General features: G+C 41.4%; 1 protein-coding gene across 5 annotated transcripts; it reads left to right on the top strand.

The window, feature by feature from the left end:
• Window positions 1–39,239: 39,239 nt before the first annotated feature.
• Window positions 39,240–134,088, top strand: itgb2 (integrin, beta 2). 5 transcript variants are annotated; one of them, XM_043693218.2, is made up of 16 exons: window positions 39,240–39,331; window positions 76,609–76,672; window positions 95,825–95,910; window positions 100,496–100,691; window positions 103,257–103,427; window positions 105,681–105,922; window positions 107,340–107,498; window positions 109,760–109,855; window positions 113,335–113,424; window positions 113,594–113,731; window positions 115,241–115,431; window positions 118,434–118,666; window positions 119,205–119,427; window positions 124,073–124,281; window positions 125,755–125,921; window positions 130,249–134,088. In XM_043693218.2, exons 2-16 carry the CDS (start codon window positions 76,612–76,614, stop codon window positions 130,312–130,314), a joined length of 2,328 nt encoding a protein of 775 aa, XP_043549153.1. In that variant the 5' UTR covers window positions 39,240–39,331; window positions 76,609–76,611; the 3' UTR covers window positions 130,315–134,088. The 5 variants fall into 5 exon arrangements, with proteins under 5 accessions (XP_043549153.1, XP_087844969.1, XP_087844967.1 ...); XM_087988841.1 differs by lacking the exon at window positions 39,240–39,331 and adding an exon at window positions 53,113–53,260; XM_087988843.1 differs by lacking the exon at window positions 76,609–76,672 and having other exon boundaries at window positions 39,313–39,331.
• Window positions 134,089–134,369: the final 281 nt, after the last annotated feature.

The raw sequence follows: 134,369 nt of genomic DNA, 5'->3' as shown, positions 1-134,369 counted from the left end.
TCCGCGCTTCTTTCGGTTCTGGCTAAGAATTTCAATGAGTTGACTTCTGACCAGGGACAGGCAGATGATGTGATTTTCAGGGGACACAGCAGCTGGACACGCTGTTTGGACCAGAGTGGTTAGATGGAACCAGTCTTGGCCACTTTTATTAATGAGATTTTTAATGGTGTGGATCGATGGTCGGGAAAAGCGAAGACATGAGCTGTTTTCAGACCCAGATCTCCATTGTGTTTTTCATTGTCGGTGGCAGCAGTCTTTTGCTAAGGAGTACAATTGTCCATTTCAGGAATTCCATGCTCCTTGCATGGCTATTGTACCTTATTACAGAGTCACATATTTGACAGGCGTTTCCAAGAGGTGGAATTGGTCCTTGGTCTTGAGTTTACTAGTCAAAAGTGAGTGTACTGCAGATGTGGTGTTTTTCCAGCACCACACACTTGAGTTTGCTCGTTCCTACTGCATACTTCCTCTTGCCCACAGGTGTTCTCAAAGACCCGTGGCCCTTCATAAAAGAGGATCTCCCACACGTTGGTGGAGGTGCCAATGTTGGACTGGGGTGGACAAAATTAAAAATCAGAGTCAAGAGTGTGGTGCTCGAAATGCACAGCAGGCCAGGCAGCATCCAAAGAGCAGGAAAATCAACGTTTTGGGCAAATGCCCTTCACGAAGGGCTGATGAAGGGCTTTTGCCTGAAACGTCAATTTTCCTCCTCGGATGCTGCCTGATCTGCTGTGCTTTTCCAGCACCACACTCTTGACTCTAATCTCCAGCATCTGCAGTACTCACTTTCGCAAAGTTAAGAATCACACAACAGGTTATAGTCCAACAGGTTAGTTGGAAGTACTAGCTTTCAGAGCACTGATCGTTCATCAGGAGAAGTGCACTGAAAGCTACTCCTTCCAAATGAACCTGTTGGACTGTGAGCTGGCGTTGTGCGAGTTTTAACTGCAGTCCTTGAGGGAAGCCTTCACGGAGACATTGAAATGCTTCTTTGGTCTTCCTCTCATTTGAGAGCCTTCCTTAAGCTGGGTGAAGGTGATTCATTTTGACAATCAGAATTCCAGCATCCTTGGCATATCGCCAGATAAAGTGCAATAAATAATGTATTTATTATACATTAATACTCAATACTACTGTACGTGGTAATCGTGGATCGGCAGATTCTGATCTTACTTGCTGTATATATACATTTAGGAAAGGACTATTTTTTATTATTTTGTCACAAGGCTCAATTTTTGTCATTCTAGTGTGCTGAACTCTGCCTACAAACATATTTTATATTTATACATTCAGTGGTCTGCAGTTTCATGACATCATCATGTTTGCTCCACAATCCTCAAGCCATGACACAGTATAGATTGTCTCCATGAAAAGACAAGTAGAACAGAGAGGACTTGGTAATTGGGAAACAGGTGCCATTAATTGAGCAAAGCTGGCAGCCAGGGAAAATCAGGTGATTAACCATCCCAGATATTCCAGACCATCCTGTACTTGAAGCCATTGTTCCATGACCCAGGTTGTTTGGCACAAGCGTGGTCAATGTCCTGCACCTTTGAAGCAGGCACTCAGGAATTGCCTGCAAATATCTTCCAGCGATAAGGTTTGCTTTTTGGGCATGCAGTACATACTCCAATATTGTGACCAGGCTGCTCCTTTAACAAGGTTATGCTGCCCTATATATTTTCAGAGAGGTCATAAATGACACAGACTCCAAAAAGTCAAGGGTTGAAAGGTTTTAGGACAAAGTCGATAATAGCTAACAGGGACTGCATCACGCAGAAGGCTTTCAAGTTTTTTTAAAAAGGAACACTTGTACAATGAAAGGGAGCGGCCAGTTCTCCCAGCTCAGCTTTTCTCTGATTTGGTTTGGTTTGGTTGGGCTTTGAGCAGTAGTGTGAAAAAGGCTGCTGGACCCAAAGAAGCAGGTCCAGGCTGGTATTTTCTCTCTCTCTCTGACGTCTATTCTGTAAGGACCTGTGTTTGATTTTACCTTCTGTGAGAAGGGGTATTTATGGGAATTAATTGCAAGTATTTGGAACAGCATCATTAGTTAGGATAATCCGTTGGGCTTTCGGAGATGTTGTTATTCTGTATTCTGTTCCCTTTTGTTTGTGTTTCATTCAGTAACCTTATAAATAAATTCTGTTTTATTTAAAAGTAAGTGATTTGACCAGTGGCATTTCTCCTGAAATATCCACTTTACACCTGCTTAAAACAACAAGCAAATGGATGTAGGTTTGCTTGCTGAGCCAGAAGGTTCATTTTCAGATGTTACGTCACCATACTAGGTAACCTCTTCAGTGAGCTTCCGGACGAAGCACTGCTGGTGTTTCCTGCTTTCTATTTATATGTTTGGGTTTCGTTGGGCTGGTGATGTCATTTCGTGTGGTGATGTCATTTCCTATGGTGATGTCATTTCCTGTTATTTTTCTCAGGGGGTGGTAAATGGGATCCAAATCAATGTGTCGTTGATAGAGTTCCAGTTGGAATGCCATGCTTCTAGGAATTCTTGTGCATGTCTCTGTATGGCTTGTCCTAGTCGAAATGGTGTCCTTCTTTATCTGTATGTAAGGATACTCGTGACCCTCTCCAGCTCAGCTTTTCTCTGGTTTGGTTTGGGTGAATTTTGAGCAGTCGTGCTGGACCCACAGAAGCAGATTCAGGCTGGTACTCTCTCTCTGACTTCTCTCCAGTAAGAACCCATGTTTGATTTTACCTTTTGTGCCAAGGGGTGTTTATGGGGATTGTTACAAGTATTTGGAACAGCATCATTAAGTTGGGATACTGTGTTGGATTTTCGGATAGGTTAAGTTCTTCTGTATTCTGTTCTCTTCTGTGCTTCATTCAGTAATCTTGTAAATAAATTCTGGTTTGTTTATAACTAAGTGGTTTGACCAGCGTCATTTCTCCTGGAATATCCACTTTACACCTGCTTAAAACAACAAACAAAGTTATGGTTTGGGTTACCTTTTGTATATGTATTGTCCTCCTCCAGGTAGTCTGCTATCAAGGTCTGACCTGAACAGCATCTCAAGCATAAAATACTTCAGACCTTGCAGCAAGTCCAGGAACCAGCCAAGACACGATGGCTTCTGACTCCTGTTAAGAATTAACTGTGAATGCTGCGAAACATTGCATCTCACAACATCACTGATACCAATTTTTCAGAGCTGGACAATACATTCAATGCAAAAGTACACAACCACAGAGGACAATATGTTTCAGACCGAGGTTCCACATCTAGCCCAGTCAACTTGCAGTTGATCGGGATTCATTAACGGTAATCACACCACTAAAGGAGTACTTGTACTTATAATGACCAGATATAACTTTGTGTGGGGAGGGTAATTGAAAAATACTGCACATTTGTCAAAAATGATAATGGGAGGTATAAGGCAAGATGTCATTTCAAAGACCTTTTCTTGAACTTTGGCTCTTCAAAATTATCTTATTTAAAGTTGCTACATAATTTAGTCTGTAAAAGAAAGTGAACACCATTGCCCTTAGCGTTATTTTTGACAGCAAATTTTCCTTCATAGATTTCTGATTGCACAAAATACAACAACCAAAGCACTTAAAATTCACTTAATTCTGACTATATCTTCCATTAAAATTAAAAAAGACAGTTTCAACTTCACTTTGTTACTCCATCTGGAATTTAAGCAATGTATATCAGCAAAAGATCTGTTCTCATGAGTTATGAAAGGAAAGCAGTTGATAAAGTTTGGACTGTGGTGTGAGTTTCCTCCAACAAGATGTAATACATAATATGTTATCTCCTGGTACATCAGAAACTAGGCTCAGATGTAGCAAGACTTTGAAAAAAAAACAGACATTTGTTATTACTTTTTATGCAAACATTACATTTCCCAGGCAGATAGGTGTCTAAGCAAGTATTAGACTAATAGCATATTTCCAATAGCAAGTCATGTTTCAAGTGATCTGAGGTAAGATGGAGGGTGAGACCTTGAGCATTGTCTGTTTTTATAATTTGAACCAGTATTTTGTTGATGAAGCCTGTTTGTCATCTGAAGGACAGCACTTCTAATGATGCAGTGATGCTGTCACAATCACACTTCTTAAAGGTGTATTGACATATTGTCTGTGAGACACAACAAAATGAGATGGACTTTCAGTAGGAACAAACTAACCACTAAAGCCAACTGGTTTCTGAGTTCAATCCTATTCTTGCACCTTCTACTGATTCTTACAGTGGAATGATCAAAACAATTCCTTCACATTCTAAGTTTCAAACTTACTTTGCAACTAGGGCATCAGTCCCTAAAAGGAACCCATACCCAAAAATTCAGGTAACAAGCCACACGAGCCCTTCTGTGATAAATCACTGTTAGCTTTCAGAATGAATCTTACAAGGGGACGTATCAATCACCCCACTTCCACTAAAACCCAGCTGACAAGGCACTACGTAAACATTAATTCGGCCAGCCCCAAAATCATGATGTACATCTGGACAGCCTTAATGAGATAACTGTGGGACTTCCATGTTCCAGAGCAGGAAGTTCTGCCTCAAAACCAGTGCTGAAACATGGTAGTGATCATTTCTGAGTACGCAAACAGTCCTGAGGAAAAATAATGTTTGCTTTGGAACATCCAAACTATCAACTGAGTGAAAAAGTCTTTTTCTCACAATACCCTTGCTGCTTTAAAACATCAGTTTAAGTCTACACCCTCTCAATCTAGCTCCTTTTATGACTGGGTACCAGTTGGAAACACAGCAGTTAACTGCACACAACAAGTCCCCACAAACTGCAATGTTGTCACAGAGATAATCCACTTTGATGATATTAATTGAGAAATTAATATTGGCCAAGACACTGGAGATAATTTCCAAGATTCTCTTAAAAGTAATGCCCCCCCCAGGGCATCTCATCTCCAGTTCTGAGGTAGGGTCACTGGACCCAAAACGTTAACTCTGATTTCTCATCACAGATGCTACCAGACCTGCTCAGCGTTTCCAGCAATTTCTGTTTTTGTTCATTTCAGATATTGCCTGACCTGCTAAGTAATTTGAGCACTGTCTGTTTTTATAATTTAAAGAATATTTTCTAGATGAAGCTTTAGTTTGTCATCTGAAGGACAACATGTCCAATACCTGTCATTATTACACTGAAGCATCATCCTATATTTTTTAACTCAAGTCCCCAAACCCACAACCTTCTCATTCAATGTAGAGAATACTGCCAACTGATTTCTGACTCCAACAACAATTAAGTCCTTAAGTGACAAAGTCATAAACATATACCAGTTCCATTCCAGTGCCTGAAAGGCTGGCTGGCAACAATTAAGATGAGCCATGTATGAAAGATGTCCTTAAATTTGAAATTGCCAAGACTTAATTCAGTTTTAATATCATATTTGTGCATTCCACACATGTACAGCAACCTGTACATTTCAATGGTGATGCACCCAGCTGAAGGGTGTTTTCAGAGAATTAATGGATAAGCAGTTATCTCAGATATTGAATTGGTTTCCACATTTAATTGTTTCTGCCATGACATATTCACTGAAACAATGGAGAAACAATTAGCACCAATGATTTTGACAGACATTTCCGGAATATTATCACAGACATTCAAACAAATCATAGGAATTCTTTGCAAACATCAAAAATGTATGCTGGAGAAAAATTTAGCCAATAAAGGTTCTCAATTAAAATCTTCCAGTACACAGAAAATGGTGAAGACAAGGAGGAAGGATTGCTTGAAGGGTCAGGAATCCGGCTGATGATATTTCATATAATGAAGCTCATTTTCTTAGTTTTATGGTGGACTGGGAGAAAGAGCTGCTGGGTAGATTTGGATTTGTTATCATTTTTCTCCATGCCTCTATAAGGCTCATTTCTTGGGTCATTTCTTCATGTTGAAAGCACTGAATGGCATTTTACCAGTGGCCATTGGATACTCCAGCCATGCCTTCTCATACCATTTTGGCAGCCTCCCCACCTCCACCTGCCCCTTCTCACCATTCCACGCCTGGGCTTATCCACAAACCATTAAAATCCCACCGTGTCAGTTAATCAACTTATTCAGCAGGAAGTCAGGACTTCACAAAGACCAAAGTGAATATCATAAGCCAGAAATTCAAAAGTCAAAGGAGTTCTGATGAAAGCTCAGCAGTCTGGAATGTTAATTTTGTTTCTCTCTCCACAGATGGTCCCTGATGTGTGGAGTATTTTGAACATTGCCTTTTTTTATCTGTTTATAATTTAAACCAGTATTTTGCATCAAATTTCACAGTGGAGTACATTATAACCAAAGATCAGCACAGCATGAATGGGAGGCAAGTTTTGGAACAGGCTTTTTCATGAGGGACAAATTTTGGCAAAGTTGGCTGCTAACATGATGTCTCTGTTCAAGAAGGGGGAGAGACAGACAACAGGAAAACATAGAACAGTTGGTCTAACATCTGTTGTGAGGAAAATATTAAGAGTTCATTATTAATCAAGAAATAGCAGAATATTTACAAAAGCTTAACACAATCAAATCGAGTTGACAAGGTCTTGTGAAAGGCATGTCATTCGTGATCATAACTTCTCATCATTGAGCAGGAGTATTTAGCACAGACTTTTGAACAATTATTCAAGCATAGACAGGGAGAGAGTATATTCCTGGTGAGCCAGAATAAATCTCTGAGGAATACCGGAAAATGCAATATCTTTGTACAATTTTGTCACATAAGCATTTCATGATCTAAATTCCAGTTTCGTTTTCTAAAATCATGAACAGATTTCATTCTAACTCAAGTATTAATGTTACTCATGTCTCCTTCATCCATTAATGGGTCTTTTTCACTTTGGAGGGATATAATTAATAGATATAATTAATGGAATGCCACAAGGACCAGTCCCAGATGCTCAATATTTATGATCTGTACAAATGACTTTGCGAAGGGAGCAGAGTATATTGTATCCAAAGTTTGCCAACGATTCAAAAACAGGTGGGTGGACATAAGGAATTGCAAGGGGACAAAGATAGGTTGGGTGAGTGTGCAAAAACCTGACAGATTGAGTTTAATGTAAGAAAGTGTGAGGTAAGATTTTGGTAGGGAGAATCAGAAGACAGATTAATATTTCATTGGAGAGACTTCAGAAAGTGTAGCACAGAAGGATTTGGATGCTGTTGTGCAGGAAACACAAAATGTTAGCATGCAGATGTATAAACAATTGAGAAGTTAAGTTAAGTTTTGACCTTTCATGTTGAAGGGTTGGAGTTCAATAGGAGGAAGTCCTGTTGGAAAGAATATACTGGCAGTACAGGCATTTCAAAAGCAATTCAGTAAGTTGATTCTTGATATGAAATGGTTGACTTATCAAGAACAGCTAAGGAGGTTAGGCCTTTATTAATTAGAGTTTAGAAGAACGAGTGCTGATCTTATCAAAACAAAGATGATTCTGAGATGGGCTTGATAACGTACATGTTGAGAAGCTTGTTTGCACAAGTGGAGAGTCTCAAACTAAGAGACACCATTACAGAAGAAGTGGGAGGGTTGGGTGTGTGTGAGGTGGGGGGGGGGGGGGGGGTGGGGGGGAAAGCAGAGATTGATTTAAAACTATGATGAGAAGGAATTTTTCTCCCACAGGGCTGTGGAGGCAAGGCAACATCTGGGCTCTTCAGCCTGGATCTCACCCATTCTGCCCACTTTCCTTTTACCTTTTTTTTTCTCTTCTCAGTTTGTTTTCCAGTTTTTAGTGGTTCCTTTGGAGGCTGTGGAGGCAGCCATAGTGTTCGAGTGTGGCAGGACTGGGCTCCATCCACTGACCTGGATGGTGGCGGAGATTGACTGCCAGTGGTGAACGATGGTGGTATTGGGTGAGACAGCAATTGACAGCCATTGGTGAACGATGATATCAGTGGGCTATGCAGCAATTGATGGCTGGTGGTGAATGAGGGTGGCAGTGGGCTATGCAGCGATTGACGGCTGGTGGTGAATGAGGGTGGCAGTGGGCTTTGCAGCGATTGACAGTCATTGGTGAATGATGGTGTCAGTGGGTGAGGCAGCGATTGACAGCTGTTGGTAAATGAGATTTGTAGTCCACATTTTAAAAATGTTTTACATATAATTCGTATATTTCACTGTACACTTTACGTTATCCCATTGTTTGCAACAGATTATGGAACATTTAAAAAATTAGCAGTGATGCGACAGTTGGAGCCGAAGCGTTGTGAGCAATGGAGACGCCTGGATGGGTCTTAGCCCAGCACGGAGGAGAATGAGCCCTCTTGCAGAAGGCCCAGGTGGAGGACCTTCAGGCCCATATCTTAAGAAAGGACCGCAATGGTTGACATTTTAACTTCATTTCTTTATTTTTATCCATTTATACTGAGAAGATTGTAGTGCTGAACTTCTTAACATCTTTATTATTTTTCTATTTCTGTAACTATGATTTTGTACCTCGGTAATTTGTATCTAAGGTGACACCGTATGTGGTGATATTGAGTATGCAGGACAAAAAAATACCTAAATCTGATCTAAATCTAAATCGGATTGCCTAAAATACCCCAGCGCGTTATGGGAAGCTAAGTCACCGGAGGTGTTTAAAGATGAGGTTGACAGATTTCTCAAATATCAGGGAGTTGACATCTCTGCTGAGGTGGCTTGAAAAAGGAGTTTAGACCTTGGACAGATCAGCCACAATCTTATTGAGTGCTGGACAGGCTTGAGACTGTAAATGGCATTGTCTTGCTTCTATTTCTAAATTGAAAAACAGGAACTGGAGTAACCATTTGTACCTTTGAGCTTTCTTATGGTCTCCTTAAATTTTATGTTTCTACATGCTGCTTTTTCAAGGGTCAAACCTTGAAATTCTGCAGACTATTATAAAAAGTCTTAAACATAAAATGGATCCCTGAGTTTAATCTCTGTTGCTTGAATCCTGACAACTCAGCTCTACTGCTTTCCTGGTTCTCAGGTACTGTCACAACACTTGAGATGACAATATGAATTATCACTGAGCTCATCATCTAATCTTAAAGTTCAAATGAGGTGGTAAACTCACCTTCAAAAGGCAAGACTGTAAAGAGTGAAGTAATTTCAAATTATTGCTGTTATTTTAAAATTTCAAATGAAATCAAATTGATGCACAATTCCATCTTTCATGGAATTTGTAACTCCTGAAATTTTCATGTTTATTTCGTCCTTTAAAATGGGACTTTCGAGATGGGTTTTCAGGCTCGGCTTTTTGCACTGTTGGTGACAAAGCTTTTATTTTAGAAGCAAGATTGCATAAATAAATTTTAAAAACAATTAATCTTTGGAACAACAGTATTTCTAGGCCTAGAGAAATGCATGGACTAGGTAATATCTCATTACATTCAAAACATAATTTCAGTTTAATATCCTACATTTGCAAAGAAAAATCATTGTTTTTCGTTAAACAACAATCACCCAAGATTTCTCTTCCTATTAATTTTTTTAAATGTTCCATAATCTGTTGCAAACAATGGGATAACATAAAGTGTACAGTGAAATATATGAATTGTATGTAAAACATTTTTAAAATGTGGACTACAAATCTCATACTGCATCAAGACTTTTTGAATATCAGCTCTGTGTCGTACCTGAAGTATAAATGATAAAGTATTCAGAAAAAGTAACAAAACAGGAAGGTGTGTTCCATATCTACTCAAATATAGGCCGAATTTTGAAAATCTTTTTTTTAAGCTGAAATTAGGGAGCCGACTAATGCACGGGCACTAGTTTTGAGGGGCTGAAATTCATACTGCAGTTCGAAATACCGTATTATTTGCAAAAGTTGATATGATCGCACAATTAATCCCGGGTAAAGAAGGAAAACACAATGAATTACGGAAAAGGTAATTACCGGATAAAAGCAAGAAACCAGTACGAAAATCGAACATGTCAAAGATTCATTGAAATCCTGCAAAATCACACTTGTTCAACATTGTCATGACCTGATATAATGGCACACTTAAAATGAAACATTTATTAAATTCTGAATGTCTAAGTGTCTTGAAGTTTCCTGCCAAATTCTTCCATTTCCCTCCCATTTACTCTTGTATGTTATGAACCTGAGCAACATTAACACATTTGTCAAAGAAATAAAGATATACGGTTACCTAGCTTCCCCACAGTATGGAAACAGGCCATTTGGCCATATATATCTCAAAATAATATATCTCACTTCTTTTTTAAACAATATTTACTTTTGGATGTATAGTGAAGAAAGTACAATAAGTATTGATAGACTTCATACCTGTCTGAATGAATAAATGGATAAATCAAAATGTGCTGTAGTAAACCAAGTGTGGTGAAGTAGAGTTATGAATGAATGGATAGAAATGCGATGTAGTAAGCAAAGAGTCATTAATAGAGTTACTGGCATGACTGAATGAATGCAATGTAGTAGGGTCAACCTATACACGAGATAGATGGAAAATACAAGATTTTTGGCCAAAAATAGGCGGTTGACTTATACATGGGTAACTATTAGAATAGATTAAATTCCCTACAGTGTGGAAACAGGCCCTTTCACCCAACAAGTCCACACTGACCCTCCGGAGAGTAAGTCACTCAGACCCATTTTCCTCTGACTAATGCACCCAACACTACGGGCAATTTAGCATGGCCAATTCACCTGACTTGCATGTCTTTGGACTGTGGAAACCAGAGCACCCGGAGGTAACCCATGCAAACACAGGGAGAATGTATAAACTCCACATAGACAGTCGCCCAAGGCTGGAATCGAACCTGGGTCCCTGGTGCTGTGAGGTAGCAGTGCTAACCACTGAGCCACCTTGCTACCCCACCGTATATATGGTGCATCTGTTGCACCTTTCACCAGATGTCTCAAAATATTTTAATGCCATTGAAGTACTTTTTGAAGTGAATCATTGTTGACTTAGCAATTACAGCAATCAATTTGTGCACAATCAACTCCCGCAAACGACAGTGATAACAACTAGATGATCTATTTTTGAGATATTGATGTGACAGAGCATGATGGGTAACTATTAGATTGTTATAACAATGTTATGAAGCATAATGTCCCTGAAAGGGCTGACAGAACTTTGATTTCATGTTGCATTCTCAATATTGACTATTCCACTGGAGAGTCATCCTTGGTTTTTGGTGTTCAAGTTCTGAGGCAGCGTTTTAACCCTGTGTGTCTCAGAGGCTCCTGACTTGAGCAGTGGCTGACACTTAATGTTTGTGTGGTTACCAGTTTGCTTGAAGCGCAAAGTTAGGTCTGAGACAATACACTGGGAGTGTTACATTGTATGAGGCTCAGTTAAATATGAGTGTGGGTGTTTACCACAGCAGGGGAATGAAAAGGAAACATTTGGGGAGAGGTCAGTGAGTGTGAAAAGGAGGTTGCAGTGTTTAATGCAAAATAAGGAAGTGGCAAAAAGACTCCAAAATAAATTCAAGACATTTCTCAGAAGTTAGGCAGTGAAGGTTTATATTTATAGCCAGAAGCACTCCAGCAGAAATAGCTTTCAGGAGTAGTCCAGCCTGAGAGAGCACAGTTTGGATATGAAACTCGGGTGAACATTCTGCAGAAGACCCAGTGTGACAGGATTTCTCAACATTTTCCAGTGAAATGTGTAACAGTGCCACCTGTATGTACATGCAAGCTGTACAGAAATATAAGACCGTAAGACCATAAGATATAGGAGCAGAAATTAGGCCATTCAGCCCATTGAGTTTGCTCCACCATTCAATCATGCCTGATAAGTTTCTCAACCCCATTTTCCCTCTTTCTCCCCATACCCTTGATCCCCTTCATACTCAAGAGCCTATCTATCTCAGTCTTAAATATACTCAATGGCCTGGCCTTCGCACCTTTGGTGGCAATGAATTCCCTAGATTCGTCACTCTCTAACTGAATAAGTTCCTCCATATCTCCGTTTGAAAAGGTCTTCCCTTTACTCTAAGGCTGTGCCCTTGGGTTTTAGTCTCTCCTACCAATGGAAACATCTTCCCAACATCCACTCTGTCCAGGCTATTCGGTATTCTGTATGTTTTAAGCAGATCCCCCCTCATCTGTCGAAACTCAATCGAGTATAGACCCAGAGTCAAAATGGAATCTTCCAGAACAAACACTGATGTGGAACGTCAGATGGGCAGTGGGCACACACATCTTGTTTAAAATAATGTATCTAAACGCAAACAGTGTGAACAGGTCATAGTCACCTTGAACACAACTGGATGCAGAGCCAGGCTTTCACAAAAGTGTTGCCACAGGACAAAAAGTTTGGGTCCTCTGAAAGGTAGTTGGGCAAGTGAGAGGATGAAAATGCCAGTGCCAGATGGTCTGTTGGATACTGGTAATGCAGTGTTCGGTGAAGAGCACTAGAGAGGAATCATGTTCTTTGTCCGATTCATGTCAACTGAGATTATTGAAAAGCTCATTGAGATCTTGACAAAGGAGGACATTGGGATGTTTTAAGAAGCAGGCAGAGTTACGAAGCCTTGAGTTTCAGAACAGCTGAGAGGAGATGCATCTACACTAAGGAGCCAGCCAAGCCTGTCCTGGGCATCATCCCAGTTCCATCAAAGGGTCAGCGGGTCAAGGAGAGGCACTGGGTTGGAGGACAACCTTTGGTATGCACAAACCAAAAGGAGACTGGGCACCCTGGTATCATAAGGGCAGGAGCAGCAGACAAGTTTGTCAGGCCCTCTAAAATACTTCCCATGGAATCCACTTGAAGAACACAAGTTTAGAATATGGGAGCACAAGCTGTGCCTGATGAAAGACTATTTTGGGAATGATGCCTTGGAGCACATCACACAACGAATGATCTCATGAGTAGTGTGATCGAGGATCTGCATTACAAATCCACTTGAGAAGCTGTGGGAAGGTACATTTTCATATGCATGTTGCAATCTGGATTTATGGATAATGGTGAACATTCCTTCCATCATTCCATGTGGCTAACCAGGAATCTGTCTGACTCAATCATTTCTGAGGAAGGATCACTCAAGCTGAAACATTAACTCTGCTTTCTCTCCACTGATGCTTCCAGACCTGCTGAGCTTTTCCAGCAATTTCTGTTTTTGTATCTCACTCTGACTGCCTGCCATTAGCATGTGTTGGAAGGATTTGCAGGATAACACTCACCCTGTTTTACCATGTTACAAATTCACCTTCTCATCAAGAAGTTATGAGGTGGAGTTTCTGGCTTAAAGACAGGGATCCTACCCACTGTATCACAAGGTATCCATTCTGAATAGGATACAGGAGGGAAAACTTGTTGAATCATTCATTCTGCTTCTGTTTCAGTTGTGTCAACACCACAGATTAACATCTATATTCCACCAACATAGTTTTGTAATGAATGTTTTCACAATGTGATTATGACCAGAGAATGTTTATGTTCTGTGAAGTTGATTGAAGGATAAATATTGGCCAGATGCAGGAGAAGCTCTCTGTTATTTGAAATATACCACAAGATCTGTTAAATCCACTCGAACGGGCAGATCGGACCTTGAGTTAAAAGGAAAGGAAAGTAGCATTGGCATTGGAGATGCGAAATAAAAACACAAAGTGCTGGCAACATTCAGCTGATCTGTCAGCAACCAGGAAGAGAGCAGCAGAGTTAACATTTCACCTCCAGTGTGACTCTTATCCAGATGATGTTACCAGAATTGCTGAGCACTTCCTGTAGCACTTTCTGGATCTTGAATTCAGGTCTCATTTGAAAGACTGAGAGCCCAGTGCTCTCTCAATATTGCACTGGAGCATCAGACATGGATTCTTACTTCGAAAGACTTGAAGACATGATCTGTTTTTCAGAGGCAAGAGTGATACCACCGAGCCACAGATGAGGATGACATATGGGAAGGAATGTATTTTTTTCTCTGATGGATGAGCCAGATAAAACAAATGTTATATTCTCTTTATACCCACCTTGAGCAGTGTAGGCTGGGCTATTTAGTATATTCATGGGCGAGTTGTGTAGATATTTGATCAGCAAAGGAGTCAAAGGTTACAATGGCAGGAAGTTGGAGTTGAGGTCACAATCAGATCAGCCATGTTTGGTGGAGCAGACTCAAAAGGACTGAATGGCCTACTCTTATTTCCAGTTTTCTTCCTTCACTATTCACTATGTTGAAGTTTGCTAAAGTAAGATTGCAATCTCATTTCCTGTTGAGCAGGTTAACGCCCTCACAGCAAAAAGACAGTTTCAGCCTGGCGTGTGTGAGACCATTAAACATCAACATGTGATGCATGTTCTCCAAAAGTACACCAATGTCATTGTGACTCACTGGGGGACTTCTGCAAATTGCTCAAGTTGGGTGGTAATTGGTAACACCTTTGTGCCAATTTCTTCGTCAGGTCCTGGCTACTCGACACCTTAACTTCCAGGCATAAGTCTCGTTACAGTCAGACAAACCCAGTCAAAATTGTTATGTAGCTTGAATGCAGTTAGATGTTGACAGTAAAATGTACATAGTCACAATTGTTGCATGAAAGTCATTTGTTCTGTCCCTTGCTAATAATTGACAAACATGACGTGACTGAAGAAGGGCTCATGCTCGAAACGTCGATTCTCCTGCTCCTTGGATGCTGCCTGACCTGCTGCGTTTTTCCAGCAACACATTTTCAGCAAACATGACATGACAACAACAAGTCGCACTTATATCACTTCCTGAACATACAAAAACATATCAAAGCTTAACAGTTGATCAGTTTGGCGGAAAATATGTTAGGTAATATTCTGACAGCTGCTGCACAACAAGATATTTGCTTCCTTGTTGTTAACAAGCGAAATGCAAACAGATATCTGAGCCACACGCTATATGGGGCAGACATTGCTCGAGGCATCCTGCTATATCATGGAAAAAAATTAGTGTGGCAAGCAGAATTCTGTCTTGACAAGCCCACCGCTCAGTTCAGAACACAGAAGTTAATAGTGCTGCATTGATAGAAATGAATGCAACCGTTCACATGTATAGCAGCAGGTATAGCATACCTTGCTGTTTCTCCACAAGAAACACCAGGGTATGCTCAGAGCTCCCACATAATAATTGTATCCTGCGAAACCAATCTCAGATACCAGGGAAAACATTCTGGTGAGACGATTACCTTTTACTCCAAAACGGGGAAAACATTAACAAAATTTGTCTCTCCCTTGACTTCCCTCTGGAGCAGCCCAATGATAACTTGAGACATGGGCAGCAAAATTCAATTGAGTGGGCATCTGCCTTTTCAGGACTACTGGGGTCACGTTGATCTGAAAATGGTATCCATACTGCACATACACACAATTGGTGCTGATTACATCAAATGGCATCTGATCAGGTCACTAGGATGGGCAGTCGTAGTGTGCATACAGAATTACGCAGTTGTCCAATGCATTGAACACTAGTTGTAATGATTGTAACAATGTCAGTTTGCTGGACCTCACAGAATATGAATTTCCTGACTGGACCAGATTAACAGCCCCAATCAGGGAGACCTGGCTGACGCAAAAGGATGAACGTGAGAAAGTGAGGACTGCAGATGCTGGAGATCAGAGTCAAAAAGTGTGGTGCTGGAAAAGCACAGCTGGTCAGACAGTATCAGAGAGGCAGGACAGTCAACGTTTTGAACATAAGCCCTTCATCAGGAACGTTGGGGGGGGGGAGTGGTGCCCAAAGAGGCTGAGAGATAAATAGAAAGAGGCTGGCGTCAGGTGGAAGGCAGCTTGGAAGGTGCTCAGTAAATGAAGGTGGAGGGTGATGGTGATAGGTTGGAGCAGATAGGTGGGGAGGAAGATGGACAGGTCAAGAGGACAGTGCCGAGTTGGAGGGTTGGATCTGGGATGGGGTGGTGGGGAGGGGATTTTCAGGGATATTGGGCCCACTGAATGCCTGACTCAGTGAGAGGTAGGGCTATTGTCAAAGGCTATGCATTTGTAAGTAAAGGGTGATTGGTGATGGGATGCTGGCCTCCCACTAGTGATTTAATGTTTGCACCTGAATGGTTCCATCTTCTCTTACCTTTGCACACAGTGTACATGTGTTCAGAAATAGGATCAATCAGCAACTTAAACAGATCATCAACCCATTTCAGGTTCGTGATTGGCAATTTCCAATCGCCTATTGCTACATTTGGGAGATTTTTGATGCCTTGTACTGCTTTTGAAAATGATTGAAGTTTACAGCGAGTGGTGTGGCAGGGGCTGAAAGGTCGTGATTCTGACTTCAATGTTTCTGCTCAGGCCAATCACACTCCTCAATATTCCTGACAACAGTCAACAATAACTGTCTTTGCAATTTACTCAGAGTCTGTCTTCCTCTGTTTCCCCCGCCCGAATTCTCCAGCACAGAAACTGGGAATGACCTAATAATGATCCGTCTAGCCAGAGAGCATAGTGGTGTCTGGCTCCTCCTTTCTCTTTGCTCTTCCTATTCTTCCCCTTTGAGCATTGATTGCTGCAGTCATGATACTTGCATGCACTCAGACAGTTGGCAGCTTCTCCCTGTGATGCAATGAAAACTGAATATTAACTAACTAACTATCAGTTACTGCATCAAGGTGGGGCCCACAAATTGTGGTGGTGGAGTTGACTAACACTTCGAGCCTGCAAAGTCATGGCTCTGAGGTCTCTGAAAAGCATGTCCAAGGCTGGCATTACATTGCTCCAAGTTCCCTGACAGAGCCTGTAGGTTTTACAGCAGCTAAGTCATTTCACCTCGCAGGAATGTGATTTTCTTCTATTTGTTCATGGGGATACGAGTGTCATCGATGAGGCTGCTTTTATTGCCCATTCCCAATTGCCCTGGAGAATTTGGTAGTGAGCAGCCTTCTTGAGATGTAGGTGCACCCACACTGCTGTTAGGGAGGGTATTCGAGCAGCTGGATCTTAAGAGAGGCAGGGTTCAAAGAGCAACAGAGAAGGAACAGTGATATAATTCAAAGTCAGAATGGTGTGTGTCTCGGAGGGAAAGATATATATTGCAGCATCTGTTGAACGTTTCCTCTAAGTGGAAGAGCTTGCAGGTTTGCAATTGGAGTATACAATGTGATTTCTTGCATGCATCCTGTCAAGGACGCAGACTGGCTGCAGCAAAGGCAGTGAATGTTTAAAGTGATGGATGGGGTCCAGTCAATTGGTTGTTTTGACCTGGATGGTGTAGAGTTTCTTGATTGTTACAGAAGCTACACATATACATGTACATAGAGTGTATATCCATCAGATTCCTGATTGTGCCTTTTAGATAGTGGTCAGGCTTTGGGGAGGTAGGAATAAGTATCTACTGCAGAATTCTTGTACACCACAGTATTTCTATGACTGGTTCAGTTATGTTTCTGGCCAATGATAAACCCAGGAAGCTGATATTGGAGGATTCAACAATGGTAATGCCATTGAATGACAAAGAAAGATGGTGAGATTCTCTCTCGTTGGAGGTGGTCATTGCTAAACACTTGTGTTGCACAAATATTACTTGCCAATTGTTAGCTTGTCTCATTTGAACATGGATTGCTTCAGTATCTGACAAGTCATGAATGGTGTTGAATATTATGCAATCATCAACAAATATCCCCAGTTATAGAGCCAGATAACAGACCCTTTGGTCTAGCCAGTCCACACCAACCATTATCCCAAACTAAACTAGCCCTATGTGCCTGTGCTTGGCTCATATCCCTCTGAACATTTCTTATTCATGTACTTATCCAAATATCCTTCAAATGTTGTAACTGTACCCACACCCACCACTTCCTCAAGAAGTTCATTTCACTCAAGAACCACTGCGTTAAAAAAAAAGCCTCTCATGACTTTTAAAAATCTTTCTCCTCTCTCCATAAAAATAATCCCCCCAGTTCTGAAATTCCCCATCCTCATGAAAAGACACCAGTCATTCACCATATCTTTCCCCTCATGATTTTGTAAGCCTCCGTAAGGTCACCACTCAAAATCCCATGCTCCAGTGAAAAAAGTCGCAGCCTATCCAACCTCTCCTTACAACTCAAACTTTCCATTCCTGGCACACCCCAGTAAATCTCTTCTGAACCAACTCCAGCTTAATAACATCCTTTCTATAACATGGCAACCAGAACTGCACATGGAACTCCAGAAGAGGCCTCACCAACATCCTGTACAACCTCAACATAACATCTCAATTCCATCCCAAATCCTGACAACTCAAACCTTCCACACCCAGCAACATCCTAGTAAATCTCTTCTGAACCCTCTCCAGCTTAATAATATCCTTCCTGTAACAGGGCAACCAGAACTGGACACAGTAATACAGAAGAGGCTGTATAAACGTTCTGTACAATCTCAACTGAGCAATGAGGGCAAGCATGCTAAATGCCTTCTCAACCACCCTGTCTACATGTGATACAAACTTCAAAGAATTATGGACCTGAACCCGAGGCCTTTTTTTTTTAAACAGCACTGCCCAAAGGCCCTAGCATTAACTCTATGTCCTGTCCTTGTTTGTTTTACCAAAATGCACTCCTTGGCATTTATCCAAATCAAACTCCATCTGACATTCCTCAGCCCATTGACCCAATTGATCAACATCTCTTTGTAATCTTAGATAACGTTCTTCGCTGAATACTATCCCACCTATTTTGGTTTCATCTGCAAACCTACAAACCATGCCTCCAATATTCTTATCAGTCATTTATATAAATGACAAATAAAAGTGGACCCAACATTGATCCATGTGGAACACCTCTGGTCACATACCTCCGGACCAAAACCTAAGCCTCCACCACTGTCTTCTATCCCCTGCGATTAAGTTAATGTTGTATCTATTTGTATTCAAGTTCTTATCTTATGGTGGAGAGAATGTCATTGATGAAGCAGCTGATAAAGGTTGGGCCTTGGACACCCTTGCAGAGATGTGCTGGAGCTGAGATGACTGACTTTCAAAAACAACGACCATCTTGCTTTGTGCCAGATATGATTCAAACCCATGGAGAAATGTCCCTCTCATTCTCATTGACTCCAGTTTTGCCAGAGCTCCTTGATGACCCACTTGGTTGAACGTGGCCTTGATGTCAAGGGCTGTCACTCTAACCTCATCTCTCGAATTCAGCTCTTTATTCCAAGCTTGAACCAAGGCTGTAATGAGGTCCAAAGTTGAGTGGCCCTGGCAGAACACAAACCGGGCATCACTGAGCAGGTTATTGCTGAGCAGGTATTGCTTAATAACACTGATGATGACACCTTCCAGTGATGGTGCAGTTACTGGCCAGGCTAAACGTTCTGCTTTTCGTGTACAGGAAATACCTGTGCAACTTTCCACATTGCCAGGTAGAAGGTAGTGTTGTAGCTGGACAGTTTGGCTCGGGTTGTGTCAAGCTTTGGAGCACATCTTCAGTGCTTTTGCTGGAATGTTGTCAAGGCCCATAGCCTTTGAAGAATGCAGTGACTCCAGGTATTTCTTGATCACAGGTGGAGTGAATCGATTTGGCTGAAGACTGACATTTATGATGGCTGGAAGCCTAGCACAAAGCCAAGTGAGGTCATCCACTCTGCACTCTGGCTGAAGATGGATGCAAGTGTCTTAGTCCTGTCTTCTGCAGGAATATTTGTGGGCGGCACGGTGGCACAGTGGTTAGCACTGCTGCCTCACAGCGCCTGAGACCCGGGTTCAATTCCCGCCTCAGTCGACTGACTGTGTGGAGTTTGCACGTTCTCCCCGTGTCTGCGTGGGTTTCCTCCGGGTGCTCCGGTTTCCTCCCACAGTCCAAAAGATGTGCAGGGTCAGGTGAATTGGCCATGCTAAATTGCCCGTAGTGTTAGGTAAGGGGTAAATGTAGGGGTATGGGTGGGTTTCGCTTCGGCGGGTCGGTGTGGACTTGTTGGGCCGAAGGGCCTGTTTCCACACTGTAATCTAATCTAATGTAATCTAATCTAATCTAATTTGTGAAGCCTCCTCCTACTTTGCCTTGCATACTTGTCCACCAGAATTCACAAATGGATGTGACAGGACTGAAGATCTTAGATCTGATCTGTTGATTGTGGAATCACTTACACTTTATTACTTGCTACTAATGCGGTTTGGCGTCCAAGTAGTCCTGTTTGGTAGCTTGACTAGGTTGACACCTAATTTCTAAGAATTCCTGGTGCTGCTTCTGGCATGCCTGACTGCTCTCTTCTCCCACACTCTTCAACCACTCCTCACATGACAAGCCCTTCACCCCAGGATCATTCTTGTAAACCTCCTCCAGACCCCTCTCATACCAGCCCGTCCTTCCTTAGATATGGGGCAAAAGAAAGCTCACAAAATTCCAACTGCAGTTTGACCAGAAACTTACACAGCCTCAGCAATACATCTCTGCCCTTGTTTTCTGGCCCTCTTGAAATGAATGCTAACATTGCGTTTACCTTCCAAACTGCCAAGTGAATGTTAACCTGAAGAGAATTCTGAACACCTTTCCCAAGTCCCTTTGTGCTTCTGATTTCTGAAGCATTTCTCCCTTTAAAAAAATAGTGTGCCTCTGTTCTTCCTACCGACGTTCAACTTTCCTGCATTTTGTTCCGTGCTACTTCCTTGAACCACTCTCGCAGCCTGTCCAAGTTTACCTGCAGCCTTCCAACTTCCCCCACACTATTTGTCCCTGCACCTATCTTTGTGCCATCTGAAAAGTTAGCAACAGTGCCTTTAGTCCTTTTGCCCAGATTGTTAATGTATGTCATGGACAGTTGTGATCTCAACACAGATCCCTGTGGACTCCACGAGTCATTAGCTGCCACCCTGAAAAAGGCTGCTTTATCCCGACTCTCTGCCTTCTGCCAGTCAGTCAATTCCCTGTCTATGCCTGTACCTTTCCCCTAACACCAGGGGCTCTTACCTTATTTAGCAGCTTCTTATGCAGAACTTTGTCAAAGACCTTCTAGGAATCCAAATAGATCACATCCACTGGCTCTCCTTTATCTAACCTGCTTGTGACGTCAAAGAATTCTGATAGATTTGTCAGGCATGACCTCCCCTTGACAAAGCTGTGCTGATTCAATCCTATTTTACCACGCACTTCCAGGTAATCCACAATCTGATCCTTAATAATGGTCTCTCAGATCTTACCAATGACAGAGGTCTGGCTAATTGGCCTGTAGTTTCCTGTCTTCTGCCTCCCTCCCTTCTTAAAAAGGAGTGTTATCTTATTTTCCAGTCCTCTGGAACTCTGCTTGACTAAAGTGATTCCTGAAGGATTACCACCAATACCTTAACAATCTCTTCAACTATCTCCTTTCAAATTCTGGGGTGTAGACTATCTAGTCCGGGTGATTAACCAACTTTCAGGCCTTTCAGCTTCCCCAGCACCTTTTCCATAGTGATGGACACTACATTCACTCTGTCACCTGACTCTGTTGAAGTCTGGTTTGCTACTGGTGTCTTCTGCCATGAGAATCAATGCAAAGTACATACTCAGTTCCTCTGCCATTTCTTTGTTCCCCATTACTACTTCTCCAGCTTCATTTTCCAGTGGTTCAATGTCCATTCTTGCCACTCTCTTAGCTTTTACATATCTAAAAACATTTCTTGCAATCTTCTTTTATATTATTAGTGAGCTTACTCTCATGCCATTTGATTTTTCCCTCACCACCTGCTACAAATCCAGTCAAGTAGCTATCTCCATTAGGACTTGATCAAGAAATTCAAGTTACTCTTGGTGATTGCAATGAGGTGCTCACACAGAGTACTCCCTCAGGTGATCGCAGTGTTTAAAGATGAAGGAGGACTGATTCATCAGTTCAGGTAATGGGGTTGTGGTAGATGGTAATCAGCAGGACGTTTCTTTGTCCAAGTTTGATCTGATACGATGAAATATATTGGGCCCCACAGTCAACATTAATGACTCCCAGGGTAACTCCCTCCTGATTTTACACCACCGTACCACCATGCCCAATGGATCTATCATGCCAGTTGACCAGGGCATACCCAGGGATAGAGATGATAGTGGCAGGGACATTGTAAGGTACATTTCCATTAGTATGACTCTATCAAGCTACTGCTTGACTAAGTCGTGGGATAGCTCTCCCAATTTATGCTCAACAATGTTAGTCAGGTTTGCATACTTATCAACACTTCTCTATGCACTGCCCTTTTGAAATCCTCATCTGAATCCTCAGTAACAGAAGTTGTCTGTGACCTCAGCCTCTGGTGAGCTCACACCTCTGTACGCTTTCCCTTTGATCTGGCTGCACACGGCCGAGTGTCAAGTGTCTTCCCACATGCAGATCCCACCTTTAATCTCCCCACCAAACTTCAGACAGGGCCAGTATGTGAGCTGTGGGCTGGGTGTTTCATCACCATCAATCTCTTCTTCCTCTGACCTCTCACTAGCCTGCACCACTGCCTGGCCTTGTGCCAATTCCTGGGTACTTGAAAGGAGAAAGGTCCAACAATAGTGTTGTCGTGATGTGGGAGGGATGTGTGGCAAAAGAAAGAGTTGTTTGCTTGCACCAGGTGCAGCTTTAACGTCTGAAGCAATAATGGTTTATGGGGGAAGTGGGAATGAGAATTAGATAGGAGAATACTGTCAACATCTAAGTTTTCACTTCTGCCACTGGCCACAACTTCAAACTTGACCACGCCAATGATGGTGAATGTATCACCCCTACTGTGATAAGGATATGCTGTTGGTTTGGTGCTGTTATTTTGAGTTGTGTACCACCTTGAACTAAAGAGAGAAAAAAGCATGTCACTGAGAATGATACAGGAGTGCATGTTATGGTTGAATAGTCAGCAAGCCGTCAGATTATGGGTGAGAGACTTGCAACGGTGCTATGTTTGTGAGGGTGAAGCGAAGGTATGAATTTTATCTATAAATCATGGTTGATAAAGATTCTGGTGAGTGAGTGAAAGGTGCATTTAGAATGTGAAAGAAAGACTGGCACTTACAATTTTTTCATGACCACCAGAAATCTCAAAATGCTTTACAGCCAGTGATGTACTCGCAACGTGTAGAGACATTAAACATGAGAAAAGATGTGGTGGCATTGGAGGCAGTTCAGAGGAGCTTCACTAGATTGATCCTAGAGATGAGGGCTTTGTTGTATGAAGAGAGTTTGAACAGTTTAGGCATTTACTCTCTGGGATTTAGAAGAATGAAGGTAGATCAAATTGAGGGATTCAAGATGATAAAAAGTGTGGATAAAATAGACATGGAGCAGATGCTTCCTCTTGTGGGTCATTCTGGGTCTTAGGGGCAGCAAATTTAAAACAGAGTTGAGGAGCAACCACTTCTCCCAAAGGGTTATGAATCTGTGGAACTTGCAATCCCAGAGTGCAGTGGATGCTGGGACAGTGAATGATTTTAAGAAAGAGTTGGACAGATTTTTATTTGGTAATAGGTTGAAGGGATATGGGGAGAAGGCAGGAAAATGGAGGTGAGGAGCATATCAACCAGAATTGAATGACAGTAGACTTGATATGCTGAATAGCCTAATTCTGCTCCTATATCTTATAAACTCATGAACCTATATAATCAAGTGAGTGCAGGAGGTTGAGAGGTGACCTGATTGAAGTTTTACTAAATCATGAGGAGGATGGATAAGATGAATAGCAAGGGTCTTTTCCCTCGGGTGGGAGAGTTCAAAACTAGAGGGCATATTTTTAAGGCAAGAGGATAAAGTTTTAAAAAGGACATGGTGGCAATGTCTTTAGAGAGTGAGTCGTGTGTGGAATGAACTGCCAGAGGAAATGGTGGATGCAAGTACAGTGATAACATTCAAAAGACAATTGGATAAGTATATGAATAGAAAAGGTTTGGAGGGGTGTTTAGGGACTCATTCAGTTTGGGAACATGGTTGACATGAAGTAGTTGAACCGAAGGATCTGCTTCCATTCTCTTTGACTCTATGACTCTATGGCCACTTGACCCCTCATAGTTTCTAATTCCAGAGAGATCTTAAAGAGCATACACTTGCCACTCCCACTTTTCCCATTGTAGCCAGAGCTTTTGATTCCCACATCTGATCATCTATTCTGCACAAACTTTGCATGAAAAAGAATTTCCTGATTGATAGTCCAGAAGTTTTCTTTTGCTGGATTAAAGTCTTGCTTCTCGTTCTAATTCTGTGTGTCCTTTCTCATACTCTCGTTTTCTTCTATGCCTTTAATGACATGGTAGACCTCAACAGGATATCTCTTTCCTTGGCTGTGGCATATTTCTGCAGTTCTTTCTTGTTGCTTAGACTGACACTGGGAAATCTTTTCACTAGCTTAGGCTTAAATATGGTTCTGACATTTTGGGTGACCTGAGCTGGATGCAGTCTTTTAAGTGCAGTCTGACGTGAGCACAATAAAAAGGTTCAGTAATTGGTGTTTGAGTTCAGGTAATGATAATGATGTACCCAGGCAATGTATAGTATTTCCTTGTGTCTTTTTAAAAAAAAAATAATTACACTGCACTTAATTTTCTTTTCAGCTTTCTACCCATGTTGAATTGACCTCTTTTACTTCTCAGGTGTACCAGGTTAACAACTCATCATCCCCCGCTCTGTCTTCTCTCACTCTATTACACCTCTGGATGTTAAATCAATTCCCACCCTTTGGGTTTTCCTAATATTCCTAATGTATCATAATTCCCCATTTTACTTTAATACTTTGTGGATTTCCATATTATGGTTTTGTCTCGTCTCATTCTTTGCGTACTTACAGTCTCAGTGGATTTAATGCTGATAGTCTTGTGCCCGATTTCTCTCTGATCTTGGATTTTTGTTTCTATTTTCGCAAAATGGCCAAACTCTTCTGCTTATTTTCAGAGGAGGCATCGATATATATTTACATACATCAGCGGGATCATTTTCAATTCACGAGGCAATTAATTTGAGAACTCTACACTTCTCCATTTGTCTATTGCACATCACTCACTTCCTTCCACATCACTGTTTGTGACCAAGTTTTCAGCTGCTGAGGCCTGAAGCGCTGCAATTCCTTCCCTAAACCTCATCACTCAACATCTCTTTCCTCTTTCAAGTTTCTGATAAATACCCACCTCTTTGGCCAGGTTTTCCTTGTACCTTCTTCATGTGACTAAACCTTTGCCTGCAAACACCCCCGTAAATTGCCTTGGGTTGGTTTAGTACATTAAAAAGGTGTTATATCAATGCAACTTGTTCTAATCAAGGTATAATCCAATTTGTATCGTGACAAATCTTGATAAGACCAGAGAACAGGTGAGGAGATGGAGATGTGCAACTACTCCATGCCTGTTGCTCCTGATACAGGTAGCATGCAAACTTTACACTGCCACCTCATTATTATGAATGAAGTGAGAAGCCTGTGCTGTGTGTGCAGCTCTGTGCCTGCACTGTTGTGCAGGGGCCACAAAATGATGAGAGGTGAACACCAGTTCAAAACTATCAGACACAACTTAAGGCCAGGTTGCATTTCTGAACATAAGGTGCTGGAAGTAATTCTGGGGCTGAGCTTCCCCTGAGAAAGAGACAGATATGGCAGAACATGACAGAGAGTGGGCTCCACAGCGAATGGGAGAGTTTGGTACAAAAGGTCCTTTGTTCACGGGGGATCAGGAGGCCCTCGAAACAACGATGATGAAAGCAGGTAGAGCTGACCGTAGTCAATGTCAACACCAATATCACCCCCAAAGACCAGAATGCAATGCAGGAAGATGAAGAAAGATCTCCCATGAATGGACCAGGTGTTAGTATCAAATTCCATTCACAGGGTGCTAGGTACTCAGGAGTTAAAGCCAGCCAGGCAAATAGGGAGTGAGCTATTAACTAATTGCATTTATATATAGAGAGACTTGTGGTTGTGTTCCTATATCTGGACAGTAAGTGTGGGTTGAAGTTCCATCAGCCCTGGAAGTGTGCATAACATTTCTGAAGAGATTGATTCAAAATAATTTTTCAGACATATAATCTTATGGCACGGCTGACGTTCCTACCTCTGAACTATGTGTATCTATAAGTTCTAAGTTCTTGAACCAAGAAGACCTGAGTTCAGGTCCTATCTATACTGCAGGTGGGTCCAAACAGGGTGATTAAATAAATTGTGAAAATGAACTCAGGGAAGCGTCAACCAGGGAATGGCTGGGCTTTATGGCATATGGTTTTGAAGTAAAACTCTAACTAGACAGTGTCAAGATGATCGAGGAAAGCATTTAACTTCTGGTGTACAACACAATCAGTCTATTGCCTCACTCAAACCAACTGTGGCTTAGCGCTGCAGGGTGTTGCCTTGAATCACAAGTTTATGGACTCAACTCCTATTTCAGGGTTCAAGCACAAAACCCAAGGTTGACACTTATGCAATTCTAAGGGAGTGTTGTACTTTTGGAGGTGTCATCTTTCACATGAGATGTTATACCAGGCTCACCCTCCTGATCAAATAGATTTAAAATATCCCAAGGTGTATTTTTACAGCCAAGCAATGGAATTATTCCTTGCGTCCTGTTGAAAATTTATCCTTCACTTGAGAGAAATGAGTTAACGTTCAAGATTGTGTGTTCGGATTAAAGGTCTCAACACGAAAAAAATTAACTCTGTTTCTTTCTCCATACAATGCTCTGGGACTTGCTGGACTGGTTTCTCCAGCATTTTAGGGTTAGGTTAGATTAGATTACTTACAGTGTGGAAACAGGCCCATCAGGCCAACAAATCCACACCGACCCACTGAAGAGCAATCCCTACCTTTACCCCTTCACCTAACACTACGGGCAATTTAACGTAGCCAATTCACCTAAACTGCACATTTTTGGACTGTGGGAGGAAATTGGAGCACCCGGAGGAAACCCACGCAGACACGGGGAGAACATGCAAACTCCACGCAGACGGTTGCCTGAGGCGGGAATTGAACCTGGGTTCTGACATAAATACAGAGTTTGGTCATTGCTTCACTGCTGTGTGTGTTTGGGAGTGAGTTTGCTGAATGCAAGTGGACTTTCCTCAAAGAAGGGGACCAAAACTATGCACAGTACTCCAGCTGTGGTCTCACCAATAACTTGTACAGTTGCAACAATACTTCCTTATCTTTATGCTCTGTTCATTTAGCTATAAAAGCCAACATTTGCTTTCTTTATTACCTGCTGTACCTGTTTATTAGTTTTCTGGGACTCACGAAGCAGTACACCTTGATCCCTCTGCATCCTCTTGAAGCCACACGAGTGTCTTTTCTCTTATACCTTTATATTGTCTCTCCAGAGATCATCATAATTTGAGAATGGATGGGTATGTCTGTTGGGATGAAGGGGATATAGTACCAATTTGAGATTGGAGTTTGGAAGTTATTCAGTGTTGGTCAAACGTTTGAAGACTAAGATTACAATTTTGGTAAACACATTATTTTGAGTTCATTGGAAAAGCCTGGTAGCATTTTCTTGTATTCTGGATAGTAATGCTAAAGAAAAGCAACTGTCCATTTTGGTAGTTCAATCAATATGTTTATGCTATAAACTGGTAGAGTGTAAAGAAGTGTATTCTTCCTGTCACAATCATAAGAAGAGGATGTAAGAGAACAGAATGGCTTCTGTATGAAAGTTTGCTCGCTGAGCTGGAAGGTTCACTTTCAGACATCTCATCACCATACTAGGTAACATCTTCAGTGAGCCTCCGCATGAAGCACTGGTCGTGGAGCCTGCTTCCTATTTGTATGTTTGGGTTATTTCCTGTGCCTTTCTTAAACAAAAAGCAGAAGACAGTTGAAAAGTCCAACTTATAAACAAGAGCACCATGAAATGTTAAATATTATGAACAAAGCTCAGGCCACGTGACCCTGCTCCATCATTTAATATCCCCCTTTGCACTGCCATAACAAACTTTCAAGTTCAGACTGTAATGTTTTTGTTTATTTCTTGAGCCTATGATACAAAGAAACAAACCAACCTGGCTAGATCAAAGTAAAGGAATATTTCCCTCCGCTGTCAAACATGATCAACAAATTTGTCTCAGATTTCCTTATCATTTATCAATACCTTTCAACAATCTGCTCTATCAACTCATCTGTATAACTCTCAATCTCTGGGGGAAAGCTTTCCCCTTATTATCAGGCATATCTGTTATAAATGTTAGATCATCTGCCTTCCTAATTATAGTTTCTCATAGTGCCAGTGGGAAGAATAACACTCCCTCGACATGGCAAGGAAGGTAACTAATTGGGTGAGTTGGTGATAGTGAAATACTTACTCACTTTTCACCATCTCACCAATTAAGTTATGGAAGAGAACATGAACCCTTATCTTCCCACAACACTCAACTGTGACAAGAAGATAAAAACAGTTATCTTTTTACCACTGGATCACCTAAAGAGTCAGTCTCAACTGGGCAGTCATTGGGACTCAGATCAGCCTCTGACTGGCTGGAAGCTTCTGCTGACCCACATGCCTGTCTTGAGGTTTGCGATAGGCTGCAATCACACTCACTTGCATACTCACCTGGGGGGGCGGCAGGGTAGAAGGGGTATTAATTGCGTTATAAAATGTCCCCCCTCACACTTCAACTAAAAATGGCAATATTGCACTTTTGGTTTCTCATTTAACCCTTCTGCACTTTGAGGTGTGTACAGAATCATTTCCTATTAAAGTGGCTTTACGGATTTTTCTGCAAATTGACCAAGACACATCATAAGACTATAAGACATAGGAGTGGAAGTTCCCTGGATGCTGCCTGACCTGCTGCGCTTTTCCAGCAACACATTTCCAGCATTCAGCCCATTAAGTCCACTCTGCCATTCAATTATGGCTGATGGGCATTTTAACGCCACTTACCCGCACTCTCCCCGTAGCCCTTAATTCCTTGCGAGATCAAAAACATATCAATCCCGGCCTTGAAAATATTTAACGTCCTGACCTCAACTGCGCTCCATGGCAACAAATTCCACAGGCCCACCACTCTCTGGCTGAAGAAATGCCTCCTCATTTCCATTCTAAATTGATCCTGTCCAATTCTAAGGCTGTGCCCATGGGTCCTCGTCTCCCCTGCTAACGGAAACAAATTCCCAGCGTCCACCCTTTCTAAGCCATGCATCGTCTTGTAAGCTTTTATTAGATGTCTCCTCAACCGTCTAAACTCTAATGAATACAATCCCAGGATCCTCAGCCGTTCATCAAGCTGGAAATGACAGGCTTTTGTTCATCTTCTTCAACAGTGTTGAACAATAATGAGGATTGGTGATTATCCTCCTTGCAGTCATCTGTTTATCAGATTAAACAATGTCTGATGCTAGTTATCTCACACAGTTTGTACGTTGTGAAATCTTTTGAGGAAGTCAGATTTGCAGGTTAAAAACAGCAAAAACACATTTATTATAATAAAAGAGAGAGATATGAAGTTCCTTAGATTAGGTTATCCCAATATAAACAAATACATATTTATGAAGGAGGACAGAGTAATTTACAAACTTGGTGATATTATTTATAATACCAAATGGATCACTGCTTAGCACAAAACAATGACAAATATTAATGATCGAGATCTTGGCGTGGAATGGTTGCAGAGGTGAAAGAAAAATTTGAAAAGTGGAGAAATGTCAGGGAGGAAGGATATGGAGAGATTATATCAGTAAGAGTATAATTCTAAAATGAGCAGAGGGACCTGGGTGTATCTGTGCATAAATCATTGAAAGGTGGCAGGACACGGTGAAAGGAGTAGATAAAAAACCATACTGAATCCAAGGCTTAGTTAACAGTGGCACAGAGTATAATAGCAAGGAGGTTCTGTTAAATTTGTGGAAGACACTAGTCGAGCACCAGCTGGAATGTTATGGCTGGTTCTGAACTCCGCACTTCATAAAAGAACGTGAAGCCATTGGAGAGAATGCAGAAAGCATTCATAAGAATACTTCTAGGAAGCTGGTCTGGAGCAGTTAGGACTTGGTTAAAAGAAAGCTGTCAGAGGTATTAACAATCAAGAGGAGAGGGGGAAAAACTGTACTTACTCATGGAAAGATTGGAGAGCTGGTGCAGAGATGAAGAATCAAATCACCTCCTTCAGTGTCATATCAGTGCTGTGATTCTGGGTTTTGCAAAGCAATTGTCCAATATGTATTCGGTCTTATTTAGAGGGAGCTATTGACAGGGATTAAACACTGCAAAAAAGTGTTAATGTATATTCTGTAAAATGAACTGCTTTTAGACCGGTACTCAGAGTGGTGACAGGTGTTAGAGTGGTTTATGACAAGTGAGGAGAGGGTGAAAGCACAACTTGGTTTGGATTATGATGCAGAGCCCTTTAAGGCAGACCCATCAGATTGCCGCCATCTTGAATCCCCTGTTTGAATAATTTCATCATAAACCACTCTAAGTGGCATCAAAGTAAAATCAGACAAAGTGAGGGAGAATAAAGCTGAGCATCCAATGGTGCCCCTTCTTGTGAGTTCCAGTTCACCCACTCATCGCAGATGGAGTACTTGCCACTTGGCAGGTCATCCCAGGATCTCTGATACAAGCACAGCTGTCATCTTGGAATCCCAGCTCTGCAGTAGCCAAGCGTGGGCAGCCTGAAGATGCCTTTCATTAAATAAGTAGTTGGATAGCAGACACAAAACAACATTTCTCACATCACATATGACAGAGCTGACAGCTCCTTTCACACAATTACACATTCTTCCCCCAATTGTTTTTAAGTACCAGACTACATATTTTACCCAATCTCAGCCATATCCCATTTTGCAACCATCTCGAAATCAATGCCACTCTTTCCCCAATGCTGAATGTAGCCCAGCATCTTCTGATTGGTCAATGTTGGATCATCACATACTGAAAAGCCTTCAATGGTTCAAAACATTCAGTTTTATTCACCAATACAAAAATGGGAAAGAAATCAAACAAACAGAATCTGTAGTTGCCTCTTGGAACAGAAACTAACAGTTTGCCTTGCAAACATCAAGTATTTTATCGTCAATGAATGATCACTGCACAGAGTTTTCATTTACTGGAACCCAGGATCAATTAAGTCCCTTCTTGCTTGTTACAGCTGATGGTGCAGCACTCCATCATGCAGAAGGTGATGTGTCTCCCACTCAAAGTCTTCATCTCCCTCCTTGGAAGACTATTACCATTCTCCCAGCTCTTTTTCCATTCACATCCTCTCGTTGCTTGCTCCAATTGTGCAGTACACAGCATGCTAGGATTAGGTGGCCTGTACTTTCAGACTCTATTACATGTGCCCCGAGACTGGTCCAAGCATCAGAACATCTTTTCTCAGAGTGCTTATTGTCTGGCCACCACGTCCCTGGGTGAAAACTGCAACTAGACTTGGCCTCATTCGGGGGATGACATATTGCAGTCATCAGCCATGATCGCAGATGGTAGTCCTGGTCTCAGTTGTCATCCTTTTAAAGGAATCTGGACCCTCAGACACAGCAGGAACATGCAAATTCTCAAGGATATTGGCATCATGACAGCTCCCAGGGAGCTGGCGCAGGTTTCTATGATGTGGTACTGATAATCATGGATGACTTGCTCATTGGTGGAATAGAAGCCTTTTCTATTGAAGAAGACAACTGTGTTATGATGCGGCCCTCTCCACAAGATGTGTATCCAGTTTGTCAAACTCTGCACCTGGGTGATGCCAGCTATGTGCCAAAGCCTACAACCCAAGCTACCATGGGGAAATGAGATGAAGCACAAATGGCATCGGTCACAGCCTTGATATATTTGTGGATTTAGGGTTGCGAGATTCCAAACAGTGACTCCGTGGAAGGAACCAGTCACATCAAACTTCAATGCAGCCCTCACCTTGACAGCCACTGGGATAGCATGACCACCCATTCTTTCATGTCACAAGTCCTGCTTCAGCAGTTGGTATATTTCTGTGACACTGTCCCCGGGACAATCTCAGCCGATTCCAATACTACGTCTTGCTTGTCTGGAGAAAATGGAATGGAGACCAACAGACTTGGGGCTCCTGGTACCTCCTCTGCACCCTGAGGGGAACGTGAGCTGAAACCACTTCATATGGAGATTGCTGGAGGTTGCTGCTGGTCCTGTGGTTGGCTGGTGAAGCTGCATCCTTCTGCATTGCTCTACACTACAGCAACAGTGAGGATAACCCCTGCTGCGGCTGGATTCATTCATCATGTTTGCAATGAATTTGGGTGGGGAGCAGATGAAACAGAACAGATCCTTATTAACATGAGCAGTCAATATTTACATCATTCACAAATGACAGCTTTACACCTGCAAGTGTTGGAAAATGGAATGAGAATAGTTAAGTGGCTGTTTATGACTGGCACGGACACGTTGGGCTGAAGGACCACTTGTGCATTTGGTCTCCATGACTCAATGTCTGACTTTGCTCAAGCCATTGGACTGATTGTGGATGCTGCCCGGACTAATAGCACTCCTGTTTGTTTTGACTGAGGAAGGCTTTATGTAGAGATGTAGCCATTTGCTTAATGTACATGTAGTGACTGAGGTTGATGGAATATGCTGCATGTATGAGATTGACATAGCCCTGCGCCACACAGCAGCATGCCCACTCCTTTAACTGATCTGCTGACAACTCTGGGAAGTTGCCAGGCTTTGTGCCTGCATTGACCTGCAAGGCAAGACAGAAGCATTGTGACCCTTTAAAGTGCAACTGAGAGGCTAAGCAGCAAAAATGCACTGCAGGAATGCGGTGAGCATCCTGTAAAGTGAAAGAGAGCTAGCTAGCAGCTGCAAGATGCAGACTGCTCCAATCCATAAGCACGGTGCCTGTGACTGGGTGCAAAGTGTCCTTGCAGCAACATCACACAGAGGTGCCAGTACACTCTGTAGTACGGCAGGGCAAAAATGGACTGTAAGCGGATGGGAAATATGACATTGCAATGAGGCACTTAGGTATCTGATGCCAACATCTGTGGATGGTCTCTGCCCATGGACCGTGCCCTGAGACAGCCTTACTGAGACAGTGATGCTGGATGCAAGTCGTTAGGAGCAAACAGCGAGTTGGAGTCACCTGGTACTTCCTCTGACTTTCATGTCAGGAACTCTCCATGGCTAGCTTCCTCAGTGGGTGGGGGAGAATGGGGGAAATGTGCATTACTGAGGTGAGATTCAGTAACAATGAGGCTGCCTCTAAGGAATAATCCCTGTTAATAGACATCTCGACACTCAAGTGAAAACCTCACCTCAACGTACAGGACTTAATTGGAAAAGACAACATTTTGGTTATGATGTCAACACAAGTCTTGCTGGACAGCTCACTTGAGTTCCTCAAATTTCTTACTATGGCTCATGTTATTCCAGAGCATGGAATGATTTCACCCATACTGAATAAAATCTGGATCACCCTTCAATGTGGGGCAAACTATTTTCCCCAAATTCCACAACACCATCCCACCTCCAATTGTTCCCACCCTTTTGCTTCCAAAATTGTTCTTTCTTTCCCCAAAACTGCCTTGGAGGTGCCCTTCCTCTGGATTTTTTTAATGCAACCCAAGCAGGTGCAGTACTTGAGCATTTACTTCTTCCCTGAATAGTGCCCAAAGCCTTAAACATGTCTTCCGTGCAAATAAGAAATATATACGTATTTCCTGCATTCATTTACACTGTATTATTGGCTACACGTGGTGCAATCATCCACATTGGAAATACCAAAAGCAGACTGTAACTGCTATGTTGAGCACCTTATGAGTGGATCGTTTGTTGCCACATACCTTCTGTCGTCATTAATGATGAACTACCTCTTGGCTGAAGGTATCACACTGCCTGAAAACATAACTATTTAACACTTTCAATTGAGAAACTATTATAATCATCACTGGCCAATGTTTTTCAGTACGGTTTTGAGCATTGGAGCATTTCGCATCCAGTTTTCCGAGTGTGAAAAACAAAAGCTCACTCACTTTGATAATTTCAGTCCAAGACCAAATATCTGAATCAGAGTCGTTTATTTGTACACTTACGTGGGTGCCTTGTCTAATTGCCAGGTAAGGCAATGACAAATGCACAGTAAACCCTAACAAACTCTTGCAATTTATACAATTTTTTCCCATATGTTTTCCTTATTCCATTGTTTGTTCCCTGCTTCGCTTACGTCACTCATTTCCTTAAGACTTATCCCACAACTTCTGTTTATCCTGTCTTGTCCGTGACAAACTCTTATCTCTGACTCCCATAAGGGTGTTCGACGTCAGTCTACTGTAGGTCATAGGAGAAAAGATATGCCTAATCAATCAGCATCTATTTCTATCCAGAGGCCACTTTGACCTCTTTTTTTCGGGTTTGTTCCTGTGTCTCCGTGCAAGTGGGGAAAACAGAAGTTTTTCCTGTTTGCCCATACATCCACCATTGTTCTGTAATCATGTCTCATGCTAACACATCCTTTCTTTTTGCTGAATATATATTTTCTCATTTCTGTTCTGTATCAGAATTTATAGTTGCAGAAATAACATTAATTCATTTATATCCCACACGAGGGAAGAGCAAAGTCATTCCAAAGGGGTTTATGAAAAGACCACAAACAGCTTGTTCAGATATCACCATCTTTGTTGGTTCGACAATGATATATCTCTGAAGCAGATGGGACTTGAACTCCGGTTTTTTGGCCCAGAGGTAAGGACACGGCCACTGCACTTCAAGAGTCCCTTCTTAGTTAGTATTGAACATTTGTAGTTTTGGAGCATGAATTGCATTAGTGATCGTGTTCTTCGTAACATTAAAACTATTATGGATATTGACTGCACTAAGAATCTGACTTTTTCTGTGCTCTATGCGTTCGTGTTAATGATGTTAATATTGGCATTGATTTTGACTCAGCTGACAATGATGGAGTGTTGAATAAGGCTGTTTAAATTAGCCAATTAATGTTGAAACTGTGCAATACTCAGCTCAACCTGCTTCTTGACCAGTAAGACATTCAAGCCACGGAAATAGTGCAGGGTACTTTATGCTACAGAATTGAGCAAAATCCAGAGAAATATAAGCTCTTCATTCATAAAAGGTGTTGACTCAGAGGGGATTTTTTTTTAAAAAAGTAAAATAGTATATAAATATTCCAGAGCACGCAAATCTCCTGCAGTTAAACCATGACAGTTACACAAGGGGACACAGGTTCAAATGGCAGAAAGGTAAACTCTGGGCTGATACCAGGAGGTTTTTCACATTGACTCTTGGATTGGATATCCAGGGAGGTTTGTGGAGGCAAAACCTTGGTGCTGTTGAAGAGGTAATTGAACGCTATAGTTGGGACTGCAGGTCTTCTTTAAAACATTTGATGTGGAGGTGTAGGCGTTGGACTGGGTGGCCGAAGTTAAAGATCACGCAACATCAGGTTACAGTCCAGTAGGTTTATTTGGCATCACTAGCTTTCGGAGTACTGCTCCTTCATCAGGTAGCTACCTCCTCCTTCAGCAGCGCTCCGAAAGCAAGTCTTACAAATAAACCTTTTGGACTGTAACCTGGTGTTGTGAGATTTTTAACCTGAAAAAAGTATGGTTTAGAACAGAGAACATTACAGCACAGTACAAGCCCTTCAGCCCTCGATGTTACACCAACCTGTGGAACCAATCTGAAGCCCATCTATCCTACACTATTTCATTCTCATCCATATGCTTATCTAATGACCATTTAAATGCCCTTAAAGTTGGCGAGTCTACTACTGTTGTCGGCAGTGCGTTCCACGCCTCCACTACTCTGAGTGAAGAAACTATCACCTTTTAATTTAAATCTATGTCCTCTCGTGCTCTCACCGTCCACCCTATCTAACGCTCTGACTATCTTACACATCTCAATTAAGTCACCTCTTGTCCTTCTTCTCTCTAATGAAAACAGCCTCAAGTCTCTCGGCCTAAGACCTTCCCTCCTACCAGGCAACATCCCAGTAAATCTCCTCTGAACCCTTTCCAAACCTTCCCAAAATGCGGTGACCAGAATCGTATGCAAAACTCCAAATGTGGTTGCACCAGAGTTTTGTGCAGCTGCAGCATGACCTCATGGTTCCAGAACTCAATCCCTCTACCAATAAAGGCTAGCACACTGTATGCCTTCCTAATAACCCTATCAACCTGGATAGCAACTTTCAGGGATCTATGCTTCTGGACACCAAGATCTCTCTGTTCATCTACACGATTAAGAATCTTACCATTAGCCCAGTACTCTGCATTCCGATTACTCCTTCCAAAGTTGCTCCACACACTTTTCCACATTAAACTCCATTTGCCATCTCTCAGCTCTGCCACTTATCTATGTCTCTCCAAACCCTACAACATCCTTCATCACTATTCACAACTCTACCAACCCTTCGTGTCATCCACAAATTTACTTCTATGCCCTCATCCAGGTCATTTATAAAAATGACAAACAACAGTGGACCCAAAACAGATCCTGTGGTACCCCACTAGTCACTGAACTTCAGGATGAATATTTCCCATCAACCACCACCCCCTGTCTTCTTACAGCTAGCCAATTTCTGATCCAAACCGCTAAATCACCCTCAATCACATGCCTCAGTATCTTGTGCAATTACCTACTGTGGGGAACCTTATCAAACACCTTACTGAAATCCATATACACCGCAACAACTGCTTTACCCTCATCCACCTGTTTGGTCACCTTCTCAAGGAATTCAATCAGGTTTGTGAGGCACAACCTACCCTTCACAAAACCATGTTGACTACCCCTAATCAACTTATAACCCTTTCCAATACTTTACACACAACCAAAGTAAGGCCTGGTCTATAATTTCCAGGATTGTCTAGACTCCCCTTCTTGAACAAGGGGGCAACATTTGCTATCTCCCAGCACTATTCCTGTAGACAATGATGACAAAGTTAAAAGCCAAAGGCTCAGCAATCGCTGACTTCCCAGAGAATCCTGGGATAAGTCCCATCTGGTCAGGGCACTTACCTATTTTACATTTTCCAGAATTGCTAACACCTCCTCCTTATGCACTTCAGTCCCATCTAGTCGAGTTGCCTGTATCTCAGAATTCCCCTCGAGCACATTGTATTTTTCTAGCGTGAATTCTGACGAAAAGTATTCATTTAGCACTTTCCCTATCTCCTCTGACTCCACACACAACTTCCCATTACTGCACTTGATTGGCCCTAATCTTAATCTAATCTAATCATTCTTTTATTCCTGATATACCTATAGAAAGCCTGAGGATTTTCCTTCATCCCATCCGCCAACAACTTCTCATGTACCCTCCTGGCTCTTCTTAACTCTCGCTTTAGGTCTTTCCTAGCTAACTTGTAACTCTCAAGTGCCCTAACTGAGCCTTCACATCTCAGCCTAACAGAAGCCTTATTCTTCTTGACAAGAGGCAGTAGAATGATTCTCCTCATTATAACTTAAATTGCAATTTTGAGAAACCGTATTTTAGGCTCTCGACTGAGCAGCTTTTTGTTCATCAAGTTTCGTTTTGACTATGGCCTCAGCTGGAAATAGCACTCATGGTAATTTGTTACTACAGTGGGGAAGTCCTCGGAGATTGGGTTGATGATTGTCAACCTGGAGTTGGTATATTGCTGTAGCTGCTGATGGTGACTTTTTTTTTTAAAAAAAAGAACCGGTTCGTGCTAGGATTGGAATTTGCTGAAATAAAAACAGAAAATGCTGGAGAAACTCAGCACATCTGGAAGGACCTGTGGAGAGAAAAACAGAAACGATTCAAATCTAATAATGCTTCTTCAGAACTGAACGAGTCACATGGGACTCAAAATGTTAACTCTGTTTCTCTCTCCACACATATTAGGAGAAAGTGAGGACCGCAGATGAGAGCCAAAAAAAGTGTGGTGCTGGAAAAGCACAGGTCAGGCAACATCCAAGGAGCAGAAGGGCTTATGCCTGAAACATCGACTTGCCCTCTCCTCGAATGCTGTCTGACCTGTTGTGTTTTGCCAGTGCCACACTTTGACTCTCCACACGTCGCCAGGCTTTTGTTATCAGATTTCTAGCATCTGCAGTATTTTGCTTTGCTGTTGGCAACAGGATTGCTGGCATTCAGATTGACAGAGATGCTTTGGAGGATCTTGCTAAAGGTAGCACTTGTGTTATTTCTACAGCTTTTGAGGTCCCTGTTGTAGGTTGAATAGAATGAATGAATTGAACCCCTCCAGTGTGGAAACATGCCATTCGGCCCAACAAGTCGATATGGACCCTCCGAAGGGTAACCCACATGAACTCATTCCCCTACCCCCTTGCTCGACGTTTACCCCGAACAATGCATCTAACCTACACATCCCTGAACACGACAGGCACTTTAGCAAGGCCAATCCATCTAACCTGCACATCTTTGGATTGAGAGGGGAAACTTACAGAGGAAACCCACAAGGACACGAGGAGAATGTGCAAACTGCACACAGACAGTCGCCCGAGGCTGGAATTGAACCGATGTCCCTGGCACTGTAAGACAGCAGTGCTAACCACTGGATTTGGAGGATCTTGCTGAAGGTAGCACAGTTTTCAAAAAGTACACGAATGTTGTGGCCACAGCTGCGCAGAAAACCATGAGATTTACAAGGCAGGCAGTTTCACAGCATCCACAGAAGCCCAACATGGAGCTGCTAATCATATAAAAACAGGTCTGTTGGGGAGGACATGTTGCCTGTCAGCCTCACATCAGAGGTCTGAAGCATCTTCAAATCTGAGAGACTGTGGTCTCCCAGGAGAATCTCAAAACATCTCAAACAAGACCAAGCATCCTCGCCAACTCATGGAGAACCAGTCCCATGACTGATGAAAGCAGAGAAGGTTCATTAAGAGGATACATTGATTGGTTTACTGGGTCCAAGCGTGAACACATCAACCTACAGACAGCTCACGAAGGGGCACCAGCAAGGAGCACCCACCCCACATGTGGCAGTATCCGCAGCTCACACATTGAGCTTATGCACCCTCTCAGAAGCCATTGAACCCCAGGGTGGAAGCAAGTCGCCTGCAGTTGTCAGGAGCTGTCTCAGAAGGAGACGTTGATGAGCGTTACCCATTTGGACAGTGCCCAAGATACGCTGCAAAATAATGTCCTCTGAAGATAAATAGCTTCGCGGGATGTACAGAAATAAATAAATAAAGTCTCTCTCGCTTTCTTGCTGATCCAGGGTAAAAACAATGACTGCAGATGCTGGAAACCAGATTCTGGATTAGTGGTGCTGGAAAAGCACAGCAGTTTCGGCAGCATCCAAGGAGCAGTAAAACCGACGTTTCGGGCAAAAGCCCTTCATCAGGAATACAGGCAGAGAGCCTGAAGGGTGGAGAGATCCAGATTCTTGCTGATCCAGCACAGTGCAGAAGCATCCTCCACACTGGATTCTCTCTTCTTGACGCTTCTGTTGGGTAGATGCCATTGGTAGGTTCCGCTTAGTTTGGCAACGTCTTCTATATAATTCGCACGATCCACTTCCTCTCCTCAGTAGAGGGAAGCAGTTCGCTTCAAACTGAAAGCGGAGGTAGTGGCAGCGTGGTAGTACACCGCTCAGTGAGTGCGAGATCTTGGGGAAGGACTTCACCAGAGTAAGTAACCACAGCTTCATTGCATTGTGTGCCAAATGTTTGCACTGAGCCTGGTGGCTCTCTGTCCCTGCTTCTCCATGCGGCAAGTCCTCGGTCTTCAGCTCTCGGAGGGCACACCGTGTGTTTCTTCTCTTCAGCTTTCAACGGCATGTCTGGTGTCAGGTCGGTTTCGATCTTTCCTACTCCCTCCTCAACCAATTTTTTTTTGCCTTTTCCCTAAAACAAATGTCAAGGCACTGTTAGTACAGTGCACACAAGTCAGGCGCCAAACAGTGAGGACGCACAACAACACATTTATGTTCATGTAACCATTTGTTGTCTTACTCGGAAATAAACATCACTTATTTTGTTGTCATTACTTCGACTTTCTGCTGCATGCTAAAATACCATTGCCAGTCTCCGGAGTAATTTTGATGCAGATAGTTCGAGTTTCAGAATGGCTCCGTTTGGGGAGCCATGTGAATAGGCAGCACTGTGTTCCAGTGCACCATTGAGCTCTCAGCTATTCGGACATCCCAAATAACAAACCATTTTTAATCTGTCCCATGACCTTGCATCCTGGATAAACTTGAGCTCAGTCAACACCTTGCTGCCTGTCACCTAACATCTGCCAAGTTCCATTTTGTGCTTGTGAACCCACACCCAGATGAACCCCGCTTCAAATTTTAAAATTCTCAACTTTGCATTCAATTATTTCAATAACCACGTCTGTCCCTCTCTGTCTTTGCAACCTCCCCCAGCCCAGAACCTCGGAGAGCTTTGCACACTTTTGATTCTGCCCTCTTGTAAGTTCACAATCTTAACTGCTGGTTTTTGTCTGCTGCCTCTCCCTCCTCCTTGAATCTTTAAAACTTGGTCACCTTCAGGCAATTTTATACATATAAGGCACTAAGTAATTTTTTCATGGCCGTTATGAATATTAAATGAAAACTTTCATTGGATAAACAATCTGAGGGTACTTTTTAAAAGATTAAATGTTTAAGCAAGACTCACCTGATTCAAAAGAGGGCTGACCTTACAGAGGTTTATAAAATAATGAGGGGAAAATGAGGAGTGCAGGTGCTGGGGATCAGAGCTGAAAAATGTGTTGCTGGAAAAGCACAGCAGGTCAGGCAGCATCCAAGGATGCTGCGCTTTTCCAGAAAATCATGAGGGGCATGAATAGGGTAAACAGACAAGGTCTTTTACCTGGGATGGGGGGAGTCTAAAACTAGAGGACATAGGTTGAAGATGAGAGGAAAGATTTAAAAGGGATCTAAGGGGCAACTTTTTCACACAGAGGGTGGTGTGTGTATGGAGTGAGTTGCCAGAGAAAGTGGTGGAGGTTAGTACAGTTGCAACATTTAAAAGGCATCTGGATGGGTATATGAATAGGAAGGGCTTGGAGGAACATGGGTGAAATGCTGGCAAGTGGTACTAGATTTATTCAGGATATCTGGATCGGCATGGACGAGTTGGACTGAAAGGTCTGTTTCTGTGCTATATATCTCTCTGACTCTATAAATTCACTCATGGGTATCCTGTTTGGTTCATGTTTTAAACATTACGAACTTGAAATTGCTTCACAACAAACCAAACCAGAGATCTATCATCCTCCATCAGTATTGTCCCTTTAACATGTCATTAACTTGCATTTAATATTTCAAAACAAATTCCAAAAATGCTTTGTGGAAGCCTAAGAAAAAAGCGTCCTGAGTTGAGATTGATCAGGATGAGTAACTGAAAACTCTGCTGCTCCTTGGATGCTGCCTGAACTGCTGTGCTCTTCCAGCACCATTAATCCAGAATCTGGTTTCCAGCATCGGCAGTCATTGTTTTTACCTCAAAAAAAAAGAATTGAGTTTTGTGCAGATTGTTAATGTAGGGGGGAGGTGCAAAGACAAAAAGGCATTAAGTTGGGAATTCCAGGGAGTGAGAGTTAATGTGGCTGAAGGTAAGGTCACCAGGTCAAGCATAGGAAGACTATCAGCAAATAGGCAGGGGTTGGAGAAATAAGGAGTTCAGCAATGAAGGTTTTTTTTGGGCTGTTTATGGTGACACACACTGGGAACAATGATAGAACAATAGTACTCATATCAGACCGAGAATTATTTTATTGAGGTGTGCGATGAGGGGAGTCAGTGTATGTCTGTAACAATGAATATAAATGGTGAACTGGTGTGAAATAGGATATGGGCTGCAGAATTCGGATACACTTTGTTTTACACGCTTCAATATTGATAAACCTATCAGAGAGAGAAGTCAAGAACATATTTGAGGAATCTGGAGTTGAAGAAACACTTTGATGAAGGTTTCAGAAAGGCTAAAAAGTAGAGATTGTAGCTGCTAGTATTTCAGAGGGAGTTAGCAACTGAGAGTATTTAAATCAAGAGTTTCCGCTTCAAGGATAGCTCCAGTGCTGTAAGTGCAGTGATTCAGCCTGAAACACTCACCAGGTAATTGATGGTGGGGCTGGAGGTTATGCCAGGGGTTTCAGTCCTCACTTTGTTTACTGCAGGAAACTATTACTCATTCAAAACTGGATATCAGTCAAGCAGTTTGACAGAGACGAACGTGGAAGGAGGAGTTCAGTGGTGGAATGGAGAACAAGTCGGGTTTCACTACAGACATGTTCAAGCTGGTTCTCTGTATATTGGTGACATTACCCAAAGACAAAGTGTAGAAGAGAGAGAAAGGAATGAGTGGGGTCAAGGATGTATCCTTATGATACTCAGGAGATGATACAATGATGGAAAGAGGAGTAATTGTTATCAATGTTTTGTTCTGTTGGATACTGGCCAGAAGACTAGATAATTTGTTTTCCCTCGGAAAAGTGCTGGATGATTTATTTTGTTCACTTTAGCGGGCGGATATGGCCTTAATTTAATAGGAAAATGGCTTTTCCATCAAAGCAGCACTCAATCAGCGCTGTGCTAGAGCATTTGTCCAGATTAGCATTCAAGTCGTCAAATGGAGCTGAAATCCCAAAAACTTTGGCTTCAAGGACACAAATGTGATCATATGAACCATGATGACCACTAAAGCTAAAAAAAAACTGTATTGAAGTTAATATCAGAAACCATTTTAACTTGTTTGATAATTTTCAGGATGTGATCGGGCTTATAACACATTAATACCACAGAAGATGACAGTTTATGGGGATAAGTTGCAACAGCAACAATTGAAGCTCTGAAAGTAAATGAACAAAGGGCTCCCCCCCCCCCCACCCGCCCGCCTGCTGTAGTGGTTAGAGATAAAAAGGATGTGACGGGATAAGTTGGTTAAAAATTGGCACTTGGACCAAATGTCAGTTGATGTTAAACTAAGCAAGAAAGTTTAGGAATTTGTATGTTTACTTTGCCCAGCAGGAAATGTGTTTGTTAGGCTTTGGAATACCTTTTGGCTTTTATAATTTACTGTAAATGTTCAATTTTTTTCAAAAAAAAACTTATTCTTTTCTCAAGAAAACAAATGACTTTCATGTGACGGGCAAGCAAGTTTCTCAGTTTAGGGATCTGGATGAAAGTACTCAAGCCATTGTTGCTCAATTTGCAGATGACACAAAGATAGATGGAGGGACAGGTTGCACTGAGGAGTCTGCAGAAGGATTTGCACATGCGAGGCAAGTGGGCAAAAAAGTGGCACATAGAATACAATGTGGGAAAGTGTGAGGTCATGCACTTTAGTAGGAAGAATAGAAACATGAATTATTTTCTAATTCTGGAAATCTGAAGCATAGAGGGCCTTGGGAATCCTAGCTTCAGACTCTTAAGGTTAACATGGTGGTTCAGTTGGTAGTAAGGAAGTCAAATACAATATTAGCATTTATTTCAAGAGGGCTGTAATACAACAGCAGTATGTGCTGCTGAGGCTGTAGAAGGCTCAGGCCAGACTGCATTTGGAATATTGTGAACAGTCCACGTATCTAACGAAAAATGTGCTGTCTTTGGAAGGGGTAATAGGAGGTCTTCAAGAATGATGCCATGGATGTAGAGCTTGTAATATGATGAATGGTCGAGGGCTCTGGCTGTATACTCGATTAAGTTGAGGAGGAGGAGGGGTTATCTGACTGAAACTTGCAGAATACGGAGAGGCCTGGATCGTGTGGATGTGGAGAAGTTACTTTGATTGATCGGAGAGACTTGGACCAGAGGGCACAACCTTAGAGTGAACGGCCAACCCTTTAGAACTGAGAGGAGGAGGAATATCAACAGTCAGAGGGTAGTTAATCTGTAGAACTCATTGTTTCAGCTTCTGTGACATGGAATGTATTTCATAATGGAATATCTTTTGGTATTGACTGGTAAGGGGGTCAATGGAAACAGGGAGAAGGCAGGAGAAAGTGATAGAGAAAGATTTCAGGCATGATCAAATAATGGACTGAATGGCAAACGTCTGCTCTATCTTATGATCCTACAAGATGACTAATCAATGGAATCAATTTGAGGTGATTTGCAGAAGTGATCACACCTTTACTTCTCAGGATGTGTCTAAGTATTTCACAGTTAATGAAATTCTTCTGAATTGCAAGAACACAGAAACCAAATTTAGAAACAGCAAGGTTGCACAGTGCACAGTTCAAAGGCTCATTATAGGCTCTTACAAGAAGTGCGAAGGACCGTGTTTTCGCAACTCTGCAACAGTTAGCTGAGCCCTCAGATTAACCTCATTCCATTTGAAAGAGAACACCCCCAAGAAATTGGTACTGCCTTGGTATAGCAATGAATTACCCAGATTATGTCATCACGTCTGAGGAGTTTAAACTCTCAGCTTTCTGCTACCAATAAGCCAAACTAACAACTACTGATAACTTGAATTCTGTGTCAGCTTGGCAGTGATTTGCTTATTTTATGATTGAGGTTAGCTGGTTTTTAACATTTATTGCTGAAAATTGTGAGGAAACAAATTAATTTTTTTAAATTTTGTATGAAATGTACAAGCTTGGAATTTGAGTAGAGTGTGTCGTGCTGGAAAAGCACAAGTCAGGCAGCATCTGAGGAGCACAAAAATCGACGTTTTGGGCATACGAAATGTCGACTCTCCTGCTCCTCGGATGCTGCCTGACCTGCTGTGCTTTTCCAGCATCACACTAGTCTGATCTCCAGCATCTGCAGTCTTCACTTTCTCCAAGCTTGGAATTTCTGCTAAAAAGGAAATATTTCCATTTGCTATATTTCATAATCCTTCCTTTTGCTGATGAAAAGTAAGGCGAATCATGCTGCGATTTACAATCTTATTTATTGCCATGGCTGGTTTCATTCTAAATGTGGTGAACAATTAGGGACAGACTAAGACCTTGAAGATATTGATTAAAAGCAAAGAGAACATGGCTGGAGATTAACAGAGAGGAAATAAGATGAACATGTATTTAAAAAGCTCCTCTCAATCCTTTCTGAAGCGTTTTTTGCTGTTGTGAAGTGCAGGCACTGTTGCATACAAAATAGCCAATTCATACACAGCAAAGGTCACTGGGAGGAGTTTTAGATTGCTTGAGCAAAGAGGCGAAAGAGATACGAGGGACGACAGAGCATCCTTTGGTATGATTAACCTATACTTGATTCCAAATCAGATACCTGGGTGAAATAAAGGTTTCCTTGATTCATAGCAAGGAAGTGGACAAACACTCAATGAAGCAATTCTTTTTCTAATTGATATTTTCTTTACAACACCATTGCTTTCAGCAATGGTTGGGTTTTCTGTTGGGTTCCTGTAAGAACATGAACAAATGCAAAAACGTGTGTTCAATGACATGGGACTTGAGGGATTTTTATCCGGTTTCTTAGATGTAGATATTGGTAAGCTTGTCAGGCCTTTCAAAGTCAATTCACAGATTCTTTTCCCAAAGAAAGATCTGCCAAACTGGGATCCCTCAACTCCATCAACATGAGAATCTTATTAGACCATCAGTGCACACCCCTTCCTCAGCACCTATTCTTAGATGGACTTGAGCCTGTAGTCTAGATTGACACATTAGTGTCATACACAGGGAGTACGGGATTCTTGGGTGTACTCTGCTTTGAATGAAATGTTCTCCTGATGTCAAGCTTGCTCCCTCGTGGATGTAAGACGTGCAACTCAGAACAAAAAAAAAGAGGGATAGGCCATTCAGGCATGGCCTTTCCATTAGATCATGGGTGACCTATATCTTAAGTACATTTGCCTGTTTGATTTCATAGCCCTTCAGACTCTTGCCTGATCATATTTGAAGGCAAAAAAAAAAAGGGATTTTTAAAATATCTGCACAGAGGCCATCGCCAGGTCACCCTTTATTTACTTGTACACTGACTATGGGCAACCAGCTCGGAGTCAGTCCCTAAACTGAGATTCTATTTTCCTGCTTTTTTTTTATTTTATTAAACATTACAGTTTAGAAAACAATTAAAATTAACAGCTGAATACAGAGAAACAGCAAAATACAAAAGGGAGAGGAGCAGGAAAGCCAGGCCCCAAACTCCCAGGTTCAACCAGTTTTCAGAGAAATGAGAACAAACCTCAAATCCCACTTGGTCATCACAAAACAGGAACAAATACATGCAAGGCAGTCCAATTCGACAAAAAAGTTGTGTAGAATACAAACCCCACCCATCCCTCCCACCTTCCAGCCACTCTAAAGGCAGCCCACCACGACACCTCTTCTGGCTCCATTACCATAAACAGTTCTATTCAAAATGCATAGGCCAAGAACAGAGAGTAAAAAACAATGACTGCAGATGCTAGAAACCAGATTCTGCATTAGTGGTGCTGGAAAAGCACAGCAGTTCAGGCAGCATCTGAAGAGCAGTAAAATCTGCTCCTCGGATGCTGCCTGAATTGCTGTGCTTTTCCAGCACTACTAATGCAGAAATAGGCCAAGAACAGAGTCCACTCCAGTATGCAGAATGCATTGACAGAGATAGAGTCCACATCTGAAAGCAGCAGATATGCACCTCATAGCACATATACAGGTGTTCAATCTCTGTAGAGGTCTGGCTTATGCACAGAGAACCAGGCCCACTCACAGGAACACAGTACATTGTGAACGTAAAGTTAACTCACAGATGATGTTTTGTCCACTCCTTAAGGGAGAATCCACTCCCAAACTCCAGGATGCAGCAATTGCTCACCTCCCAGCACGTACACAGGTGTTTAGTCTTTACAGAGGCCTAATCCACTGACAAAAACCAGGCCTACCCACAGGAACAACTCATCTGGAAAGATGGATTTTCTCACAAGGGCTCAGTCCAAACACCAAATAAAATAAAAGCACATACAAAAAAAAACAGACTGCAAGGGTTAAATCCTACTACAAAAACCAACATTGACCTTATCTTGAAGTGAAAAAGAAAAGAATAACACACAGGCTGTAACCAGCTCGTGAAACAACAGCCCCCTAATGAGAACTGAATTACACCTGAAACACATTGACTGTGTAAATCAGGTAATTTTAAAATCAGTCCTCAGTAAAAAAGATACCAGTTAACAAACTGGCTACATAATTCAGCCAGATCAGGAATTGGATTGTCCCCCCCAAAAAAAGCAGAAACCAACAGCAGCAGTAACACATTGACTGTGGCCCAGCCAGTAGAGAGTCAGTCGCCTAAACTGAGGGGACAGGTTATTTTTCCCCTCCCCCACTAGCAGCAGTAGTGCTTACATTTTCCCCAGCGTGTGTGTGTGTGTGTGAGAGAGAAAGAGAATCGAAACCTTTATTCAGTTTCCACCACCATCCAAGTGGCCAGTGACACGCAGTGCCCTTCTCAAAGGGCAATGCTGCATGATCACAAATGTGAAAGGGGAGGGCAGGGACTAAATCAAACTACAGTTGGAGGGGGAAATAAAACGCTCCACTCCATGAAAACCGAGGATGTTGGTAATCGCCTGGTTATTTTTTTGTCAAACTCTACAAAATATAGTTAACAGTAAACAGAAAGCGGCCATTCACAGAAACAAACACTTATATACAGGGGAAAGGGCAGTAAGGCCAAACCCCAAACCCCACCGTTCAACCAGTTTTTAAGGAGATGAGGTCAAACCTCAAATCCCACTTCCTTTCATCACAAAGATAACAGTAACAAACATAGACAAGACAGTGCAATCAAATCACAAACTATGCATTGAACACAGACCTAATATAGCTATAAAAAAGACACCTGATACCCATCCGCATCACATACTGATCAGCCTCCCTATATACTAACTGACCTGCCCTGTATCAGCTTTCCTGCGAGGAGGCTATCAGCTGCCTGGCCCCACCCACCCCATGTACTGACAGGCCCCTCCCGGCACATTTTCCTCCAGGCTGGTCATCGACCTTCCAGCCTGTGTACTGCCTGCCCCTCCTTTGACCAGTTTTCCTATGAGCATGCTGTTGGCTGCCTAGCCCCCCGCTTTGCTACAAATACCCTGTGTGCTAAACAGACCCCTTCCACCCCGCTTTCCCCCAGGCCAGTCATTGACCCTCCAGTTCCCAGCCACCCCAGGTACTGACTTGTCCACTCTGGCCCACATTCAAACACAATTACAAAACCCACATACAGTAACAGAATTCACAAAATCTCAATACAGTTTCCAGTACAAAGGCGGAGTCCATGCCCAAAAAACAGTGCATAGAATACACACACCCAGCAAGCCACCCATCCCACCCACTCTAAGGCAACATCCCTTCCGGCTCTCAGTCTGCCCTGACACACCTTCTGGCCACCTCTAGGACATCCCGCTCTGGTACCTACCTGGGGTGACAGCGCTGAGGAAGGCCTACCCTTCTGGCTCTCAGTCTGCTCCTCTGTACCGTTTGACTCTCGCCCACCCGGACGCGCCATCCGGCCTGTGGACTACCCGAGCACATGTTCCGGCCACCACTTGGACAGCCTGTTCCCTTCCCCAGGGACGACAGCGTGCAAAGCAGCCCACAAGCCTTCCGGATCTCAGTCTGTGCCTATGCACCTTCTGGCTCTCGGCCGTTCTGACATACCTTCTGACCACCTCTAGGGCAGCCCGTCCCAATTACCCCTTCTTGGGATGACAGCGCTTAGAATGGCCTAACCACCTTCCGGCTCTCGGCGCAACTGGCATCGGGGTTGCCTACCCACCCTCCGGTTTTCGGGACAACCTACTAACCTTCAGATTCACAGGACAGCTTCCTCACCCTCCGGCCATCATGACAACCTATGAGCCTCCTAGCTCACAGAGAGGCCTGCTAGACGCAGGGATGCAAGGCCATGCAGGTGATAACCCTGACAAACAAGAAGACAAAGTCAATTATCAACAAACAGAGACCCTTCTAGTACACAGAGTCCAATACCATAAAGAGTTCTCTTCAAAATGTAGAGTCCATTCCCACAACAGAGTTCACTCCAGTATACAAGGTGCATTATCAGAAATAGAGTCCACTCCAAACTGCAGAGTCCATTGCCAAAAACAGAATCCACAACTGAGGGCAGAGTCAACTCTTAAAGGCAGCAAATGCACATCCTACAGCACACACTGTTTTTGCCTCCAAAACCACAAATATCTGATGAAGAACAGAGAGACTCCCAAAAAAGGAAGGCAAGTGGCAGTTGGAACTGAACACGATGAGGTGATCTATTTTGGCAGAAGGGGTAGGAAGGCAATGTTATAAAGAGTTTGCAGACACAGAGAGATCTGGGGACGTATTGATTTCTGAAGGTGGTCAAATATATTGAGAGAGTTGTGAGCAAAGTACATCTTGGGCAATGTAAACAAACATAAGAACAAGGAGAAGGTGGAGACTATCCATCCTCCCGAGTCTGTTCCGCCATTTGATATGATCATGGCTAATCTCATCTCAGCCTCCCTCTTTGGTCTTTATAACCCTTCAACCCATTGCTAATTAAAAATCTATCAGTCTCCTCATTCACTTTACTCAATGTCCAAGCATCCATCGCACACTTGGATAGTAAATTCCACAGCTTCACACCTCTTTGAGAGAATCAATTTCTCTTCATTTCTGTTTTAAACCTGGTATTCCTGATCCTAAATCTATGGGATTGCCCCACGTTTGGAAACAGCATTCCAACATCCTCTTGAGCATCATATATACCTCAATTGGGTCTCCTCTCGTTCTGCTAAATTCCAGGCAGCTTCGGCCTAAATTGCTTAATCTCTCTTCAAAAGACAATTAGAATCAACCACGTCAACTGCCTCTGAACTGTTTCCAATACAACTACATCCCTCCTCAAGTAAAGGGAGCAAAATTGTACTCAGTACTCCAGGTGCAATCTAACGAATGCATTATACAGTTGCAGCAATACTATCCAACTTTTATACTTTATAAATTTATCAATAAATGCCAAAATTCCATTTGCCTTCCTCCTTACCTGCAGAATAGATTTCTGTGATACATACATGAGAACACCCAGATTCCTCTGCACCAATACACTCTGATGTTTCTCTCCATTTAATAAGAAGTTGTCTTTCTATATCTCTGAACCAAATTGGTAACCTTACACTTAACCATATTGAACTTTATTTGCCAAATTTTGGTCCATTCACTGAACCCATCCATTGCTATTTTTAAATTTCCTATTTCTTAATTGTAACTTGCTACCCTACCTATTGTTGTGCCATCTGCAAATTTGGCTGTAGTACTTTCTATTCCCACGTTTAAGTCATTCATACAGATTGTAAATAGTTGGGGGCTGAGAATTGAAGACAGTGACACCCAACTAGTTACATCTTGCTCGTAACAAAAAATACCCATTATCCCTACTCTTTGTTTCTACATTGGTTAGCCAATCCTCTATCCAAGATCACAAGACCATAAAAATTAGGAACTGGAGTAGGCCCTTGGAACCCTCAAGCCTGTTCCATCACTCAGTAGGATCATGGCTGCTCTGACATTCCTCATGTCCGCTTTCTTACATTTCCCATAACCCTTGATTCCGACCAATCAAACTATTTATCTATCTTAGCTTTAAATATACATAAAGACTTTGCTCCCACTGCTCACTTGACAAAAAGTTCCAAAGATTCGTAATGCTCTGAGAGAAGAAATTCCTCCTCATCTCAGTCTTAAAGAGGCACCCCTTTGGTCTGAAATTCTGCATTCTGATCCTCTCTCCCATGAGGAGAAACATTCCCTCAGTAATTATCCTGTCAAATATTTTGGTTTCAAGTGTGTCACCTCTCATTCTTCGAAGCTCCAGTGGGTAGAATTCAAATCTGTTTAGCCTTTGCCCATACTGGGGAATCGTCCTCATGAACTTTCTCTGAATTGTCTCCAATTAAATGATATATTTCATTAAATAAGGGAACCAAATTCCAGATATAGTCCCACTAGCACCTTGTACAGTTTCAGGAAGACTTCTGTACTCTTATACTCCAATGCCCATGAAATAAAGGCCAACATTTATTATTTTTCCTAATTAATTACTGCATATGTGTGCTACCTTCCTGTGTTCGGTGCTTATTACCCCTAACCCCATGTGATTATAAGTTATGTATTTCTTTTGTGAGGTTCCTTATCAAATGCTTTCTGGAAGCTGACATGTACTATACCTGCAAAATTCCCAATATCGATATTTTTGTTACATCTTCAAAGGGCTTAGCAAATTAATCAAAAATGGTTTATCCTTCATAAAACTATGTTGACTCTGATGGATTGTATTTTGACTTATCAAATGCATTTTATGACTTTCTTAATACTGGATTTGAATAATTTCTCAATGTCACATGTTAAACTAACTGGTTTGTCGTTTCCTACTTTTTGCCATCCTCTCTTTTTGATTACATGTGTCATATTAGCATTTGTCCAAACCACCAGAATTTATCCCACATCCAAGGAATTGTTATTATAACCAATGGATCCACTGTCTCGACTGCCACTTCCTTTGAGACCCTAAGATGTAGACCGTCAGTCCCTGGAGACGTGTCGACCTTCAGTCCCAATAGTTTGTTCAGTATTTTTTTTCCTCGGGATAATGATTTTTCTAAGTTCCTCCCTTTCTATAACTCCTGCTATTGGGATGGTACTCATATCCGCCACTTTAAAAATGAAGCAAAATATTGATTTCGTGGTTCTGATATTTCTGTGTTTCCCACCACTTACTCCCTAGTCTCATCTTCAAGGGGCCAACATTCACTTTAGCTATTTTCTTCCTTTTATATTCTTACGGAAGCTTTTGCTATCCGTGTTTTATATTTTAAGCGAGTTTTCTCTCATAATTTACTGTTGCTCTTTTTATGGTTTCTCTAGTAATCTTTTGTTGATCTTTGAAAGTTTCCCAAACTTCCAGCCTGCCACTTGCCTTTGCAATATGATATGCCTTAGTTTTTATCTTTGCATCATCTTTAACTTCCTTGCTTAGCCATGGATGTTTCTCCCCTTTTCCAATCTTTCTTCCTTTCTGGAATATACTTTAGTTGGGAACAATTGAGTACATCCTTAAATATCTGTCACTATGCATCAGTAATCCTACCTTTTAGTTTTCTTGCCCGGTCCACTATGGCCAGATCTGTCCTCATGCCTATGTAATTCCCTTTGTTTAACTCCAGAGTGCTAGTGTGGGACTCCAATTCATCACTAACCAACCAATCCCATCCCATTATACAGTACCAAATTCAGAATAGCCTGCTGTCTGGTTGATTCCAAAACACATTGCTCCAAGAAACAATCTCCAATACATTCAATGGACCTTGAGGCTACCTTTGCCAATTTGATTTCTGAAATCTATATGCATATTTGAATCACCCATAATTATTGCTGTACCTTTTCTTACAAGCCCCCAGTACTTCCTGTTTATACTGTGCACCAAGCAGGGCTACTGTTTGGGGACCTATAGATTACACCGACCAGAGACTGCTTTCTCTTGTTATTTCTTATTTCCACCCAGACTGTCTTGATCTCCAGTGTTGTCATCATTTCTCACTACACCACAGATTTCTTTCATTACCAACAACCCACCTCCTTTTCCTTCCAACTGATACTTCCAAAACACTCAGTCCCCCTGTATATGTCATCAAATCATATCTAATTGTCTCTATTTGCACTGTGAACACATTAATCTTGTTCTGAATGCTTCATGCATTCAGATACATGGCCTTTAAATTTGGTCTTATTAGCCAATTTCCTTACTCTTGTACAAGTCATTGGGCCACTATGATGTTCACACATTCTGTCCTTCCTTTCCTTTTCTGGTAACATTCAGACTCATCACTAACTTGCACCCCCACCTTCTCCTTTAACTTTGATTGTTTAACTTTCCATGGACCCTCCCCCAGCTATGTAGTTTAAAGCCTGATCTACAGCCCTCGGTATGCAATTCACCAGGACTCTGGTCAAAGCATGAGTCAGGTGCGACCTCGCCCATTCGAAAAACTCCTTCCTTCCGCAGTATTGGTGCCAATGTCCCAAGAATTCAAACCCATTTCTCCCACACTAATTTTCAAGCCATGATTTGCCTCTGTGCCAACTAGCTCATGGCTGAGGTCGTAATCTGGAGATCATTACCTTTTCAGTTTGGCTTTTAATTTAGCCTCTAGCTCCTCATATTCCCTCAGCAGAACTTCTTTCCTCTTTCTACCTATATTGTTGTATCTACAACAACTAGCTCTTCTCCCTTCCATTCCAAGTTGTTCTGCAGCCCAGATGAGATATCCTGAACTTGGGTACCAATGGGCAACACAGTCTTCGGGACTCTCGATCCGGGCCACAGAGAATAGTGTCTATTCCCCCGACTATATTATTCCCATTTATAACCACTTTTCTATTTTCTCCCAGTGGCTCCCAGTACCATGGTACTATTTGCTAATCCTCCCTAAAGACTCTGCTCTTGTCCACACAGGGAGCCAAAATCTTGAATCTGTTGGATAAGGACTCGGGCTGAGACTCCTACAGTGCTAACTCCCTCTGCCTGCCTTGCTGGTAGTCACACCCTCCTGTCTCTGACGACTGGCCTAATTCGAGGTAGTTAATCTAAGGGTTGTGACTGCCACTGGAAACACAGTATCCAGGTAACTCGCCCCTTCCCCGGTGTGTCGCAGTGTTCAAAACTCAGCCTTTAGCTCATCTAATCTAGCTGAAGTTGCTCAACTCAATCAACACTTCTTGCAGATGTCCTCACTATGAACCACATCTCCATTTTAGTTACTTAGTTCTTAATTTGTTTTATAAAAGTTTCCTACCGGCCTTTCAGTTTATAATCTGTAAAATATTTCTCCTATTTACTTTCAATCTGAAAGTAATCTGTAATAGATAATCAAATTTGCAGCTATTACCAATCAATGATCTTATGGTTTTCCTGTGATTTTCTTTGTGTGCTGGGCTGCCCTGATCCTGGGCTTTAATTTATTATGTTGAAAGTACAAACTATGAAGCAAAAAAAAAGCATTCAGCATCTCTTCCCCTTTGCACTGAATTCCAGCAAGGCACTAAACTTCCAGTCATACAGACTCATTTTGGCTGAATGTCATTCTGGATGTGCCTTCTCCAATTGTTCGTGCAAAGTGTACTGAGAAGCAAAGTATTGGACTCAAGATAGGGAAGTTCATGTTGAAGTTATCTAAAGCTCTGGTGAGGCCACAATTGGAGAACTGTGCTAGTTCGGTTCACCACATTTCAGAACTATATAAAGGTTCTTGAGAACTCAGATCTGACTAACCAAAATGGTTCCAAGATGAAAGAACTTTGCTGCAAGGTCAGGTTGGAGAACCTAGGCTTGTTCTCCTTGGAGTAATGGGGGATGAAGAAAGACTTCATCACCATACGTTGAAATAACATTGGCAGTAACATCTGTTCTCATTTGCTGATGATGCAATGATCCTGGATGTGATTAGATTACCTATAGTGTGCAAACAGGCCCATCGGCCCAACAAGTCCACATTGACCCTCCGAAGAGTAACCCACCCAGACCCATTTCCCTCTGACTAAAGCACCTAACACTATGGGCAATTTAGCATGGCCAGTTCATCTGACCTGCACATCTTTGGACTGTGGGAGGATGCCAGAGCACCCGGAGGAAGCCCACGCAGACACGGGGAGAATGTGCAAACTCCACACAGACAGTCACCCGGGGCTTGAATCAAACCTGGGACCCTGGTGCTGTGAGGCAGCAGTGCTAACCACTGAGCCACCGTGGTAAAGTTTGAGGCAAAAGATGAAGGGGAGATGGGTGGAAGAACTGATTGGCTCAGCACTAATGTTTTGGAGTCCACAGCATAGAAAGAATGGAAGAGGACAGGACCAATGATTTTAACAGAAAATTGGAGACGCAATTTAGGGAAATCAACTTGCAATCTTAGACAGACTGAGTAAGAGATTGGGATTGTTTGCATTGTTCTACAAATCTGGCATGGGTTTGAGGAGCTGCATAATTCTATGATTCGCTGAATGTTGCTGCTTCTACATTCACCAGCTGTTCTTTGATATTGAATGGAAATGGTCACTTATGTATGAATCTCAGCTGGAAATGCGAGTATTTTATTATGCAGGATATCTTGCTGAATCTGATCCAGCATTTGTTTACTATTCACACACACGCAAGCTCTTCACCAGGTATTTCTGGGTCAAGTTATTTTTTTCCTCCTCCTCAGCCTTTTGGTGCTTAGCCCAATTGTAGCACCCATACGTCTGTGCTAACTAAGTTGCCTTGGTCTGTATGCCTTTGTGCACAGAAAGGTACCCATGAAACTATGGAAGAAACGCTGATTGTAATAATTGCTTGTAACATATGAAACACATGACAATGTTAGTCACTGTGTTTTAGCTAGTCTTGCTTCTAGTAATTAAGTATGCAAGGTTACTTTGCAAGAGTACTTTTTTGAATGTCAAAATGACTCCATGAAATAGAGATAATGGCTCCTGCTAACAGGTGTTTACAAGTATGTACACATTTCATGTTTTCTAAACCAGAGTGGGAACAGAACCCAATTTTTCAAGAAGGTGCTTCTCCAGCACTAGTTCAGAGTAATCGTTTTACTTACCTTGTACCTACTGATAATAACTGCAAGATATCAACGTTGCTGAGACTGAGAAGATGTCATAGTGATGCATGAAGCAGACAAAGCTCATGATAACGTTTGTTTTCAATAGCTTGCTTTTCCTGGAACAGGTAACTACTCTGAAGCCAAAGCTTGAGTGGTGCCTCTCCAAATCAAGCATGGCTCACCAGGAATCTCTCCCACTCTTACTATCTACCATTGGTGCATTGCAAAGGCTTGGTAGCTGAAAAATCATCTCTTTGGCTGCATTATAAATGCACTTGCCATTGCCATTAGTGAGAGTAGAGTCTAGAGATTCTGGGTTGAAGATTACCTATTGTGCTACAAATCTTGATAATATTCATTAACAACTTGGATAATGGCATAAAAAGTCAAATATCCAAGTTTGCTGACAACACAAAATTGGGCAGCGTTGCAGACAATGTTGATGACAGTATAAGATTACAACAGGATACTGATAGATTAGATGAATGGGCGAAACTGTGGCAGATGAATGTAAGCAAGTGTAAGGTTATCCATTTCAGATCTAAAATGATAGATCAGGGTATTTTTGAGGAAGCACAAAGTTAAACACAGTGGATGGCCAACGAGGTTTGGGGTGCAGGTACAAAGTTCTTTAAAATGCCACAAACAGGTGCAGAAAATAATCAAGCAGGTGAATGGAATGCTGGCCTTCATATCCGAAAGGGCTGGAGCACAGGGATGCAGACATTATACCACAGTTATACAAACCCTAGGTTGATCCCAGACTACTGTAAGCACATCTGAGCACCACACACGAGGAATGATGTTTTTGGCCCTGGTGGGAGTTCAACACAGGTTTACAGGGATACGCCTGGACATCATAGGTTAAGTTATGAGGAGTGGTGAGACAAATTGGGCCTTTATTCTCTAATTTAGAAGGTTAAGGAGTGATCTAATTGAGATCTTCAGGATATTAATACAGGAGGACAGGGTAAATAAAGATAAACTATTTCCGCTGGTTGAAGATGACAGAACCAGGGAACTCAGTCGAAGAATTAGGGAGAGATTCAGGAGAGATGTTAAAAAGCACTTTTACACATGATGAATAGTGGATGTTTGAAACTCTCTTCCTCAAATGGTGGTGGATACTATTTCAATTCCAAAATTTAAGTCTGTCATTGACAATTTTTTATGAAGCAAGGGCATCAAGGCAGGCATTTGGAGTGAGGCCACAGATGAGCCATGACCTGACTGGATAGCAGAGTAGGCTTGAGGGGTTGAATGGTCCACTCCTGGTCCTGTGTTCCTATGTACAAAACCTCCTCTTCACATCGTTTGGATTGATTTTAAAAAGGAAGCATAAATTCATATATATGTCAGGTTGTTACACTGCTGATCTCAGGCATATTCTTGAAAGGAAGTCCAACACAGAGATTTGGATCATCTAACCTACACTCTAATCTACTCTAATACGTTATGGTCTATCAATATGACCAACTGTGAGCTTAGCTAACAACTAAACTAAACTCTGACAAATCTGAGCCACATATTCGTAGCTTGGAACAGGTTGATGCCATTTTCTGAAAGAGGAAAGGAGATGGAAAATCAGTGCAACACTCAGGGAAACGTCTGAGAAATTCATAAATTTGCCCTCTCCTACTTTTCTTTTGATGAAATACCACTTTCTTTTTGGAAATAGGAGAATAACTCCCAGTGGATCTCATCTGCTCCATTTATTCGTCTTCTTTTCTTCATCTTCGTGCTTTATCTTCTACTCTCCAACACTCTTCAACTCTCCTGGTCTCCAGCAACAATTTCCAGCCTCCGGTGAGCAATGATTTCCGGCCTCCAGTGACAACTTCCAGCTTGGTGCAGCGGCCTCCCGGCGCGGTGTGGCGACCTATTGACCTGGTGTAGTGGCCTCCAGGTGTGGTATAGTGACCTGTTGACTTGGCGTAGTGGCCTCCCAGTGTGGTATAGTGACCTATCAACCTGGTGCAGTGGCCTCCCAGTGTGGTATAGTGACCTGTTGACCTGGTGTAGTGGCCTCCCCGTGTGGTATAGTGACCTGTCGACCTAGCGTATTTGCCTCCCGGTGTGGTATAGCGACCTATCGACCAGGCGTAGTAGCCTCCCGGTGTGGTATAGTGACCTATTGACCTGGCGTAGTGGCCTCCTGGTGTGGTATAGTGACCTATTGGCCTGCCGTAATGGCCTCCCGGTGTGGTAGAGTGACCTATCAACCTGGCGTAGTGGCCTCCTGGTGTGGTATAGTGACGTATCGGCCTGGCGTAGTGGCCTCCTGGTGTGGTATAGTAACCTATCGGCCTGGCGTAATGGCCTCCCGGTGTGGTATAGTGACCGATTGACCTGGCATAGTGGCCTCCTGGTGTGGTATAGTGACCTATCGGCCTGGCGTAATGGCCTCTCGGTGTGGTAGAGTGACCTATCGGCCTGGCGTAGTGGCCTCCCAGTGTGGTATAGTGACCTATCGGCCTGGCATAGTGGCCTCCTGGTGTGGTATAGTGACCTATTGACCTGGTGTACGGCCCTCCCGATGTGATATAGTGACCTGTCGGCCTGGCGTAGTGGCCTCCTATCGTGGCGTCCTTTGCCCAGCCTGGAAGTGATCTCCCAGTATCATGATCCTAAAGGTGAAGCTCGGCATGGTCTGAAGCCAGGGCTCAGTGAGGACTGGAAGCTAGGTGCCAGCTTGGTCTGTTGTTCTGAATGTATATTTCTGCAATGCTACTCTATGGTCAAAAATCTTGTAACAAAAGATGCTGTACTTAGGTGCCTAAATCGGTGCTGGAAGTAGCATATATAAACTTTCCATGATATTCATTGAGTAAAGGCTAATTCTGATTCTGATTCTAACAGAGAAAGGATATATATTGCATGACTGCTGCTGTTCCCTTTCACATTGATGATTAAAGATGTCAGTTACTTTATTATTTAATTCTTTTGGAAATTTTGGCTTTTAGTACTGTTTTTTTTTTATTTTTTGTAATGGTTGCAAAAGTTACTTAAAGCATGCCAATTAGTCCAAAAGGGGATGAGCAAAATTAGGTTTTCAGCATTGTTACTCAATGCCTTATTATAGTCTTTTCTTTTATTCTGAGGCATTTAATTCTTTAACATTGACTTTCACACTTCGTTTTTTCACCTATTAAACATTTCTAGTATTCACTTCCTGACCTTTGTGCATCAAACCTGAATTCCTGAAATTGACCTTCCTGAAGTCAAACACTTCAGCCAAGAGTGTCCTGCACTTCTGAATAAAACTACCAATTCCAAGACTTAAGTTGTCACCCCTGAATCAAGAAAGCTCCCAAATGTACCTTCTTTTACACAGAAGAATTATTTTATAATGAAGGCTTCCTGCTGAAACCCCATACTCAGCAATTTAAAGACAATCTCCCATCCACTGATGAGCAGCTTACATTTTAAGAGTGGGGAATATCATTCTGGCTTATCTCTGTCCCAGCTGCAGGTCTGCAAAGAGCCTCAGTGGGATTTCAGATCATTGACTGGACATATTCTTTGAATTGCTGCCTCTTGAGTGTTAACAGGTCTGCAGGCCTGTTAACACAGTTTGTACCAACCTGCTGTGTACAAATTTCTGTGCCACTGGTGAGTTTGATCTATTCATCATCTTAATAAATTAAGTAACCATCAACGTCAGACCTAACAATTAAATTGTATTATATAAATCTTCTAATAGTTCCCATTATGCCATTATGCCACAGCTTGTGTGAGACCTGTACTGCACAAAATGTCTGCCATAATTCATAAAACAACAGAAAATGGCTTTTTAAATTGTTAAATCCTGTGATGTATGTGTGAACAGATTAAGGTTGTTCACACGGGGGAGGAGGCTGTGGGCATTAACAATGAGTATAAATGCCAGCGATCACAAATTGCTGGTTTTATTTTATTCCAGTACTTACCTTTCCCTTATTGACTAGATAAGTTGTGCCACATTTTTTAATTCATATTTTCCATAGGGAACAATCCTTTACATTCATCAAACCATACAAGAACTTATCCCTGACCTCAAAATAACCTCAGAAAAAAACAATTATAGGATATACAACGCTTTAGGCTTTTAGATGTCAATATTAGATAATCTTTACAGGGGTTTTTCTCTCTCACTGTGCCATACATAACCGTACAAGTTGCAGTTTCCATACTTTCAGTGGAGAGAAGATACTTATGAACTCCTGCTGTTGTTTGTAGGCGAATTAATTGTCTGACTCACATCATTGTATTCTATTTCTGAATCCTGTTAGACTCAACAGTTGCTTTATTCATGTCCTGAGAGATTAGTCTTATGCTTGTAGCAGGTTGCAGCAACAACACGAGTGAATGAGAATGATTGCCACATTCCCAGCAGTAAGAATTTTGTTGGTAAGTGGTGAAATATGTATTATGTGATTATGCATCTGATGAGGGGACATTGCGCCAACAAACTGGTTTACAGTTTCAGGCAAGAAGATGATGGAGTTAATTGTTGCATTTAATCTTGGATTTATTGAATTAATAAATGTTACTACGTGGCACTATGTTGCATGATTCCTTTTGGTTCCCTCCTTATACTAATTGAAAATCTTTGTACAATGTATGGTTAGTTATAATTTCACAAATACTCAGCATGCTTCTGGTAATCCGACCGAAGCGTCAGTTTGCAAATTTCAAGGCAGTGCATGTCATGACTGAAGCACATGTCAGCTTAAGACTCAATTCTGCCTTTTATTGACATTTATACTTGATATGTACCATCAAGTAGAGCTCACTGAATAATTATCAGGAAAGAAAGAATGTCTTGCCTTTCCACAGCATCCTCCTTGATCCAAGTTGTGCCAAAGTACATCACAGCCTACAAGGGTAATTAGGAATGAGCATCAAATGTGCATTGTTTGAATGAATTAAAAACTTGTACTTTTAAAGTGTTTTAAATGGCAAGAAACACAGAAGCCAATTTGTGCACAGCAGGTTGGTACAAACTGTGATGAAACGAAAAGGACCAGCTACCGTGTTTTTCGAAAGCAGTCTTGGTAAAGGGATAGATTATTGGGTTGGAAACAGCGTGAATGCCTCTTCAAATAGTGTCAGAGCAGACACAACTTTAGTTTAACATCTACTCGGAAAGACAGCATCTTTGACTGTACTACACTCTCTCGCTATGGGACTGAAACTTCAGCGGAAGTTATATGTTTCAGATCTCAGAGGTGGGACCAAACCCACAGCCATTTGACTCAGAGGTGAGGGTAATATTCCTAAGCCAAAGCTGATATAAATGACCACACTGACCTAACACCAGTACAGTACAACTGAATTGTAATGATTCAATCAGTGCCCTAACCTGGATCAACACAGAGCAGTGCAGAAATTCCTTGTGACCATTACCTTGCAAGACGGATTTAGCATTTTGGATACTGTTGGAGGGAATGGCCTCTCAGAGGAAAGTCGTAAAAGCCAGATATTTTGCACCATGGTTGGCTGTGTTGCACCGGAGAGGGATAATATTTGGTTTCAATTGTAAGGGAACAGATTGACACTTCTGTCTGGCCACAATTGAGATTCCAAAGATGGCATATTGCCTCCTGGGTGCTAGGGTCAAGGATGCCTTGGAATGGCCACAAGACATTCTGAAGTGGGATGATGAATAGCTAGTGGTCGTAGTACATACCATACCCATGACATAGGTAAGAAAAGGAATGAGGTCCTTGAAGCGGAATATACGGAGGTAGGAAACAAATTAAAAAATAGGACATCAAAGTAGTGATCTCAGTATTTCTAGTAGGTCACGTGTTAGTCAGAGTAGGAAGTGCAGGATATATCAGATGAGAGAGAAAATGCAAAGGAGACTGTTACAGATTCCTGGGGCAATGGAACTGTTTCTTTGGAGACGAGGATCATTGTAAGCTGGTCAGGTTGCACCTGGGAGGGACTGGAACTGATGACCTAGGAAGAGTATTTGCTTGTGGTTGGGGAGAGTATCAACTAACATGGCAAGCGGATGGGAATCTGTACTTGGAGTCAATGGACGTAGAAACAAGGGCAAAAACTAAAGACAGAAGTTGAAATAAGAAAAGTGATCAGTGAAGAATTCAAGCATTAGTGCAAAATTAGTGCAACACTTAAGGCCTTGTGTCTTAATGCACGGAATATTCACAATAAAGTGAAGAATTATTCATGCAAGTAGATATGAATGGATATGATATAGTTGGGATGACAGAGACATGCTGCAGCGTGCCAAGGGATAGGAACTGAATATCCAGGGTTATTCAGTTTTTCAGAAGGACAGACAAAAAAGAAAAGGAGGTGGAGTAGCATTGCTGGTTAAAAAGGACGTGAACACAATAACGAGGAAGGATATTAGCTGTGGTGAAGGGGTATATACATGGGTCCAGCTTAGAAACATCAAGGGACAGAAAACAACAATGGTTGTTGTAAATAGACACACAAACCATAGTGGTAATGTTGGGAAAGTCATTAAACATGAAATTAGAGATGCAAGCAACATCTGTAATTATTCATTCTCGTGGGACATGGGTATCTCTGGCTGGCCAGCATTTTTTGCCCGTCCCTAGTTGTGGTTGAGAAGGTGGTGATGAGCTCCCTTCTTGAACTGCTATGGGTTAACCCACAATGCCCTTAGGGAGAGAGTTGCAAGATTTTGACCCAGTGACAGTGAAGGAACAGTGATCTATTTCCGAGTCAGAACGGTGAGTGGCTTGGTTATGGGCAACATTAATTTGCATGTATATTGGACAAATCAAATCAGTAACAATACCAAAGAAGAGGAATTCCTGGAGTGTGCACGAGATGGTTTTTCTGGATCGATATATTGAGGAAACGCCAACGAACAGGCTGTCCTAGACTGGGTATTGTGTAATGAGAAAGGAAAAACTGGCAAGCTCACTGTGTGAGGCACTTTGGGGAAGAGTGACTGTGGTATGATAAAAATCTTCATCAAGATGGAGTGTAATGTAGTTGATTCTGAGATGAGCATCCTGAACCCAAATAGAGGAAATTATAATGGTATGAAGTGCAAGCTGACTATGATAAATCAAGGAGCACTACTTAAAGGGATGATAGTGGATAGTCAATGGCAAACATAAAGAGTGCATGGAGGAACTCAAACAATTTGTTCATTCCTGTCTGACACAAAGGTAAAGATGGCTCGGCCATGGTTAACAAGGGAACTTAGGGATGATATTAGAGCCAAGGAAGCGACACGCAAAGTGGCCAAAAAGAGGAGCAGACTTGAGGACTGGGAGCAGTTTGCATTTCAGTAAATCAGGACAAAGGGATAGGTGAAGAGAGGAGCAATAAAATACAAGAAAAAGCTTGCAGGAAACATGCAAATTGATTGTCTAAAACTTCTATGGGTATGTGAAGAGAAAAAGATTAGTAAAGACAAATGCAGATGCCTCACATTCAGAAACAGGAAAAGTTACAATGGGAACAAAGAGATGGCAGAGCACTTAAATACATATTATTGCTTCTGCCTTCACAAAGGAGGATATAAATAATGTCCAAAAATGTTGGAGAATATATGGTCTAGTGGGAGAGAGGAACTGAAGGAAATCAGTATTAGTGGGGAAATGATGTTGAGGTAATTTGTGGGATTAAAGGCCAAAAAATCTCCTGGATCTGATAATCCCAGAGTATTTAAGGAAAAATGCCTAGAAACCGTGGATGCATTAGTAGTCATCTTTCAAGATTCTGCAGACTCTGGAACAATTCCTATGGTTTGGAGGGTTGCTAATTTAACCTGACTATTTAAAAAGGAGGTGGAGAGAAAAAAGGGAATATGGACTGGTTAACCCAACATCAGTCATGGGGAAAATGTGAAAGAGTGCATTTTAAAGGATCTAATAGCACAGCGCTTAAAACAGTGACAGGGTTGGACAGAGTCAGGATGGAGTTACAAAATGGAAATCATGCTTGACAAATTTATTGTGAGTTTTTCAAGGCTGTAACTAATAGACTTGATAAGGTTGAACCAGTGGTTGTGGTTTACTTGGACTTCCAGAAGGTGTGCAATAAGGTCTCACATAAGAGGTTAGCATATACAATTAAAGCACGTGGGATTGAGGGTCATGTACCAAAATGAATAGGTCACGTCTGAGTGACAGCCAGTGACTAGTGGGGTACCGCAGTGTTTGGCACACAATATGTCAATGATTTAGATGAAGGATCTACGTACCATATCTCCAAGTATGCAGTTGGCACAAAGCGGGATAAGAATTTTGAGGAAGATGCAGAGATGCTTCAGTATCATTTGGACAAGTTAAAATGGCCAATGCATGGCAGGTGAAGTATAATGTGGATAAATCTGAGGTAACCCACTATGGTAACAAAATCAGACAGGCGGATTATTATCTGAATGGTGATAGATTGAGAAAAGGAAAGCTGAAACAAGACCTGGGTGTCCTTGTATATCAGTCACTGAAAGTAAGCATGCAAGGTATAGCATGTTTTGAAGAAATTAAATGGTATATTGGCCTTTTTAGTGAGAGGATTTGAATACAGTACAGGGATGGCTTGGAGCAATTGTACAGGGCCATGGTGAGACCACATCTGGAGTACAGTGTGCAATTTTGATCTCCTTACCTGAGGAAAGATGGAAGCAGTGCAATGAAGGTCTCCCAGACTGATTCCTGGGATGGCAGGAGTGACATATGAAGAGAGACTGGCTTGATTAGGACTGTATTCACTGGAGTTTAAAAGAATTAGGAGGTATTTCATAGGACCCTGTAAAATTCTAACAGGACTTGACAGGGTAAATGTAGCAAGCATGTTCCCAATCTAGAGAGCCCAGAACAATGGTAACAGTTTAAGGCTATGGGGTAGGGCTGAGATGAAAAATGTTTTCATCCAGAGAATGGTGAATCTGCGGAATTCTCTGCCACGGGAAGTGATTGAGACCAAAGTATTGAATGTTTTTAAGGGGTGAGATATAGTTCTTAGGATTAAAGGGATCAAAGGGTATAAGGCAAAAGTGGGAACAGGATACTGATTGGCTGCACATTGAGTGATGCAGCAGGCTCGAAAGGCTGAATGGCCTACTCTTAGTCCTATTTTCGATGTTTCCAATGATGTAACCTGAGAGTTGTGAAGCATCTGATTGCATCATGTGCTATATGCCCCCTTAACACTTCCAGTGAACCTGGTGAGACAATGATTAATTTGAAAGATTATAGATAGTACCATATTTGCGGTAAGAGTCCGAGGCATTTACATCCTAGTTTGATTTACACAGTTCGTGGAAGAAATGCAAAGTAAGAAACCATGAGATATTGCCCAACCTAATGCAATTCTGAATAGCTGTTTCAGAGTGTAGGAATAGTCCATTTAGCCCCTTGAGTCTGTTCCTCAAGTGTTCCAATCACCAACCTTATCCATGCAACTGCCTTTGGATAAGAAATATCTTAGATTTAAAAGAAACAATGGAATAGAGGCCTAAACCTGTTATACCATTTAAAGAATTTTATTAATATTATTTCAAAGGTCTAACTCTGATCATTCCACCTTGTTCTCTAGTCCTTAATCCTCCAGCCAGTTCAAATAGTTCAAATATCTGCTCTATGTGCTCTCCTTAACATCTTTAACATTCTAATCAAGTTACCCCTTAATCTCTGTTATCTTACTCATCAGATCACAATATTCTGATTATCAAATTTAGTTTCATATGTCTGTCATGTCCAGTTTAATATAGCCTAGTCTACATGACTGTGACTGAAGAAAGGAACATTTTTTGGCATCATGGTTGGCGCTGACATGTTAGGTCAGATGGCCTGTTCATCTGTTGCATGATTATAAATATTAAAATGGGACAATGAATGCCGTAGGTCTGAAAGAAAAGCAGCAAATGCAAGGAGAAACCTGGCACCTCTAGCAGTATCTGTGGAGGGAGAAAGAGAGTTGACACTTCAAGGCCAATATGACTCTACTTTGAAACTGAATATCAGAGGTAAACAGGAAAATGCAGACGACAATCAGGTCAGCTGTGATCGTACTTAATAGCAAAAAAGGTTCAAGGGGTCTCATGGTGTTCTATTGCTCTGAATTCATATGTATATGAATGTTACGCATCACTTCTGGGCTCAGGTTGGAAGATTAATTCCAAGGACATGTTGAGTCACACTTACCAGCCATCATGATGGAAGTGAACATCTCAAGAGTAAATAGCTTATAAATGACAAGGGACTGAATATTTTAAAAATAAATTTTGGAAAGGACAAGGATTAGGACTCTCTAATGCAATACTGGCATATGGTGAATGACCTCTTTCTGGGTGTAAAATTCTATGTCTCCATAAAGGAAAGTTCACCTTATTTATGCCTTGGTGAAAATATTATAATGTTGTGGTTTACTTGAGTATTGCTGGTTTACATATCAATTAGTAATCAATTCAAAATGTGTGAACTTGAGCTGCAAATCAAATGACTCATGCACATTTTAACTGAAAACAGGAAATGAGAAGTTTGTGATGTGTTTCTGCAGCAGCTTATAGCAACACCCTCATATATACAAGATGCTGCATACAATGTGCTATTTTTGAAATTAAATTGCAGTCCATAAGAAATGGTAGTGCTTTTTTGGGTGCATGACACTTTCTTTATTAAGCTGTTCAGAGATGTTATTGCACACCTCTGGAGCATGTGACACTTGAACCCAGCCCAGAGATAAGGTCACTACCATTGTGCCACTAGAGCCTCAGAAGAAGGAAAGATAGGTTTCATTTATATTGTGCCTTTCAAAACCTAAAGAAGGTGTAAAGACGTTTCCAGTGAATTGAGAACTTCAAAAAATACTTTCAAAAATGTTATAACATGGAAAATGCAGCAGCTAATTGACGTACAGCGAGGTCCATCAACAGTAATAAAATAATAACCAGTTATTTCAGGGATTTTAGTGACAGAGTTCGCCTGCTTTTGTTTGAAATAATGCTATATGATGATATATTTTACAGCAGGAAGGGCAGACATGAACTCAAAACCAACCTGACAAAATGGACATTTCTTAGTTACATCCTGTCCAAGAAAAAAACCAATCAGTTACACTTTCATCGCTTTCAATCAGTTACAAAGTGATAAAGGGAGCAGTTGCTATGAGCTTTTCCTCAGTTTGGGTTCCTTCCAAGGTCATTCAACTTTGGTTTCATTGCATTCTTGGTCGAAACAGAGATTATCGAGTTAAATGTTTGAGATGAGGTGAGTGATTGACCTTGACATCAAGGCAGCATGTGTCAGAATGTACATAGCAATAAGCCGACATGAAATCGGGGGAAATCTTTCTATTGTTTGGAGTCATACTGCTGTGATTATTGGGGAGAAAGTGAGGGCTGCAGATGCTGGAGATCAGAGCTGAAAATGTGTTTGCCGGAAAAGCGCAGCAGGTCAGGCAGCATCCAAGGAACAGGAGAATCGACGTATCGGGCATAAGCCCTTCTTCAGGAAGGGGGCCAATCATGTCAGTGCCAGGACATTGTTGCAGGAGTATCTTGGACCCAACCTGCTTTATCAAACACTTTCCCTTCATCATAAGAGAGGAGATTCATTCATTACTTTACAGTCTTAGGTAGCAAAGTAGTTCATTCCGGCAGGAATCCAAACCTGGATGTGACTCAGGCTTGGAATGATAAGTGACAAGGATCAATCATGCAACCCAAAGGCAAGGAATTGGTTGGTGCCAATGGAATAAAATCTAACAACTTCCTCTCAACATTAACTAGCAGTACCGTCACTTAAAAGCCACAATCAACATCCTGGGGATTACCATTGACAAAAACAAAATCAATTAGTCATGTAAATGCAGTACTGTGATTATAAATACAGGTCAGAGGCTGGGGATTCTGCAGGGACCGGCTCGCCTCCTCACTTTTCAAAGTCCTTCTGTCACCTACAAGGCACGGTTCAGGAGTGGGATGAAATACTGACTGCTTGCCAGGATGTATACAACTCGAGTTTCAGTCAATAAGTTTGACAGGACTCAAGACAAAGCAGCTTGTTGGATTGAGACCTGATCCACTACTTCAAACATTCATTCCCTTCACTACTAGTGCATAATACCATCCCCTGCAGATATACTGCAGCATCTCAGTGAGTCTCCATTAACAACATTATTGGAAAGTTTTCTATTCCTTAATGAGAGGTGGGCCATGGCCGTAATTGTCCTTGAGAAAGTGCTGGAGAGCTGCCTTTGTGAAATGCTGCAGTCCATTTGGAGCAGACATGACAATACTATTAGGATGTGATTTCCAAGACTTTGACCCAGTGACTGTGAAAAAGATGGTGTGCGGTTTGGAAGATTTGCAGGTGGTGGTGTTCCCGTGCATCCAGTGCCTTTGTCCAGGTTTGATGTCACAAGTTTGTCTCATTGCTGCATTGCGTCTTGTTGAGGGTACACTCTACGACCCTGTGATGGTGGTGGAGGGAATGGATGTTTACCTTGATGGATGATGTGACAATCAAGCAGACTGCTTTCTCCTGAATGGTATTGAGCTTCTTGAATATTATTGCAATTATATTCATTGAGACAAGTGGGGAGTTTCCATCACATTCCTGAATTGTACCTTGTAGATAGTGGACTGACTTTGGGAATCATGAACTGAGTTGCTGGCTTCAGAATGCCTAGCCTCTGGTCTGCTCTTGTGACCACAGAATTTGTATGGCTGTTTCCTATGGCTCTTGATTACAAGTCAATGACTTAGGACAACTCCACCATTTTGCCCAGCAACTTCCACTCAGCAGCCTAATGCTACATGTTGTCTCAGTCTTGCTGCATATTGGCATAGGCTGCTTCAGTCAATTCTGCAATCTCCAACATCCAGCAGAACACGGGCGCCAGAAACAAGCCACGCATCAGATTTAGAATGTATTACCAGCTCTTCATTGTTATTGGGTCAAAATCCAGGAACTTTATTCCAAGCAGCATTACAGGACTACCTGCATCAGATGGACCAAAGCAGTCTGAAAAGACAGATCACCAACACATCCTGAAGAACCACACAGGTTGGGTTAATAATTAGTGACGTTGTCTGCTGTGTCATCCTGGACATTGTGCTCTTTGGAACAGAACTGGAACTCACAACATTCTGATTCAGAAAAGATAATATCCTCTGTTAAATCAGTAGCCTTCTTCTGAGACTAAATGAACTAGAACTGATCCACTTATACCGAGACAATTCCTGCCGGGTGTTGAACTGGTTTCTGTTGTGGAGAATCATAACTGGGCTCAGTTTTCTGCATCAAAAAACAATCATTGTTGCTTCCTGTCATGATTGTAACATGGATCAGTGGACAGCAATGTGTATTTGTGGAAAAGATTAGTCAATGACGTGGCCATTGAAACACATGGCAACTCTCTCTGCCTGCATGAATGTCCGCATGATTAATAGACTGCATATCCTGATAGAACTGTACTTCACTGTCAGTCAATGCTTTAAGTTAGAAAAGAGAATGTTCTGGCAAAAACTAATAGCCAAACAACTCTTTTGGTATCTACCTCACAGTTTTGACCAATGGATGTGACATTTTAAGGGATGTGGAAATGTCACAAGTAATCCAGAACCCCTGACTAATATTCCAGGCATATGGATTTAAACCCACCATAACTGCTGGTGGAATGTAAGTGCAGTGAATAAATACAGGAATATGAAAATTAGTGTAATGGTAACTATAAAACAATCTTTGTAAAAACCTATCTGTTTCTGTAATATCCTTTCAGGAAGGAAATGTGCAATATTTACTTGGTCTGGCCAACCTGTGACTCTCACCCACAAAATTGGGATTGACTCTGAAATTGCCGAGAAAGCCACTCAGTTCATTGGCAGTTACAGATGGTCAACAGATGCACGGCACAATGTGTTATAATAGATAGCCTTTTGAACATCAGTGTTTCCATTCAAATGCAGGGCAGTGCTTGATGTTGGTAATGACTTCTTGTGGAGTCATAGTCATGCAGCACAGAAACAGACCCTTCGATCCAACCAGTCCATTACGACCATAATCCCAAACTAAACTCGTTCCACTTGCCTGCCATCGGCCCATATCCTTTCAAACATTTCTTACTCGTGAACTTATTCAAATGTCTTTTAAACGTTGCAACTGTACCCGCATCCACCACTTCCTCTAAAAATTCATTCCACGTACGAACAACTCTCTGTGCAAAAACGTTGCCTCTCCTGCCCTTTTCAAATCTTTCTCCTTTCACCTTAAAAATATGCCCCCCCCCTCCTGAAATCCCCCGCCATAGGGGAAAGACACCTGCCATTCACCTTATCTGTACCCTGCATCATTTTAAAAACCTCTAGAAGGTCACCCCTTAACCACCTACACTCCAGGGGAAAAGGTCCCAACCTTGATTGATAAAAATCTGGCCTGTCTTCATCATGCGTCCAGGAGATGTGAATGTACCCCGCAATAGGGCACTTACATCAGTAGAGAACAATGGGGCACAGGAAACAAGGCAATTTTGGAGATTGGGACTAGAACAAGCAACACAACAGTTGAACTGGCAATATAAAGGAGTCAATGAACAAAATGGTCTTGGAGATTGCAGGAGGATTATTAGAGAAAAAAGTGAAGATTAAGAATGCAAATGAACACACGTGCAAAGAATAAATAAACTTGAGGAAGTTGCCGACCACTTTCTCAAGGGCAGTTAGGATGGGCAATGAATGCTGACCCGGTCAGCAATGCCCATGTCCCATGAATTAATAAAGAAAAAATAAAGTTTCTGTATTAAAACCTACAAAGAAAATTTTGGCATTATTGGATTTCTGTCCACGGGTGGCACAAATATTTATAGCATATGCTTGGTTTGCTAATTAAGGCCCTTAAGTGATCAAGTAATGAGCAAGTTAGACAAAGGAGAGACAATGAACGTAATCTATTTGGATTTCCAGAAGGCCTTTGACAAGGTGCCACCCAAGAAGCTGCTAGTTAAGAGCCCATGGTCTTAGGGGCAAGATACTGGCATGAATAGAGATTGTCTGACTGGCAGAAGGCACAGACTGAGGATAAAGGGTTTTTTTTTCAGATTGGCAGGGGTCCATGTTGGAACCACAACTATTCATGTTATACATTAATGATATGAACAAAGGAACATTGTTGCTAAGTTTGCAGGTAATACAAAAATAGGTGCAAGGACAGGGAGTGTTGAGGAAGTAGGGAGGCTACAGAAGGTCTTAAAGGCTTAGAAAGTGGGCAAAGAAGTGGCATTTGGAATGTAATGTAGGAAAGTGTGAGGTTATGCACTTTGATAGGAAGAATAGAGGCATTGACTATTTTTGAAATGGGGAAAGGTTTTGGAAATCAGAAGCACAAGGGGACTTGGGAGTCTTAGTTCAGAATTCTCTCAAGGTTAACAAGAAGCTTCCATTGGCAGATAGAAAGGCAAATACAATGTTAGCAATAATTCCGAGATGGCTAGAATACAAGAGCAGAGATGTACTGTTGGAGTTGTACAAGGCTCTTGTCAGACTGCATTTGGAATATTGTGAGCAGTTTTGGGCCCCCTATCTAAGGGAGGATGTGCTAGCATTGAAGGGAGTCCAGAGGAGGTTTACAAGAATGATGCCAGCAATGAAGGGCTTGTCATATCAGGAGCGACTGAGGACTCTGGGTCTATACTCATTGGAATTTAGAGGGATAAGGGGGGAATCTGTTGGAAACTTGCAGAAAAATGAAAGGCCTGGATACTGTGGATGTGAAGAAGATGTTTCCATGAGTAGGGGAGACTGGGACTCAATGGCACAGCCTCAGGGAAAAGAGAGGATCCTCTAGGACTGAGATGAGGAAGAATTTCTTCAACCAAAGGATTGTTAATCTGTGGAAGTCATTGCCATAGATGGCTGTGGAGGCCAACTCATTGAGTGTATTTAAGACTGAGACAGAATCATAGAAAATAGGTTCCTGATCAGTGAGGATATCAAAGCGTATGGGGACAAGGCAGGAGATTGGGGTTGAGAAACATATTATCCATCATCGAGTGGTAGAGCAGACTCAATGGGCCAAATGCCCTCATCTGCTTCTATATTTTATGGTCTGTGGTCTTATGGTCTGCTTCTCACAAGTGTTTCAGATTAACTATATTCCCAGAAGAAAAATGGCACGCAGCCAACTGAGTAAAACAGAGTGACCTACTCACCATATTGACTAGGTGTGAGGGTCTCCGTTCGCTCCAAATTGCAAGGGGTGGGGGGAGGGGGTTGACCACTGAAAACCACCTGTTAGTCCTCATTTCTGAGCTCTCGTATCCCCACAACCTCCAGCCTGCCATACCCCTAGATGTCCAGAAAGTCACTTATCCTCACCCACTGTTCCAGACGTTTACTGTTCCAGAGGAGTTAGAAAGACCAGCCTATGAAGTGTTACTCACAGTCACTGCTAGCTTCTGACTGTTGGCAGCTTCATTTGGGACAGCACTTAGTCTAAACTAAGAGGACTCTGGATACTGCTCCCGCATAAAAGAGGATGGGGAAAGAAGGCTCAGACTTAAAATAATTAGCAAAAGAAGCAAAAGTGACATGGGAGAAAACTCTTCCACACAGTGAGTGGTTATGGGCTGCAATGCAATGTTTGAGAATGTGGGGAAGACAGGTTCACTTGAAGCAGGGAAGGGAATCGGTTTTGAATTCCAGGGTTACAGGGAAATGACAGGAGAATGGCACTAGTGAATCATACATTTGAGAGCCACTGCAGACATGATGGGCAGCATGGCCACTTTCTGTGTTGACCAATTCTGCGCTTTGGGATAACAAACGCTCGGCTGTTGAAATGTTCAATGTCGTTTCTCAGATCAATAGAACATTTTTGAAAGATCGACTGAAATCTCAAATTGTTTGGAACCAGAGGTATTTATTCTTCAAGTTCAATTTTATCTGAACTGTCTGAGGTACACAAGTCGCACATTATGCAGTTTGTCGAGATTCTAAAAAAACAGTTTGATTCAAAATAATTTAAGCAGAGCCCAAGTGAAGTTCAGCACTGGTTTTGCGACATTGAACGGATGTGGCTTTCAGTGTCATTGGTCTGGGAAATGCTGAATTTCTCAAGTTGTTTCAGCAATGGAATTATGATGTTACACCATATCCTGTCAGTCTGGCATGAGGATGTAGCATGAAGAAATTATCTAGTTTGTGCAGAAGAAATCTAGCTACTGTTGAAAGTACGCACATAGCTTGCCTGATCCAGATCATCAGCATATTTGGTAGATGTTACTTTCTGTGGACAGTGAATGGGTCTCTACTGTGTGTCTCAGTGAAATACTCATGTACGTTTAGGGTTTCAGGTTAGGCCGCCACACAGTGGAATACTGGTACTGTATTGCAGGAACTGAGCTTAGATTCTCAAAGGATCAAAGTCACAGGACACAGGGCTAACGGCGACATATGCTACTGGAGCTCCCAGACATGGAGTTGTGAGACGTGGTTTTGAGACTGTGAGCTCCACAGGAGCAGTAACATCTGTAAAGCTCAGACTGATTTCTTAGACCTTGATCTAATGGATTGCTCACTGAGTTGCAAAGACAGCCTGTGGAAAGCAAGGTGTTCATTTTTATTTTGAGGAAACCCTGCCTTTTCATCAATTTTCCTCAACTCAACTCCTGTTTCAACAACAACCCCTATCCCTCCTGTAACCCAGTCAGAACTACACTCCTATCCCTCAGCAAATGAAACTCCTTTGTCCTCAGCAACTGAAGCTTCACCTTTCCATTCAGAACAGAAACCTTTCTCCACCCAGCTACTCCCCCATCCCTAATGACCCCGCTCGACACCTTTTGCAACCTCCAGATTCACACTGAGTCTGAAACGTTAGACTCACATTCAATGGGAAGGTTTTGGAAGTACTGTCAAAATTAGGCAGAGTGCCTCTGAACCAGTAGTAAGAAGGCACCAAAAGACAATTCATATTCCAGTGGTTGATGACGTTTGTTGCTGCTGTTGCAATCCGATTGAACAAATCCGAGGTTCATGACTAGGTTAGGCAGATGGATCTCATGTCAGCTGGAGGATGGCACAGAATCTGTCACAGAATCAATGACATTGTCAAGGCCCTAATGCCATTTTTGTAACTGCAGACACTGTCACCATTGAATAGCAAGAGGAATGGTCCCTTTTTTCCTCACAAGCTATTTCTGCAGGCACGTATCCCGCCTGTTCCGAACAGGCAAACATTATAGGCAGCACCTTTAACATAAACTAAGGAGCTGCTGACTCCAACGGCAAAGACATAAATTGTCCATCAACATTTTTCAACTTTTCTTGGTGCAGAATCCAGAAAATTCACAAAGTCCATCCCAATGTCAGCCAAGTCCAATCTACAGGACACATATATGAATGACTTTCTTTAAGGACAACAAACAGTTTACTGTACTCTCTCTTTCGATGACTTATTATGTGCCTGAAAGAGAGAGAGAGATCTGAAGCATTATTTAAACAGTTTTAGATATCAGGTGTCATATACAATTAATACTACTTTCTTTTCTTTTAAAACTGACAGGGAAACCTGTCTGTTGTCTCCCGTACAGTCACAACACTTCAACACACAGTGAATTGGCACGCTGTTCGACTGAAATGCATTCAATTTCTGTGTGATCATGTAAGGTGATAGTGAGTCAGCAGCTCTTTTTTTCTAACGAGTGAAACCAATGGAAATAAAAACAAGAGGAGGAATTTTGCAGTATTGCACAAAGTCAAACACTGTTCGTAAGTAGTAGCTGCTCTGTTAGGTTTCTGTCATCCCAACTACTGGGTCTCCAACAAGACAAGTGCTTTGTTCTAGCTCCTCACCAGTTCATTACTGATGAGGCCCGGCTGTAAGGATTGAGTATATGAGGAAGTAGCAGCAGGAAACCTCACCCCATATAAACCCACTGAAACAAAAATTGTCCCTGTGCTTTGCATGATTGTCTTGCATCTCAATATCATAACATGGAATAAATGAATCATATTTTAGCTGTTGATGCATGAAACATAGTACTGTACAGCATGGGCGCAGCTCATTCAGCCTCGGTCAGTGCCAGATGACGAGAGGAATCCAACCTAACCTAACTTCTCTGCCTGTAGCCTTGTAGGTTCATGCTCTTCAAGTGAATACAGACATAGTTTTAAAATGTGATGAGGGTTTCTGCTTCTGCCACCTTTATAGGGTGTGTGTCCCATATCCTCACAACCTCTGGGTGGATAATTTCCTTTCAAATCCCATCTAAATTTCATAGCTCTTACCCTTAATTCAGGCCTCCTGTTTACTGACCCCTCAACCAAGGATTTCCTATCCTCTCTATCCAGACATCTTATAATTTCAAACACTTTATTTCGGTCTCCCCTCAGCCTGCTCTGTTCCAACAAAAATAATTGAATCCAATCTATCCATGTTTCCAATCAGCTCGATACTATTTCAAATGCAATTACCTCTTTCCATAATGCGGAGACCAGAATTGAATGCAGTACTTGAAATGTGGCCTATCCAGTGCTTTTTACACTGTCAGTACAACCTGTCTGGTCTTACAGCTGATACCATGATTAATAAAGACAAGTATTCTATATGCCTTCTTGACCATCTTGTCTTGCTGTCCCGCCATCCACAGGGGTCTACAGATGTGCACGAAAAGTTCTTCTGATCCTTTGGACATACCATAGATAATAATGGGTTTGACAATATTTTTTAAAATATAATCAAAGTCCCAAAAAATCCTGCAACAGGAAGTGTTAGTTCCTGAGCAATGGAAAATTTCAAATTTTCAGGAATGATCCAGGGTATATTTCTTTACCTCAGGAATCAGCAGTTCCTTAGTTTATGTTCAAGATGCTGTCTGTGGTGCTTGACTGAACAGAAAGGGTAGTTCATGTTTTTCAATTAAAAGGGTGAGTTTTATTCAAATGAATTCTGGCAGAAAGATTAGTTGGCTCACAGAAGGTCAGAAAGCAGAAAGAAGGGGATAGTTCATCTGAGTCCCAGAAGGTGGGATGTGAGCTCCCATTGGAATCCTCACAGGAACCATTTCCTCTTAACAGTATTGTTAATGGTTCAGATTTTCTAATCAAAACCACAATGTTTTAATTCATGAGCAACTGAGAACAAAGAATGGTCAACCTGAGTGTGGTTGCAATAAATTAGAAGAATTTACAGAACAGGCATATGATTGGCAAATGAATTTCAACATGGATATTGATTTACTAAGTATCTTGTCCAAAGTATCTTGATTTACTAACAAAAATAAGGAACACATATTATTTGGAAATAAGAACATGAATTGGGTAGTGGGACAATGGGACAAATCCACCAATCACTTGAAGTTGTGATTCAGGTCAGTAAGGTCTTTCCAAAGACAAACTAATGACGCAAGGATTTATTTTGACAGAAATAAAACTAAAAATTAGAGAAGTTTTATACACCATGTGTTGAACCATGGTCAGAGCATGTTTAAATCCTGTTCTGGATACTCTGTTCTAAAAGTGATAAAGAGGAACTGCAGAGGTGAAAAATGATTTACAAAAATCATATTAGAATTCCAAAGTTGTAGTTATCAGGAAAGGAGAGGGTTGAGGGGTGTCTGAATAGAAGACTTTTAAATGATAACATATAAAATATATATGAAATGTAAAATCATATTTTGATAGAATTGACACAAGTGGAGGAAATTCATTTTTGAGGAATAGCAAAATGAGACACCATTGATTTAAGATAATCATTGAGATATCAAATTGAGAATTCCAAAGAAACATCTCTGCCCACAAAGTGCTGCGAGTTTGGAACTTGCACTGCACTTGCGGTCTGCAGTGCAAATGAATTTAAGGGGAGCTAAACAAGTACATAAGGGGGAAGGAAGAGGAGTACTATGCTGATCATGTTCGATGAGAACAGCTTAAATCCTGGAATGAACTGCTGAGGCTGAATGACCCATTTCAATGCTGGAAGTTCCATGTGCCTGTAATTCCAAGTCATGCTCGGGAGAGGTTTGTTATAATTCTGAAATTTGTGGGTTGAGGAGCTGCTGAAGAATCTGAAGTGTGTCCTACCAGGGTTCATTGCAAAGGCAGATTGCTAAAACTATCAGAGGTCATAGTCCAGTAAATGGGCTTGGAACTGTATTATCATCTTAAAGAGGGAGTATAATGCTAAAGAGGAAATGTCTAAATGACATTGTAATGTTAAACAAAACATTTCATATTCATTGCAAACTGTCAAATTCACGCAATGTTGCTGGTCAGCATTTAAGGGTCAACACAGCTCAGGGCAGAGACTGCAGGTCTGGGTGCATTTAAATGAATAATACTGAATAAATTTGAAGGTTGACTGTTTTATGAATGCAATCCAAAGCAAATGTTCAGGGTCAAATGGAGAATGTGATCTGGATCTTTCCTTTTTTCAAAACAGGAAATGGTCAAGTGGTTCCTCTTCCAACTGGTGTTTGCCTTGGTTCTGGGAACAGGACAAGCTGGTGAGTGAGTGGGAAATTTAAATACATTTGGTGAGATTACAAGTAAAGAAGAATTGAAGTCTTGCATTTATAGAGCATCTTTCAGAACCGCAGGTCATCCTCGAATACCTTCCAACTAATGAAATATTTCTGAAGTGTAATGGATGAAGTATGGAAACCAATTTGCACACTGCAAGGTTCCATGCCAAAAAAAAACAGAAATGATCACACAATCCACTTTAGTTGTCTAGATTGAAGGGCAAGTATTATCTCAGATACCAAGGAGATTTTCCCTACTTGCTACTAAAAGGTGCTATGGATGTTTTTGTCATCTGTCTGAGAGGGCAGAATGGACCTCAGTTTCCTGGTCCTCGATGTGGCTCAGATGCATCAGCCTAGATCTTGTACTCAAATCTTTGGAGGGAACTTGAACACGTGTATTTCTAACATGGGTGAGAGCATAACTGAGATAACTGTGTTTAAGAACTCAATATTACAATTGGCCAAGTTTTGCACAGAATATGCTTTATGTGAGAAAATCCAACTTCTTGGCTGAAATAAAAAGAGACAATGCTGTAAATACTCAATCAGATCAGACAGTATCTATGTTTCAGATTGAAGACCTTTCACCAGAACAGTTTGGCTGTCCCATTTAGTTTCTGTTGCATTAAACAGACATATTTGTTTTGGAAACAAAAACAGAAATTGCTGGAGAAACCCAGCAGGTCTAGAGGTATCTGTAGAGAGAAACAGAAACCTTCTGAATTTTTCCAGCAATTTCTACGTTTTATTTCAGATTTCCAACATTCACAATTCTTTGTTTTATTGTATTTATATTTGTTATTTGAGCAACCTATTACAGGAGAACCAAAGACTTACAAGTATGCTATGATCAAAGTAATACAGAGTTCATTAACATGATCATGTTTTTCCCTATATTCTGTATTTACCAACATAACTTCTATGTATTTTGCATCAGTTTTGATTTTATTTTGGAAACAATTTGATTGTGTACTTTTTGTTTGCGAACTGTTTTTTTGATGAGGAAAATGAATGATTCAAATGATAATACATTGTAATAATTTTCAATGTGATACTTGCCTATTCATCTCCTTCCTTGCAACCATGTGTGCCTCCAAATACTACTTCCAGATGAAACCGTGATTTACTGACACTCTTCAATTTTGAACCCTGTACTTGCTACACATGATTCAATTTCCTCCACACTGCAGCACAGATTTGGTTCTTACCTTGCTGAACATCTCCACTTAGATGATCTTGAGATTGCTTCCAAGCTAATGTCTTCATTCTACTTGAACTATGACCACTCTGCCCTTGCTCTTGTGCATTGTTCACTTCTCTTTAATTGAGAATTAAGAGTCTAATGATGACCGTGAAGCCATTGTCTATTGTCTTCAGTTTTACTGATAAACCAAATCTGCAGTATTGCAAGCATGTTTCAATGAAAGGCAACCCACTGAATAGTATAAAACAAATGATGATTTATTAAGCCAGTTTGATTTGCTCCACATGATATGAAGTAATTATTGAAGGCAATGGATACTGCAAAGGTTATGGACCTGACAATATTTTGGCAATTGTACTGAAGACTTGTTCTCCAATAGTATGTTGCCATTCCTCTAGCTGTTCCAGTCCAGCTACTTAACAATGTGGAAAATTAAACAGGTACGTCCTGTACATGAAAAGTAGGACAAAATATTCCAGCCAATTACTATGCATCAGTCCATTCTCAATCATCAGTAAAATTATAGAAGGTGCCATCAACAGTGCTATGAAGCAGTACTTGCTCAGCAATAACCTATTCACTGATGCCCACTTTGGGTTCTGTCAGGGCCACTCAGCTTCTGATCTCATTACAGCCTTGTTTCAAACATGCAGAAAATAGCTGAATTCCAGAGGTGAAGTAAGAGTGACAGCCCTTGATATCAAGGCTGCGTTCAATCAAATGTGTCATCAAGGAACCACAGCAAAACTGGAACCAATGGAAATCATGGGGAAAACTCACCACTGGTTGGATTCATACCTGACACTTCGGAGGATGCCTGAAGTTGTTAGGGATCAGTTATCTCAGCTCCAGGACATCTCTGCAAGAGTTCCTCAGGGTGATGTCCTTGGCCAACCCATCTTCAGATGGTTCGCCAATGACCATCCATCCATCACAAGGTTAGAAGTGGACATATTCACTGACAATTACAAAATGTTCAGCATCATTCGCGACTCCTCAGATACTATTGCAGTCCATACTTAAATGCAACAATGTCAGAATAATATTCAGGCTTGGGTTGACAAGTGGCAAGTAACGAGGTAAAAACAATGACTGCAGATGCTGGAAACCAGATTCTGGATCAGTGGTGCTGGAAGAGCACAGCAATTCAGGCAGCATCCGAGGAGCAGTAAAATCAACGTTTCGGGCAAAAGCCCTTCATCAGGAATAAAGGCAGAGAGCCTGAAGCGTGGAGAGATAAGCTAGAGGAGGGTGGGGTGGGGAGAAAGTAGCATGGAGTACAATAGGTGAGTGGGGGAGGGGATGAAGGTGAAGGTCAGGGAGGAGAGAGTGAAGTGGATAGGTGGAAAAGGAGCTAGGCAGGTCGGACAAGTCCGGACAGGTCAAGGGGACAGTGCGGGCTGGAAGTTTGAAACTCGGATGAGGTGGGGGAAGGGGAAATGAGGAAGCTGTTGAAGTCCACATTGATGCCCTGGGGTTGAAGTGTTCCGAGGCGGAAGATGAGGCGTTCTTCCTCCAGGCGTCTGGTGGTGAGGGAGCGGCGGTGAAGGAGGCCCAGGACCTCCATGTCCTCGGCAGAGTGGGAGGGGGAGTTGAAATGTTGGGCCACAGGGAGGTTTGGTTGATTGGTGCGGGTGTCTCGGAGATGTTCCCTAAAGCGCTCTGCTAGGAGGCGCCCAGTCTCCCCAATTAGAGAAGACCGCATCGGGAGCAACGGATACAATAAATGATATTAGTGGATGTGCAGGTAAAACTTTGATGGATGTGGAAGGCTCCTTTAGGGCCTTGGATAGAGGTGAGGGAGGAGGTTTTACAGTTCCTGCGGTGGCAGGGGAAAGTGCCAGGATGGGAGGATGGGTCGTAGGGGGGCGTGGACCTGACCAGGTAGTCACGGAGGGAACGGTCTTTGCGGAAGGCAGAAAGGGGTGGGGAGGGAAATATATCCCTGGTGGTGGGGTCTTTTTGGAGGTGGCGGAAATGTTGGCGGATGATTTGGTTTATGCGGAGGTTTGTAGGGTGGAAGGTGAGCACCAGGGGCGTTCTGTCCTTGTTACGGTTGGAGGGGTGGGGTCTGAGGGCGGAGGTGCGGGATGTGGACGAGATGCGTTGGAGGGCATCTTTAACCACGTGGGAAGGGAAATTGCGGTCTCTAAAGAAGGAGGCCATCTGGTGTGTTCTGTGGTGGAACTGGTCCTCCTGGGAGCAGATACGGCGGAGGCGGAGGAATTGGGAATACGGGATGGCATTTTTGCAAGAGATAGGGTGGGAAGAGGTGTAATCCAGGTAGCTGTGGGAGTCGGTGGGTTTCATTTATTGTATCCGTTGCTCCTGATGCGGTCTTCTCTAATTGGGGAGACTGGGCGCCTCCTAGCAGAGCGCTTTAGGGAACATCTCCGAGACACCCGCACCAATCAACCAAACCGCCCTGTGGCCCAACATTTCAACTCCCCCTCCCACTTTGCCGAGGACATGGAGGTCCTGGGCCTCCTTCACCGCCGCTCCCTCACCACCAGACGCCTGGAGGAAGAACGCCTCATCTTCCGCCTCGGAACACTTCAACCCCAGGGCATCAATGTGGACTTCAACAGCTTCCTCATTTCCCCTTCCCCCACCTCATCCGAGTTTCAAACTTCCAGCCCGCACTGTCCCCTTGACCTGTCCGGACTTGTCTGACCTGCTTAGCTCCTTTTCCACCTATCCACTCCACCCTCTCCTCCCTGACCTATCACCTTCATCTCCTCCCCCACTCACCTATTGTACTCTATGCTACTTTCTCCCCACCCCCACCCTCCTCTCGCTTATCTCTCCACACTTCAGGCTCTCTGCCTTTATTCCTGATGAAGGGCTTTTGCCCGAAACGTCGATTTTGCTGCTCGTCGGATGCTGCCTGAATTGCTGTGCTCTTCCAGCACCACTGATCCAGAAAATGGCAAGTAACATTCACACTGCAGAGATGCTCATCAATGAATTGAATTGAAATGAACTTATTGTCATGTGTACCGAGGCACAGTGAAAAGCTTTGTCTTGCGAGCAGTACAGGCAGATCACAGAGTTAAGTAGCATTGATAAGTAAATAATAGGTAAACAGTGGCAAAAACAAAATCACAGGTACAGGTGAATGTTCTGCCTTCATCCAGTAAGGTGGCTTTGAGGATCGAGGAGCTTCAAGCCTGAGTTTAAATAAAACATAGTTATTAGTAATTTTTAAAAGTATGCTATTAAGTTTAAAGAGTGTACAACGATTGTAGGAAATAGGAAACTTAGATCTGCATGCAGGAGCTCACAAGGAATCGACCATATCTGGCACCATCTTGCCACAGAGGGCCAAATGAATGACCGTCTCCAATGAGAGACATCTAACACCCTTTGACATTCAGAGATGTTACCATCAGTGAAACCCCTGCTATCAATATTCTCAGAGTTACTATTGACCAGAAACTCAAATAGACTTGCCATATAAATACGTTGGCAATCAAAGCAGATTAGAGGTGAGGAATACTGTAGCAAATAACGCACCTCCTGACTTCCCAAAACCTGGCCATCACCAGTATAGGCACAAGTCGGGATTGTGATGGAATACTCCCCTGTTGCCTGGATGGTTGCAGCTGTGACAAACATCAAGAAACTTGACATTATCCAGGACAAAGCAGCTTGCTTGATTGAGACCATATCCACAAGCATCAAGTCTCTGCATTTACGATGTTGAGTAGCAGCAGTGTTTACTACCTACAAGATGCACTACAGAAATGCACCAAAGATTCTTAGACACACCTTCCAAACCCATGACCACTTCCATCCAGAAGAATAAGGGCAACAAATAAATAGAGTTGTTATCTCTAGTTTGTTACCCGTGCCACGTGATGGCGAGGCAAGGAATAGGGAGCGATATCAGCTGAACACATGGCTGCAGGGATGGTGCAGGAGGGAGGGTTTCAGGTACTTGGATAATTGGGGCTCATTCTAGGGAAGGTGGGATCTCTACAAACAGGATGGTCTTCACTTGAACTAGAGGAGTACTAATATCCTAGGTGGGAAATTTGCTGGTGTTATTCGGGTGGGTTTAAACTAGCTCAGCAGGGGAATGGGAATCTGAAGTGTAGTTGCAGTGCACAGGAGGATGAGAGTAGGGAAGGCATGGACAGGATTTCATGGTCACAGCAGACAGCAAGCTGGCTTGAAGTGTGTCTACTTTAATGCCAAAAGTATCTGAAATAAGGTAGGTAAACTTGCAGATACCTGGGACTTCGATGCTGTGGCCATTTCGGAGACATGGATAGAGCAGGGTCAGGAATGGATGGTGCAGGTTTCAGGGTTTAGATCTTTCATTAAGCACAGGAAAGGCAGTAAAAGAGAGGGAGGTGTGGCCTTGTTAGTCAAGGACAGTACAACGGTGGCTGAAAGAACTTTTGACGAGGACTTGTCTACTGAGGTAGTAAGGGTTGAGTTAGAAACAGGAGAGGAGAGGTCACACTGCTGGGAGTTTTTTATAGGCCTCCACAGAGCTCCAGGGATGTGGAGGAGAGGATCAGCAAAAGAATTCTGGGTAGGAGTGAAAGGAACAGGGAGGTCATTATGGGGGACTTTAACTTCCCCAACATTGACTGGAAATGCTATAACTCTAGTACAGATGGATCAGTGTTTTTGTCCAATATACAGGAGGGTTTCCTGACGCAGTATGTTGAAGGGCCAACAAGAGGGGAGGCCACACTGGATCTGGTACTTGGTAATGAACCAGGCCAGGTGTTTGATTTAGTGGTAGGTGAGCACTTTGGAGAGAGTGACCATAATTTAGTTACATTTAGTTTAGCGATGGAAAGGGATAGGTACATGCCATAGGGCAAAAGTTATTGATGAGGCAAGGGCAATTATCATGCGATTAGGCAAGACTTAGGATGCATAGAATGGGGTAGCAAAATGCAGGGGATGGGGACAATCAAAATCTGGAGCTGGTTTAAGGAACAGATATTGCGTGTCCTTGATAGGTATGTCCCTGTCAGGCAGAGAGGGAATCGTGGTTTACGACAGAAATTGCATCTCTTGTTAAGCGGAAGAAGGAGGCTTACATGACAGTGAGATGAGATGGTTCAGATGAGGTGATAAAGAGTTACAGATTAGTTCGGAAGAATTTAAACAGATAAGAAGAGCAAGGAGGGGACATGAGCAGTCTTTAGCAGGTAGAGTAAAGGAGAACCCTAAAGCTTTCTATAGGTCTGTGAGGAATAAAAGGATGACAAGGGTAGGAATAGGGCCAGTCAAAGGCAGAAGTGGGAAGTTATGTGTGAATCCTGTGGAGATCGGAGAGGTGCTAAATGAATATTTTCCTCAGAAAAGGAGAATATTGTAGAGGAGAAGAATGAGATACGAGATATTAGATTAGAAATGATTAAAGTTAGTAAGGAAGAGGTGTTATCAATTCTTGAAGGGGCGAAAGTAGATAAGTCCCCTTGGCCGGATGGGATTTATCTGAGGATTCTCTGAGAAACTAGGGAGGAGGTGTTGGAGCCTATGGCCTTGATCTCTAAGTCCTCATTGTCTACAGGTTTAGTACCAGAGGACTGGAGGATTGCAAGTGTTATGTCTTTGTTTAAGAAGGGCAGGAGAGATGACCCAGGTAATTATAGATCAAGTGAGCCTTACGTCTGTTGTAGGAAAAGTTATGGAAAGGATTATAAGAGGTAGGATTTATAATCATCTAGCAAGCAATAATTTGATTGGAAATAGTCAACATGGTTTTGTCAAGGGCAGGTCATGTCTCACAAACCTCATTGAGTTTTTTGAGAAGGTAACCAAGCATGTAGATGAGGGTAGGGCAGTTGACATGGTGAACATGACCTCAGTAAAGCCTTTGATAAGGTTCCACATGGTAGGCTATTGGAAAAATTGCAGAGGCATGGGATTGAGGGTGATTTCGCTGTTTGGATTAGAAATTGGCTTTCTATAAGAAGGCAGCGAGTGGTGGTTGATGGAAAATATTCAACTTGGAGTCTGGTTACTAGTGGTGTGCCACAAGGATCTGTTTTGGGATCACTGCTGTTTGTCATTTTTATAAATGACGTAGATGCAGGCATAGGTGGATGGGTTAGTAAGTTTGCAGATGTCACGAAAGACTGTGGAGTGCTGGACAGTGTGGAAGAGTGTTGCAGGTTGCAGGGGAACTTGGAGAAACTGCAGAATTAGGCTGAGAGATGGCAAATGGAGTTCAATGCAGATAAATGTGAGGTGATTCACTTTAGGAAGAATAACAGGAAGGCAGAGTACATGGGTCAATGGAAGGATTCTTGGTAGTGTGGATGTGCAGAGGGGTTTTGGAGTCCATGTACATAGGTCCCTGAAAGTTGCCACCCAGGTTGATAGTGCTTTTAAGAAGGCATGTGCTGTGTTAGGTTTTATTGGAAGAGGGATTGAGTTGCGGAGTTATAATGTCATGTCGCAAGTATACAAAACACTAGTGCGGCCGCAGTTGGAATATTGTGTACAGTTTTGGTCGTCATATTTCGGGAAGGATGTGGAAGCATTGGAAAAGGTGCACAGGAGATTTACCAGGATGTTGCCTGGTCTGGAGGGAAGGTCTTATGAGGAAAGGCTGAGAGACTTGGGTCTGTTCTCTTAGGAAAGAAGATGGCTAAGAGAGGATTTGATAGAGACATACAAGATGATCAGAGGATTAGATAGGGTAGACAGTGAGAGTGTTTTTCCTGGAATGATGACATCACTCATTGAGTATGAGGGGGCATAGCTGCAAATTGAGGGGTGATAGATTTAAGACAGATGTCAGAGGCAGTTTCTTTACCCAGAGAGTGATAAGGGTGTGGAATGCCCTGTCTGCCAATGTAGTTAACTCAGCCACATTAGGGAGATTTAAACAATCCTTGGATAAGCACATGGATGATAATGGGATAGTGTAGGGGAATGGACTTAGATTAGTTAACAGGTCGACGCAACATCAAGGGCCGAAGGGCCTGTTCTGTGCTGTATTGTTCTATGTTACATGCTGTAGATGTGAGATCGACATTGCACAGCAACACATCCAACCCCTTCTTGATCACAGTTAGCAGCCACGACAAGCTGTCTGGCTTTGTGTCTGTGCTAAAAGGCAAGACAAGGGAGAAGGACAGTGATAGTGTAAGTTTTGAATGAGGTTGTCTTGTGCAAAAAAGCAAGGCAAGGCAGAGACGCTGTAAGCATCCAAGTAAGCATGCAATGAATAAGCAATAAAAGGGCAAGCTAAAAGCCCTGAGAAATGCCCTGTTATAAGGATCCCAGCCCTTGTGGACAAAGTGGTCTCGCAGCAACACAGCATAGAAAGCTGTCAGTGTGCTCTGAAGTGTTGTGTTTAAGTGGCGAATTGTATTCAAAGTGAATTGGAACCACATCATGATGATGTGGTGAGGCTGGTGCATGTCTGATGTCTGAAGCCAATGTCAGTGGAACATACCCTGAGATGACTCCTGTCCAAGATGGAGGCCCAGAAGAGCATCCTGGGAGCTGCGAGGTTTCCATTCAGACTTGTGTGTCAGGAATTATCACCATCTAGTTTCTCACTGCCACTTGGGAGATTAGGAAACTGCACATAAATGAGGCAAGAATAGGTAATAATAAGATGTTAAAGCATGCAAATAGGTCCCTCGCCACTCCAAAGATTCTCAGCTTGTCATTAAACCGAGGGTGGAAAATCAGACTTTATTTTCTGGACATTGAGAATCCAATTTTTCCAACCTTGCCATACTTTCCCATGACTTATCGTTGAAAAATGTGTTGCAGGTCAGGTAGCATCCAAGGAGCAGGAGAATCGACGTTTCGGGCATAAGCCCTTCTTCAGCAACTTACCGTTGCCCAGCTCATTCAAGGGTTCAGAGAATTCCATTCACAAGTTGCAATGGCATCAGTGGTCATGCCATTAGGTCATGTGGACAGGAGAATAAAGTATATTTAAAGGGACCTGGCAGCTGATCCCAGGACTGGCAAATCTGAATCACTGCTCCATAGCTGCCACTGCATGGTCAGAGCTCGTGACCCTGATTGCTCATCTCAAAATCTCACTGGGGATACAGCCCATAGTTTGGAAACAGCTGGTCCACACTGCTTACAATTCCCATTAGTCATTATGTCATTGGCAAACTTGAGTACGTGGCTTTCTGTCCCATCATCCAAGTTGTTCATAATCTTGAGGTGCCCCTCAGCGTGGCAACAGGAAGACAAATTGACACATGGAATTCTCATTCCTGATTACAAAGTAGAGTTGTCCTATTAGGAGATTTTAATTTTCCTAACATAGTCTGGGACTGCCATAGAGTTAAGGGCTGAGATAGGGTGGAATTTTTTAAGTGCATTCAGGAAGAGTTTCCTCAAGCAGTATATGGAGGGTCTGACTTGGGGAGGGGCAAAACGCGACCTGCTCTTGGGAAATAGGGCAGGACAGGTAACTGAGGAGACAGTGGGGGAGCACTTTGGGACCAGTGACCATAGTTCCATTAATTTTTAAATAGTTATGGAGGGGGAAAAAAACTTGTCCACAAGTTCAAGTTCTAAATTGGGGCATGGCAAATTTTGATGGAATTAGACAGGAGCTTGCAGTAGTTGGAGTAGATTGGAGTAGTTTGTTCGCAGGCAAAGGGACCTCCGGCGTATGGGAGGGCTTTAAAAGTGAGATAGCTAGCGTTCAAGGTCTATATGTTCCTGTGAGGGTGAAGGGCAAGGTTGACAGGAATAGAAAGTCCTGAATAATAAGAGATGTTGTGGCTTTGACTAGAAAAAAGGAGGTGTGGCTCAGGTACAGGCAGCTGGGATCAAGGGACCCGCTGGAAGTATACAGGGAATACAGGAGTTTACTGAAGTAGGAAATCAGGACGGTGAAAAGGAGGCACGAGATACGCTTGGCTGAGAAGATTAGAGTGAATCCAAAGAGGTTCCTTCAGTATATTGAAGGAAAAAGAATAACTAGAGAGAGAATAAGACCCCTCAAGGACCAAAGTGGATGTGTATGTGTAGAACCTCAGGAAATGGGCAAGGTCATCAATGAATATTTCTCCTGTGTTTACCATGGAGAAAGACATGAAGACTTGAGAACTTGGGGAAGTTAGTGGTCATGTCTTGGGGACAGTCCATATCACTGTTGAGGAGGTGTTGAATGTATTAGAATGTATGAAGGTGGATAAATCTCCTGGTCCTGACCAGGTATATCCAAGAACACAACAAGAGGCTAGAAAAGAAATTGTGGGGGCCCAGGCTGATATTTTTGCATCATTGTTAGCCACAAGTGAGGTCCCGAAAGAATGGAGGGCAGTGATTGTTGTGCCATTATTCAAGAAGCACAGCAAAAAAAAAGCCTGGGAACTATAGACCAGTAAGCTTAATATCTGTAATCGGTAATTACTTGAGAAGATTCTGAGGGATAAGATATACATGCATTTGGAAAGACAGGGTTTGATGAGAAATAGTCAGCATGGCTTTGCGAGTGGGAGATCATGCCTCACAAATTTGTTAGAGTTCTTTGATGAAGTGACCCGGAAGGTTGATGAGGGCAGGGCAGTCGGCATAGTCTATATGGATTTCAGTAAGGGCTTTGATAAGGTTCCACGTGGTGAGCTGCTCCAGAAGGCTCGATCACTTAGAATTCATGGGGAGCTGGCAAATTGGATACAAAATTGGCTTGATGAGAGGAAGCAGAGGGTAATAGTGGAAGGATGCTTATCAGACTGGAGACCTGTGACTAGTGGAGTGCCTCAACAGGGTCAGTACTGGGCCCGCTACTGTTTGTTACCTATGTCAATAATTTGGATGAGAATATCCAAGGAATGATTAGTAAGTTCGCAGATGACACTAAAATAGGCAATATCGTGGACACTGTGGAAGGTTATCAGAAATTGCAGCAGGACTTTCATCAGCTGGGGGAGTTGGCTGAGAAATGGCAAATGGAGTTTAATATAGATAAGTGTGAGGTCTTGTATTTTGGAAAGACAATTCAAAGTAGGAGTTTCATGGTAAATGGTAGGGCCTTAAGGAGTGTCGTGGAACAGAGGAACCTTGGAGTTCAGGTGCATGGTTCTCTGAAAGTGGAGTTACAGGTAGACAGGGCAGTGAAGAAGGCTTTTGGCACACTGGCCTTCATCAATCAGGGCACTGAGTATAGAGGTTGGGAAGTTATATTGCAGTTATACAGGAACTTGGTGAGGCCACATTTGAAGTATTGTGTTCAGTTTTGGTCACCTTATGAAAGGAAGGATGTTATTCAACTGGAAAAAGTTTACAAGAAATTGTAGAAAGTTACAAACATATTGCTGGACTCAAAGGTCTGAGTTAGAGGGAGAGGTTGAACAAGCTAGGACTTTTTTCGAGGACTAGAGGACATCAGTTTAAGGTTAGAGAGGAAAGAATAAAAGGGAACGTGAGAGGCAACGTTTTGACACAGAGGGTAATATACATATAGAATGAGCTTCTGGTGGAAGTGGTTGAGGCGGGTACATTAACAACATTTAAAAGACATTTGGACAAATACATGGATGAGAAAGGTTTAGAAGGATATGGGCCAAGTGCAGAGGTTAGCATGAACAGACATTTTGGTCAACATAGAGCAATTTGGGCCAAAGGGCCTGTCGCCATGCTGTAGGACTCTATGACTCTGTGACCAGGTAAGAATGGCTGGTTTACTTCCCAAAAAAGATATTCATGAGCCAGCTAGATTTTAATGAGAATTGGTGATGGCTTCTTTTTTGAGAATAATTCCAGATACATTAACTGAATTTAAATTCCACCAACTCATGTTGTGGATTTAAATCTGTGTCTTACTGCAGTGGTCAAAATATTAACCTAGGCCTTTGGATAATTAGACCAGAGACATGCTCACTATCCCACTGCCTCGAGATCACATTGTACAATCACTTGCCTCATCACTTCCAGTGCTTGGTTCACATTTTATCATCTGTGGTTCTTCCAATGTAATTTGTATTTGGTCATATGACTATTCTCTGTTCTCTTCCGTTTTGTCTTGCTTTCTCTCTCTTCTATTTCCTCAGCTTCCTCCCGTTACTTACTTTTTTTCCCAACATCTGTCTCTTTGAGTTCTTTACTCATTGTCTTCTGATGTAATGATTACTATTTTGTACTTGCACTCTTTCAGCAACTGGACAATCACTCTATGTTCTTTGTTTCTGCTGCGCTTTACAATGTGCTGCATGTTACAAACAGCAAACATACTACAGAGAAACTGGCCATTTACGACAATGTGTCAATGCTGGTACTTATGTTGCACAAGAACCTCCCCCAAACCTCATGTGTAAGCTTCTTAAGATGACTTTCTAATCCTTCCTTCCTCATTCTTAGTTCGCTTCCTCTTAGATACTCATCTAAACTGTTAATCTCAACTATTTCATCTGGAGTTGACATTTTAACCACTCTTTGGGGAACTTTTTTTTTCCAAGTTCATTTTGATTAATCATGACTTTAGTTTTACAGTCTTCAGTTTTCCAGTAAGGGGAAATATTTTCTCTCAGATAACCCTCCTAAAATTTAATCATTCTGAAATTTGTTTCAGGTCACCCCTTTGTCTTCCCTTTTCGAGCAAAAAAACTAACCTGTTTAGTTTCTCCTGATAGTTGTGACCTCAATTTTGGTACAATTACTTCTAAATAGTCTTGTAAAGTTCATTTGCACATTTTCCAGTGCATTTTTCGTTATACAGGTTTTGTACCATGTACTGTGTAAAATTATGAGGAATCCCAAAATTATAACTACCATTTCATGATATGCTGTCCATGAGTCATTTTTAGAGTTCACTTTTACAGTAAGATTCCAATGATTTCTGTCAATATTCTAATGGGTTTTATTAAAACATGAATTTGGTTACACATTAGAGTTACACATAAAATAAGCCATGGCAGGATTTTGGAAGGAAAGGGAGCTCTTTTGAGTGTCCTTGCTGGTATCTTGCCGTCATTCAAAATCACAGAAGCAGATTACTTGATAATTATCTCATTTGAGGTACTATGTAGGATGGAAATTGGATGCATGTTTCTTACAGTGACTATACTCCAAAAAAGTATTTAATTGGCTGGATTAAGTAGGGCATCCTGAGGCTGTGAAAGGTAATTGCTGTGAAAGCTGGAGAAATGCTAATTCATTCCTGTCTGCATCTGGACACCTCATTTATTAAAGAGGGCATTGGAACCACTGAAAAGTGTGCTGGAATTCCAGAAATGATATGAACAACGAGAAGATGTAGTTATAATAAAGGGGTTTGAAATCAAGATTGTATTGGTTGGAGCACAGAAAGCCAAAAGGAATACAGTAAGTGTTCACATTTAGAGCAGGGTCTGAGGGGTTAAATTGTGAAAGTGTTTATTTCCCCACCAATAAAGAAATTAGTAACCAAGGAACATAAAGTTGCTTTCCCTTTATTTTAGTATTTCCTGTGAATTGCCCAGATGGGTGCATAATGAAAAGCTTTGACAAAACATGTCTTTATTTAGCAATTCTCAAAGTTAGGATCTGTATTTGGAGCACAAAGAAGTTGATTAGGCTTTTGTTTCACTGTGTCAGAAGCATCTCAAATGCTTGATCAAATAAACTGAGAGAAATCAGGTCAGTGACAACGCAGAAGACAGAATTGGTTTTTGGAGAAAGAAATCAGGAGAAAGAATAGATAAATTTTATATTGAGTTAGCTTCAAGGACATCCAATCCTCTGTGATAATCCTCTGCAAAGTCACAGTCTACCAGTTGATTCCTGAATTTTCCATCCAGCACCAATATTCCTTCCAATTTATTTTTCCACTGGGTGGACCTCCAAGGTCCATGCATGGCAGCAGCTTCCCAAAAGTGGAAGTCAGTGAGTCAGGCTGGTGTGTATGTGGAACCTCCCAGCGAGGATTGGAATATTGAATTTAGATTATTATTAGAAGCAACAAGTATATGTAGATTTTTACTAACCATAAAATGGCTTTTCAATTTCAAATAATACAAGAAAATGGCTGAGAAGAGTGATTGAAACCTGTGAACCTGAAATGCTGTTTTGCAGAATTAAGCTGAAATTCAAAGACAAGAGGACAATAGAGTTTTCATAAAATGAATACTGACACATTAATTGACAATTCGAACTAACCTTGAACCGCTACAATGGCGTGATGATTTACGTAAATAAGAACCCTTTCCAAGGATATATCATTGGATTAACTTGCTGTAAATCATGTCACCTTCTTATATGTGATTGGTCTTTCTCGTAATTAAGTCTGTACTATCTCTTAAAAAACATATAAATAATGTGTAATTTTCAAATGTAATTGCGCAACTTCACCGCGGAACATAAAGCTTTAACCTCTGTGTTGCTGGATAGAATTGCGTCAAGGTACCTTAATTCAATAAACTAATGACCCTTGCTCTTGTACACACCGCATTCCATTGATTCTTTTGACTGATCTCGAACCAAGGGGCCCCTCTTCAGGGGTCATAAATCTTCACCAGCCGTGAAAGAACTTTCAGGGAACATTGCTTAGCACAATTATTCAAACAGCATCACCACTAGAATGGCAGTGATTCAGTGAGATAGCGAGCCAGCACCTTTTCAGGGAAACTGAGAACAAGCACAATATGCAATCTTGCCTGTTTTGTCCATACTTTCATAACTAAGGAACATAAGAAACAGCAGCAGGAGTAAGCCATTCAGCTTCTCCAGCTTGCTATGCCATTCAGTAAAATCATGGCTGATTGATTTGATTCTGGCCTTAACTCCACTCGCAAGGTTTGTGAAGGTTTGTAGCTCAGGTTGAGGTTTAGGGTGTAGGTTTGCTCGCTGAGCTGCAGGTTTGATATCCAGAGGTTTCATTACCTGGCTAGGTAACATCATCAGTGGCGACCTCCAAGTGAAGCGAAGCTGTTGTCTCCTGCTTTCTATTTATATCTTTCTCCTGGATGGGGTTTCTGGGGTTTGTGGTGAAAAACGAACAGGAAATGACATCATCACAAACCCCAGGAACCCCATTCAGGAGAAGGATATAAATAGAAAGCAGGAGACAACAGCTTCGTTTCACTTGGAGGTCGCCACTGATGATGTTACCGAGCCAGGTAATGAATCAAACCTACAGCTCAGCGAACAAACCTACACCTTTAACTCCACTTTTGTGACTTTTGCCCAAAGCCCTTCACACTACTGTAAATTAAACATCTCTCTAACTCAGCCTTAAATATCTTCAATGACCCTGCCTCTGCTACTTCCTGTGAAGTAAAATACCAAAGACTTATGATTCTCTGACAGAATGAATTTCCACTCATCTCAGTCTCATGTAGAAAAATCCTTATTTGACTCTGTTATATTCCCAGTTGATGGACAAGTCAGATCCCAGAATGAAATCTAGTTTGATGGATCGTTTCTTTTAAATTTCGGTGAACATGGAGGTCAGATACTGAAACATAGTTTCACGAGACTGTGAAGTTACTTCAATAATAAAACAGAGGTTTACAACACAAAAATCAAAAAATAAGTTGTTTAGATATAAGACAGATTTTTAAAAAAATCTTAAAACACACAGCAGCACAAGGTTCTCAACCTACTTCACAAAACCACCTATTTACAGAAATTTAAGTCCAGAGAAATTACCCTTCTGTATCAAATCTTTAAGTTCTACTTAACTGATTCGCTCCATTTTCTTTTCTGTGAACCATGAAGTCTTCTTACATGAATACACATAAAACTGAAAGCTTAAACATTGTCAGCTTATGGTAACTTGCAAATTCTGATCAGAACTCTCCTCATTTGAAGCTGGACAAATTAAACTTTTCTTTTGCGGTGACTGTGTTTTCAATGAACTGTCCTCAACTTTTTTAAGGAGAGAACTTACATTTCTTCTGATCCCAGTCTCTTCTGAACTGTCTCAAAAAGTTTCAAATTTCTGGCTTTTCTAAACTAAGATCAATCCCGGGTTATTCTGAACTGAAAACAAATTAATAACCTTCAATGTTTAGTCTGCTTGTTGTAAACCACAACAGTTGAAACAATTCCTCATAAACACACCCCAGACATTCACAGCCACTTGCTTTCTGAACGATGCTGAACAGACTGTGATTTTATTTTTAAAGAAAAGCTTCATCTACTTCTTTGATAAAATTCTCTTTCCAAAAATCATATTAATGTGATACATAATATTTTAAATAATATATATTACACTATAGATCCAGTCTCCTTGCCTTATGAGACAACATCTTCAAATCAGAAATTTCTCTGAACCAATTTCAATGTAAGTACATTCTTCCTTACATGAGGGAACCAAAACTTCTGCAATTTAGATGTGGTCACATACCTTGCTTTGTTACCAAGTTTCCAACTTTTATATTCCATCCATCTTGAAATCAAAGTCAACACTTCATTTGCCTTCCTGATGACTTGTTGCACCAATCTTCTAACTTCTTGTGATTCATGAACAAGGATGACTAGCTCCCTCTGGACTGTAGCATACTTCAATCTGCCTCCACTCAAATACCAACCTCTAATTTTCTGACATTATCCTCCATATTTTTTGCTGACTTATTTCACCTATCTATAGTTTCCAGACTCTTCAGATCATTGTCAACTTTGCTTTCTGACATATTTTTGTATTGTCAGCGAATTTATAAGAAAAAAACTTCATTCAAGTCATTAATATAAATTGAAAATAATTCAGGCCACACTAATGGTTACAATTTGCGAAGTTGAAAATTCTGCAGTTATCTCAAATCTGTTTCCTGTTCATTAGCTAATACTCCATCTATGTTAATATGTCACTCCAAAACTATGAAATCTTTTCCTGTGTCGTAACCTTTCACACAAACCATTTGGTTCACTAATGTCCTTTAGAGAAGAAAATTTGCCATCCTTACCCACTCTGGATTACATGTGACTCTAGACACACAGCAATGTAGTTAACTCTTAACTGTCTTCTGGACAATTAGGGATGAGTAATAAATGTTGTCCTAACCAGCAATGTTCATATCTCCTGAGTAAATTTAAAAGTCATGTGACAACTTATGAAATGCATTTTGGAAGCCCAAAAACCCGACATCTACCAGTTCCCTTTTATCGACCTTGCTTGTTGCATTCTTAGAGTACTCAAACAGCATTTGCCAAACATGATTTCCTTTTCATTAAACCATTTTGATTCTGGTTGTAAGAAATTTTAAGAAGTCATGGTTATGTAAAATTTCTTCTGATTTGCTTAAACCTCTCTACAACATGCAAGACACATCAGGAATGTGATGGAATAACCTTGAGTAAGTGTGTATCCAATAACACTGAAAAGTCTCACAAACTATTAGCTTAAAAAGCTGCTCCCTCCAAAGTTACTGTGGCTGAGTGTGACCTATTTATAGAATCCACTGTGAAAAATCACCAAGCAGCACCTCTCAAACCTCTGACACTGAGAAGGACAAGGACAGCCCTGTGCATGAAAATACCACAATTCAGTATTACACCATTTTGACAAAAAGGAAAAGTCAGTGAAACTTGGAAATGGCTGGTCTGAATTGGAGTTCTATTTTAAGATATACAAGATCAGATCACAACAGTGCGAAATATTTCCAAGTTTTACTTATTTTTTCCTTCTGGCTGAACATGTATTGGTGTTACTTCACACTTGCTTGGTTAAGATGCATAAAATCCTTATCTAATATCACTGTCAGAGTTGAACTGCAGCAGTTTGAGAAGGCTAAGCATCACCTCCTCAAAGGAGAGCAGAATCTTGCCAGTCATCCTCACATCCTGAGAATGAAACAAATAAGAGGCCTCAGTAACTTTCAAAAAATGCCTTAAAGTGAGTTGCAGAATTCAGATATCACGAATATATTTCTCAGATTTGGTGGATTAAACAGCGCACAAAGGTTATTTACATTGCCTTCTTTATCTTGTATGTCAGAAAAACTGTAGTATTAGCATTCCCTGACGATTCAGACTACACATATTTTTATCTTGTCATGTGCTTCACTGTGCTTGTGTTTATTCCAGTTGCTTCAACCACTGCCACATCCTCTGGTCAACCAATCCCTACATCTCTCCTCACTCTTTTAGGATATATCTACTATTACTGTCACACAATCCCCATCCTGCGAAGGCAGTTATGTTTGCTTATCAACTGTAATTAAATCCATGCAATTCTTTTTGAAACTCATTATGTGATGCTCCTTCCTTATTCCATTGGAAATACAAACATGAAATAGGATCGGAAGTGGACTGTTGAGTCTCTTGAGTTTTCTTTGCCACTGAATGGCTGAAACCTAAAACTTCTGACTCAGAGGCAGAGGTGTGTTAGATATAAGACCACAAGTCCTCACACATTAATACTTGTTATAGTGTCACTTGCTTTGACCCCAGAAAATTTGAATGTTTTTCCAGTCAGCCTGGCACTGGACCAGATATTGTTAGTGCAGAAGTGTCAACCTCAATAATGACGAATAGACACTTTCTTGTTCTTTTGATTGTTATTTCTAGTGTGGTGCTGGAAAAGCACAGCAGGTCAGGCAGCATCCGAGGAGCAGGAAAATCGGCATTTCGGGCAAAAACTCTTCATTGGGAATGAGGTTGGGAGCCACGGGGGGGGTGGAGAGATAAATGGGAGGGGGTGGGGCTGGGGAGAACGTAGCTAAGAGTGCAATAGTTGGATGGAGGTAGGGGCAAAGGTGCTAAGTCAGAGAGGAGGGTGGAGCGGATAGGTGGGAAGGAAGATAGACAGGAAGAGTTTCCTGCTCCTCGGATGCTGCCTGACCTGCTGTGCTTTTCCAGCACCACTCTAACCTTGACTCTAATCTCCAGCATCTGCAGGACCCACCTCCACCTTTTGATTGTTATTGTCCACTGCAGAATTGTATATATGGGCACTATGGAGCTTTGGAATGACAGTTCCGTAATTTTCCCTGTCACCTCTTGTAAATGTAACTGGAATAACAGAGAATTATTTTTATTTTATCTTTCAGATTCTACCTGCAATCCTACAAATGCGGGATCAACTTGCCAGGAATGCATCAACTTAGGACCAGGTTGTGCCTGGTGTAAGGCACTGGTAAGCCTAATTGGGTAAATGGTGCATATTCTCATTGTTTGGTACAGTACCCACATCTAAAGTAGGATATGCTTTACCATCAAGGAAACCAAATATTTGAGATTATTTTGCTTCTATCAGAACGGAGGGAGCCAGGGTTTAAAAATTATTTCGATGATATTAGTGATTAATTGGTCGCTAATTTAAAGTGAAATTGTCTGAGATGGAAGATAGGACTAACTATTTGGGCAGCATGGTGGCTCAGTGGTTAACACTGCTGCCTCACAGTACCACAGACCCCAGGTCCAATTCCACCCTCTGATGATTGTCTGTGTGATGTTTGCACATTCTCCCTATGTCTGCGTTGGCTTCCTCCGGTTTTGTCCCACAGTCCAAAGATGAGCAGGTCAGGGGTGAATTGGCCACGCTAAATTGCCCATGGTGTTCAGGGATGTGTAGGTTAGGTGCATTAGTCAGGGGTAAATATTGGGTAGGAGGAATGGATCTGGGTGGGTTTCTCTTCAAAGAGTTGGTCTGGACTTGTTGGGCCGAAGGGTCTGTTTCCGCACTATAGGGATTCTATTGTAAAGACCATATCTTTTTGTTTTTCTCTATTTTGATTGTGGGCTAAATGGAGAAAGTACTATTTTGAAAGTTAAGGATGTGCAAGGGATTATTGCACTTTTTAAAAAGCAACCTTGTGCTGTTTACATGTTGTTTGTTCAATTAATGGGGGAATATTAATGAGCATCAGGGTATGCACAAAGTGAGGAGATTTGGCCAGCAACGAGTAGTTGATTAGTTGTTTGCTAGTGACCCACTGATGATGACAAAGACCTTCTGCCTGGTAACAACTATGTGACTAGATCCCAATATGAGTGAACAGTGCGTCCAGAAGTCTTGAGACGTCCGGAAAGGGACGTAGTGGTGTTGTCTTTGCTGTAAAAAAATACCTGAAGCCTAAAGGGAGCCTGTTTATTTTCCCTCACCAGTTGCTGTAGACTGTCAATTTTAATCACTATGTCAGACACTTGAAAGTCATTCTGTGAATTCTGCAAACTATGTGAAATATCTCAAGAAGACAGCTTGAGAAGCTGCAAGTACAGGCAAGTGAAAAGGAGCATCTCAGTGAACCACATGCAGAGGCTGCTTACAGAAACTGCCTTCCCAGTTTTGCCCTCCACCCAAACCAAGAATGCTTTTTGTCTGTCTGTATGTGTCTGTAGGGGGAATTTGGAAGGAGGAGTTGAGTTTTAAGTAGGAATACTGTACGTCAACGGTTCATTGTCATTTCTCAACAGCTAGCATCCATTCATTTGTAATAAGTAAGTACAGAAACGTAGCCCGTGCTTTCAGTCAACCTGGGTCGAAAAGACAGGCAAATTGGGGAATTTTGCAGACTTCAAATTTTTAACTTCTCGGATGACACTGGGAATTTTTGGGGCTTAATTTCCAGCTTGCTACCCGAGTGATGTGTAACATTATACATGTGATTAAGTAAATAATTTCAGAGAACACAAGCTGTTATGTTGGATTATATGACTGTAGTATGTTTTATTCATGGCTATTATTGGCTGGTCTGCTTTTAAATTATTAACTTTTAATATTAACTGAGATTGTTATAAGCATTGAAAGTTCCAAGAACCCTATAATTTGGAAGCTGTCCTCAGATTTTAGACTAAAATGACAATATCACTCGCAGCCTGCAACACATTATTGATAGGGATGAGCACGTCATCAAGATCTTCCCTACGCCTCCACTTCTTGACTTTAAACAACTGCCGAACCTTAAACGGACCATTGTTCACAGCATACTGCCCAGCCTTTAGGACAACATGGACCACAACACTGTACAACTCTGTCATGGCAACCACTGTAAGACATATCAGAGTGACGACATGGATACCAGCATTACACATGGGGACACCACCCATCACTTGTGAGGCCAGCGTTGCTTATCTCATACATTGCAGGCAAGGATTCCCGAGGCATGGTACATTGGTGAGACAAAGCAGATGCTACAGTAATGGATGAATGAATACCACACAACAATCGCAAGACAGGGATGTTCCCTTCCAGTCGGGGAACACTTCATCTGTCATGGACATTCAGCATTGGATCTTCGGGTGACCATCTTCCAAGATGGACTTCAGGATACACAACAACGCTGAGTGGCCAAGCAAAGGCTGATAGCCAAGTTCGACACCCATGAGGACAGCCTCAACTGGGATCTTGGGTTCATGTCACACCACAGGTGACCCCACTACACTAAATACTCACACACAAGCACACATACTCTTATACACTCACACACTCATACACTCACACAGACCCTCTCTCGTATACACATTCTCTCAGACACACACACGCGCACACACACACATGCACACACACACACACACACACAATCTCCCTCCACACACACACATACACACACACATACACACACACACATACACACACACACGGACACAAATCAATCTATGGGGTGAATTTGCATTTACAGGTTTGCATTTGCAGATACATTCTATTTTGTTCAAAAAGCACACAATCTGCAGGCAGTCAGTCATGTGACATTTTGTAAATTCCAACTTTGGAAATAGATTCCAGGTTGGTATAGACATAGACTCTAACCTCACAGTTTTAATGCATGGTCTGAGCTAAGATGTCACCTTTCTTTTATAAAACCTTAGCTCAGGACTGTGACTTTTTTTTAGATTAGATTAGATTACTTACAGTGTGGAAACAGGCCCTTCGGCCCAACAAGTCCACACCGACCCTCCGAAGAGCAACCCACCAACACCCATTCCCCTACACCTAACACTACGGGCAATTTAGCATGGCCAATTCACCTAACCTGCACATCTTTGGACTGTGGAAGGAAACTGGAGCACCTGGAGGAAACCCACGCAGACACGGGGAGAATGAGCAAACTCCACACAGATAGTTGCCCGAAGCGGGAATTGAACCCGGGTCTCTGGCGCTGTGAGGCAGCAGTGCTAACCGCTGTGCCACCCTAAAAGAGGTTCTGGGATTTACATACTAATCAATCGAAACCTGCATCCCCATTCTAAGTGATTAAAGGTTGTTCAAAACATCACTTCAGTTGTATGACACTTTGATCTTTTACTATAAATCTTGTGTCTCTGATCCTGCCCCACTAGCTACCTGATGAAGGAGCAGCGTTCCAAAAGCTTGTACTTCCAAATAAACCTGTTGGACTGCAGCCTAGTGTTGTGTGATTTTTGACTTTGCCCACCCTAGTTCAACAACAGCACCTCCACATCATGACAGTATCTCTGGCCAGAAAGCAATGGAATTGGCAGTCTGTGGAACCGAAACCAATGGTGGAGTCCTTTGCCTGGAGCAATTTCACTGGCACTGAGAAAAATAATGTATATAATTGTGGAATCTCATTCTATCCTCTTTTAACTATTGTTGGAGATTTTATTTTAAAATTATTTGTGCCTCTTTCACCTCCCTTTCTTTCTGGCTCCTTATTTTGCTTTCTGTACATGATTTTACATTGAATTGACTGTTCCAATTGACATTTCCTGGTTCAGACTGGTAAAGATTTTTGAACCCAATTGGTCAAGGAGATCCACAGTTGGTCATCCTCAACATATCGGTCACAAATGGCCTGTAATCACAGAAAATCTTGGTGCAAAAGATCAAGCTAAGTGTGGTGCTGTTTGTTCACTGCTAACCTGAAGTTTGAGCCATTTCAGAAATTTTTGAGGATTGGTTTTTTTTTGAAAGTCATGATATTTTGATTCTGTGAAATCTAATTAAATAATGGTGAAGATTTCTCAATTACAGCATATTAGTTGAGAATTTGCAGCCAAACAGTTGTCCAAGTGATACTGCAGAGTGTGAGTCAGTTCTGGGTAAATAAAGCTTCATAATAACTAGGATTCCAGGATCTCCCCATTTCCACCTCGATGATCCATCACAAATTCATTTTGTGGAGTTTTGCCTAATTTTCTTCAACGCAACTCCCACAGACCAATTTTACAAGGATAATTCCCATTAAGGGAGGCATTCATTAATTTTAAATTCCTTCACATTATTCCTTGCATGGGGGAGATTTGGCCACTGTACCTGCAAGGAGAAGTAATCCAGAAATTAGGTAAGAATCTTTCATATAGTATGAAGCTGGACGGTTTGCATAATGAGGTAATTAGTTTGAAATAAAAATGAAAATCAAAAGCAGTTTAAGTTATTTTTTGTATTTAAAAAAAAACAAGACATGTGTCCCATTTTATGAAATTGAGGATTCTCCTTCTCCAATCTGTTTATGTTGGGATGTAACTATTGCTGAAATATGTTGTTGGAGTTTGCACAATGGTCATGTCAGTTAATTTTACAGAAGAGGGCATTTTAGCTAAAGCAAGGAACCACATGCTAGTCTTTGAAAACGTATGAAGTTTGAGCAATGCTAAAATCTGATCAGCTTGACCTTCTCGCCGATCTTTCAATCTCACATATTCATCATGTGCACTCTTTTGTACCTGTACAATTGAACTGCCTTCCAATGTTCAAATGTAGGTAGAAAACATTGTCAAACTATACTTAATTGTTTTTTTCCAACTTTACTTCCATCCAGAATTTCACCAAGGCTGGAGAACCAAATTCTGCACGTTGTGATTCTGTGAAGTCCCTTGAGAACAGAGGTTGCAAAAAAGCAGAGATTATCAACCCACAAAATGACATAGAATTGCAATTGAACAAAGAACTTGTAAATTCTGGAACTAATGTGATACAGATAAAACCACAGAAAGTTAAACTCTTTCTGCGACGAGGTAAAATCTCAAGATACTTGGAACATCATAGTCCTGAGAGTTATCAATAACTTGCAAATGTTTATATTTAACATATATGTTATGTTTATCATATATATGTATGCAATGAAAATTTACATTGCCCAACAGTTCAAGGAAACGTATTGCAATTCAGTATTCTTCAATAATTCTGTGTACTCTGGGTAACACTAAGAAATACAAAGAAAAATGGAGAACAATGGCTCAGTTCTTTGCTTTTTTGTAATGTTTGTAAAAAAGGAGCAAAACTTTAATTTGCTCAGAATGCATTCACATACACAGAATAAAAATTGGACCCATACTTTTCGACAAGGAAATTTGAATCGCTTGTGTTATGTTGATGAGGAAGCCGAAAAGGAAAATAGATCAAGCTGAACTTAATTAAACTAATAAATTAATAAAGTAGACATATTTGTATTTTCCTGTATCAGCTTGCTTTACTTCAGACTGCATTGAATTGAGTTTGCTGTTCCTCATTGCACATAATATATCTTGCTGTCGTTATTAAGCTTACTCACCGCTTGCAATTGTGTTAATTAATTAATGTGCATGCTTGCAGTCAGCCTGAGCAAAGAATCCATTTATTTAATCTGGATAATCATATTTATCTTTGATCAGAATAGCTTTTCCTGGTATTATGCACACATGATTCTGCTACTAGAATTTCTATTATGAATTCATCATATTTACATTGCGTATAGATCATACACTTATTTTTCAAGCCTGCCTACTCTCCGGTCAGTAAATAGATGGGGGGAAGTATAAGAGACTAACTAATTTCCTCTAGATCCTCAAAAATCAAGGTCTGGAACATACACTGAAGCTCTTTGCTGCATCAGAACTGCACTTAATCCAGCTCAACAAATTCCCATGGGAAGTGGTCAAACCAACCATACCAAAATTAAGTAGATTCTACTCGAGGGGAAGATCAGCCTTTTATCAGTTTTGATATACAAGGGCATGTTGATGAACTGCAAGCTCATAGAAGAATACATCAGGGTATTGGTGCTAGTGTACAAGCCTGTTTGATCCCAGTGGGTATTTTGAAGCCTTTGATGTTACATCATTGCTGACCTTACCTATCATGGTGTCACAGAAAGAGGTCATAATGAACAGCTTCAGCAGGCTGCCGTTTTCTCCAGCAGCTTATATGGACTTGCTGTGCTCAGATGGTTGAATGCTTTCAATTAGATCAATGAATGTAATATGTCATGGCCTTCTTTGTTCTTGGTATTTCTCTTGAAGCTACTGTACTGAGAAGATCATGTCAATTGTAGATGTTCCATTCAAAAACTACACTTTGATTTGGAAGAGATACATTCAGCTAAGATCTGCAGTTTGCCAAATACATTACGAGCAATGTTTTTCTCTTGGTGCTTCGTGTGTGGATGTCTTGATGGCTCTTGCAATCACTACAGTCACCCTAGTACAGGATAACACCTTGGATCTCCCTCTCTAATAGTTCTGCGGATGTGCCAACACCATAAGCCAGTGTATTCCAAACTTTTTCGCCACTCCTATCCCATTTTGAAACTTGAAAACTGCTGTGATCCCTTGTTAAGCAGTGGAGGTGCTGTTGGGTGGAGTAGAAGACCGAAGAGGGCAGGCAGTAGTGACCAGCTATTGGTGCACCTGAGCTCAAAACCTCAAAATCTCAGTGAGCAACTCCAGTTGGTGTCCCAAAGCATGCCCACCCGCTCCTCCACCCACTTTGGGAAATTCTGCCCGAAGAATTGCAGCAGTTCAAAAAGGTGGCTCACCACCTTCTCAAAGACAATTCAGGGTAGATAAGAAATGCTGGCCTCGTCAGAAGCATCTACATCCCATGAACAAATGAAATAAAAGTGATGGCCACAAATCCAAAGATTTTCTGGATGGTGACTGGCCACTGGGTCACAACCTGTTGGACATCACTCATCTGTTGCAAGGACACAAGCAAATGAGGTATGAGGATGGCAAACAGCACAGACAACTGTGAGACAAACACCAATGGCTTCAGAGGCTGATCGTTTGGAAGGGCACTGGAAGAGACAAGGAGAAACCGGAACCTCAACTGACTGAGAAGAAAGCCCAGGGTAAACAGAGCCTGTTGAATCCTGAACCTTTTCAGCCTACTGTTTGTCTCGAGGTGATATTTAACACAGAGTTGACTACCAAGTTGCAAAGTATCGTATTTCAAAAAAAAGCTGCCAGCAACCTAACAAGGAGCTTGCTTTATGCCCATGGGTGCTGCCTGTCCCTTGTGATCGCCAGCATTTTTTGTTTTCCATACAGATTCCAGCATTTGTAGTAAATTGCTCCAATGTCACAAGAAGGATATTTTTGCTCATGAGCAGTTGACCTTCCCTATGGGGTAGAGTTCAGTTTATCATGATCAATAAAGTAAATAACGCATATATTCTTTTTTATAAGTGTCACTATTAAATATGGTATTGAAATCGAGTGAAAACCTTTAGACATGAAGTGGAGGGAAAATATTTGAATGGAATTATTAAGTTGTAATTATTTGTTTCTGATTCCTTAATAACTTATTGCCTTGCAATTTAGACAGTCCACAGAAAATCGAAGTGAAGTTTAAGCGTGCTGAAGGTTACCCTGTAGACCTATACTACCTCATGGACCTGTCCTACTCCATGAAAGATGATCTGGAGAATGTGAAGAACCTGGGAGGAAAACTTCTGCAAGCACTGAAGAGTATCACAAAGTCGAGCAAAATTGGTGAGCCAACTGTTTTCCATAAGGTAGATGAACAAGGCTCGCTACTTGTGCAAACACGTAACTTCAACATCTGGAAATTGTTTCTCATAATCTAGATGCAGTCAGTCAGTTTACTATAGCAGAGAAATGTTGTGGTTTACTCTCTGAGGACATGGGGGAGAGCTGCAATTGTAAAAGAAGAGTAAATGTCCATTGAGACCTGTTTTCAGGTATAATAATTGTGTGTTTGTATCCAGTAGGTTTTCTTAACTGATACTGCAATACTTCTGTTAGTTAGAGTAATATAAGATACTGGGCCTGGATATCATGCTATTAAGGAATCTAACTGAAAACTGCCAGAGGAAGTGGAGGAAGCTGGTTTAATTGCAACATTTAAAAGGCACCTGGATGGGTATATGAATAGGAAGGGTTTGGAGGGATGTGGGCCATGTGCTGGCAAGTGGGACTAGATTAGGTTAGGATATCTGGTTGGCATGGGTGAGTTAGACCAAAGGGTCTGTTTCCATCTTAACATCGCTATGACTCTATGACTCCAAAATTATTATGTAACAACATTACACTTCTCAGACACATAAGTGTCTGGTGAATTTTAAGTTCAATAGAAGAATATACTTCCTGTCGAGTGTCATGTTTCAGGTGGGCTGAGATAAGAGAGTATGAGATCTTTACACCCTTAGGACATAAGCTATGACACAGTGATGATGTCATGAGCAAGTTACTTAAAGGTATACTGATATACCATATTTCTTAAGTATATATTGACATTCTGACCTTGAAACTTAGCACACGCAAGATCAGCTTCTTGACACATAATAAGTGTGCCTTCTCCTATGTTTAGAAAGGAGATTAGTGTTTAGTATAAGAAAGGAATAGACAATGATAGCAACAGTGGACTCAAACATAAAAATACAGCTTTTACATGCAATATTACTCAATACTCAAGAAAGCAATCAAGTGGCTTGAAGGTAAAATGTAGTTCAATGTCAGCCTATGATTGTTAGACAATACAAATCTAAAGGAGGGGAGAAGCTGAGGTACCTGGTGGTATATGTGTACAGGTGGCGAGTAGATTGAGAAATTGGTTAACAAATGTTATATGATTTGAGATTTTATAAAGTGGTGACATGGAGTACAAAAGCTCGGAAATCATGATAAATCTGTGCAACACACCAGTTAATTGTTCTCATCTGGAATACTGGGTCCAGTTCTGGACTCAACATTTTATTTAAGACGTTAGAAAGGATGCAGAAAAGATGCATGAGAATGGTTCTAGGAATGAGAAGCATGAGTTAGGTAGATAGATTGAAGAAACAGGTTGTTCTTTGCTGAGAAGATTACGAGGAGATTTGAGGAGCAACTCACAATCACGGGAGGCGTAGAGAAAGGACAAAGAGAATAAACTATTCTGGTTAGTGGTACATTGAAAAACCAGAGGAACCAGAATCATGATGCTTGTCAAAAGCAGCATCAGCAGCGACAGAATGAAAAAGATTTTTATGCAGCAAATAGCTTTGAAATGCACTGCCTGAAAGTGTGGTGGAGAAAGATTCACTTGAGGCGTTCAATAGCAATTGGTAGTTATGGAGAATAGCAATGAGGATGTGGAATTTGCTTTTGCTGGGAGTAGTTGAAGCAAATAGCACAGATACATTTGTCAGGAAGCTGGACAGGATTCCTCTGGAATGGGGTGGGGGCACATTTTCAAGATAAGGGTTCTCTCTTTTCAGATGGTGATGAGGAATTTCATCTCTCAGAGGGGAGTCAGTGCTGAGTATTTTCTCCTACAGGGAGCAGTGGAAGCTGGGTCACTGAGTTAGAAGGTTTTTGGTTGAAAAGTGAGTAAAGAAGTCTGGGAAACAGGCAGGAGAGTGGAGTTTAGACCACATTAAATTACCTTATCGGCTGGTGGAGCAGGTTCAAGGGGCAAAATGGCCTCATCCTGTTTCTATTTACTTGTGTTTTTATATGAGTACATGAGGGAGAAAGGAATCAAAGAATAATTTGATAGGATTAAATGAAGTGTGATGGGAGGAGAATTGCATGAAGCAAATTTATTGGCTTAGCCCAGATCAGCCAAATGGCCTATTCTGTGCTGCAAAATTCTTAATATCGAATTCCAGCATTCCTGTATTAATGAAGAAAAGTCTGGAGTGACTGCTTCTAGTTACTTGCCCAGTGGAATCATTGACTAACAATCACTATCCAACTCATTGCAAATAGTAAATCACTCAAACTATATTTATTTCCTTGCAGGATTTGGTTCATTTGTGGACAAGACAGTCCTACCATTTGTTAACACGCATCCAGAGAAAATGAAAAATCCATGTCCTTCTAAAACTGAGGCATGTCAGCGACCCTTTAATTTTAGGCATGTCCTGAAGTTAACAGATAATTCGAATGTATTCACTTCTGAAGTTGGGAAGCAGTCTATTTCTGGAAACCTGGATCCTCCCGAGGCTGGACTGGATGCCATGATGCAGGCAGCAGTGTGTGTGGTGAGGTTGTATTTGACAGAATTATGATTTATGTGGATTGTAGAGTGTGCAAAAGTTTCCACATTCATCAGCGTCTCCAGTCAGTTTTCCTACGATAGTCCCTGTCTCTCTTATTGGCAACACCACGAACAAACATACTGGACCAATCCCTTTCTCTCACTTGAAATAATGACTGCTTCTTTCATAGACTGGGCTTTAAAGACAAAACATTATTCTTTTTGCTAGTAATCAGAATTTCCATCCACTGTTTCTGCGCAAAAATGCACCTACTACAAAAATACAACATGCAAAATAGAGTGTATTCCTGATGATGGGCTTATGCCCAAAATGTCAACTCACCTGCTCCTTGGATGTTGCCTGACCTGCTATGCTTTTCCAGTGCTACAATTTTCAACTCTGACCTCCAGCATCTGCAATCCTCACTTTCTTCCTGCGTGGTGCTCCACGAACAAGTCCCTCTTGGAAATGACTCCCAAGACACCTTTATAAGATGTAAAATGCTTGATTAAAAGTAAGATACTGCACAGGCTGGAAATCTGCAATAAGAACAGAAATTGCTGGAGAAACTTAGCAGGTCTGGTAGCATCAGTGGCGACAAAAACAGCGTTAATGTTTTGAGTCCAGTATGACTTCTTTAGAATCTGGGCTTAGTAGATGACTTCTGTATCCATTCTCAATCTGTAAAAAAATGCAGTTCTCCTTTTGCAGTCACATTAGAATCATGGAATCCCTACTGTGCAGAAAGAGACCATTCAGCCTGTCAAGTCAGCACCAACCTTCCAAACAGCATTCCACACAGACTCAGCTCCGCCCCATCCTATCCCAATAACCCCGCATTAACAATGGCTAATCCACCTAGCTTGTACATATCAGGACAATGTAGCATAGCCAATCCACCTAACTTGCGCATCCTTGAACAGTGGGAGAAAACTCAAACACTTGGACAAAATCCATGCAGACAAAGGAAGAACATGCAAACTCTGCACAGACAGTCACCCACAGCTGGAATCGAACCCAGGTTCCTCCCACTTCGAGGCAGCAGTGGTAACCACGAAGCCAAACATTATTGGGTGAGATGTTGGCAGAGATATTTATTTAGCCATCACTGGAAAATGGGAAGGAGAGTTTGGTGAAAATGGACTTGTCACTAGGAATGTTTTACTTCACTGGCTGTCTCTTCATTGAAATACTTACAAAAGGAACATCTCTTATTCTGTCCCTGGCCACTCTTCCTGTATTTATCTGACAGTTTGAGCTAAATGTTGTGCATTTGAAGAAAACCTTACTTGAAACATAGATTGTGAAAATGTGCATATAATTTAATAGAACTTACAAATCTTTGAAAGACTTTGATGACGTTACAGCTTTATATATTTCACGTGCAACTACTTAAAAGTAGAGATGTTGTTTCTGACAGGACGAGATAGGATGGCGCAATGTTACACGTCTTCTTGTATATACTTCAGATGATGGATTTCATTTTGCTGGAGATGGGAAACTTGGAGCAATTCTGACCCCTAATGATGGCAAATGTCATCTTGATAGTCAGGGCTTTTATGCAGATAACACTAAATACGTGAGTATAACTGTCTTATTTGTTGCTTGCATAAACAAAATCTCCTAACTCAACAGAACTGTGGCGTATATATTTTTACCAGATTGACAGCAGAGCGGGATCCGTACTGCTCCGTTTCTTTTTGCTTCACGTGGATTTTTTGAGAGGAAGGGTTCATCAAGAAGCCGCTGTATGGCTTTTGTTTGTATTTCTACTGTAGATGTTTGCCCAACCCAATTATGCATCAGAGCGGGGGGTAGAACAGGGCAAGGAACAAAAATAGCCTTGATCCCACTACACAGCAGCATAAACAATGGTTCCAGTTAAAGAACAATACCTTTTTCAAACCTGCTGCTTTGCTGGGTACATATGGGTATAAATAATGTGGTCTTTTCAAATTCATAATGATCCCCTCCATTGCTTGGGCCACACTGGATACCAGGAATATACTGACAGAGGAAGGATTTCACAGTAAACAAAAGCATTATAAAATAAAGTATGCCACTGGGCCACAGCAGGAGAATCAGGCCAAATCAATGACATGAAAAGCTTGACCAAACAGGTAAGTTTTAAGGAGTCTTATCAAGGCAAAGTGAGCTAGAAAAATGTAGTAGGGAAATTCCACACCTTAGGACCTAAGCAACTGAAGACAGAGCCCCCACTGGGGAGACCAGAGTTAGCTCGATGGGACATGTGGTTTGTGGGTTTAGAGGTGATATTACAGAGAGGGAGGGTTAAGGTCATGGAAGGATTTGAAAACAAGGATGATAATTTTAAACTCAACATTTTGCATAAGTGAGAGCCAGTGTGGGTCAACAAACACAGGAGTGAGAGGAGAACAGAACTTGCTTTGAGTTAAGTCACAGGAACTGGGTTTTGGATGACTTTTAGTATACAGGGGGTAAAATGTTTGCGACCAGCCAACAGTGTATTGGAATAAGCTAGCCTCAAGGTAGCATCAACGTCACCACTGAGAGTTTCAGCAACAGATGAGCTAAGACAGGGACAGGGCAGAAGTCAGGTGATGTTTTAAAGATGCAAACAGGTCATTTTAGCAATGTCTCGAATCTCAAGGCCAAGTGTGACACGGAGCTTACGAAAAGACTGACTTAGTCTCACAGCCAAAAAGTAGAATGGAATTGGTATCTAGAAAATGGAATTCGGTGCAGAGACTAGAAACAATGGCTTCACTCTTCCTAATGATTAAATGGAGGAAAATTCTGTTCATCCAGTAGTGAATGTCAGAAAAAAGACAGATAACTTAGAAAGGATGGAGAAGGCAAGAGAAGTGGTTGTGATGTACTGCTGGGTCATCAACGTTCATGTGAAAACATACACTGTGCCTTCAGGTGATGTTGCTGAAGGGCAGCATTTGGATTAGAACGAGGAGAGAACAAACATTAATCCTTTGGGAATACCAGAGATGATGGTGCGGGAGCAGGAAAAGAAGTTATATGGTTTGCCTTCTACGATTAGAAGTAAGATTGGAACCATGAATAAATGCAGTTATGTCAACACGAGGGCTTTTGAGCCAAAATATGGAAAACCAGAAATGGCTACTGATGCTGGAGAATCAATAAACATTTCCCATGACTCAAGCAGCTGGTGCAGCCACAAACATGAGAAAGTGGGACAAAGATGCGCTCAATGCGCTCAGGGACTGCATGTCAGAGAAAACCATGCTTTATTTCTATAATCACAGCAAAGACCTTTCTATTTCTGGTCCGAATGGAGCTGAAGGTTTTAAAATCAGATTAGAATATGCTCTTGTGTCAGTGAGGAGGACATATTATTAATTTTAAAGCATTTTTTTTCTCACCAACGAAGAAATTGATGTTGCTGATAGGATTGTGGGTGTTGAATTTTCATTACCTTTATTTTACACTTCCATTAGACAGGGAGGAAAACAATGTTCCTGGCAGTATATTTGTTGTCCACGTGATTCAAGGTAGTTAGAATGATGGACAGTAGTGTTGAGCTGTGAATCAGTTAATCAGTATCTAGTGTCGTTGCAGCATCTTGCTGGAGGGTCCTGAAATTGAAAACTTAAGTTTTCAACTTGAAATCGATGGTGATAAAAATCTGATGTTCCCCAATACTGGTTTTATAGCTGAATGGCAAGTTGAAAAACTACTTCAGCGTGGATTCATTTGGTAACAGTGAAAAGTTCCATGATTTATTTAGATAGCAGTATCACTCATGAGAGTGCTGGAGGAATTGATGTTAATTTGTCCTTATTAGATGTAACATTTTGTTTACTTTTTCTGTTGTCTCTTTTTCAGGACTATCCCTCTGTTGCTGAGTTAGCTTTGAAGTTGGCTGAAAATAACATTCAACCAATTTTTGCAGTCACGAGAAAAATAATGCCGGTTTACCAGGTAATTATTATGGCTAATGTCAATATGTCTAATAACTATTCTCGAAATAAGGCCAGTGTGCCAGAAACTAGTCAAAGAATCAGCCAACTCCATATTCACAGAACTATCTCGCTGTGCACTAAATTATACCATTTCACATGGGGTTGGTTAGTTCAGTTGGCTGAGGAGAAAGTGAGGTCTGCAGATGCTGGAGATCAGAGCTGAAAATGTGTTGCTGGAAAAGCGCAGCAGGTCAGGCAGCATCCAGGGAACAGGAGAATCGACGTTTCGGGCATAAGCCTTTCTTCAGGAATGAGGAAAGTTTGTCCAGCATGCTAAGATAAAAGGTAGGGAGGAGGGACTTGGGGGAGGGGCGTCGGAAATGTGATAGGTGGAAAGAGGTCAAGGTGAGGGTGATAGGTCAGACTGGGGTGGGGGCGGAGAGGTCAGGAAGAAGATTGCAGGTTAGGAAGGCGGTGCTGAGTTTGATGGATTTGACTGAGACAAGGTGGGGGGAGGGGAAATGAGGAAACTGGTGAAATCCGAGTTCATCCCTTGTGGTTGGAGGGTTCCTAGGCGGAAGATGAGGCGTTCTTCCTCCAACCGTCGTGTTGTTGTGGTCTGGCGATGGAGGAGTCCAAAGACCTGCATATCCTTGGTGGAGTGGGAGGGGGAGTTGAAGTGTTGAGCCACGGGGCGGTTGGGTTGGTTGGTCCGGGTGTCCCAGAGGTGTTCTCTGAAACGCTCCGCAAGTAGTTCAGTTGGCTGGATGGCTGGTTTGCAATGCAGAGTGATGCCAATACAAGGGATTGAATTCCTACACTGGCTGAGGTTACCATGAAAGACTCTGCTTCTCAACCTCTCCTCTTGCCTAAGGCGTGATGATCCTCAGATTAAACCTCCACCAGTTGTCTCTGTCTGATGAAAGAGCAGCCCCGTGGTCCTCTGGGAATATGGAGGTTTTACCTTTGCTTCACCATTTCGCAGAAGTGTGACAACATGCCAATCATTTATAAAACAGTAACTCTCTGTTCATCATTCATAAAATAATGCCAATTGGCCAGCAAGTTATTTGCAGAATTGTAGGTGAGAAAAACATGAAGCAATATTTTTAAATTGGCCACAATTTTCACATTTGAACTTTATCTGTGATGTGAACTGAAGCAGCGTTGCATTTCTAATACGGGAAGGCATGTTAACATGAGATATTAAAGGCACAAATACTCTGAGTTTACAGGCACAATATGATTGTAAAGGTTTGGTACTTATGACATCATGCATTCCATGATTTCATTCAGAGCATGACTAGATCTGATATCCTTTGCCAGGTCATCACAATTCTTTGAAACTAACTTATTTCGCTCTGCTTTAAGTTATACCTTTATTACAGAAAATCGTAATTTTAATTTAATTCTTCTGCCCAGTTCATATCCAAAACTGAATTGACTTCTTGTTAAAGTTCATTATCATGCTTTTGTTTGAGATTATCTTACATTGTACTTTACACTTAAATGTATAATATTCCAGTCGAAAAGATAATTTGTCCTTTTTGAGGGGATTTACAGGCGTACAGAGAAATTTAAGGTCAATTCAGTCTTCCGACACTTTGCATAGTGAATAACATTGGTGCATTTAAGGGGAAGCTGGATAAACATATGAAGGAGAACAAACATAAACGTTGACAGGGCTAGGTAAAGAGAATGGACGAGGCTTGTGTAGAACACAAACATCAGCATACAATAAATGGAGCACATTGTCTGCTTCTGAGCTGCATACTTTCAGGTCTGTATCTTTTGGAGATAGAGGGTCATACTCATTGGTCACAGGGCCATCAGGCAACCCCTTTTAGTTCCACGTTGGGGGTCCAACCAAATCAAGTGTTCATCAGATACTTAGGTGGTCACTGCCAGGCCTCTTCTGCCATTGAAGACCCAGCTGCAGAAATCCTGCCCACCAACAATAGTTAGCCAATCAGGAGCCGGCAGCTACTTATTCACTACTTATCATTTGCCATGGTAAATTAGCATTGCACCCACCAGAGGTATAGGCCATTATGGAACTTCAGACCAGAGGCGAGTGAGGATGGGAGGATGGGTTGGGGATCACTGGGGAAGGGCAGAATTGGAGGCAAGGCCATGAGTTGGCTTTCAGCAGCCTTTCCTGTCCTCAGACCTTTGATCTGAGATCAGGCACAGATAGTGGCCCCCTATCACACCACTACCATTTCAGGAGGCTGCTTAATTCATTAATCAGCCCAATAAAATCTACATGTGAGGTGTGACAGGGTGGACTAAGAGCTGGAAGGGGTGAGCTGTCTTTGTCAATGGCTGGAAGATGGAAGGGGCAGGCTGTTTGCTGGTTTATCGGGGTGCCTGTGAAATATACGCTTTTATTGTTTGGACTGTTTTGTATGTCTTTGTGTCTACTGTTTCCTCGTTGGTAATTTAAGGTGGGATTTGGGGGTTTGCCTGCATTTCCCTGTGAATTGGTTGTATGGTGGGGTTTGGAGTTTGGCCTTGCTGGGCCTTTCCTCTCAATTGCTGTTTATTGTGAACTGCTGTTTCTTGTCTAATGTTGACTTTGTATTTTTTGCAGAGTTTAATAAAACAAATAAATGGGGGAGAAAAAAATCAACTCCACCTCTGCTGGCTGGGAATCCCATAACAGCTGGATATGCAGGCACTGAGTGTAGGAGATTGAGAGGTGACCTTATAGAGGCTTCTAAAATAATGAGGGATATAGATAAGGTGAATGGCAGGCGTCTTTTCCCAAGGGTGGGGGAATCCCAAAACTAGGGGCATATTTTTAAGGTGAGAGGAGAGAGATTTAAAAAAGATATGATGGGCAACTTTTTTACACAGAGTGGTTCATGTGTGGAATGAAGTTTCAGAGTAAGGGAAGGATATGACCATAGTTGCAATGTTTAAAAGGCAGTTAGATAAGTGCATGAATAGGAAAGGTCTGAAGGGATATGGACCAAGCACAGGCAGGTGGGACTAATTTAATTTGGACTGAAGGGTCTGTTTCCATGCTGTATGACTTGCTAACAGCCCTTCAAGCCCCCAGTTTTATCAGGGGAGGTTCTCCCTCTGTTAGGAGACTGACATGGGGCGCCTCCCTTGATTAACTGGGCCCACACACAATGGTTCTTGCACGGTGAGCTGTGTTAAACCCAGCCCTATGTAACTCTGGTCAGTAGCATGTAAAAGACCCCAGTATTAATGATGGGGCCAGGACAATGTCAAACCAAATTCCTGAACTTCAATCTGTGCAACTCCCAGGCATTTGTCCTTGACTGTGATTCGTGTAAGATTGAATTTCACATAGTGGGTATGAGTGACTACTATCTTCAAATGCTATTCAAAGCACACATGTTGAATTTAAATATTTCAGCTTCCCACATGAAGCATCATTTGTCCTGTTATTGCTGAGCTTTTGTTCACAGTTATGTTGTGACACTATTGAAGGAATAAAGATTAGCTTTTTCTGTTTCATTCCAGGAGCTGAGCAAAATGATTCCAAAGTCTGCAGTAGGTGAACTGAAGGAGGATTCCAGTAATGTGGTTCAGCTGATCACAGCTGCCTATAATGTAGGTGCTGCTCAGGAATGAGTTCAATCCATTTTAGTTTTGCTTGCTCCTGGGAAAAGGATGGGAGAGAACCAATATTCTAATAGACTGTTCATGAGCATATTAATAAACCAGTGAATTATGTCAATTGGCCTTCCTACCATATTCACAGTTTATTGATCTTTTTCAGAATCTGTCTTCGACGGTGATATTAGCACACAAAACCCTGCCAGATGGAGTCCACATCTCCTATGTATCACATTGTAGTGATGGAGATACGAAGAGTGAAAAAGAGGGAACTTGTTCAAATGTGAAGATTAATGAGGAGGTGAGTTGACATTGAGATTCTCAAGGTTGCCTGCACAGCGAGAGTCTTATTGAATTCCAGGTTGGAAGAGGTGATGCAACACAGATCATCAATTCACAGTGGCACAGATGTTCAGTGGTTAGCACTGCAGCCTCACAGTGCCAGGGACCCAGATTCAATTCCAGCCTTGGGTGACTGTCTGTGTGGAGTTTGCACATTCTCCCCGTGTCTGCGTGGGTTTCCTCTGGGTGCTCCGGTTTCCTCCCAGAGTCCAAAGATGTGCAGGTCAGATGAATTGGCCATGCTAAATTGCCCATAGTGTTAGGTGCATTAGTCAGAGGGAAATGGGTCTGGGTGGGTTCCTCTTCGGAGGGTCGGTGTGGACTTGTTGGGCTGAAGGGCCTGTTTCCACACTGTAGGGAATCTAGTCTCAATCCAAGATTGGAAATACAACCAAATAACTCATATGTTTTAGGATTGGCTGGGGTCTATATCCACATGGCTATTGGAGGAATCTGTAATTAATGACCTCAATTGACACGGAGGGTGAAGAATTGTACATTTTTCATGTAAAATACTGTGGGACTGTTCTCCAAAGCAGTGATCAGACCTTTGTAAGACCGCATTGAATTTCACCACCAGAAAAAGAAATTCTAGATGTCGAAGCCAAAATAGGAACAGCATATTCTGTCCCTAAACTGGCTATGGCAGGGGTGGGAAGCTTGGAAGATTCAGTAAGATGGCCTTTCCACTGCTAACCTGTTCACTCTTGATTAGGGGAGGAATTTTATTTGGGGAGGGGTTTGTGAAGAGAAACCGTCTGGTATTATCCAGTTGAGCTCCTTAAGTGACCAATTATTATCTATTTAAGAATATTTTCAATCGATAATGGTTGGACGCCCAGCATATAGGTCAAGTCAAACTCTGGTGGAAAAGATGAACACATCCATCCATGGTCCATTTTCCTGATCAGAGCAGGCCCGTGCATGAACCTTCCATATGGCCTCCACCCAACTCACTGTTCCAGCCAGTCCCCTCCCCATATCTGCTGTATCCCCCTTGTGTGGCCATGCCACCAGTAAATTGCTTTGTCCTTCGTCACTTTAACTCATGGGTCTAAGTCCAGACCGAGCATTGGCTACTGCTCAGGTTAGCCATCAGTTATTTGGCACTGGAACTCCTCCCGATTGAGGGGTGAAGTCCGAGCCTCAGCTAATTGTCACTATTGTATTGTAAGGCTGGGGATTAACTGACCTTGGCAGTCCTTGTTCATTGGCAGGACAGCAATACCAATTCTTAAAAAATGTGTTCTTCATTCAGAAGAGAAAAGAAGCTGCAATGAACAAACAACCAATATGAAATGAAACAGAGATAGTCAACTTACTGGATGGGGGAGAATTATTTAACTGGCACGCGATGGAGATGCAGTGATAGGTTTTTCCAACTATGTATGGATTTTTGCATGGAAGAAATGTAATATAGAAAAACCTTTATGTCACTTGACAACAGCACTGATCTTTTTCTTTTCAGATAAGTTTCACAATTACAGTTACTGCAAAAAAATGCCTGACTGAAAAACAGTCCTTTGAGATTCGACCTTTGGGCTTCACTGAGAAGTTGGAAGTTTCACTGCAAATGCGGTGTGACTGTAAATGTGATGACAAACCTGACTTGTCTGATCATTGCAGCAACAAGGGTCGAGTCAAGTGTGGTGTATGCAGGTAAAATTAATACTACCCAACCTCCTTAAGTCTGTTTCAACTCTCAAGGAATACTTCATATCCTTTCAAGTCGTGAATAACTCAGACCAAGCAAATGTTTGATGTCTCAAAGTCTCTGTCACTTCATGACTCCAATTTTTCTTTGCAATCTTTCTCTTCTTGTTGCATTGTTCTGCCATAGTTTTGATCCTCTGTATCTCACTCTCAAGTCCAAAATACATTGATATTTTCCTCTTTTCTATACATCCTTTTTGTGGCAATGTTATGTGTTGTTGCACCACTCCGCATGTCAGGTTGCCCGTTTAGGTTCCCATTAAGTCTTTCCCCTCTCCTTAAACCTATGCCATCTAGTTTTGCACCCCTCTCCCTGTCTGTCTTGATGGTGGCAAAGACTACTTTTGATTCACTCTCGGATGTGGGCCCTGCTGGCTGGCCAGCATTTATTGTCTGCCATTGCCTATCTACCTATCTATTATGCAAGACCAAAATGAGTAATGAAGTTTATCCCATGCTCAGGCATCATCCTACAATCCATGTTCCCTTCAAGTATTTCATTCGTAGCTGTGGAAAATGCCTCATTCTGCTGACAGTGACCCTGAGCTTCCCAACATTTGTCGTCTTAATTTTCCACCACACTTCCACTCTGACCTTTTTGTGTCAAAGCTTTGCTACAGTGTTCCAATAAAACATAACATAAGCTTGAGTAATAACACCTCATCTTTTGACTTGGTATTATACAACTTTTTGACTCAACACTGAGTTAGTCTTCGAGATGTCCAGCATGGAAAAAGACCCTTTCATTCCAACTTGTCCGTGTCGACCAGTATCCTAAATAAATCTAGTCCCATTTGATCCAGATTCCTCTAAACTCTTCCTATTCTATACTATCCAAAGGCACGCATCACCTTCTGCATGAAAAAGTTGCCACTTAGGTCCATATTAAATCTTTCCTTTCTCTCCTCTCTCTATGTTGTCTAGTTTTGGACTTTTTTTTTCTTCCCCCAACCCTGCCTCCCCCAACTCTTGCAAATATCTTGTCTGTTCACCATAACCATGTCTCTTATGATTTTATAAACCTCTATAAGGTCACTGTGCACTCTCAAACACTCCAGGGAAAATAACCCCAGCCTGTTCAGCCTTGCCCCACTGCTCAAACTCTCCAACTCTGGCAACATCCTTGTAAATCTTCTCTGAACCTTTTTCAAGTTTCACACCATCCTTTGTATAGCAGGGAGACCAGAATTGCATGCAGTATTCCAATAATGGCCTAATCAGTGTCCTGTACAGCCACAACATGACCTCCCAACTCCTGTACTCTATGCACTGCAAATAAAGGCAAACAATCCAAATGCTGCCTTCATATCCTAACTCCCTATGACTCCACTTTCAAGGAACTGTGAACCTGCACTCCAAGGTCTCTTTGTTCAACAACAGGACCTTACCATTAAGTGCATAGGTCTTGTCATGATTTGCCTTCCAAAATGTAGCACCTCACATTTATCAAAATTAAACTCCATCTGCCACTCAGCCCACTGGCCCATCTGATCAAGATCCCATTGTACTGTGAGGTAACCTTCTTCACTGTCCACTACACCTCCAATTTTATATCATCTTCAAATTTGCTAACTATACCTCTTCTGCTCACATTGAAATTATTTATATAAATGATGAAAAGCATTGGACCCAGCACCAATGTTTGTGGCAACTCTCTACCACCACCATCTGATTTTACCCTTGAGCCAGTTCTGTATCCACATAGCTAGTTCTCTCTGTATTCTGTGTGATTTAACCAATCTACCATGAGGAACCTTGTTGAATGCCTTACTGAAGTCCATAGATTCCCACATCGACCGCTCTGCCCTCATCAATCCTTTTTGTTACTTCTTCAAAAAAACTCAGTCAAGTTCATGAGACACAATTCCCATGCACAAAGCCATGTTGACAATCCCTAATCAGGCCTTGTCTTTCCAAATACATGCAAATCCTGTCCTTCAGGATTCTATCCAACAACTTGCCCACCACTGATGTCAGGCTCACCAGTCTATAGTTCCATGGCTTTTCCTTATCATCTTTCTTAAATGGTGGCACAATTGTCAGCCAACCTGCAGTCTTCTGACACATTACCCGTGACTACTGATGATGCAAATAGCTCAGCAAGGGGCCCAGCAATCACTTGCCCAGCTTCCCACAGAAATCTATGGTACACCTGATCAGGTCCTGGGGATTTATCCACCTTTGTGTTTAAGACGTCCAGTACCATCTCCTCCAAATATGGACATTTTTCAAGATGTCGCTATTTATTTCCCCACATTCTCTATTCTCCATATCCTTCTCCACGGTGAATGCTGATACAAAATACTTGTTTAGTATCTCCCCCATCCCCTGTGGTTCAACTCCTTGGTGATCTTTAAGAGGCCCTATTCTCTCCCTGGTTACCCTTTGATCCTTAATGTATTTGTAGAATCTCTTTGGAGTTCAACAACTTTGCTTCCATCTTGTTCTTTTTTTTTGCAGGATCAGTCTTTTATTTATTTCTTTATCCCTTCATTATGTATTCAGATGGCTGCTATGTAGACATTCACCCCTCATTTGGCCCAACTTGTGTCTTTATTACATCCATTAACTACAGCAACCTTTAAGGCTTTTGTACCAGTTTTGCCATTTAATCTTTCCTGTTATATATTTTCTCTTTTGTTCTTCCTCTGACTCAAAACCAATTACATTTCTATCCTTCTTCATTTCTGAGGAAAGGTCTCCTTTACCTGAAGCAATTTATCTCTCGATATGCATGACTCACAAGGGTTTCCAGCATTTGTTTGTTATTTCAGCATCTGCAGTCTTTTGCTTTTGAAACCTTGTCACTTCTGTTACATAGACATTGAAGGAACAGGTGTGAGGGCTTGAACGGTTTTTCTTTTTCTTAACTTGATTGTTATGTTTGCACTTTGCCAATTATATATCTCATTGGGAGAAGTGAGCCTAATTCCAGTTTCTCCTTCTAGCTGCACAGAAGATCGAATTGGCAAGTTTTGTGAGTGTGACCCTGGTAAGCGTTCCACTCAAGAACTGGACGCAGCTTGCCGTAAGGACAACTCCTCAGCAACCTGCAGTAACCAGGGAGACTGTGTATGTGGTACTTGCATTTGCCATACTAACCCCAATAAGAAAATATATGGCCAGTACTGTCAGTGTGATGACCAGAACTGTGAGCGAAACCTGGGTAAATTGTGTGCTGGTGGGTATTCCCTTACAAATATATTTTAGTTTCTTATTTTAATGAACCTATTGATTTTTATTCTTTAATGCTTCTGCAATTTTAATTTTCTTCTTCTTCAGACAACGGAAAGGTCTCATCATGTCTAATTCACTGATGTATCGACTATTGTTACAAAAATACAAAAACATTTAAATTTTTCTTTTGTGTTGCTAACATGCAGCTAGCGTCACGATATGGACCATGCCTTCTCTGCCTTTTCTTTCTCAGGTCTGCTGAATGGGGGTACTAAGGCACAGAGAATGTTTAGTCACTTGGTGAAAGAAATGTTCGTGCAATTCTGTATTTGACTGACAGATAATGCAGGGACTGTTTGGAAACAGTGATTATTACCTGGAGCATCATCGGGATGTGATGGTGCACTTTGTGGGTTATGTTTACCAGTGGCTGGTGCTTGTGCAGCGTGGAAAAGAATGTGCTGTCATCGTAAATGAAGTGGACACAGTTGTGAAGGAGGCTGAAGTGACTATTCATTTTTATCTCTTACATTATCCTCCAGGTCATGGTAAATGTGATTGTGGGAAATGTCTCTGTGATAAAGGCTTTGGAGGAACTGCCTGCGAGTGTGCAGATGCTGATGATCAATGCAAGCAGAGCAGAAACAGTAGTACCTGCAGTGGAAGAGGACAATGCATATGTAATGAGTGCAAATGTTCTGCAGGTTATCAGCCCCCATATTGCAAAGAATGCCCTGGCTGTCCATCTCCATGTCCGACCTATGTGTAAGTACTAAACCTAATGGGTCAGTGAAGACATGGTCTGTGAGAAAGTAAAGATTACTTTAATCGTACAGCCTCCAGCATGGAGATGAAGGTAGTTGTAAAAAAAAATGGGTTGGCAGTTGCTGATCCTTGAGGTTTTAACTGACTCTGGTCAGAAGCCAAGTTTTTAAAACAAGAAGCTACAATTTACTTTGCATTAAATCTCAGAACTGGGGAATTTCTGAAAAAAAAAATCCACTGCTTCTGCAAATGTTTGACAGCTTAAAAATAACCTGAAAAATCATGTCACTTTACTGCAGATTTGAAAGAAAATGTTAATCTTTCAGATTGAAACCCTTTTTGGAGATGAAGATTTTACTTGTCTTTCGTTTAGAAACTTTTATGAGGCAACCTTGGTGCACTCAGAGCATTTCTATTTTAAATGCTTTTTTTTAAAATTGGAGCAATACAAAAATACTTACTGGAGAAGAAATGCCAAACAGCTAATCAAAGTTTTAATTCAAGGCATGAAATCCTGCTGTGTGTCACTAACTTGGGGTAAATCTGACCATTGTTTTGCAAACTCCAAATGAAAATGTATTTGACTTATCTGCATACATTTTGGGAAGATGCATTTTTAGCATTTCAAACCAAAATTAAACAACCAGCTGAAGATAGTTCAGTGAGGCTATCGCATAAATCTTCAGTACAGGACAAACACTGAAGCTGTCTCTCATAGTGATGCTGAGTCAAGTAAATGAAAGCGTGGTCTAATTTCTTTGAACTTTGTCCCGCAACTCTTTCTCCAATGCACCGATTTATCCCATTGGTGCTGCCTCCTGCTCTCATCTGGAATTGGAAAAGTTAATCAGTTTTGCTTCCAGTTTCGATCATTCACTCACCTTCATCTGGTCCATCTCAGACTCTTCTCTCCCCTTCGCTGACTTTACTGTTTCCATTTCCAATATCCACTGACTCCCACAGTTAACACCACTACACTTGTTCACATCCTGCTTCCTGTAAGGACCCCATTCCATGCTCCCAGTTTCTTTGCAATTGCATCTGTTTTAGTGTTACCCTTTTCTCCTGGGATGCTCCCAATATGTCTGTCTTTTTCCTCAGGCAAGGATATCCCCACCATAGTTGACAGGGCCTTTAGCCATTTCTTATCCTAACCCTTCCCCTCCTTCTAAAAACGATGGGGGGTTCTCCTTGTCCTCACTTGTCACCCCACCAGACTCCACATTCAAAGGATCATCCTCCTATCATTTCTGCTACTTTAAGCAAGATGCCATAATCAAATAGATCTTCCCCTTCATTAGCATTCCTGATAGCCTGTTCCATCTGCAACACATTCGTCTTCTCTAAACACCTTTTCATCCACCATGGCATCATTGCACACAATTGCAAGTAACACTTGCCCTTTTACCTCCTTTCTCACTCGTCAAAGGCACAAACACACCTTGCAGATGAAGCATTGATTTACTTGTCCTTCTTTCAATCTAATCTAATGTATTCACTGCTCACAACATGGCCTCCTGTTACCTTAAGGCTGAGTGCAGACTGGGTGACTGCTTTATGGAACACCTCTGCTCTGGTCACAAGAATGACCCTGAACTGCTTGTTACTTGCGATTTGAATACAGCATCTTGCTCACATGCGAACATTTCAATCCTAGGCCTGCTTGTGGTAATCTAGCAAAGCTGAACACAAGCGCAAGGAGCAATTTTAAATCTCTCATTACATATTGCCACCACACTTTCAGCCTTGAGGATTCAGCATTGAGTTCAAGCATTTCAAACCATGAACTTTAACCTTCATTTTGATTACACTCCTCACTGACTCTATCTTTTTCCATGCACTTACAGATAGAACTGACCTAATTTCTGTGATTAACACAACGCGTTTTTGCTCTGAGTCACATTCCCAATCATTTTCACTTGTTCCTCTTTACCCCTTTTTCTTCCCCTTCAATTCCCAGGAAGATTTCTTTCTTTCTCCACATGCCAGATCTGCTCAACTCCAGTATCATTTTTTGTTTTTAGTTCTGATCTCTAGCATCCATTGTCCTTTGCTCTATTTGCAATTAAAAAAAATACACTGCTTTAATGCAATAAAACATTGCAGGCATGTCACAGGGTGTAACTGGAAGAATGGGAAGAAACCATTCAGAGGTGGGAAATAAATGATAAGATAAGTACAATCGTCAAAAAATGATTTTAGTTCAGAGGAGCAAGATGGAAAATCATTTCGGTGCAGCTAAAAATAGCAATGGAAGGAAGTCATTTGTGGGAGCATTGAAAGGTCCTTGAACAATTGATAAACCATGGAATAGAGTATAAATCAAGAAATAATGGAGGCTGTGAGACAGTACGGTAGAGGTGATATCTTTCAATAAGTAAGACAGAGACCGGGCTAATGCTGCAGGGCATGGGTTCAAATCCCACATGATAGCTTTTTGGACAGAAATTTGAATTCAGTTAATAAATAGTCTCAGTCTCAGTAAAGGTGCCATTAGCTGTCATGGTTGTTAAAAGTTCACTTAGTACACTCTCTTGCCCTTTAGGGGAGGAAATAATCCACCATTTTTATCTGATCCAGCTTCTACATGATTTGACAAATCATTGCTTTCTAGTTTGGTTCCAGAGCACGTTGTTCCAGAGAACTCTCAGACTTGGCAATATGTACTAAGACAGAACTAATTCATTATCTTATAGTGAGAGATTCTTTGGCAAGGAAAGTCATAAAACAATAAAATTCCACTGTTTAGGCTGAGGATGAGCAACCTTGGTCTGACACTCATACATACTTAATTCATAATCTTGGTGGGTTGTTAAAATAGATTATAAGGGAAGATAAGGCAAATAGAGTAATAGATTTCAGGAGATGTTTCAAAACTCTGAATAAAATATTGCACTAACAAAGGAGAAGGTTGCATCAGCCATGGCTAAGGAAATTACGGATGGTGTCAAATTGAAAAAAAAATAGTCTGTGATGTGGTGAAAATTAGCAGTATTTGAGGAAAATTTCAGAAACCAGCCAAGGATGACCAAAGAAAAGAGAAATTTGATTGATAGTAAACTAGGAGGAAACATGAAAAAAGGCAGTTTAAGAGCTTCAACAAACATATAAGCTGGACTTGATGGCCTACATCTTAAAAGAATGTGGTGGAAAACTTGTGGATACATGGCTTGTCATATTCCAAATATTCATGTAATCTTCCAAAATCCATTGAATCAGTAAAGATGCTAATGAGTTGACAAACTCCTAAGGTAACTTCTCTAAGCAAGAAAGAAGGGAGACTGTAAGTAGGAAATGATAGGTTCAGTAGCTTAACATTTGTCTTTGGGGAAAATACTGGAATTCATTATAAAGGGTGTTGTAGAAAGACACTTAGAAAATCTTAAAACAGTCAAGTATACTCAACTAATCTGTATACAGTTCTGACAATGGATCCAGGGAAAAGGCAAGACCACTCAGAACTAAGGCTGCTGTTGTGGCTGTCCCTTCATTTTGGAAGTCTGGATTGTCATGTCCTAAATGTAGCCATAGCCTCTGCTGAGTTATGGAGGCAGCTCTAATTTCTTGACAGCTTTTGGTAAATTCATCGTCCTGAATTTTAATTCCAACAGGCAATCAGCTGTCTGTTTGCTACAAGATCCAGTAGACTTTTGCATCTTCATAAGCTGTGAGTTTCCCTGCTCTAATTTCTCCTGCTTTCACTCTTTTATTCTAAAATTGGGAAAATGATGCCCTCAGAGCAAAATAAGGAATCTCTCTAATTTAAGACAGATGGAGAGGAATTTCTACTCTCGAGTGGTCATTAATCTTTGGAATTCTCTTCCACAAAAGTGCAGTTAGCAGCTAGGTCACTGACTGTATGCAAGGACTAGATAGATATTTTAACCCTTGATTCCTTCTGAATATCAAGTAATGTGGAGTTAAGGCCATAACCAGATAGTTTTATTGAACAATGGAGCATGCTCAAGGTGCCAACTGAAGGGGACATTAGGGGAGGTGGACAAAAACTGGATCAAGTAGGTTGGTTTTAAGGGGTGTCTTAAAGGAGAAGAGAGCTAAAGATGCAAAGCAGTTGGAGGGAATTCTGGAGCTTGGGGTCTGCACTGTTATAGCATCACCATCAATTTAATCAGGGCTGCTCAAAAAGCTACAATTAGATATGTAGGCGAATGCAGAGGTAGGAAAGATATGATTCCATGGATGGATTTGAAAATGAAGACATAGAATTATAAAATTGAGGCATGTCTGGACTGTTCTCCAATGTAGATGACTAAGTACAGAGTGATAGGTGGGACTTGTTCATAATAATGTGGGCAGCAGAGAGAAACTTTTTTTTTAAAAAGGTGGAAGATGGCAGGCTGTTTCTGTGCAACTGAATCAACAGCTCATTCCTCCAATCACTTCTTAGTGACAGAACATAACAGTTGTATTGACAGTTTTGTAAATCGCAACATTACAGTTCCATATTTTTGGATTTTCTGACCCTATCACAGCCTTGCTGTTATGATATTTGCTGAAACCAAAATAATGAAATTCATTAAAACCTATTTGTTTACAGATACAGATCAATGACCTATCTTAGACTGTAATGGAGTAATGAGAGTACAGTTTGTGACCTCAGCATTTCTCTTTTTATTTGAGACAGACATTGCATTGAGTGTCTTGGATTTTCGAGTGGTCCATTCAAGGAAAATTGCTCTTTAGCATGTAAAAACATAAAACATAATTTAAAGGAAGAACTGGATGACAAGAATGCATGTAAAGAGAAAGACTCCAAGAACTGCTGGATGAATTTTGTGATGATAGAGTTAGATGGGGTTTCACAGTATCATGTACTTATCAAGAAGAAAACAGGTTTGTGTAACTGTTCTTCCTTGTAAATTTTAAGTGTAACAAGCGCACAAATGGACAGACATATGCTCAATGTAGCAGTTTTTGTTCTTTTGTTAAACAATACTTCACTGGGCCATGAAGGAATCTTGGTCTCTATTGGATCGGTGAATATATCCATGTGATTGATGTCAATGGATCGGAATACAATGAGGGGTGGCACAGTGACGGTGGTTAGCACTGCTGCCTCACAGTGCCAGGGACCTGGATTTGTTTCCAGCCTTAGGTGACTGTGTGGAATCTGCACATTCTCCCCGTGTCTGTCGTGGGTTTCCTCCGTGTGCTCCAGTTTCCTCCCACAGTCCCAAGATGTGCAGGTCAGGTGAACTGGCCATGCTATACTACCCATGATGTGCAAGTAAGGTGCATTAGTCTGGGATAAGTGTAGAGTAAAAGGGTATGGGTCTCGGTGGGTTACTCTTCAGAGGGTTGGTATGGACCTGTTGGGCTGAAGGGTCTGTAGGGATTCTATATATAAAAAAACTGCCTTAGGTTAAACGCTCGTGAGTATTTCATTTTGTTTCCTCTGAAATTATGTAAGGCTCATTGAGTTTCTGCTTTTATCGCTCCTTTTGTTATAATCTGAGCAAATAACAATAATGGCAGTGGAAGACAAATGTGCACCATCCTTTTCATGGTGGAAATTCTTACATAAATCTGTGCTTTCCCCAACAATTGTAACATTGTCTTTGAAATTCCAAATGCATAAATTTGAAAACAGAATTAACTTTCGCAATACCAAAACCATTAATTTTTTTTCCTTGTCTCATTTCTTGGCATGGCTTTTTCACTCCTGAGGTGACTAGCACAAGTTGGGAAGTTACCTGGCTTGGCATCTATGCCTCAGGAAAGTCCCTGAATGATTTAATTTTCATTTTGCTGGTGTGTGGTTTGAGCCTGGCCTGCTGTCTTGAGATGCAGACTAGCATTTAAAGGCCTGCCTTGGTTCTGTCCAACTTTTAGCCCACTTGTTTTCGTAACCATTAGGCCCTGAGTCTCACTCTTTACACCCTTTCAAATTCTTTCCACCTACTTCCCATGCCCATACATGCCAAAACATGTTCCCACATTCATCCCAATGGCCTCCCATGCCCTCAATTAGGTTGAATTGTGTGTCATGTGTTAGCAAAGACCGCCATGTCAATCCAAGCTCCACTGGGAACAGGAGACAGACTTGGAAGTTGCATGATGCAAATTGCTTCTTCAGAGAGCCAGCACAGACTCAGTAGGTTGAATGGCCACCTACTGTTGTAACCATTTGATTTACTGATACTGCAGAAATTACAAGGTGCTTACTTGCTTCACCAGTGCACTCATGGGTTTCTTAGGTAGGCACTTGGAAGAACTGCACTGGATGGAATTGTGTTCAATCATAGATTCCATTGCCCCAAACATTTGAAGCATCTGTGAACCACTATTTTGACTTCATAATTTCAGAATGTCCTCAGCCTCCAAATGTTATTGCTATTGTTGCTGGTGGAGTGGCTGGTGTGCTTTTGATTGGACTGGCGATTCTCTTGATCTGGAAGCTGGTGACTGAGCTCTACGACAGAAGAGAATATAAAAAGTTTGAAAAGGAGCGAGCAAAATCAAAGTGGAATGACGTACGTAGAAATGATTTTTTGTTCTTTATGATAAATCAATACTGCTGAAACTGCCATACCAATCTTCCATTGAAACCATCCTACATCACCAGTATGTTTGGACTTTTGCCTGTTAAACGTCTCCACACCTTTAAAGGCATTATATTTGTAGGTAATATTTTTTTCTGCATCACATACCTCATTTTTTTGGAGATCTCAGATCATGTGACTGCAGAATGCATGAGAACAACTGCTTGAGTGTAAAGCCTGCACAAAAATATTTGTTTAGTCATGCTCCTTATGGACAACTGCAGATTTGTGAGTGTCAGTCGTGTAAATGTTAACTTAGCAATTACACATCAGTCAAATCAAACTCACTGGTGGGAAAATTTGCAGAAACAATATGCTGGAATAGAATTAATAGCTACATTGGTAAGTGTTGGTTAATTCAGGAAAGTCAGCATGCTGGTCTTCAGGAAACATCATGTTGAACTGAGTTGCTAGAGTTTGAGTGAGTATCAGTGAGGGCAATGCTGTTGATGCACATGGACTACTGATGTGCCACATGACAGACCTGACAGCAAATTTATATCTCATTAAAAAAGGAATAAGCAACATGGGTATGGAAATGGATGTGTGGCAGGAAACACGAGTGGTTATTGGATGTTCTTCAGTAGGAGGAGATTTGGAGCAAGTTCTCCAGAGGTCAATGTGACGACCCTTGCTTTTCCTGATATATAGTATAGTAATGACTGAGTTCTTGATGTAAAGGGCACAATATAAACATTGAGAAGTGATGTGGGGTCAGAGGACAAGGAGATGATGCTGAATTTGTATTAGAAACTAGTTTGGTTCTGGAATATTCCAATTAATTCTGGGCACCACGATTTAGCAAGGATTTGAAGGCTTTGGGAAGGGTGGAAAAAAATTCCAAGTGTAGTGCCAGGGTTATGAAGATGGATTGGAGAAATTAGAACAGTTTTCCTTGGAGAAAGGAAAGCTGAGAGGAGATCTGATACAGCTATTCAAGATCATGAGGGGTCTGGACAGTGTTGATAGGGAGAAGCTGTTCTCCCTCATGGAAGGATGAAGAACAAGAGAGCACAAATATAAAGCAACTGATAAAAGAAGCAAATGCAATGTGAGGAAAAAGCTGCTTCACAAAGTGAGTAGCTATGGAATGCATTGCCTGAACGTGTGGGAGAGGCAGGTTCAATCAATGCACTCAAAAAGGATTGACTGTTATTTGACAAGGAATAGGGCACAGACCTATGAGGGGAAGGCAAGAGAATGGTATCAAGTAAAGTGCTGATGTAGGTAGAGCCAAATAGTTTCATACAATCAAATTCTATGATCCTTTCTTCTCATCTCACTTCTCATCTTCAACCAGCCACAAGTATTTTGAAAACTGCAATAAGTTTGTAGTAGTTTTAATTTGTCTGAAAAGAACTATAAATATACTACGGATTTAACAGAAACATACTTTTTCACATAATAAAAAGACTGCAGGATGTTGAACTAGCTTTTATAGACAATGAATTACTTGTAACTGAAAGACAGTTTTTGCAAAGCAACATCCTACAGAGCAATGTTTTCCTTACCAAATCATGTTTTTTTGTAACTCATTTGTGGGATGTAGATATTGCTGGCTGGTGAGTATTTATTGCCAGTCCCTAGTTGCCTGTTTTCGCCATGTCATTTGAGAGATTATTGTCCAGGGTAATTGGAGAGGGCACCCATGCTTCACTTTGGAATATTGTTGGGGGATCTTTCATAGATCCAACTGAGGGCGCAGATAACACGTTGGTTTAACATTTAATGCAAGACACACCACCTTCAACCATTCAGCACTCCAATTGCCAATCTAGATTGTGCTGAAGTTTTCACTGGTTTCTAGCTCAAAGCCAAAAGTGTTACCAACGAGCCACTGTGTTTGATATTTTTCAATCATCCTGTTCAGACATGTTATGACACACCTCAAACAGGTGAGATTTGAACCTGGGTCTTCTGCCCAAAAGGTAGAGACACTGCACAAGACCCTTCTGAACAACTGTGCACCTTTCACTTTACTGACTGATTCCCAATTGGTTCCAAAACAGCAGATTGATCAACACATGCTCATTAGGCCCTCGCTCTGGTTGGACTATTGTGTTCCATGCTGGTTCCACAAATTCTATACCCACATTTATTGTTGAAAATAGTTTAATTAAACAGGAACGGGAAGCAACAGACCTGTTAGTTTATCAGTTATGGGCAAGTTATTTGAATTTATATTTAATGAATGAACAGTTGGATTCCTTTTGAGTGACAGAGAACCAACATGAATTTGTGGTGGGTGAATCATGTCTGATTAATAAAATAGCATGTTTTTGCTTAAGTCACTAAAATAGTATCATAGGTAATTTTGATGTTAGTTTTATTTTCAGAAAACTTTCAACAGGCTCCAGCTAAGAGACTTATTACTAAAATTAGAGTGCAAGGAATCAAAGTCAAATTAGCTCAGCACACGAGGAGAGTGAAAATAGGTATCTACTGAAATTGGAATGAATTGACAGATGATGTTCCACAAGGAAAATCAGGCTCAGAGCTCAGTTATTCAAATTATTTATTAATTTTATACAATACAATAGAGAATATGTATTCAAGTTTGCTGATAACATAAAGATTGGTGACATAGCCATAAGTTCAGGCAGGGCATAACATGAGAGAAATATTGATAAAATGGAGTTACAGAGGAATGGCAGTGCAGAGATTGCCAATTTTGACTAAAAGGTTTCAGACTGAGTCATACTTAAATAGGGAATCTATGAGATTTCAGGGTTCACATAGAAGACCTCTTAAAATGTCATCATCAGGTCCAGAAAAAAAAACTGAGGTTCATGGATTTTTCAACATTTTAACTGGAAGACTAGAAGATTAAAAAAACAGCTTTTGTTGCAGCTGCATAAATTTCAATTTATCTGGAGTGCAGTATACAGTTTTGGGCACTGAACCTTAAAATGGGGAAAAAATTGGCCATTTGAAGGAGTATTGCACATCCTCACCAGAATGTAAGAAAAGGCTTCGAGGTTTAGATTTTTAAGAGAGGTTGCATAAAGAGAGGTCTTGTGCTCCCTAAAAATCGAGATTGAGAATTTAAGCTTTTCTGTGTTGTTGATGGCTATGTGCATGTATAAACAAAATTTTAAAATTCAGAAGGGAAGTTAGAAAAGACATCATCAACGAAAGGATGGTGGAAATATAGAGCTCTCCTCCAACAAAAAAAATGAGACTTACTCTATTTCATAATTAGTTGAATTATGTGCTTTTGTTGAATAAGGATATGGAACCTGGGAGCTTATTGGAATTAACATGAGTAATGATCTTCCGAATGGCAGAACTTGGACAACAATTTGAATTTTCTCATCCTGTTGTTTTTGTTTGCTGTGAAAGCAGCTATATTTTTCAGACTAAAATGTTGACGTTTCTGTTCACGTTTAATCAAGTTAGCACATATTGAGGGCTTTGATTTGAACTCCAGGCTAATGTTTGGCCGATGGCAGCAGTGTGAATTAGGAATCCACCTGGTGCACTGGAAATGAGGCCTGGGCAATTGAAACTGTGGACTTCATTAAAATCCCATTGACTGAACTTCTACTCATTCAGGCAATAAGCATCATAAAATCATGATTTCTTGGAATGATTTAGCACAAAAGGAGGGATCACCACAAGACATTCAAATTTTAAACTCATCTTGCTGTTGATGGTTAATGTTCTGAAAGTATGTGGACTTTAAAGTGAGGGCTGAATAGATATAGAAAGAATATTATACGAGTGTGATGATGGAAAAGCACAGATGGTGATGAAGCATCCGTGGAGCAGGAAAATCAATGTTTTGAGCATAAACTCTTCATCAGGAATCTTCATTAGTGTGACCATCTGTGCTTTTCCAGTACCACATTCTTCGACTCTGATCTCCAGCATCTGCAGTGCTCATTTTCTCCTCGAACATTATCCATCTATCTTATTGGATTCCATGGGAAATTCCTAGTTTTGAAAGCAAAATAGGTCTTCATGATCAATTAGAAGGGAGTCAGATTGGTCCAAAATGAACGGAAAGGTGGATGGAACAACTTTTCCATACCTAGGATCTTTACTGATCCAGTAGAGACAGGGGTTGGATGAAAATGCCAGATTAGCTTTGTCTTGGTTTCCCAAATTAGTTTGCTGGGTCTGATAATAGACATCAAATGCTGAATATGCTTGGGTTAAATGGCTTGTTTGTGTCCTCCAAATCTGTAGTTCTATGTCATGTTAGTTAAGCCACATTTCAAAACTTAATTTTTGCTATGTTGTGTGTCCCTACTAGGCTGACAATCCATTGTTTAAGAAGGCAACCACCACTGTTTTGAATCCCAACTTCAATGAAGACTGAAGATTTGAATGGAGCAAGAAATGATTTCATGGGTTTTGCATCAACAAAGTCCGTGTTTTAAGAGAACTAATTTTCCTGCTTATTTTATGTATTCTTTGCAAACTGTGAAGGTCATTTGATTATAATTCATAACTCAGCAGAAGAAGCAATGGAAGGGGTTTCAACCCTCAAACTTTTCCCGGATTCTCCACTCTAATTTTTCTCTCTCAATTCCTGGCCTCCCTTAACTTCCTTTGGCTTTTCTTCAGGGTTGCAGTATGGTGCTGATGGTCCACATGCCTGACAGGTGGCCAGTCTCTCAATCTTGCCAGCTGTGGCCAAGATATGGAGATGAAAAGTAATTGTCATTAATTTCAGCAGAACCTTCAGAAAATGTGTTCTTTCTTTGATTGCTGATTTCAAACCAAGAACATTCCTGCATTTTCCCTGCCACCAAATTAATAGCCAATCCAATAAATCTGAACAGTCGATGAAAACTGTTCTTCTGAAGGTGCACTGTATGATGGTTGGTTCATTATTGCCATTTTCAGCCTGTAGTAACAGGTTGAAGGGAGGAGGCTTAATATAAAAAATTAGAGCAAAGTTCAAACAATTAAAATTACGATTCAATTTGAAACCCAGGCTAGCACTCGATTTTTGATTGATAACTATTAATGTTTGTGCCAATACCATACATGTAAGTATTAATTACCAGACATTAATTGTAAATTGACAGCATTTGTATCAGTTGCTAATGCCAATGCGTAAGTACTCAGTTTCAAAGCATCAATATCTGTCTCAAATGCCAATGCCAGCTTTCCATTCCCCGTTTAGCTGCTTGTGACTGATTCAAATGTCTGAGTAATTGCTTGAGAGCTTATTTTTAACATTGTCATTGCAATGTTGGAAACTGGAAATTTTATCAAAATGTTATTATTTTCTCATAGCTTGATGGATATTTATGATAAATTATAAATCAGTCAAATTAAGATGGTTGAAAAGTAACAGTCCTGATATACATCATTAAGTAGATTCATGAAAAATAAGGGCTTCAAAGATTTCTATCTCTTCTCTGGTAGTTCCATCTATGGTCATTTTCATGATCAAAATATCTCCCTAATGAGTGAATTAACAAGTCACCTTGGTTTTGTTAATATTAGTAGTGACAATTAGAATGACTATTATTTGTGTTCAAATCATAAAGTATTCAGTCTGATTTTTTTTTTTGAAGAGTTTCATCAACCACAGAAATACAACTGTCTCAGTTCATGTATATCATCAAGTGCACCTTTACACAGGCGACAGCAATTTTATTTCATTTCTTTTTACTTTTCTTTTAAGATTAACATTTGCATGCAAACAGTTGCAGATTAAGTACAGAAAGTGATCAGCTGTCAGTGCCATAAAACTGCTTCCATTGGTGCGATTCAGAATATGGTATAAAACTTGCACTCAGAAATGCAACTTGCAATCCAATGCATAAGTGTCGAAGAGACAATGCAACTCCTGGTTTCAAAACAACTGCTGTTCAACTTTCAGGAGTTCAGGAGCAATTTATCGGTTGCAAATGTTTTAAGGGATTCTCAGCTAAGTAGATCCACTCAAGATAATCTGGATCAAAGTTTTAAATTATGAAATTGAGATATTATATGAGGCAAGTCCTCAGAATTGTATGAGTTGATGTTGACATGTAATCAGTGCAGAAATTGGATACATGATGAGTAGATGTAGTAATTTAGCCTATCCATTGGGAAGTTTACAATTGCACTTTTGTACAGAAGCATGTGTGAGTATCGGATTATATAAAATTTCTCCTGATGACTGTTGTACAGAATTCATAGCAGAGATAGCCCTGTTTAAACATGTTAACCGAGGCATGCTTCATCTGCTTCCTTGATTGATGCATAAACTGCGAGAAGAGGTTCAGAACAGAAAAGAAAATCCCCATTCAATCATCACTGACTACATCCATTGACTTCATACTGGCACAGGCTTAATCACACTTTTGACAGTATGGTGTCTTATTCAATTCCAGTATATATCTGACTCCTCTGACGGAAAAATATCCTGCTTCAGCCTCCATATCATGGTTTTAGTTTGTTTGCTTGATGGACAATCAAATACCTCTCTTCCCCTATTGTCCTTATCACTCTTCACACTTCATAAATTAAAATTTATCTAAAATGTTGCTGCTGTTTTCTTTTCCCAAACAAAATTATGCAGTTCTTTTCCTCTAATCCAATCAACTCTCCCAGAGCACAAGGTTACCCATGTGGGACAGAGATAAGGATAAATATTTTCTGATACTGTAGAATTTGTTACAGCAGAGGACTGTTGAGACTGGATCATTAAGTATATTCAAAGCTAAAGTACTTTAATTTCTAATCACTGAGGGAATCTAGGAATCAAAGCAGGAAAGTGGAATTGAGGTTGATTAGGTCAACTGTAAACTCTTGAACATTTGAGTTGACTTGATGGAGCTTATGTCTTATGGTCTTGGGGATTCCAGGACCATAAAACCTGAAATATAAAATGATTGTCCTCTGATTAATACCATTTCTCCCATCTCTTCAACTTCTTATTGGAGTAGTCCAAACTCACCATTCTTCTCAATTCCAACTTCAGGTAAGTTCCCCACTTCATTCTCCACATCTTTGGTGGCTATGACTTCAACTAGCTAGATTAAACTCTTGAAGTACTTTTGCTACTGCCTCCTTTCCAAGATCCTTCTTTGGCAATATTTCCTAACCCTTTGGATTTTCATTTCTTTTTCCCCTCATGGTTTTGTATGGACCTTTACATGTTTCCATGTTAAAGATACACAAATATAACTGCAAGTTATAATGCTCCTGCGTGACGAGCAAATGTTTTGTTGCAGTTTCTCAAGTTTTCTTCGAGTCATTTATGAAAATGGTGGCAGCCATTCTTTGAATTGTTGAAATGGTAAACTGTTTTGCATTTGGCAGAGGCAAGTACTGAAAGTGAATTTTTGGAAGTGAATTATAATAAAAGTCTCTGCCAAATTTAACACTTGAGAAAAAGAAACTGACTATTTGCTGACCACAATGAGTGCAAACAGTTGTAGTTGTGACCATGAAATAACTGCTCTCGATCATGGAAATCTCCAGAAATAAGGTAAACTGAATCTTCCCTAAAAGGGATTGGAAAAAATAGAAACATTACTTTTCCACCACTTCTGTTGAAGGTAATTCTCAAGATATTTAAGAGCAGATTCCATTGTAATTGACAAATTTAACATTTCAGCATCTGCACTGAAAATTGGATAAACTCTAACTGTGACTGAAATTGAATATTTTATCTAAAATGTGCTAAATAGAAGTTTTCAGTATGCCGTTGGGCAAGTAAACATTGCACCTTTTGCTCAGCATATTAAGCTTTATTCCATGCACAAATTGTGGACTCATACCCTGCTTGTTTGTGAGTGGACTATGATGCAGTCAACTAAAGGAGAGACTCGTTAAGACAATGTGATATTTGCCAGTGTGAATGAGATACTGTTGCGAAGGACTGAGAAATAATAACCATAGTAGAGAGGTTTGGAGATTTACAGTCACAGAGAAACTAGTCAAAAAACAGTATTAAAAATGGCAAGAGCTTTGAGAACTTAATTTTGTTGTTGAATGAATCATTGCCAGCTTTAAAATTTTTGTTTAATGTATCATAGTGATAAAAATATTTTGTCTTTATAAAATGAACTAATTTTTTGAAGGATAACAAAAGATGTTAATAGACTGTAGCTCAGTTTTGTCCTGAATTAAAAAAAATTGTAATTGATTGCCATCTTTTCTGGTGCTATTTTCAATGTTTATTGATTTGAAACAGAACTAAGAAATAATTCTGTAAACACAGAACCCAATCCAGATTTCTAAATTTCATAAGAGCAATGGAAAAGAGATAGAGTCATAGAGACATACAGCATGGAAACAGACCCTTCGGTCCAACCCCTCCATGCCGACCAGATATCCCAACCCAATCTAGTCCAACTTGCCAGCACCCGGCCCATATCCCTCCAAACCTATCCATATACCCATCCAAATGCCTCTTAAATGTTGCAA

Source organism: Chiloscyllium plagiosum, unplaced genomic scaffold (assembly GCF_037043375.1).
Source record: "Chiloscyllium plagiosum isolate Xiang-an unplaced genomic scaffold, Cpla_swu_hap1 HiC_scaffold_7, whole genome shotgun sequence".
Taxonomy (NCBI): domain Eukaryota; kingdom Metazoa; phylum Chordata; class Chondrichthyes; order Orectolobiformes; family Hemiscylliidae; genus Chiloscyllium; species Chiloscyllium plagiosum.
Note: the sequence above shows the minus strand (reverse complement) of the source record. Positions and strands in the feature narration are given on the sequence as shown.

Excerpts from the sequence above, each read along its gene's own strand:
- itgb2 (XM_043693218.2), top strand. The coding sequence starts at position 76,612 with ATGGTCAAGTGGTTCCTCTTCCAACTGGTGTTTGCCTTGGTTCTGGGA. Across the intron at positions 103,428-105,680 it reads CACAAAGTCGAGCAAAATTG|GATTTGGTTCATTTGTGGAC; the intron begins GTGAGCCAACTG and ends ATTTCCTTGCAG. Across the intron at positions 105,923-107,339 it reads TGCAGGCAGCAGTGTGTGTG|GACGAGATAGGATGGCGCAA; the intron begins GTGAGGTTGTAT and ends TGTTTCTGACAG.